This window comes from Cryptomeria japonica, chromosome 7, assembly GCF_030272615.1.
Source record: "Cryptomeria japonica chromosome 7, Sugi_1.0, whole genome shotgun sequence".
Classification (NCBI taxonomy): Eukaryota; Viridiplantae; Streptophyta; class Pinopsida; order Cupressales; family Cupressaceae; genus Cryptomeria; species Cryptomeria japonica.
In genome coordinates this window covers 748083936-748228114 of record NC_081411.1, presented here as the reverse complement: position 1 = coordinate 748228114, position 144179 = coordinate 748083936, and the positions used below count along the sequence as shown (strand labels likewise).

Genomic DNA, 144179 nt, shown 5'->3' with positions numbered 1-144179 from the left:
ACAGATGTTGATTCAATTTGAGAAATTAAACATACCTCTTCATTTTCTAGTCTTCCTCTTGTCATAACTCCTTGATACTTATTCCCAATTATCTAATTTTTAGAGTGATTCAATCTTACATACCTAGGTGTGTTCACTTGTTCTTTAGTCACCGTGGAATTCTCTGATGATGCCAATGTGACTGGATCTACATTCTGCGTCGGTGCACTCTGTATAGGTTCATTTATGATCATCTCAACTACCGGTTCAGAATCCATAGACCTTGAATTTCCTCTAAAGTGTTCATCTATCTTCACATTTGCATTCTCAATGATTTTCTACAATCTTTTATTAAAACATCTATATATTTTACTCTTAGATGAATAACCAAGAAATATACCTTCATCACTTCTAGGATCAAATTTACCTATATACTCATCTCTCCGAATGTAGCATTTGCTTCCAAATATTCTGAAGTACTTAAGAGTAGGAATATTACCAAACCATAATTCATAGGGTGTCTCACCTGTTTCACCTTTGATGTGAACTCTGTTGAAAGTGTAAACCGTTGTATTCACACTAATACATTTGGCCTAAAATTCTGACGGAGGTTTCCGACAGAGAAGGTATATTGTGATCAAATTTGATTTTTTTTTGAAAAAATGCCCGATTTCGTCAGAATTCTGACGATAATGCAGCATTTGGTTTCGACAGAGAAGGAATTGGCAATGACATTTTGGTTTTTTTTGAAAAAGTGCCCACGTTCGTCGAAATTCTGACAACCGCATGCATTACTTCAAAAAAAAAAGAAAAGACCAAGTCATTTCATAAATCCCGCGTCTTCGTCCTGTCAACCTCTGCTATTACTTCATCCCACCTCTTCCTCTCACCTCTACCATTACAAAATCCTGCCTCTGCAGGGAACCAGCTATGGAATGAAGTGGTGTTGTAGAAGCAGCTATACCAGGATACCAGGCAATGGGAAACTTTCCAGCTTCATGGTAGGAATTTTGTTATGTTTTTGTTTTTGTGTTTTGTTAGGAATTTTAAAGTTTGGGCATTATTTAATGTAATAAGGGCATGTTTTGGGCCCATTTGTAAGACGTTTGGCATTTTGTTAGGGGTGTATGGGTTTAGGATTTAAACCGATAACAAGGGAGAACAATCCAGTGGGGTAACGAAATAGAATTAAGTGGGGTTCCCTAAGAGCCTCCCTCCCTTCAACTAAACTGTCGAAAACCTAACTTCCTCAACCGGGGGTGAACTACCTCCATCCTTTGGACCGACTTCAATCCCTCTTCCTGGGGATGGATTCCCTAGGATGGAGTGTAACAACTATGGATCGATCCTCCGACCAGAAAAAAAATCAGATGGAATAGATTTTCTTCCACCATAGAATAGTAGGGGCATACAATAGTAGGGGCCCCGGCATAACCCCTCTCTCCATTTATCATTGTTCTCACAAACATGACTATAGAAGCGACCAACGTCCATTTAGCTAATAAACCATCGATCAATTGATCATTTTTCTCGCAGACATGATTGGTGAAGTGACCGAAATCAATGACCCTAACCTACACCGCACATTGAATGAAGGTTATCCCATAATCTAAAGTAGTGAAGGTGAGCCTCCATCTGGAATAGGGAACCCCTGCAAGGAGAGGTGTTAGTTGTTCCTCACTGCTTCCCTTCGTTCGGTAGAGGCAACAAAGAAAGCAGCCTCAATGATAGATCCATCTCGTGATCCTGTGGGAAACTACTACTATAGTTGTCCTTCACTGCTCTATGCTCTGATATCTGCTACTACTCAAATTGAGGTGAATATGTACAAATTAAGGTGATATCCCTGCTGCAGAACCATGAGTGTAGTGATGGGGTTGAGGTTAAGTCTTGGTTACTTAGCTTGGACTTATGCTTTGGGTTGCATCTATATGTGAGCAACTTAAAGGCATAATTTTCAATGCAATTTTTGAGAGGACTTGATTCCACCTTGTGGTACTAGGAGGATAAAATGCACCAACTCACATTGGAAACCCTCTCCAGATACCATTTTGGAGTTCTTCAAAGTGTCTTCTATTTCAAAATATTTTTGATAGAGATGCATAGATGAGTTTCACAATTTACATAATCAGGTTTCATAGTGGCTCAACATGAGGGTTAGTTTTTGGAGTTCTTGTAGTTTGTATATTACATTCAAGACAAGTTACTTGTCAATTATTTCATTAGGGGTGGAAAGCCCAAAGTTTTAGTTTTCCTACACATGGCCAATCCAAATGACTTTAGGGTTGCTATGGCAAATTCTCTTATGGAAAAGGAGGTACATGGGAGGACACAAGAGGCATGAGAGAAGTTTGTAACCAGCTATGGCAAAGTCTCTCATTTTAGGTATGAGAGACTATAGGGCTATCAAGCTAGGCCTTCTATGACTCAACAACCTTTTAGGGGAGAATCTAGTGTTTTTAGTAATTAGGATCTTCTAATTATGGTGGGGCCTAGCCAACATAGGGTTATGAGAGGCACATGTTATGTATATGTTAGTATCAGATAGAGAGTGCCCACAAGTTTTTAGAGTAGGTGGACACCATCCTAGGATGTCAAAGTTGATAGTTGATATGTGGGCCTTTACCCTCCCAAACACACAAAGGTCAAAGGAAGATTCACTGTTGCAACACTCACTTTTTGTGAGTCTCAAGCACTTAGGATAGTCACTCCTTTTGTGGCCATTCTCCTTCACACAACACTCTCTAATATTAATTATGATGATAGTGTACCTCCTTAAACCTTCCACCAACACCTAACTCAATACCAACTCTTTCCCAATCTCGCTAATGGACTAATTAACTCAACTCACTGTGAAATTGTGACGGTCAATGCAAGGTTTAGGACAGTAGTAATTAGGATCTTCTAATTATTGTGGGGCCTAGCTAATATAGGGTTATATGAGACAGGTGTAAGTACAATAGTGATTTCTCCTTCAATTCTTGATGAATGCTTCATTGCCTGTTTACTTGGAATTGAATTGATTTTATAATTAAGAAATGAACTGTTTGGTCAAATGCCTCAAAGAAATGTGGTCTAATGAAATTCTATGATTGCAGGATATGAACAAATAATGTTTGTTGAAATGGATTTACAAAATTCCAACGAAATCTGATCGGTGGGTATAAAGTCGGACCCTACAATGGCCAACAGCCTTTACCCTCTACAACCTTTGCCAGCATTCTTCCAGTCTGTGCGAAAATGAGAGCTTGACAACATTCTTTCACTTTTAGCTAGCTAAATTTTTCAAGAATTTTATCTCGAGATTTAATATTTCTTTTCTTGCATGAATCTATTAATTTTGAGATAACAGATCTTTCCTTCATGAATTGATCCTAGTTTATCCCTTTAACCCTGATTAATTTATTTAGAGTGTTTAGTTCCATTTTAATCCTTTCTTTTACAATTAAATATTATTAAAAATTTGTATTATTGTTCCAAATTTTGTGGATATTTAGGACTACAAAGTTTTTACTAGACCAAGCATCTTGGTACTTCTTACTTTTAGAAGCTCACTCCTCTAATTTTTGATAAGATAGATATGAATGATTGACCTTAAACTACATGTTTTTAAAGATGAAGGTGCATTCGGGGTTTAGATGATCTTCCATGACCAAGTCAAAGGAAAGTGATATAAACCTATTTTAAATATTATATTATCATTATACTCAAGCCATTTGGAAAATATAAAAAAATATATCCAATCTCTTAACTATTTTTCTCAAACCTAGCATTTTGTTTGCTCATGTGAGTCCTCCATTCCTAGAACTAATAAATAAAGAGTGTATTCATGTAGATAAATGAATTAAAATCAATTTGTGATAGTAAACATTCACATAGCATGTATAATTAATTTATTTATGACGGACTTTTAAATGTAATAAATTATCTCCTATAGCTATCTCCTAAAGGTGGGGCAATTAGGTCCATATATGATGAAAATCAAAATAAATAGTTTGAAGATAATATTAGTTACCTAAAGGATATTCCACTTGATTATTTGGTATATCATAACTATTTTGACAAATTTTTAAACCATTAGAGGTACCTTTTGCTTCTGTAGATGAGGCATTCATTCATGTTGAAGTTGTGATAGCTTATTTGCCTCTTTATAGACAACAAATTATCCATACGAATTATCATATATACTTGTAACCTCCATCCCAAACCACCTATTTCACTCTTCTTCCTTTGTGTACCTCTTTTATTCTTCCATTACCTTTTTGCTTACCTAAATTCAATCCAAAACATAGTGTATATAGCATCAAAAAAATTCCATATTTGATTAATATTATCCATAACATATCGAAAAGACAAATACCACACTTACTGTATCATCAACCAAAAATAATTTACTTACATAATCAAAGAGTTCAATAATGGAGAAACATCCATGCGGTTCTCTACACATGTCCTCGAAGGTTCAAGAAATACTTATCCTCTATTGGTCCAAACTTTAAATCACTTTCCATGCATGAAAATAATTGCAACCATACACAATTTCCCACCCAATAGATTCTCTCAAACTAGTTTACTATCTTAACATAGGGTCAAGGAAAAGTGGGCCAAAATAGAAATCCAAGTGTCTTAAAAGCCTTCAAGACCATAGAGGTGAGGATTGAATTTATTTCTTTAGTGGTATCTTTCTCTAGATTAATTAGTTGGGGATTCTATTAGGACCTTTTCCTAATTAAAAAATATATATAAAGATTACATCCCTAAATATTGCATTCATAATAGAATAAATTTCTGCAATATTGAGACTAAATTCATAGTAGATTTATAGTGATGAATAAAGAAATATTTAAGATTCTAAAAAATTTCATGTTTTCTTTCTCCCAACCGTCATTGGATATTGGGTGATCTTTGAGGCATTATGTCAAACAGTTCATGTGCCTTATCTAAGCTTACACATTTTGCATGCATGTGTACCTGGGCAGTTGCACTACAACATCTATACTCACTAATCACATTTGGTTGGAAGTTTCTAAATCCATTTCAAACACATTTTGTGCATATCCTACAATCATAGCATTCCATTAGATCGCATTTCTTTGATGCATCTCACCAAATAGTTCATGCCATTTGCTTTGTTCTATGTAGTCAAACGTAGGAACACTGTTTGAATTCAAATGCTAACGGTGATTGTATTTTTAATGAAAATGGATGAGAAGGGACATCAAGGGAAGGAATGGGCCCATAGCACACCTAAGCAGTCAAAGCTTAGTGTGTGTTGTTTAAGGCTTCCCCTTTAAGACATCATAATTGATTGGCTCTTCACTCCTAAGACCTTCAAAAGTCTTTAATGGCTTCATTGAGCCCTTTGGTCTTCCAAATGCACCTGCACCAACTTGAATTCTCCTTCAATGCTTGATTGCCTGTTCACTTGGAATTGAATTGATTTTATAATTAAGAGATCACTTGAATTGTAGGTAGACCCCTTCAAATGATAGGGTAGGCTTCCTTTTATACCTAATATATGTCTTGAAAGCATTTTATCCTGATGACTTTAAATTAAAGTACTTTCTCTTCTATCTGGTATTGGTGGAGCAGAGGTTGCATTGCATCATCCTAGGATACATATTTCCGTAGATACAACACAAGTTAAATGTATCCCAGGTCGATGCAAAGCAACCTCTACTCTAGAGATCACCAGAAAATAGAGAAAGAACTTTAATTTAATGCCATCAGGATAAAGGGCTTTCAAGACAGATAAAATTTGAGTTTGATTGTCATCATTTACTTTGCCAAATTCTTCACACGTAACTCCTGAATCAATTTCCTACTCACAAGAATTTTATTAAGTCTCAAATATAGGGAAACGGAAGGCTTCAAATAGAAAACTTGTACATGCAACTAAATCCATTGACTAGTCAGAAGAACAAAATTAAGAAATCGTTTGATCATCTGAGAGATGTTGTAGACTTGCAACTCACCAGCTAATTAGTTTTTGCGGGTAAGAATTTTTTTTGTTTTGGTTATGGTTGTGGTGTTTATAGGGAGACATTTACAAATTTATATCTATTTTCACTATTTAATGGTTTATGGGCTTGTAATGGTAATTTAATGTTCTTTCATATTTTTGTATATATTCTTTATAATAGCCTATTATATTGATTTGTTCTATTATGGATAATGGTGTGGGTCAAACGGCTTTGCCATCGGTGCATGAAAGCATTGAACAAGTTCTACTTTTAAAAATTACATGAAACATTTTTAATTTATTTGATTAAGTGGTATTTGCAAAAAATGATTATCAATGATGTTTCCTTTCTCCAAGAATTGTCTAGGATCTTTCCATCAGATAATATGTAACATCGAATGACTAAATATTTTCATTACAAATGCTTATTTTATTTAATTATTATATGAGCATGAATTAAAATTTATATCTGTACGGAAGCAGAACATACAAGCTGAAGAGTCATGTGTAAGCAAATTTCCTAAAAGAAAGCAAGGAGGCATTATCTTGAATGACATGGAACAAGCTCATCAGCTGCCTAGAAGAGAGCAATTGGAGAATGGCAAAGGAAAGTGTTTAAGGGTGTTAAATAGATAGAGAGTATGCAATACAAACAAACAATGTCTGGAGTGTGTGATGTGATGTCTCTAATTTATGTCCAGAGGGACTAACTAGTTTTGGAGTTCCTGTGAAACCTATTGGGCCACGCTTGGAGGAAATCAATGTGTTCATGCAAGGAGCACCTTTTTTCTATTATGAGAATGATGCTTTTGCACCGAGGGATATTTGGAAGTCAATATCCAAAAAATTCTATAGTGTGGAACCAGAGTTGGTGGACTCGAAGTAATTTTCAGCTTTCAGAAGACCAAGAGGTTATGTACACAATCTCCCAATAGAAGGGCGATTTCAAGCATTACCTCTCCCCCCCATGACTATTTAGGATGCACTTCCTGAGACAAAGGACTATTGGCCTCCATGGGATCAAATAAAAAAATTGAAGCATAGACTCTAGACGATGTGGTGGTGTCCTTCGTGAAGAACTTTGCACTATAATTAAAAATTCATGAGGGAAACTGCAAGATAGTGAAGAGAAATACAATCTTGAAAAGTGGGAAGAATGGATCTTGGTTTGGGTGGGGCCAAGTCAGGTGGCTCCTCTAGAGGTTGATGAGATAGAAATCATATTAGGATTTGAAAAAATCACACTCGTGGAACTTTGTGTGGGAGTGATCAATTGCGATGTTTGGGTAATGCATTCCAAATAGATATAGTTGCATTCCAAATGGGTAATGTCTTTATTACCCAAACACCACAATCGATCACTCACACACGAAGTTCCACGAGTGTGATCTTTTTCAAATCCTAATATGATTTCTATCTCATCAACCTCTAGAGGAGCCACTTGACTTGGCCCCACCCAAACCAAGATCCATTCTTCCCACTTTTCAATATTCTATTTCTCTTCACTATCTTGTAGTTTCCCTCGTGAATTTTCAATTATAGTGCAAAGTTCTTCATGAAGGACACCACCACATCGTCTAGAGTCTATGCTTCAATTTTTTTCTTTGATCCCATGGAGTCCAATAGTCCTTTGTTTGAAGAAGTGCTTCCTGAATAGTCATGGGGGGGAGAGGTAATGCTTGAAATTGCCCTTCTATTGGGAGATTGTGTACATAACCTCTTGGTCTTCTGAAAGCTGAAAATTACTTCGAGTTCACCAACTCTAGTTCCACACTATAAAAAATTTTGGATATTGACTTTCAAATATCCTTCGGTGCAAAAGCAGCATTCTCGTAATAGAAAAAAGGTGCTCCTTGCATGAACACATTGATTTCCTCCAAAGCATGGCCCAATAGGTTTCACAGGAACTCCAAAACCAGTTAGTCCCTCAAGACATAAATTAGAGACGTCACATCAAACACTCGAGACATTGTTTGTTTGTATTGCATACTCTCTATCTATTTATCACCCTTTAACACTTTCTTCTGCTTTTCTCCAATTGCTCTCTTCTAGGTAGCTGATGAGCTTATTTCCACATCATTCAAGATAAAGCCTGCTTGCCTTCTTTTAGGAAATTTTCTTGCACATGACTCTAAAGATTGTATGTTCTTCTTCCATACAGATATAAATTTTAATTCACACTGAGATAATAATTAAATAAAATAAGCATTTGTAAAGAAAAGATTTAGTCATTCGATGTTACATATTATCTGACAGAAAGATCCTAGACAATTCTTGGAGAAAGGAAACATCGTTGATAATCATTTTTTGCAAATAACACTGAATCAAATAAATAATAAATGTTTAATGCAATTTTAAAAAATAGAACTCGTTCAATGCTTTCATTCACCGACGGCAAAGCTGTTTGACCAACATCATCTCTCTTCGTCGGAATTTCAACAACAACTAATGAAAAATCCGACAAGGATGTTGTATATCCAATGTCACTTCCATGTCAGACGGCCGTCGAGGACCCATCATAACATCCATCGAAAATCCAACGGAAATCCGTTGATATTTGTGGTGAGGGGTGCAAATATAGCCATCGTTAGATGAGTTCATTACATTGTCGGACAGCCAATGCAAATGGCATCATCAAGAAGCCCGACGACGAGTTTTCAATAGTAAAGTTGATCGGAAGTCCGACATGTGGTTGTCGCAAATTTGATAATTAGCCGTCAGAAATTAGGCCCAAATGTACTAGTGTTGTCGCAAATCCGATGATTTTGCATTTACCATTCTTGAATTGTAGCTGAAATCCTTTTTCAACTAATTGACCAACACTCAAAAGATTATGCTTCAAACCTTCAACATAATAAAAATACTCAGTATTGTGCTTACCATCAAAAGATATAGTGCCTTTTCCTTTGACAAACAAGCTTTGGCATCTCCAAATCTTACTAGACCTCCATTGTATTCCTGAAAAGATAAGAATTTACTTTTATCACCAGTCATATGATGTGAACATCTGGAATCTATAATCCATTCATCCTTTTCTTCAATTTTAGCTGACAGTGCCTTCTCTACCAGTAGAATAGTAGGTGTCGGTTGATCTTCTGTTATTGCAACAAAAGCCCATCCATTGTCTATCAGTTCTTCATCAGAATCATCAATAACTCCTTCATCAACAAAATAACATGATTTGTCTCTATTCTTCTTAAATTTGTATCTCTGATATTCAGGGTTAGGCTTATATGTTCTTTTAGCTTCTTCTCTCAATCTTGCATGTCTGTCAAGACATCTAGATGCCATATGACCAACTTTATTGCAGTTAAAACATTTAAAGGGTGCTTTACCTTCATACCTACTTCCAATAGGACCTTTAGGCATTTTCCTTGCAAATAGTGCTTCAAGTTCTTTAAGTTCTTCATTTTCCCTCCTGATGTCTTCAAGTTCTCTTGCATAAAGTGTTTTCCAATCAGATTTATCAGATGATGACGAAGATTCTATAGATGATGATGCTTTGAATGCTAAATCTGTTTTAATTGTAGCAACAAGACCAAATTCCTCAAGCTCAAATGCTAAAAGTTTTCCAACCAAGGTATCTCTAGATACTGATGTATTAGGCATTGTTCTTAACTCATTAATAGTAGTTACTTTCATTTTGTATGTCAGTGGCAATTCTCTCAAAACTTTAGAAATAATTTCATCTTCACTTAAGGAACCTCCACAAAATTGTATTCCCAAAACAATTTCATTAACCCTTTCCATAAAAGCAAAAATTCTTTCAACTTCTTCCATTTTCAGATTTTCATACTTGACCTAGAAGCATTCCATTTTTGCAATTTTGACAGTGGTATCACCTTCATTCAATGTTTCCAATTCATCCCAAATAGCTTTAGCAGTGGATCAGTCTGATAATCCCATGATTTGCTGATCTGACAAGGCGCTCAAAAGTGCTTCTCTTGATTTGCAATCATTCTCTTGATCCTTACCCAATGTAGGTGGATTAGGTTGACTCTGTGTAGGACCAACATAGCCATTCTTTGTAACATCCCATATGTCTTTTCCAATGCAATTCAGATGTGTCTCCATTCTGATCTTCCATATACCATAGTTAGTTCCATCAAGTTTCAGACTGTCCTTCCTGAAAAAGTTTGTTGCCATAGAATCTCCTCAAGTAGTTAAACTTCTGCAAAAAGAGGACTTGGCTCTGATACAAATTTTTAGGACCCGGAGGCAACTGAGAGGGGGGGGGGGGGGAGGGGGGTGAATCAGTTGTCTATTTATTTCAGCCCAAATATAACTTAATCAAACTTGATACATAATACCGATAAATAAAACTTAATGTTGGTTAATAGATTAACAGTTAATATCAATACCAGTGAAACTTAATGCATGAAACAGAAGGAGAAAAAACATCCACAACACATAACATAGAGATTTGTATGTGGAAACCCTGTAAGGGGAAAAACCATGGTGGGAAACCTTACCCACAATCAGATGATACTACTGCAGATAGTATGTGTGTACAAATGGGGTCTGCACATGCAGAAAGGCCAGCTGCCTAGAGCTCAATGCTCAATCACAAGATGGGAGTCTCACTGACTACAATTGGATGATTAAATCCAATGATAATGTACTGCTCAAAGTAGCATCTCTAATGCTGGATTCAGTACCGGTTAAGCTCTGATAATCTCCTTCAAACCTTCCTTGAACCTTCTCTATGGTCTTCTCATATGATCTTCAATATTCGCACATACCATGTCGAAGGGCCCCCGCCCAATTTGGTTGGGGCATACATTAATGGCAGAGGTAGCTCGATTGTAGGGGGCACTCGATAGTTGCTAGAATCACCTCGGGCGGGGGCTATAATAAGGAATTCTAGTCGGTATATTCATCTCACAATTGAGATCTTACATATATACCAAAACCTAAGACCAAATGTGTAGGTCGGCTCACTAAGAATATTAAAATTAAATCAATTACAAATAAGTCAAGATGCGATGCATCATATTGGCTCAACAACAATACCAATTGATTAAACCATCTCCATAACATGTCATGTTGATCTGGAATAGATAATGCATGATGGTCCATAACCTAGACCAATTTGCCGGTAACAACAAATATGTCAACCTGATTAGACCAATAACCAAATCACTGAAACCAAGTGTCCAAACCATGTCTTCGACATAACCAAGTGATCTCCAGAAGATAACAAGTCATCCTAAGTGTTAGTGAACCAAATACCGGTGACTGTGCATAAGTCACTGAACTTGTCGGTGAACATAACCAAAGATCTCTAGAAGGATAAGTGTTGACATCAATGACAAAACCAATGCAACATATCCATGATACCAACAACATGGAGATTTGATCGAGTTATGAGATCTGGTATTGCAGTTGGTTTTTTAGTTGTTCGTGTTCATCAGTGTTCTAGATTTTGCTCTGCATTGAAATATCTTATTTTGGGGATTTGGTAAAATGTTTGGAACATTATGTTGTGTCCTCAATTTAGATGGTTCATGATTTGGAGGTCTGCAAATGAATCTTTCAGTTTGACAATTAGTTCAGTTAGTGTTCTTGATGTTCAATATAATGATGATAAAGATTCTAGTAAGTTGTGATGTTGCAGTTGTTGTTGTGGTAATTCATGATGCTTGTGGATGTTTCTAGATCATGTCCTATCCGTGTTGATGGTTCATATTGATCTTTGTGTGTGTTATTGATGTTTTTCTTTGATCTAGTGGTGTTCTTCATGTTCTTAGCCGACATGACTGTAGCGTGTTGTGGGTGTTAGTGGTGTGATTATTGAAGGTTTTACATGTTTGAGGCGATTGATTAGGTCCATGCTATGTCTTATCTAACATTATTTTAGTCTGCATGCTATGTTGTAGCGTGTATGATTATAGCTTTGTAATTTGTGATGAGTGTTGAGCCGACCTTGAAATATAGGTTGATGATATGTATAAATAAATATAATAATCATATGAGAGATGTATCTGCAAGTGTATCCGAATGTGTGTGATTAGATAAGTGTGCAAACAAATTTTTTGATCTTTTGCAAGTGTGAAGAAGTGTGGCAAAGCATATCAGATTGTGTACTTAACTAGAACTGTAACCAGGCATGAGGAGATGCTATTCTATCAGTTCATACTCTTGCATATGTAATCCGAATGTTTCTGCAATACACTGAATCTTCCTAAGGGTTGTAGACCTCCTTGTTATGTGTTTTGAGCAGTGAGCTCTAGGCAGTGTTCCTAAATGCATGTGCATTCCCCATTGTAATATTTCATATACTTCTAATAGGGTATCATCATATTGTGGGTAGGTTCTCACCATGGTTTCTCCCTTAACCGGGTTTTCCACATCAAAAATCTTGGTGTTATGTGTGTCATTGATGTGGTGTTGATTTATTATTTCATTGTTAATTATCAGATCTGAAATTGACTTTGAGTTTAAGTAAATTTTTTGAGAAAATTGATTCACCCCCCCTCTCAGTTTTCTACATTGTTGCCAAAAAACATATGCACTTACAATACTATGGGTACACAATTAACAACACATAGAAGGGAGTGAATGATATAGAATAAATATGCATTAATAATATAACTATAAACCCCATATGTGCATTTACAACAAACTGGCTAAAGACAAAACATCCTACAAAAGAACTAGCCGTATATAGTATATGGTAAACTAATGTAACACTTGAGAGAATATATAATTTGATTTTGTTAATCTTTAGTTATTGTTTCCTCTTCTTATGTTGTTGCCACCACTAAAATATAAAACATGAGATTAAAAAACAATGTAATACAAAATAAAATTGATGATGGATTCAAATTAGATAAATGAATGAATTCATAGAATATTATTCCTTTTTTCTAATTGGAATAGGAAAAGAATTACAAACTTACACAAGGTTGACTAAAAAATTAGCATTAGAAACAACTATTCAAATGCTTCTACAAAATACTATACAACTGAACCACAAATCAATAAAATAACCAATAGTTAATATGCAACTATTAAACCTAGACCACTAACAACAATAACAACAATATAGCTTATCATTAAACAAAAAAACACAACCAATTAGCAAATAAGCAACCTATATAATGTTCAATGGAAAAAGAAACATCTACAATATCATACACAACTTTAAGATGCAAATAGAATGTTGATCAACAACATAGGTCTCTGCTAAAGATGATCATCATCCAGGTATTCCATGCTTGAGGATTGCATATTGTCCTCCTCCTAGATTATATACTATAGCCAATGAGGAAATTGCACATCCTTCACACTATAGATCAACCAATACTTTATGCTTCTCAGAAGCCACAAGTTTGAGTCTAGGCTCATCCACTATGATCTAGACTAGAAACCAAAAATAGCTTTTATGTCTAATCATCACTATTGTTACTATGCGAGTTTTGTATTGTATATTTTACCTCAAAAGAATTGATTTGATCTTATGGGTCATTCAAGATCATTTTCAACTCTAGGGTGGCTTGATAAGATTAAAGGACAAGAATTTGGGGAGAGAAGTTTGCACAAAGAACCCGAAACTCAATGTATGGGGGGGTAGAAAGTGTGAGAGAATGCAGCCAAACATCTAAATCTCCATATGTGTTTGAGGATTATGTGTCTGAATGTTTGAGTTATAACATTGTGACAAGGAGAGAGTCCAATAATTTCTATTCTCCAAGACCAAGCCTAAGGGAAGAGCAAAAAACATAAAATTCCAAAGGTGTTGAACATGAGTGCACAACCAGAAAGCATGCTTAATGGTCTCTTTTTTAGCACAAAATGGGAAAGAAGGAGAGAGTGAAATGAAGGAAATTCGATCACCAATAAGAACCTTAACATGCAACACCTTCCAAGAAACCAGCTGAGCTTGTGCATCCGCCTTGGATTTCCAAATTAAAGATCTTAACTTGTTCCATCTTTATATATTGAAATTACAATGCCATTTTATGTTAAGCCAAGGAGCTAGGGCAATGGATGGGAGTAGTTTCTTATAAATAGTTCTGAGAGGGAACACTCTAAATTTTTTGTTGTTAGGCCATTTCTAGTCCTTCAGAAAGTTATCATGACAAGAAATAGATAGAAGAGAAGACAAATCAGGAGTAACCAATTGTTGGATTTCTAGGAGAGGTTTCTTATAAGCTGATGGGAGATAAAAATAGACCTTGAGTTGTTGCCATGTTTTCCACTCAAAATTTTTTGGGTCCTATAAATCTTGAAAAAATTGAATGCCTTTCTTAAAAAGTTGTTTGCCTTTAAGATTTTTGATATTGGCTAGAGGGCTATTATTGTGGTCAACAAGATGGTTCCACCAGATAGAAAATGGAGGAAAACTTAAACCATGACTTAGGCTATAATCACACCAAACCAAATATTTTGAGGTGATTTACCAAGCTCTCCAAATGGAATTAAGGAGAGCAGAACCATGGGTCTTAAAATAAGGGGCAAGGAGTAGCTTGTCCTTCCAATTGACCAAATTCCAGGAGCATCCAACAATAGTTGTCTAAAACCAGTAGCACACAAGATGTATACAAGGAGTGTCACCCTAAAAAGAGCTCATAATTGGCTTAGTTGTAAGGCAGATGCCTTGAGTGTAAGGATCTGAAATTCGCAAGCCTCCCTTATCTGTTGGTTGAATGCAATGAGTCCATGAAGTAACAAGATGATCTTTTTAATTCCCCACCTAGCCCAAAGAAAATTTCCAATTAATTGAGTGAGTTGGGTATAACATGACTTGGAAGGAAGCCAACATGAAGAGATGTAAACATGGCTAGCACGAAGGATTTTGTTGGCTACTTGAATTCTACTAGCCATAGATAAAATAAAATTGGTCCAATACAAGAGTTTGTTTTTAGTTTTAGGAAAAAACCAATTCCACATCTCTTTAAGCGAGACTCCAATGCCAAAGGGGATTCCAAGATATCTTGTGATACAACCATGTTTCACTTCATGCAATTCTCTAGGAATCCAAGGAGGGAAAGGATTGGGGTAGGTCATAACGAACTTAGTTTTATGCATCGATAGTTTTGAGCCTAAGATAGTACAAAAGAGTTTCAAAATGTCTAATATGTTAGTCATGCAATTCAAAAACCCATTCCTTCAGACTCGTAACATTCAAAACACAGAATACCCCTACAGGGACTCTTTGCTACAAATTCAATAGTCAAATTACAACAAAACAAACTTATATGCTCAAATTAGCAACCATGATTGTAACTATAGCTATCCTCTAGCCCTCTTGGGTCCTCACAACAAGTTTCAAGGTGTTCTGATAATCGAATCAAGGAGAAACTGTCAGATTTCTGTTAGAACCCTAGTTAACCTATCTATCCAGGCAACCTTGTGAAAAATCTACAAAGTCTTTACGATTCAGAATTTCAACCATTGGTAAATGGAGGATAACACACATATCTATACCCACATGTGATCACATAAATAGTTTTAATCCATACAAATACACGAAACAAAACAAATTCAAGAGATAGAGCGAATGACAGAAAATAGACTTCCAATTTGCTGCCAATGATTTCAAATTTGAAAAATAGTTACATAATTTACATTGTAGAATCCTCCCTATTCTCCCCTCTCTCTCTCATTCTCTACCCGTTGTTCATACAATTTATACCAAATTTGAACTTTCCTGTTGTGACCGTTGGACTGCATGACTGTTCAAATTCAAAAATAGATAAGTCATTATCGGACACAGGTATCAAAATAGCAATTCCAAGTTGATAAATAACTATCGAACACCGGTATCTGAATAGAAATTCTGAACATGTCTTCTTGATCACCCATCAGAATAACTCTTCAAGGTGGGGCAACAATTTCATGTAATTTTGATAGAACAAACTACCCCGATATCTCTCATTTCGGTGTAGCTTATGCCGAACAAGACATTTGAAGGTCTATTGGTATAACCCATTGAAGTCGGCTAAACAATATTTGGTAATCTCGATAGTGTAAACTATCTTGACGACAACCTTATCAAATTAACTATTCCGATGATAACTTTTTTCCGCCATGATGCTTTATCAGGTCAACTATCTCGATGCCAATATTGATACCTTATCAGAATAGACATTCAAAATCGGTCAAACAATTTTTTGCAAATCCAATAGTGTAACCTATCTTGATAACAAAAATGATACCTTATTCATTTAACCTATCTCGATGATAGTAATGACAACTTTTTACCCCAATGACATCTTATCGGTATAGCTTATCCCGATGACAAAAATGACAACATTTTGAACAACTTTACAAATTTGAAAATCATGACTCCAATTTTGACCAACAGACCCAAAAACATGAAATAACATTACAAATGGTCTCAATGGACCTTATTGAATCAAAATATACCTAACCCTAACTCTTAAGACTCAAAACCTAATTAACATATTCCAGGTGCTCTTGCACCAAACACCTAGGCTAGAAAATTTTCCAAGTCCCTTGGAAACCGGATTTCCCTTGTCCATCTTTGACCTTCTAAGGTGTCCTCCTTACTTGAGTACCTTGAACTAGTTTCTCTCTCATAGCTACCATATTTGTCCTTTGACCCTTGCCAAACACTCCCAGCTCCTTGTCCAATCACTTGTCCTTTATGCCTTAGGCTCTCTGTCACTAGAACCCCTTATCCACCATGTTTATCAGACCCAAAATGCTCTGTTATTGTAGAACATGACTGCTTATCAGCTTCTTTCTCCACTATAGGACAAATTAGAGTCCCAACTAGGATTGCTTTATCCTCCTTCCACCCACCTTGTGGATGCACATACACCTAATCCTTGGCATTTGTTTGGTCTATTTTAGGTATCAACACCTTACCTCTATCATACTTGACTTAAATAGTCTGCAAACCTTCTGATTTGGTATCTCCAAACATAGGAGTGACTGCAACTTTTCTTGACTCGTCTTCACTTACTTTCACCAACTCCTTCTTGCCAACCAAGTTGATTTTTGTTGCCTGCCTCTTGCTTCTTCAGTCTCCTACAATGGGGTTAATACAAAAAAATTTCCATCCTTCTCAATGGTGTAGGTATTCCTTCTACCATCATAAAGTGTTTTCCTATCAAATTGCCATGGCCTTCCAAGAGGTAGATGACAAAAATCCATGGGTAATATGTCACAAAGTACCCTATCTGTATATCCTCCAATCTGAAACTCAACATAGGCTTGTTAATTTACCAAAAAGTGATTAATTATCATTTACCCGAGATGCTATATATGGTTCTCCATGAGGAATTCTTTCTATTTTTAGTTTATCTACCATCTCTCTAGATACCATATTGCTAGTGGAACCCGAATCTATTACTACCTTGCACACTTTACCTTGACATTTGCATGTGGTCATGAACAAGATCTTTCTTTGAGTCATATCCTTCTCCTTAGATTCCTTCAAAAGTGTTCTTCTTAGCATCAATGCTTCACCTACTTCTGGAGCAACAACATAATTTAGAGAGTTGACACTTTCACTGTCATCTTCTTGCCCAATTTGGACTCTCTTTTCACCCCTTCTTTCACCACTTGATGTAGATCCTTGTCTCTCAAGACACTTGAATAATGGGTGTCCAAACTCTTGATGCTTATAGAACCTACCTAAAAATATATTGGAATTTCTACCTCCACCAAATCTGCCTCTAGTACCTCTACCTTTGAAATCTACACCTTGCTTTTGACTTTAGTATGCATTTTCTTGGCTTTCATTTGATTTTCCTGAAGTAGAAAATGTTCCTCTATCCCTAAAGGTGTTTCCTTTTCCCCTACTTGACTTATCTTGTATTCTCTTCAACTTTTCTTCCACTCTAATTTCCAGTTGAAAACACTCCTCTGTTGTCCTTGCATTTGCCACAACTAGTTCATCTTGAATGTTAAATCTAAGTCCACCAAGGTATCTAGCAACCATTTCAACTTCATCTTCCATCCTACCTGATCTTATGCTCAACTTTTAAAATTCATCAGTATAAGTTTTGACATCTAACTCTTTTTGTTTCAAACCTTGGAATTTCTTATACAATTGAACTTCATAGTCTTTAGGAAGAAACTTACCCTTAAGGTTAGCAACCATCATGTCCCAAGTTTTGCCTTACCTCTCTTCCTCCTTTCAGCTTATTCATAGTCCCATCATAATAATGCATGTCCTTTCAGCTTTATCTTTTCTATCTTCACCTACTACTCATCACGAACATCTTCACATTCAAAGTGATTGTCCATATCTACAATCCAATCTAGAAGCTCTTCTTCATCCAAATTACCTCCATACATAGGCAATTCAACTTTCACCTTATGTTTGTCACCTTAAACTACTTTTAGAAGTCTAACCGTCCTCTGTTCCTTAGGGTCCAATTTCTCTTCTCCTTCTTCTTCTTCTTCCTCTTCACTCGCATCTCCCAAATTAACTGAAGAGGGGAAAATAGATTTGAAAGGTAAACTGATCAAAACATAACGAAATAAACATGCAGAATGCTAAAATATCATTAAAAGACCATTTCACCTTGCTATTTTACCTTCTCCTTCGGATTGAGCTTGATGAAGTGAAGGCACCCCTTGATAATGCTCCACTTGATGTGCTCCTTTGATTGCTGGATGTAGATGGCTGTCCAATATTGTGCACAAATGATTAGGATGAATGATAAGGATGAGGTGATCAAGTTGCCAAGATGAATTCCTAGGCTCAAAAGGGCAGCATAAGCTTATTGGATTTCAAGATGTCTTGAATGAAGGGATGGAACCCTATTTTATAGGAAGAGGAGAGGAAAATGAATGGCTAGGATGAATTTGAGATGAAGGGCTATGATCTACTTGTGAGCTCACACAAGCTCCAAGAGCGGGTGTGGAGACCAAGAAATATGCCCTAAAGGCATTTCGTATCTCCACACTCTACAAGATGCATTGGAGGAATTAAAAATTCTCCAAAAATGAATATTATGGGGATTAGAAGAATAAAAAGGAATTAAAAATTCCTTGGGAGAGGGAAATGCCTAGAGGAATGTGAGATTTCGAAAATCTTATATTCATCTAGAAAAAGAGCATTTAAAGCTAGTGGCTGGATGAAAGGACAAAGAGTTGACTTTGTGGCTAATAATGATGATTAGCCATTAACGACTCATTAGGAGGGGGATTAGAGGAAATGTTAGGTGGGATTTATATTTGTAGGAGAATTTGACTAGGAGAGAGAATGAGTGGAGGGAATAAAAAATTAGAAGAATAATGTTAAGTGAGTTTAGGGAGTTTCTAGAAGAATTTATTAGGTTAATGATGAATTAAGAAGATGGTTTGTAGGAATCATGTAGGTTAACTAATTAATTGAAATTAATTAGCTAAGAGGAAGATTTGTGAGAATTTGATTTTTTAGAAGAATAAAGAAAGGGATTGATTTATTAAATAAATCATATGCTATAGTGACAATATTAATTATATTTAATTAATATTGAGAATAATTTTAATTAACATAATTAATTAATTAATTATGTGAGGAATTAAAAATAATTAAAATAATTATTTTTAAGTGTCTACATTTTGCCCCTCTTTGAAGCGAGGTGTGATGACACATTGATTCAAAGAATAATCTTGTTTTGATGCTGATATTGGTTTGATAGGATGCCCTAGCTCTTGATTTATAGATTACGGTATGGTGATGCCCCCTCGGGAGATCAATTGAGGTATTTGATCTTTGGAGTTTTGAAAAATTGATATCCCGATAGATTTGATTTGATTCGATTGATAAGATCTAGATTCAGTCTGGTTTCAAGAAGAATTCATCCTGTATAAGACAAAGATGATCAAAGTGTCTGGTTTCAGGAAGGATTCAACCTGTATAAGACATGATTGATTACAACGTCTGGTTTTAGGAAGGATTCATCCTGTATAAGACATGATAAGAGCGTCTGGTTTCAGGAAGGGTTCATCCTATATAAGACATGATTGATCACAACGTCTGGTTTCAGGAAGGATTCATCCTGTATAAGACATGATTGATCACAACGTCTGGTTTCAGGAAGGATTCATCACAACGTCTGGTTTCAGGAAGGATTCATCCTGTATAAGACATGATAAGAGTGTCTGGTTTCAGGAAGGATTCATCCTGTATAAGACATGATCAGATCACAACGTCTGGTTTCAAGAAGGATACATCCTGTATAAGACATGATCGATCACAACGTCTAGTTTCAGGAAGGATACATCCTGTATAAGACATGATCGATCACGACGTCTAGTTTTAGGAGGGTTACATCCTGTATAAGACACAAATCAGAATCAAAATTGATTATGTGAGGAAAAAAAAAGAAAAATAGAGGAAGAAAAATTAGGGTGGAAGGGATAAATGAGGAAGATATATGAAGTAGTCATGAGGTATTTGGAAAGAAGAATAAGAGATGCGAGACCGCGGAGGAAAATGGGGGTAATTGAGAACTCCATGGGATTATTGAGTTTAGGATTTGATGGAATGATGGTGAGATTTTGTGCACAACAAATGTGGAGAGCCAACCTAGTTTGATGTTGCCCTGAGTGACTTGCACCATTGCTTATAGAAATCAGGATGCCATGAGAAACCCAGGGCGTGGACTGACTCTATAGACGAACGGGAATTTCTTGCACACAACAATGCAAGTGTTAAGAAACACTAATACAAAGTTGTGGGTTCGTGCAAGGAAACCCTCAAACACACTGATACCTCTTGTACACGAGAAGGTAAGTGTTGATAAACACTAGTACCAAGTCGCTGGTTTATACAAGAAGGATCCAAAACATGCCATACTATGAAATATGCCCTAGTATGCACCTATCATAACATACCTGGATATGGAAGAACCTAGGCAGTCGTAAATAGTGGCAGTTGTAGGGCAAAAGATGCAAGCCTATATGAAAAGATCTAACAAAATCTAACAAGTCTCTTCCTTGTGACCAAATGATACCTCTTGCCAAGAGTAGAACTAGGATGGACTTGGGATTGTTTCTCAAGACTTCTTGAAGCTTATACAGAGGCATAAAAGCTTAGTTTCACTGGGACATTTCTTGTTCATGACTTAGGCGAAGACTCATCATCATACGCATGTTTTATTGGGAGGCGGAAAAGAAGGAATGTTGTGCATGGGTGGGTTGGATGGTAGATGATTTGTAGTATCGACATGATAGACAGTGGATCTGGTTATTTACCTTGGTGCCTACATAGAGGTTTTCACCAAGATACTTGCCCATAGCGCCACAAATTGTTTTTCTTTCTTTTTCTGATTTTTTTCTTTTTTTCTTTATTTTTTTGTATCATAAGGTGCCTGTTTGCCAGGTTTGCACCAAAGTGACATTTTCTTCAGGATCTTTTTTTTTTTCTCTTTTTTTTTTTTTTTGACAATTTAAGACTTTCTGAGGACTAAGCATAAAACCTTTTGAGGTGCATGATATTCATCGGATCATCCAAAGGATCGCCTTCAAGAGTAGCCAACTGATAAGCTCCTGATCCATATTTCGCTGTGATTACATATGGTCCAAGCCAATTAGGCTTGAACTTGCCTTCTCTTTCTTGTAGATTTTTCTGATTCTCCATGAGGACAAGATCACCAACTTGGAATTCTCAGGTTTTGACTTTTTTATGATAACTCATGCGCAAATGGTTTTGATATACCCAAAGGTGATTCAAGGCCTTGAGGTGCCTTTCATCTAACAATTCTAGCTCTTGTAAGCAGGCAATTTTGTATTCTTCCTCTGGTAGAATGTTTTGTAGCGATACCCTTAGAGAGGGGATCTCGATCTCAAGGGGAAGGATAGCTTCGGAACCAAATACTAGGGAATAAGAAGTGGCACCTGTGGGGGTGCAGATGGAGGTGCGGTAGGCCCACAATGCAGGATGGATTTGGAGGTGCCAATCATGACTCGCTTCATTGACTGTCTTTTTGAGGATTTTTATTAGGGCTTTATTAGAAGCCTCAGCTTGGCCATTGCCTTGGGGATAATATGGAGTGGAGAAGCGGTGTTGGATGTTGAATTTGTGGTAGAGTTCTTTGACATCCTGGTTTTTAAATTGTTTACCATTATCTGTGATGATAACTTTTGGGATGCCATATCAGCAGATTAGGTAGTTCAAGATGAATTTGGATATTTGCTTGTCGGTGGTGAAAGTAAGAGGGATAGCCTCTACCCACTTGGTGAAGTATTCGGTGGCAGTGATAATGAATTTATGTCCCTTGGAAGATGAAGGGTGGATTTTCCCAATGAGATCGAGCCCCCACTGTGAGAAGGGCCATGGTGTAATGAATGGCTGCAATTCTTGTGATGGTGCATGAATCTTGTCGCCATGCTGCTGGCAAGGGATGCATTTCTTCACATAGTTGTATGCATCTTCTTCCATTTTAGGCCAATAGTATCCTGTTCTCAAAAAAATTTTAGCCAATGTGAGTCCACTTGAGTGTGCCCCATAGATGTCCTCGTGTACTTCGCGTAATGCCCATTCTACTTCTTGTTTATCTAAACACCTTAGGAGAGAACCATCAAAATGCCTTCTGAACAAGGTGTCTGCAAGGATGGTGTAACGGGCACATCGGCGAATGAAGGTTTGTTGTTGGGTTTTGGTGAGGTGTGGGGGAATGGTGTTGTCTTTGAGGAAAGCGAAGGTTTCTTTGTACCAAGGGGACTCAGGACCAACGAGAACACACACCATTTCAGACTCTGGTAGGTCATATGCCGGTATAAACAATTGCTCAACCAAGAACTCGCACTTCTGACTGTGTGTTGGCATTTGAAGGAGGGAGCCAATGGTGGCCATTGCATCTGCAGCCCTGTTGTTTGTTTGTGGGATTTGATCAAACTTGATTGTCATGAAATGTTGCTTAAGATCTTCAACCATGGTACGGTAGGGAAGGAGTTTATCATCTTTTATCCGGTATTCATCATTGACTTGTTTTATGACGAGTTGGGAATCACCATAGACTTGTAATTCCTTAATTTTCCAGTGGATAGCCAAGTGTAAACTTGTGATGAGGGCCTCATATTCTGCTATGTTGTTGGTACATGCAAAGGCTATCTTGTATGATTTGGGGATGCCATCTCCTTGAGGTGTGACCAATAATATTCTTGCCCCTGATCCATTTTGAGTGTAGGAGCCATCAAAATACAATTTCCATGTGGAGGATGTGGCAATAGTCATAATGAACTCATCTGGTAATTCTGTGAGAAGAGGATGGTCGCCTGGAAGTGGAGCTTCAGCCAACTGATCTGCAATAACTTGTCCCTTGATTGCCTTTCTGTTCACATATTCGATGTCAAAATCACTTAGAAGCATGACCCATTTAGCCATTCTGCCAGTGAGAGTAGCTTTTGACAGGAGATATTTAAGTGGATCAATTTTAGCAATTAATTTTGTCTTATTGTTTAGCATATAGTGTCATAGTTTTTGTGTGTTGAATACTAATGTCAAACATGCTCCTTCAATGGGAGTGTAGTTGAGTTCATATCCTACCAACATCCGACTGATGTAGTAAATGGCGTATTCCTTCCCTTGATCATCTATTTGTGCCAGTAATGCCCCCAATGCCACTGTAGTAGCCCATATGTACAAAATGAGGGGTTTTCTAGGGGTAGGTGGCATCAAAACTAGAGGTGATGCTAGATATTCTTTTAATTTTTGAAAGGCCTTTTGACATAGGCAATCCCATTTGAATTTTGTGTCTTTACGTAACAAATGTGCAAATGGATGGCACTTGTCGGCTAGCTGTGAAATGAAATGCCTGACAGACTGGAGTTTTCCCTGGAGATTGCGTACTTGTCTGAGAGTTTTTGGTGGAGGCATTTCCATAATAGCTTTTACCTTTGCAGGATCAACCTCGATGCCTCTGCGGGAAACAATGAATCCTAATAGTTTTCCCGATGTGACTCCAAACACACACTTTTTTGGATTCAACCGTAGTTTGTATTTTTCCAATCTTTCGAAGATCTATTTTAGAATAGGGATGTGCTCTTGTCTTGTCTTGGATTTGCCTAGTAGATCATCCACGTAGTCCTCCATAATTTTGTGCAAGAGGTCATGAAAAATTGTTGTCATTGCTCGTTGATATGTAGCTCTAGCATTTTTAAGGCCAAAAGGCATGACCCGATAACAGAAAGTAACCCATGGTGTTGTGAATGCGGTTTTATGCTGATCCTCATCTGCTATCTTGATTTGGTTGTATCCAGAAAACCCATCCATTAGCGATAGCATTTCATGTCCTGCTGTAAGATCCACAATCATATCTATGTTTGGGAGCGGGAAATCATCTTTAGGAAGCTATATTTAGATCTCAGAAATCTGTGGAAATGCGGATGCCCCTAGCAGGTTTGCCGAAAGGTACAATGTTGGAGACACATTCAGCGTAGTCTATGGGTTTGATAAATTCTACATCTAACAACTTTTGAAGTTCTGCCTTGACCAAGAGAGCAATATGCTGGTGCATTTTGCGGAGTTTTTGTTTTACAGGTTTTGCATCTAGGCGGACGGCGAGATTGTGAACCACCAAGGTAGGATCCAACCCTGGCATATCGGAATAGGACCATGAAAAATTGATTTTAACCTTTGTAAGAAAGTTCATGAAGTCTTTTTTCTTGATTTCGGTGAGGGATTTGGCAATGAGCACATTTTTCGGAATGACTTCGGTGCCCATGTTGATGTTGTTTGTTTCTTCTATCAATAAATTTGATTTGTCCTGTGGAAGGTAACCAATGGTAGGGAGGTTAAATCCCTCATCATCAAGTGCCTTTTCCAGGTTTTCACTTTCAGATACGCCCTTTGTTTTTATTTCTTGTTCATCCAAAGGCGCCTTAGGGAGGTTTTCACCTAGGAAATCATATCTTTTTCTTTTATTATCTTTTTTGTGGATAAGGGCATTGACTTGACTACCAAAGTATCCCTTTTCGTGTAGTTGAATACCCTCAATTCTATTACAATCTTCCATATTTTGTGCTGTTAGGAGAGAAATGAGAGCATTATTGTCGGCGCAGATATCTAAAGTGGGTTTGTCTCGTTGGCCCCAGTCAATGAGTTCAGGATGGACAAGATGTAGCTCATGTGAAGTGGGAGGGGTTACGGGGGTGATGGTATTGATATAAGTGTCAAAGAAGGTATCTTTCTCGTATTCATAAGGCATTTTGTGGAATTCCTCTTCATCGGCGCTTTCGATATCCAAAGAAGGACTAGAAGGGGCACCGGCGATAATAATCTTAGGCACCGGGGTGTACCCCAAGCCTCTGTTGTATCTGTAGGAGATAGGATTTATGGGTTCTTTTCTTCCTTTCTCCTCTAGTCCTAGACCGTGTCCTTTGTAACCCATTTTTTCAAATATGGCAAATGCTTTTGGGTACATTTCTTTGGATATTCTTGTTGGATCATCATCCTCTTCCTAGTACATCCATGAAGAGATATCTGCTTCGAGGTTCTCATTATCAAGTGGGCCCCATTGCTGGAAGGTGGTGTTTTGGCATTGCATGACTGGTTTCGGGTCCTTTTTTAGCTCTTTTGGTTTGCCAAATGACTTAGGAGAGAGAGGGAGGTTGCCTATTAATAAGACATCCTCCAATTTGTATTCTCCATAGCCATTGTCCAAGATCTTGATTTGATTATTTGGTTGGGATGATGTGGAGGCAACATTTGATGTGTCAGATGGAGGCATTGGCGAAGTTCTATTTAGCGGGCAATGATACGGATGCTTCCCTTCTAATAGTTTGCAATATTGAAAAGGTTGGGGATCACCTTTGACAGTGATCACTTTTCCATTATAGGGGAATTTGATGCATTGGTTATAGGTGGAGGGTACGACCTGCAAGGAATGAATCCATGGCCTCTCGAGGAGAATGTTGTAGGGGAGATCAAGATCGAGTACTTGGCAAGGGGTTTCAATTGTAATTGGGCCCACTTGAAGAGGTAAGGTGATCACGCCCTTTGAAATTCTTTCTGCATCATCATATGCCTTTATTGTGATCCTTCCTGATGTGTCTATCAGATCCTCAAAAAGTCCCAATTATTTTATCAATTTGTATGTACATAGATTAAGCCCAGATCCACCATCTATTAGGATACGTTTGACCTTGTGCTTGTGGATGAGAGCTTCGATGTGCAAAGGTTTGTTATGGTCCTCATCTACGGGAGCATCTTGGGAGTTAAACACAATGTGTTGTTGGGCAGCAAGGTTTCCAATGAGGGTTTGAAATTGGGTTGCGTTGATGTTATCAAGAACGCGTGATTGGAGAAGGGCTTGTTCCAAAATTTCTTTATGGACCGGAGAAGTCTTGAGAAGTTCCAAAATGGAGATCTGCGCGGCTGTCTTCCCAAGTTGATCAAGGAGGTCATATTGGCGGGTGGAAGACATGGGTGGGGGGTTTCGTGGGGGAGGAACTCCTTGGATGGTGACTCTTCCTCGGCATGTAGTTGCATTACAGTCATTCTGGAAATGGGAGGTGGAAGGCGTGGCACCTTGAATGACTATTCTAGCCGGATTTGGTTTGCTTTGGGAAGAAGGAGGATTAACTCCTTGGATGGTTATGACATTGACATGATTGTCTACAAGTTCAATGCGACTTACTAAAAAATCAAAACTGGTTACTTGATTAGCATAGTCGTAATCCATTGCATTAGATGATGAGCCTTTTCCTTTATCATGCTTTGGGAAGGGTTCCTGGTACATTTTGAGTTTGTCATTGTTATTACCAGGTTTTGCATTTGCTACCTCAATCTCACCTCTATCAATGAGATCTTGTATGTAGATCTTTAGTTTCATGTATCATGTCCCTTGATACGATGGTATTCACAATACTCATTTTCATTATACCATCTTGGTTTAGGTTGATTGGGATCAAACGGACGAGTGATTGGAAAAACCACTATACCTGCTTGGATAAGTTTTTGAAACACCACTTCAATAGGCTCAACAAGAGGAGTGAAATCTCTTGGAGTCCTGTTATTCGATTGGGGTGGTCGTCCTTGGATTGAGACATTGTTGTGAGGTTTTTGAGATTGATTTGAATTGTTTTGATTGTTGAATTTATGAATATTGGTGGTGGATTTTGGGGGAGCGGCCATGGTTTGGACCCACTTTGCATTAGTTACACCATCATTGACCATGTTTTTATTTTTAGCCCAGAATTTTGGCTTGTCGTTATGATAAGAAGAAGAACTTTGTGATGACTTTTGGTAATGTTTCAAGGTTCCTTCCTCCAACAAGACACGTTTGAGGGCGAGGCCCTTATCGGTCAATTTTTGGAAGGATTTGATACATTGAGATATTAAAGGTCTTGAAAGTTCAGGCACCAAGTTCTTTTGAAATAGTTCAATTTGATGTTGTTCTGGCATGTCCCACTAGAATTTTTTGATAAGATGTTGCCATCTTTGTAGGAAATTGGTGAAGGTTTCTCCAGGCCTTTGTTTTGTATTACATAGGTCCATCATAGAAACATCATTACCCATGTTGTATGCATAGTGGGCCACAAATTTTTCTGCCAAGTTTGGAAAAGAGACAATAGAACCTCATGGTAAAGATGAAAACCATGCCAGGGCATCTCCCATGAGACTCTTGGGAAAGAGTCTGTGAATATAAAGGTCACTATAGGAGACTTCTTGGCATAAGATGTGGAATTCTCGGACATGGTCATGGGGGTCTCCTTTGCCTTCATACTTAGTGAATTTAGGGATCTCAAATCCTAGGGGATATGGTGCAACTGATATAGATGGGTCATAAGGACAAGGGCAAAACTCTTTGAATGAGTAAGTTTTCCTTTTATTAGTCTTTTCTTTCATGTTTTTGATGATATTCTTCATGTCTTTAATTTTCTTGATGAGGTCTTGTTGTGGACTTTGATATTGATGGATTGTATTTGCCCCAAGAATTGGATGAACTAAAGAAGGTGCACCACCACCAATATATTGATATGATGAGGAGGTGGGAACGTGGGATGTGATGACTGATGTTGTTGGGGTTCGTGTGATAGTTGGTTGTAGTCCGCCAATTGTTGTGATGGGATTGAATGCGGTCTGGATAAAATTTGCGACATTGTTGGGAGAAAGGGAAGTTTGTGGAATAGAAATATGTGGTTGAATAGAAGGAGGTGATATAAAAGTTTGTTGGAGAATGGATGAGATTGGATTTGATAGTGGTATGGATGGTAAGGAGGAAGAAGGCAGGATGGAGACCATGGTGGGAGGTGTCACGGGTGGCATTGATTGGGCTTAGATGATTGATGGGGCTGCAATTGATTGAGTTTGAATAGTAGGTGCAACACTTGGTGTGGGAGCGAGGTCTCCTTGTGGTTGTTGGACGAGAGCGGATCTATTAAATTCAAGTGGAAGTTGAGCTCCATGTTCAAGAAGAGTTTTCAGAAGTGCAGTAGGATTGTGTTTAATAAACTTTTCTATCATCTCTTGGTTATAAGAATCTGCTAAGAAAGTTTGCACTTCTGGACAAAGTTCATCTTGGTTAACCATGTCAAGATTTTGGCTTTGATCTTGATCGTTTGGTTGCCCACTTTGTGTATGATCTTGTGTGGAATATTCATATAGGACACCAATGTCTGGCATGCCATATTGTTGATCAACCATCTTTTTCTTTTGGGATCGAGTTGCGACCATTCACGATATTTGTGATGAAAAGACTTGGGAAAATTGTGATGAAAAAACTTAGAAAATTTGTGATGGAAGGATTTTAGAAATTTGTGATAAAAGGACTTAAGAAATTTGAGGATGAAAGGACTTAAGAAATTTGTGGATGAAAGGATTTAAGAAATTTGTGTGATGAAAGGATTTAAGAAATTTGAGGATGAAAGGACTTAAGAAATTTGTGATGAAAGGACTTAAAAAATTTGAGGATGAAAGGACTTAAGAAATTTGTGATGAAAGGACAGAAATTTGAGGATGGAAGGACTTAAGAAATTTGTGATGAAAGGACTTAAGAAATTTGATGATGAAAGGACTTAAAAAATTTGAGGATGAAAGGACTTAAGAAATTTGTGATGAAAGGACTTAAGAAATTTGAGGATGAAAGGACTTAAGAAATTTGTGATGAAAGGACTTAAGAAATTTGAGGATAATTGATGAAGGTATGGTAGTGATGATTTAGAAGAAAACTTGATGACTAGGTAGTCTTTGGCATGAACATGAAGGATCTATTTAAATGGCAAGTTGTATGAAGGGATATGACCACCCTGATTTGGACGATAGTAGGTGTTTCAAAGGACAAACTTGAATGTTGACGTAGAGGATAAACTCTTAGCTTCTCTCTTAGGCTTATGAAAAATGGGACGGACGGAGTTTTGATGCAATTTTGGACTTGGTGTGGGTAATGAATTGGACAATTTGTTTGTGTCTTGACAAATATTTTTGCAAAGTGTTTGGGGATAGTGATGTGTTTTTAGTCTACTCTTGGCAAGTATGTATCAAACAAAGCAAACATAATGATTAAATGCATATTATCTCAAAGATGTTCATGCTCATATACAACATTCTTAAGGCTGGCAAGGACAATAGTCATTGAATCCCAATTGGTTTCCCATCTACGCTTACCCAGAGCAGACACTTAGATGCTTGACCCCACTGGCTCCCCTCCATGGCACTCACTTCTCGGGGCAGCCAAGCATCAATTCCCATGAAAACTCCTCATGGCGAACTTTGTGTCTCTACTAAGGGCCATAAGAATATGGGCCACTTCAGAGGTCCGACCTCCTGCACCAATGACTAGAGGGTTTTTGGCCACTATGAACAAGGTGTTTAGTAAGTCTTCCCATTAGGAGCTACCCTTCGAAGTTGCGCAAGCGCAATTGAGGCCTATAGCCCAACGAAGCACCAAGAACTTAGTAGTCATGCAAGCATGATTGAGATCTCTAGGATCCTACTAAGCACCCAATGTGAGAGTGAACTCTCATATAGCCCCAACCATTAACCCTTTTGTAGTCAATGACCTATTTATTATAGTGAGTTGGGAACCCCAGGTCTGGGTGTACTCACTTGGGTCGTTCCACTCTTACCTTCTCAAAGAGCAAGTTGGGAGGGCAGGCCTGCTAGAGGTAAACACACAATCAAACAAGAAAAGGTTGGAGGGTTTGGATTTCTGATCATCTAGTAAGACGAGAGCATACTTTCCTACCTTTACGCTTTTCTTAAAGACACATAAGACAATGGTTCATTCCATTTTAATTAATATCTAGGTGCCTAATTTAAATAAATGCACAATATTTGGTTGAATCAGCTAGGCAACCTGCAAAACCACTTGATTAGTAGTTTGAAAAATGGAGTCTTCAAAAAGCGTCTTGCAAAACAACTTGATTAGTAGTTTGGAAAAAATAGTCTTCAACAAGCATCCTGCAAAAATCAACAAAATGACAAAAATATTTATTTTATTTTATTTTTTGGGAATAAATAGAAAAACATGAATAAAAACTTTTTTACTAATGACAAATGTGGATTTGAAGAAAGCTTTGATGGGTAAATGGGGTTTGACTAGGTTTTTACCACTTCCCAAGGGATAGGCAAGTGAAAAATGGGGATTTTGGAGGAGAGATGAAGGAATGGGAAAATTTGTCCAAGAGGGACAAAGAAGCAAAAGTTGAAGATGGATAATATGGGAAAAATTTGGAGGTGATTGGATGAAAAGGGAAGAAGTTATGGCAAACCCTAAAAATAGAGAAATATGGGATTTTGGGCTTCAAAAAGTGGATTTTTGAGATAAGGCCTCCAAGGAAGAAAATGTGGAAAATGGCAATGTGGAGAATCTGATGAAGTTTGAAGGGAAATGGAGTCAAGATAAAGAAGATATGGCGAAAAAACAGAAAATTTTTTACAGAACCCTAGATTTAATGGAACAGAAACCCTAAATTTAACATAACAGAAACCCTAAATTTAACAGAACAGAAACCCAAAATTTAACAAAATAGAAACCCTAGATTTAACAGAGTAGACAGAAACTCTAGATTTAACAGAGCAAATTATCGCACTAAACAGAATAAAATAAAAATGTCAAAGGTCCAGATTTCTGATTGTCTAGATACACAAGAGCATACTCTCCTACTTTCACACTTTCCTGTGGGTGGATAGATTATATTTAAACAGAGCAGATAATAGGAAATAAATAAATTAAATGCAAACTACAGTTAGCTTCTAAAATTTTCAGACAGATTAACAGAGCAGACAGTAGCACTACGCAGATAAAAAAGTGTCAAAGGTCTGGATTTCTGATTGTCTAGATAGACAAGAGCATACTCTCCTATTTTCACACTTTCCTATGGTCAGAGCATACAATCGTACTAAACAGAATAGAAAAGTAAAAGGTCTGGATTTCTGATTGTCTATATAGACAAGAGCATACTCTCCTACTTTCACACAGATTATACTAAAACAGAACAGACAACAAATCAAATAACAAATCAAATAACAGAGTTGTCATGCTGCAATAGAAATAGAAACATAAAAAAAAAGAAACAGAACAGAATAAGGAGGAGCTGTCGCGTAGAAATGCAAAGCCACGATTCTGGCACCTGTGAAAAATATATATATATATATATATATATATATTTCTGCAATCGCGCTATTCTGCAACCTGCGTCTCACAACTCACAAAAACCTAAAAAAAAATAACAACATTAGTTCTCAGGGACGTGAGTCCCACTGGGCGTGCCAAAATGAAGAGGGGAAAAAAGATTTGAAAGGTAAACTGATCAAAACATAACGAAATAAACATGCAGAATGCTAAAATATCATTAAAAGACCATTTCACCTTGCTATTTTACCTTCTCCTTCGGATTGAGCTTGATGAAGTGAAGGCGCCCCTTGATAATGCTCCACTTGATGTGCTCCTTTGATTGTTGGATGTGGATGGCTCTCCAATATTGTGCACAAATGATTAGGATGAATGATAAGGATGAGGTGATCAAGTTGCCAAGATGATTTCCTGGGCTCAAAAGGGCAACATAAGCTTACTGGATTTCAAGATGTCTTGAATGAAGGGATGGAACCTATTTTATAGGAAGAGGAGAGGAAAATGAATGGCTAGGATGAATTCGAGATGAAGGGATACGATTTACTTGTGAGCTCACACAAGCTCCAAGAGCAAGTGTGGGGACCAAGAAATATGCCCTAAAGGCATTTCGTATCTCCACACTCTACAAGATGCATTGGAGGAATTAAAAATTCTCCAAAAATGAATATTATGGGGATTAGAAGAATTAAAAATTCCTTGGGAGAGGGAAATGCCTAGAGGAATGTGAAATTTCAAAAATCTTATATTCATCTAGAAAAAGAGCATTTAAAGCTAGTGGCTGGATGAAAGGACAAAGAGTTGACTTTGTGGCTAATCATGATGATTAGCCATTAATGACTCATTATGAGGGGGATTAGAGGAAATGTTAGGTGGGATTTATATTTGTAGGAGAATTTGACTAGGAGAGAGAATGAGTGGAGGGAATAAAAAATTAGAAGAATAATGTTAAGTGAGTTTAGGGAGTTTCTAGAAGAATTTATTAGGTTAATGATGAATTAAGAAGATGATTTGTAGGAATCATGTAGGTTAACTAATTAATTGAAATTAATTAGCTAAGAGGAAGATTTGTGAGAATTTTATTTTTTAGAAGAATAAAGAAAGGGATTGATTTATTAAATAAATCATATGCTATAGTGACAATATTAATTATATTTAATTAATATTGAGAATAATTTTAATTAACATAATTAATTAATTAATTATGTGAGGAATTAAAAATAATTAAAATAATTATTTTTAAGTGTCTACATCAACATTCCTTCTCTGATTAAACTCTAAGGCTTAAAGCCTTGCCAACACAACATTGTAGGACTCTTGCAACCTTGTATTCTTCTCTCTCAACACCTGCAACTCTCTAGCAATACCAACGTTCTTAGGAGGAATCTTGTCTGATACCACTTAATCACTATTCTCTCAAAATTTAAGTATCTCCTTCAAGGAATCTACTTCCTTTCTCTGATACCACTTTATGCAATACAAAAACCCCTTCCTTCAGACTCACAATGTTCAAAACACAGAATACCCCTACAGAGACTCTCTGCTACAAATTCAATGGTTTGATTACAACAAAACAAACTTATATGCTCAAATTGTATGCTCAAATTAGCAACCATAATTGTAACTATATCTATCCTCTAGCCCTCTTGGGTACTCACACCAAGTTTCAGGGTGTTCTGACAATTGAATCAAGGAGAAACTATCAAATTTCTGTTAGAACCCTAGTTAACCTAACTAGCCAGGCAACCTCGTGAAAAATATACAAAGTCTTTATGATTAAGAATTTCAACCATCAACAAATGGAAGATAGCACACAACTATATACCCACATGTGGTCACATAAATAGTTTGAATCCATACAAATACAAGAAACAAAACAAATTTTAGAGACAGAGAGAATGACAGAAAATAGACTTCCAATTTGGTGCCAATGATTTCAAATTTGAAAAAAAGTTACATAATTTGCATTGTAGAATCTTCCCCATTTTCCCCTCTCTCTCTCACATTCTCTACCCATTTCTCATATAATCTATGCTAAATTTGAAATTTCCCGCCATGACCATTGGACTGCATGACTGTTCAAATTCAAAAACTGATGTCATTGTCGGACACAGGTATCAGAATAGCAATTCTGAGCTGATAAATCATTGTCAGACACTAGTATCGGAATAGAAATTCCGAACATGTCTTCTCGATCACCCATCAGAATAACTCTTCAAGGTGGAGAAACAATTTCATGTAATTTTGATCATAGAACAAACTACCCCAATGTCGCTCATTTCGATATAGCTTATGCTGAACAAGACATTTAAAGGTCTATCAATATAACCCATCGAAGTCGACTGAACAATATTTTGTAATCCCAATAGTATAAATTATCCTAACGACAACCTTATTGGATTAACTATTCTGATGATAAATTTTTTCCACCATGATGCTTTATTGGGTCAACTATCCTGATGCCAATATTGATACCTTATCGGAATAGCCATTCAAAATCGGTCGAACAAAATATTGCAAATCTGATAGTGTAGCCTATCTTGATTACAAGAATGATACCTTATCAGTTTAATCTATCCTGATAATAGTAATGACAACATTTTACCCCAATGACATCTTATCGGTATAGCTTATCCTGATGACAAAAGTGACAATATTTTGAACAACTTTACAAATTTGATAATCATGACTCCAATTTTGACCAACAAACCCCAAAACATGAAATAACATTACAAATGGTCTCAACAAACCTTATTAAATCAAAATAGACCTAACCCTAACTCCTAAGACTCAAAACCTAATTAACATATTGAAGAGGGAAAAATAGATTTGAAAGGTAAACTGATCAAAACATAACGAAATAAACATGCAGAATGCTAAAATATCATAAAAAAATCATTTCACCTTGCTATTTTACCTTCTCCTTCGGATTGAGCTTGATGAAGTGAAGGCGCCCCTTGACAATGCTCCACTTGATGTGCTCCTTTGATTCCTAGATGTGGATGGCTCTCCAATATTGTGCACAAATGATAAGGATGAATGATAAGGATGAAATGATCAAGTTGCCAAGATGATTTCCTGGGCTCAAAAGGGCACCATAAGCTTACTGAATTTCAAGATGTTTTGAATGAAGGGATGGAACCCTATTTTATAGGAAGAGGAGAGGAAAACAGATGGCTAGGATGAATTCGAGATGAAGGGCTAAGATTTATTTGTGAGGTCACACAAGGTCCAAGAGAGGGTGTGGAGACCAAGAAATATGCCTTAAAGGCATTTCGTATCTCCACACTCTACAAGATGCATTGGAGGAATTAAAAATTCTCCAAAAATGGATATTATGGGGATTAGAAGAATAAAAAGGAATTAAAAATTCCTTGGGAGAGGGAAATGCCTAGAGGAATGTGAGATTTCGAAAATCTTACATTCATCTTGAAAAAGAGCATTTAAAGCTAGTGGTTGGATGAAAGGACAAAGAGTTGACTTTGTGGCTAATCATGATGATTAGCCATTTGTAAAGTGGAAAAATTGAACCCTAGTTGTTCTCCCCTCCCCAACTCCAAGGAGAGAGAAGGGAGGTCACTAGGGTTGATGGTTTTCACTTAGGAGAGACTTTACATTCAAAAGAGGGGTTGAAACCCACAAGATCCAATCCCACACAATGCAAGATTGGATTCTAAATGAGTTTCAAGGGTTAAGACATCAAGGATACCCTCTTTTGTAAAGAATATAGATAGAATGATTGAACTAGGAATGCATGTAAAGTAAGAAAGATTTGCTTATAAACAGAGATAGGGATACGGGATGAAGCTGCAGACTTGGAATTAGCAGTAAAATGTCGAGATGATGTTGTTCTGCAAATTTGAGCGAAAGTTGATGGGACGATGGCGCCCGGCATGCACACGGTCCTCCAAAAAATCCGTGAAACGAAGGGGGACCTGTTCGTCTCTACACAAGGATTCTAGATCTTCAATTACAGCCGTGTACCTGCAACCTACACACAGAAAAGAGAGGACGATTGGGGGGTTAGGGATTAGGGGTTTGCCTTTAGGTCAAACCCCAATTTTGGAATTAACCAAGAAATGAGAATGTTGTAAATGTAAATGTTTGTAATGTAAACAAGTACTGATACCTTGTTGTAAGAATGTTTGTATTCTTACATGCGAAGGTGTAATGTATGTTATGTGTTATGTGTTGTAAGTGATCTCCTCTTCAATGGTTGAATCCTTGTCTTGAATGCAACACCCAGCCTTGAATGGAAACTTAGAATGCTCAATTGCTTGAAGGAATACTTGAATGCTTGAATGTTTGAATGTTTGAATGTTTGAATATCGCTTTTGCCTCTTGCTCTTGCTTATTTCCTTCCTCCCTTTCTAGGAGAGGAAAAGTAGTTTATATACTTGTCAATTAGGGTTGAGAGACTGATTTTCCCAACCTTAGGCCGACCTAGAAACAATATTTTCCAATTTGCAAACTTCAAGACCCGATGCCCAAAAGGAGACCGGGCCCAAAATAGGGCCAGGGACCAGGGCGTTGGGCGCCATGGTCCCACCTCCCGGGACAACAGGGTGCAAGGAGGGATCATGCCAAGGTGCACAAAAATGCAGTTTTTGGTGTTGTAAACAGGTTTCGGGGTCTCCATTCAGGTTCAACGTTGCACCGCCATCATGAAGACCCAAATGCAGTCGAAATTGCAAGTGTCGCAATTTTAGGACGCTACACCATTAACGACTCATTAGGAGGGGAATTAGAGGAAATGTTAGGTGGGATTTATATTTGTAGGAGAATTTGACTAAAAGAATAATGTTAAGTGAGTTTAGGGAGTTTCTAGAAAAATTTGTTAGGTTAATGATGAATTAAGAAGATGATTTGTAGGAATCATGTAGGTTAACTAATTAATTGAAATTAATTAGCTAAGAGGAAGATTTGTGAGGATTTGATTTTTTAGAAGAATAAAGAAAGGGATTGATTTATTAAATAAATCAATCATATGCTATAGTGACAATATTAATTATATTTAATTAATATTGAGAAGAATTTTAATTAACATAATTAATTAATTAATTAATTAATTATGTGAGGAATTAAAAAATAATTAAAATAATTATTTTTAGGTGTCTACACATATTCCAGGTGCTCCTGCACCAGTTAGTTACTTCATCCACTAATTTTTTTACTAAAAAGCATGTTGTCATCAGCAAAGTGATACTTAAGTGTTGTTGCATTTCCTAGAAGAGAGATACCTTGAATAAGTCTATTTGAGCGAGCATGCTGAAAGAGATACCCAAGAGAATCAACAATAAGGACATAAAGGAAGGGGGCAGCCTTGTCAAATGGGATTTTGAAGAGGGAATGGAGGAGATTATTGGCAACAACAATGAAGGAAAACTAAGAGGGGGGTGAACCAATTTTCACTAAATTAAACAATTTAAGCACAATCTCATATTTGATCAATTGCAGCAAAAATAAAGATGAACACAATAAAAGCAACACACATAACACCAATATTTTGACATGGAAAACCTGGTTAAGGGAAACACCACGATGGGAAACTACCCACATTAAGATGATACTCTACAGTAGTATGTGTAAATATTACAATGGGGAACGCACATGCATTCGGGCACACTGCCTAGAGCTGACTGCTCAAAATATGATGACCCATAAGGCTCCAACCCTTAGGGAAGGCTCACTACATTAAAATAATATTTGGACTACAATCCGGTTAAGATGAACTAAATGAATAACATCTCCTAATGTTTGATGGCAATTCCGGTTAAGCAGATTTGTCGACCCTGCTTCAATCTCAACTCAATACACCATACCGAAGGATAAATTCTCTTATGTGCACATACACCACTCCGATAATGCAGACACAACCACCATACCTGAATTACATGAATATGATACCTATTTATATAATTCATCAACCTTGACTACAAGGTCAGCCAAACCCTCAATACCTAATTACAAAATTACATTACATGATACATAAATAAACCACCAGACCAATACAATACCATAGACGACATAGCATGGACCTAAATCAATTCTCAAACACATAATACACCAAAAATATTGCCAAGATCAACCGCAACATGCTACACCATCGAAAAATACTGCATAACACTAAGAGTATCACCGGACCCATAAGATCTTGAATAACATGCACAATGATCAGTGTGGACCACCAAAAAAAATAGGACATGACTAGGAAACACCAAGAAGCACGTTAGAACCATCTACAATAGTTGCAACAACACCACTTATTCAAATCTTCATTGATCAACATGCTAACTCTCAAGAACACTTAACAACAACAATTCAGACTAGAAAGATAACTTGCGGAGCACTAAATCATGAACCATCTTAAATGAAGATACACATGAACATCCAAAATGATCTCCCAAATTTGTAAGTTAAGATATGATCATACCAGAGCACAATAGATCAAATACCAGACTCTGCCAACCACTGAATAGAAAAAAAGGGCCAAACCTCAAACCGGATCAAATGATATGATCAGGTAAAATTTTGGATCACTGAAACCAATAAAGAATGAAGTATCTCTAGTTGATTCAGCATCCCAAATAGATAAACCAACCTGATCAACTCTTTGTAATCACCGGATCACCAAACAACTCTCTGCAACACCAAAACATAGGACTGTATTGACATCGATGACAACAACATATCCTAGCAGCAACAATATCCAACAATCTCCCCCTTTGGTATTGATGGCAACATATGAATGTGAAAAACAATCAATGCAAAGGAATAGATCCACATCAACAATCACCTGTAAACTCCCCCTAAGATCATGCACACAAAGGCTCAAAGATAAGGTAGTTTTTCACATGCTTCACTCCCCCTTTGATAGCAATGCCAAAGACAAAATACAAATCAAGCTTTTTTCCCCCACACAGGATAAGTTCACAAGTTTGAACATCTACAACACCCATTGACTACTCTGGCTGAGTAGCAGCACCCACTCATCAATCTGAATAAGAAGATAAGACTCTGAAGTCCATTGTATTGATGCAACTCAATGCATCTAGCTCTCAGCAAGAGGGGCAAAGACCCCTAATTTTTCCTTCAAATAGACAATTGTATTTGTAGGAAAAGGATTAGTAAAAATATCTGCAATTTGATCCTTTGTAGATACATATTCCAGTCCGACTTCTTCATCATTGACTTTCTGCCTCAAGAAATGATACTTAATTGATATATGCTTTGTTTTAGAATGCAATACCAGATTCTTGAAAATATTAATAGCACTTGAATTATCACAGTATATAATAGTAGGATTATCATACACAACTCTAATATCCTTCAACATTTGCTTCATCCATACTACCGGAGTATAGTTGCTAGCAACAACAATCTATTCAGCTTCAGCAATAGATAGAGATATAGCATCTTGTTTCTTACTGGACCATGAAACCAACTTCTTTCCTAGAAAGAAAGCTCCACCGGTAGTGCTCTTTCGGTCATCAACATCACCTGCCCAATTGGCATTAGTATAGGCACATAACATGAAATCATCATTCTTCAGATACCATAGACCATAGTCAACTGTCCCCTTCAAATATCTGAAAATCCTCTTCATAGCTGAAACATGAGTCTCTTTAGGATCAACTTTAAATCTAGCACAAAGACAAACAACATGCATAATATCTAGCCTAGTCTGAGTCAAGTATAACAATATACCAACCATAGATCTATACATGGTCTGATTAACTTTCTACGATTCATCATGCTTAGACAACTTACATCCAGTCACCATAGGAGTTCCAACAGGTTTAGAATTAGCTAACCCAAACTTTTTCAACAATTCCTTCACATACTGAGATTGAGAAATGAAAATGCCTTTGTCAATTTGTGTAATTTGAAATGCTAAAAAGAATTTCATTTCACCTATCATAGACATTTCAAATTCCTTTTTCATATCATCAGCAAACTTCATACTCAAGTCATCATCTCCTCCAAAAATAATGTCATCAACAAAGACTTTAACAATCAAAATGTTATCATTATCAACCTTGAAGTATAAATTACTATCAGCGGTACCTTTATAGAATCCCAATTTCATCAAATACCTATCTAATCTAGCATACTAGGCTCTAGGGGCTTGCTTAAGTCCATAGAGTGCTTTCTTCATTTTACATACCATTTCTCCATCATTTGATAATGAAAATCCATCTGGTTTCTCAATGTAGACTTCTTCCAAGTCATCATTCAAAAAGGTTGACTTAATATCCATCTGATATACCTTAAAATTCTTGTGAGTAGGATATGCAAGCAATAATCTAACAACTTCATTTCAGGCTACCAGAGAAAAAGTCTCCTCATAATCAATTCCTTTCATCTGAGAACATTTCTTACATACCAATATTTCTTTCTTTCTTACCATTTCACCAAATTCATTTAGTTTATTCTGGAACACCCATTTAGTGCCAATCACATTCTTGTCTTTAGGTCTTAGAACTAGCTCCCATGTGTTATTCTTTTCAATCTGATTCAACTCTTCTTCCATATATTTTATCCAATTCTTATCTTTACATGCATTTGCAACATATTTAGGTTCAATGTTGGAAATCAAACATATCTCTTCAGCAACAATCCTTCTCCTAGTCATCACACCTTTACTTGTATCACCAATAATTTGATTTTCTAAATGATTCAATCTTACATACCTTAGAGTCTTCTGATTGTTCTGATTCTCAGGCTCTTGAACTTCTTCATCGACAACAATAATATCCGGATTAAATGTCTCTACTAGAGCATTCTTCTTTAAGATCTCAGTCTGCACAGGATTTGAAATAATATCTTGATCATCAAATTCATATCCTCATGCTCTAATCTCCTTTCCATGATATTGACTATCTTCTTTAGTCTCTTATTGTAACATCGGTAGGCCTTGCTCTTAGTAGAATAACCCAAGAAGATTCCTTCATCACATCTTGCATCAAACTTCCATATATCCTCATCTCTCTTGATATAGTATTTGCTTCCAAAAATTCTAAAATATCTAACTATAGGAACATGAGCAAACTATAACTCATAAGGAGTCTTACCGGAATCACCTTTTATATCCACATGGTTGAATATGTAAACAACATTGCTAACAAGTTGTCTCCAAAAGCTATGTGCAACATTTCCTTTAATCAACATAGTCCTTGCAGCATCCAAAATGGTTATGTTATTCCTTTCAACAACTCCTTTCTACTGAGGGGTTCTAGGAGCAAATAACTATCTTCTAATTCTATTCCTCTCATAGAATGAATCAAACTCACCAAATTTAAACTCTCCTCCTTTGTCAGATCTGAGGCACTTCGGCTTCAACCCTATCTTGCTCTCTACCTTAGCTTTGAATATCTTAAAGTTCTCCAACGCTTTTGATTTCTCCCTTAGAAAGGTAACCCACATCATCCTATAACAATCATCAATTAGTAACATAAAATATTTTCACCCTACACACTTCCTACTCTTGTAGGACCACACAAATCAGTATGCACAAGATCTAACAATCCATTAGATGAATACAACTTAATCTTGAATGTAGTTCTTGTTAGCTTTCCCAACTAACATTCTTTACATACCAGATTAGATGTCTTTGCAATTTTAGGCCAATCTCTAACAACTTGAGTAGAGCTTATCCTTATCATGCAGTCAAAATTAACATGACACATCCTTCTATGCCACAACCAACTCTCATCAATCTGAGCAATCAAACAACTTTTCTCATCATCATTCAAGTGAAAGATATTACCTTTAGTCTTAGTCCTTGATGCAATCTATATACCAGAGGCATTTAGGATCTTGCATTTACCATTCTTGAATTGCAAATCATATCCCTTGTCAACCATCTGTCCAACACTCAAAAGATTATGCATCAAACATTCAACATACAAGACATCATCAGTATTATGCTTACCATCAAAAGAAATTGAGCCTCTACCACGAATCACACAAGATTTATCATCTCCAAACCTTACTATACCACCATCATACTTCTCCATATTCACAAATTTTCTTTTATCACCTGTCAAATGATTGGAACAGCGATTATCAATTACCCATTCATCTTTCTCTTCAATCTTAGCAACCAAAGATTTATCCTCAACAATGCATCTTGTAGAATTCACTGGTACCGAATCATTTCCCTTAATAGAAATAAATACAAACTCATCTTCTGAATTCCCATTCTTAGACTCTTCATCTATCACACCTTCATCAACAACATAATAACATCTCTTCTGATGTCTGAACTTTCGGTTAGGTTTATAGGGCTTATCATTCTTATCATATTTCTCATATCTGTCATTCTTATCAAATGTATGATGCCTTTAAAAATTTTCCTGCTTATGATACCTAGACATTCTCTTAGGACACCTAGAAGCAAAATGTCTTATCTTATTACAAGAGAAACATTTTAAAGATAACTTTCCATCATACTTACCAGCTCCCTTTGGAAATCTTCTAGCAATAAGGGCTTCAAGATCATCCAACTCTCTTTCTTGCTCTTCCATATCTCTCTTTTCTCTTTCATATCTGGATACCCAACATGAACTTTCTCCCGGATCATACTTCTGCTTCCCAAATACAAAGGCTCTAAATGCAGTCTCATATTTTCCATGTGATTCTCCAAACTTGCTCAATACAAAAGAAGCAAGCTTACCAACCAACATGTCCCTAGTCATAGTAGTTACACTTCGAATCTCATCAATAGTAGCTACTTTAGGCTTGTAAGCAAGAGGCAAAGATCTCAATACTTTAGCAACAATCTCATCTTCTTCAAGAGTTCCACCAGCACGTCTGATGCCTAGGACAAGTTCATTCACCTTAGCCATAAAGGTAGATATGTTTTCATCTTCTCCCATCTTTAGCATCTCATACTTTCCTTTCAATCTTTGCAACTTAGAAACTAAATAACATGTTTATCTCCTTCATACAAGGTCTCTAACATCTCCCAGATCTCATGTGCAGTCTGCAAACCCATCATATTAGTCATCTCTAAATCAATCAGGGAACTAAACAATGCTTCCTTAGAACTTATGTTATGTTTAGCATCCTTGATTTCAATAGAAGTAACTAGTCCATTCTGAGGAACATTATAGGTATTCTTTATAATCTTCCAATACTCTTATCCAAGACATTTCAAATGAACTTCCATCTGGTCCTTCCATATAGTGTAGTTATTTCTATCAAATCTCGGACTCTCTTTCTTGAACACATAAGTTTCCATCCTACATCTCTTCAAGCAGTCAAGCTTCTCCCAAAGGATCTAGCTCTAATACCAATTGTTCGCAACAACAATGAAGGAAAAATGAGAAGGGGGGTGAATCAGTTTTTACTGCATTAAATAATTTAAGCACTATCTCATATTTGATCAACTATAGGAAAAATAAAGATGAACGCAATAACAACAACACATAACACCAATATTTTGATGTGGAAAAATCAGTTAAGGTAAAAGCCACGGTGGGAACCTACCCATAATAAGATGATACTCTACCGTAGTATGTGTAAATATTACAATGGGGAATGCTCATGCATTCAGGTACACTACCCAGAGATCACTGCTCAAAATATGATGACCCAGAAGGCTCACTACCTTACAATAATATTCAGACTACAATTTGGTTAAGATGAACTGAAGGAATAACATCTCCTAATGCCTGATGATAGTTTCGGTTAAGCACATTTGTCTACCCTACTTCAATCTCAGCTCAATACACCATACCGAAGGATAAATTTGCTTATGCACACATACACCACTCTTTGATAATGCAAACACAACTACTATTAGGATTAATGACAGTCCCAAAAATACTAAGAGGGGGGGTGAACCAGTGTCTAACTGGTTAGAAGAATATTTAAACTTATTAAGAACTTTGCATCCAAATACAGTGTACCGGTAAATAAGAATAACAGAGACAACATAGAGAGCACACCATAACACAAGATAGTTAACGAGGAAACCCGGTGTGGGAAAAACCTCTGTGGGATTTGTCACATACAATATTCACTCACTGGCCAATGAATAAATATTACTTACAATGAGGGGCCTGCACATGCAGGAAGGCCAACTACCTAGAGCTCACTGCTCGATAAGAATCACACTAACTACAAAAATGGATTATGAAATCCAATACAATGTACTGCTTTAAATCAACATCAACTATGCCAGGTTCAGTACCGGTTTAAGCTGAGTCTATAACCAAAACCTTATACAAAATTTGCCTTATGCATTCGCATATAACATCCTTCCTTTTTCTTATTTTCTACATTCTCTCATACCATACATACTCAAAATGACCTATAAGATCTCATACATATATATGAGTCTTTTACAATGTATCATGTCGGCTTTACAAAAGATATTTACATTAAAATACAATAAACAAAAGTTTATTCCTTGTCGGCTGGGGTGTCGATATGCATTGTTGTCGTTGTCAGTGAAGTGTCTGTCGGTGTATGTAGAAGTCTATTGTTGGTGCCAATAAATGTCGGTGGCTTACCAAATGAATGCCAGTTGGTTGCCAGATGATTGTCATCAATGACAACATCAACTATTCTCATAAGAGTGTAGAATGCCAACAACTACCATACTAGAATTACATGAATATGACACCTATTTATACAATTCATCAACCTTGACTACAAGGTCGGCCATACCCTCAACACCTAATTACAAAATTACATCACACGATACAAAAATAAACCATCAGACCAATAAAATGCCATATACGACATAGCATGGACCTAAATCAAATCCTCGAGCACGCAATACCACCGAAAATCTCACCAAGATCAACCACAACACACTACACCACCGAAAATATCGCATAACACGAAGAATATCACCGGACCCATAAGATCTTCAAGAACACGCACAATGATCAATGTGGACCACCAAAACAAATAGGACACAATCAAGAAACACCAACAAGAACGTTAGAACCATCCTCAATAATTGCACCAACACCACTTATTCAAATCTTCATCGATTAATACGCTAACTGTCAAGAACACTTAACAACAACAATTCGGACTAGAAAGATAACTTGCGGAGCACCAAATCATGAACCATCTGAAATGAAGATACACATGAACATCCAAAACACACTCCCAAATCTGAACTTAAGATATGATCATACCGAAGAACACCGGATCAAACACCAGACTCTGCTAACTACTGAACAAAAAAAAGGGCCAAACCTCAAACCGGATCAAATGATATGATCAAGTAAACTTTCAGATCACTAAAACCAATAAAGAGTGAAGTATCTCTAGTTGATTTAGCATTCCAAATAGATAAACCAACCATATCACCAAACAACGCTCTACAACACCAAAACATAAGACTGGGTTGATATCAATGACAACAACATATCCTAGTAGTAGCAATATCCAACAGAGATAGCATTCCATTAACAACCACTCTAGCATTTGAATCAACAAATAACATGTTGATTTGCTCACATAATTTGGGGCCAAAACCAAGTCATTTAAGCATATTACTAATAAAAAGCTAGCAAATACGATCATAAGATTTATCAAATTCCAACTTTATAATAAGAGTATCTTGGGGAGTTTGTTGGGCCCATTCAACTGTTTCCCAAGCTAATACTAACTTGTCTAAGATAAATCTTCCTCCCAGGAAGCCAGTTTGTTCTGAACGAATAATCATTTGAGTGATGTGTTTGATTCTTCTTGCCAAAGCTTTAGCTATAATTTTGTATGATGTGTTGAGAAGGGTAATCGGTGTCCACTCATTAATCGTGTCTTCTTATTTGCCTTTGGGGATACACTTAATCAACCCTTGATTAATAAACTTTCCCAAGGATCCATTTTTTATATCCTCAAGATAAACATTGTAGAAATAATCTTGTATATGAGGCAAAAGAATTCTATTAAAGTCAACTGGCAACCCATCCATTCTCGGGATTTTTTCGGAGGCCATACATTGAAGGTTTGCATCAATTTCTTCTATTGAAAGGACATGGTCAAGAAACTTGGTATACTTGGGATATATGTTTTCTTAGGAATACATCCAGCAACACTTTCCTCCATAATTGAAAGAAGGATGTCATTAGTTGAATCATCAGTGAAGATATTTTTGAAGTGCTCATAGAAGGTATTCATAATGTCAGCTTGGTTGTTTTTCAAGGATCCTCAACAGATTTAATCATAGTGATGTGTTCCATTTTATGTTTGTGTTGAAGATATTGGAATAACAATTTAGATCCATGATCTTCATCCTTAATACATTGCAAGCGGGCATGGAATTGAGCACATTTTCCTTTATACACAGCCATTTTCTTGAGAATATTTTCAACAGTGGCCATAATATTTTGAATGGTGATGCTACATGGGTTAGAGGCAAGAAGCAAGTATCCATGTTCAAGCTGACCTTTAAGATATTTCTCTAATATTTTACGTTTAGTAGAAAAATTTCACCCATACTCATGAAGGAAGGTCGTGCATCTATCAATGGTTCTCACCCACCAACTAATCCAGTTGTCCTATTGTGGCTTTAGTTCCATATTCCAAATAGCCAAGAGACCATCAATACGATCTTGGTTTTGAGAAGGCTCACATTCAACTTGTAGGGAAGGTCATTAGAGAGGGGCACGAAGGTCGAGAGAGAAAGGGTAGTGAAGATGGGGAGGTGATTAGATAGTGTGGTTGAAAGATCTATGGACACAAGGTGGCCATTAGGCTAAGGGATAATGGAGCAGATAGGAGAAACATAAAACTGATCTATGCAGCTCAATTTTCATAGGGACCCTTCCCTACAATTATTCGATGTAAACCAATGAGATGGTTGGAGGTTGAATTTACCCATGAGGGGCTCATGTACTCCAAGGGAGTTTCACTTCAATTTTCAATCTTCAAATCTAGATTTGGATAGGCGAGAGTTACCATCCCAACTATGATTAGAAGGATTCTCCACCATGTTAAAATTTCCTCCCAATGCTCACTCAGCATTAGGGAGATTAGTGTGAAGTCATCCCCAAAGACAAGATCTTTCAATATGAGAATTAGGAGCATAAATAGAACAAAATCCCATCAATGAGTCATTAATTAGAATAGTTGCCCAGACACAATGATTTTTAGGATTAGATCCAAACATCATAATATCTTTAGCTAACCACGAACAAAATTCCAAAACAACACCGCCCCCACCATCAACATGGTTGGTAGGAAAGAATTTAGCATCAAGACAAATAGACTCAAGGATAGCATCCAAATGAGTTTAACCAACTTTCACTTCTTAAAGCATGAGAACATTAGTTTGATTGTTCTAGATAGAATGATTGACATGATATTTACGTGCAGGGATAGTCAATCCCCGCACATTCCATGATTGAATTTTGCCCTTCATTGTGCGGAGTCTGGGAGGTTTTCCTCAACAGACAAAAGCACATTAGGATGATTCAACGACATACAATATCGGGAGTCCATAATGATATCATGCTCAAGGAGGTCCATATGAGAATCTTCACCAAGAGGCTCTTGTGAAGGAGGTTGGGAAGTTACCTTATTAGGCTAATAGGTGGATAAGACAAGGTTGAAACATAAGGCAATTGTCTTCTAAGTTGATGGGACTCTTTCATCTTTTCTGAGGCACTATATTGAGTAATAGACACAACATATTTATAAGGTTTTATTTCATTAGAGTGGGGTGGATGTTGGGAAGGGAGAAGCTTAAAGATTAGGGGCAGGTGGATTTTGCTAAAGAATAGGAGAAGAGGACGGAGGGAGACCAATATGGTCATGGATCTTACCATTTGGCATTAGAGCAGCAACACGAAGGTTGTTTGAGCTTGACTAAGTGGGTTTTGGTTTATGAAAAGGGCAATCTCAAATGAGGGCCTTCCCTTCTATAGTAGAAACATGCATTAGGCTTCTTATGGTCGTTAATGAGCCTGTCAAACTCAAATGCAGGGCCTACTAGTTTGATAGAGCTGGGAAAAGTGTAAGTTAGATCTATTTCAATACAAGCCCTGGGTGGGAGCATAGGCTAGACCATTTATTAGTGTGTTGTTTGCACCATAAAACCTTTCCAAGTTCAACAAAGATATCTTTCAGGAAGGAACAAAAAGCCAGGTTGAGGAAATGAAATTTGACCCGCATGGGATATATAGATTTAGAAATGCCTTCTAGGTGGAAGTCTAAGTCCTAGGCTTGTACATAGCATGCTTGACCGTAGATACTCCAAGATCCATATTGAAGCACTACCCAAGCATGTCAGGGTCAGAAAAGGTGCATGCCACACATCCTCTACCCAGACCCCTAATCAATTACTCATCCCTTCAATTCCCAGTTATTGTGAGCTCACTTAAAAATTCTTGTTCTAAAGGTATGCCTCTAAGAAAGAATAAAATAATGGTTTTTTCTTTGCATTATGAGATTATGTCAATGATATCATCAGGAAATTCAAAGGAAATAGTTTTACCTTGGTTATACTACGACACAGAGGTTATTGGTTGTTGCATTGGCAAGGATGAAGTGGAGGCATCAATGACATAGGGTTTATTCTACCCAAAAAAAGCACCAACGTGTTTGGCATCAGACTTAGCTCTAGCAGACACAACTCACATGTGGACTCCTAGGAAGCCACTCATTTGGCTTTATCTAGTTCAACATTTACAGGCTCCCTCACTTTCTTCTTCATCCTTTTTAGTCCGATTTTAAGTGCAGAGTGGGTTCCAATTGTAGCTGATTAAGACAAGCAAGATCCTCTTGGTTCTTCCAACACAAAATCCTTGTCTAGCTCGTAATCCGACAACAACAAAGGGGTAGGGTTTCATTGCAAACTTTTTTCCAACGTGTACCATTGTCAAAATGCTTTTTCCTATTTGAATTGGTAATATTAATGAAGTGTTAAATTTTTGTCCTCTTATCTTAATTCATGAGCCTTCCACCATTGATTGTGTTTCTTGCGGGTTTTGGAGAATCTTTGTTTGGCCATTAATTTGAGAGTTGATTGATTTGATTGAATGCTTGTATTGTTTGAATTGCTTATTTTTTGCCCTCTTGTTTTGACAACTTCATTGGTGATCCTTACACCCATTGGAATCCAGGAAACACTAAGAGGGGGGGGTGAATTAGTGTTCAACAAATAGAATTTTAATAGCTTGATCAAACAACCACTTTATGCAAATGAAGTAAAGTAAATGCAGAAACATAAAGTCAAGATCAACAACACTATAACACCAAGATTTTTACATGGAAACCTGGTTAAGGGAAAAACCACAGTGGGATTGAGACCCACAATATTATAATATTGTGATCAAGAGTATAATAATATTACAAAGGGGAATGCACATGCATTCAGGCACACTGCTTAGAGCTCGCTGCTCAATTACAAAGAAAGAGATACAACCCTGAAGGACTCACTGTCCTACAAAAGATTACAAATGATAACTGATTGAATGAACTGATGGATAGCATCTATAAATGCCAAAATGATGTTCTGGTTAAGCACAAATAGTCTTTTGCCACTTTTCTAACACTGCTCTGTTCTGGTCTGGTCTGCTCTATCACACACCAAAGCACAAATCTCTCAACTGCACAAGTGAAACTACGCACAATCGCTCATACATGCTTCCTCCATCATCACCCACTTTTAAAATGATCATATCAATCGGACTAATGTATCTGTGTCATTAAATTAGATCAATTCCATTCCAGCCTAAAAATTGCTTAACACACAACATGAAACGTTTTACCCAAGCCAGTTCAATCCGATCCAAAAATAACTAAGCGGACCAAAACAAGATGTCCACGCACTTCCCATATGTCGGCTCATCGACCTCAAACACACAAACAACCATCAAAATTACTCTGCACGATCCGCACAACTGCACCTAAACACTGTTATACCAGAAAAACCATCTACCTACCAACACCAAACTAAACACCAGAGGCCACACACTTGGAATAAGGTGAATTGCATATCCACAATACATTTCACAGATCTGCAAGGCAAAGTACTCAACCAAAATAATGTACTGACCAGAAAACTGTACACTCTGTCGGATACACTATTCTTCTTACCGGACCTCACTGAACCTCAATCAATCTTTCAGAATGAAGTAATCATGAGTTGCGGTTGGATATTTGACTCAAGTTGCCAATTGCCATCAATGACAACATCTGATCATCAGTGCAATGTCTCATGCCAACAACACCTTTGAGTGTGTTGCATGTCGGTATTAAAGGAGGAAGTGGCTTGTAGTTGGGCATTTGAGTTTGATCGATGGGACACATGGCCATTCTTTTTTTTGAAAGAGGAATTTATATTTGAAAATTTGGGATATATTATGGGTTGTGTTTGATTATATGATGGAACAAATGGGCTTGTTTTATGTTGACAAAGCAGTAATAATTGTTGAACTTTATAATGGGTATATAGTAGCATATTTATGTGAGAGTATTAAAGTGTATCGCTAAAATATATGTACAAAAACTTATATGGAATGTTGCATATCTCAGCAACATGAAATGTGTATAAGATGTGTCAAAAGCAAAATCTAATATTCTCTAACATTTAAGACTTCTATACACACCACCTTTTTAGGACAAACAAAAATGAATTATAAAATAAATGTATTCTAAAAATTATTTGGTTTAAATTTAATTACTTTTGGAATATAAGTTGAATATGTAATGGTTAATTAAGTGCTCCACTAGGAGTCAATTTCAGTCAACTCCTATACCCACTTTAAGACCCTGTTCCAGTATGGGGCCCTCTCCTCTATGCTAAACTTTTTCATTATGGAAAAATTTGCTTTTCACTAATAGATAACCAAATTTTTGCTTCCACAATGTTCGACACAAAAAAGATTGCGTCTTGTATTCACCTTGTTTCCTTTTAAGACTGAATAGGATGTGATATCATGATATCTCTGCAAAATATGACATGACATTAAAAAATATAATTTATTTTCATATACTCTCTTTTATACACAACATTTACCTTTATTCTCTTTAAACTTTCCGAATTAATTAACCTTTTCATTCTTTATTTTACACTGTACTTCTATAATCTCATAGGCTGGACGTTGATTCCATTCTTATCTTAAATTAAAGTAGAAAAAGTAATTTATCATAGACTGACTTTATGTGTCCTTGAGATGTGCTGTTTTTCACTCTGAAGAATTTCATATGGCATTCAGGAGGAGATCTCCAAATAACTTTAACTGCAAATTTTAGTATTACGTAAGAATGTACTTGAATTCTTTGGAAAATTATATGGTAGCCTGGTATTAGAGCTTTTTCTATTTACTCCTATGTACATAAAAAACTTTCTTAGTGCATCCTAGATTCGCTTCCCTTCAAATCTTTGATCTTGAAAAACCAGATCAAAATTCAAAGCAGTGTTAAGAAACAGCCACACCCAGATCACAAAGGAATTTGTAATTCTAGTGGCCGACAAGTGAAAAGTTCTTGACGTGCTGCCATGGAATTTTGCTACAGTATACTTTTTAATCAATTTATTTGTTATGGAAAATTGGCTAGAAAATTGGAAATTGTACTCCTCGGGAATCTGTTTTAAAATATGCAGACAAAAGAGGACTGGAATTTATAAATAACTGTGCTCATGAGAATCACTCGGGCTAATTGCTATGTGAGTTGTGGCATTGCCTTGAGAAGCCACAATGTTTGTTGTCAACTGTGCACAATGTAATCGAGATGCCCATCTCTCTCTTTTATCTTTTCCAACAAGAATTCCACCTGATATGAAAACATGATGTACAGATATCTGCTCCTACTTTGATATTTATTGAATTTTGTATCTGATGATTCATCGTGTCTTAGTTCTGCAAGTGTCGCCCCTTATTTTCACTGCCAAACACTTGTAAGTTCCACCTCAGGTAAGTAAGTTTCTTCACAATTCAATCTATTAGTAGACTAAATTTGCTTATTGTTATTATGTCTTATATGGCTTTTGTGTCTTACCAAGATTTGTGTTTCCACTGTAAATTTTGTTTTACTGATAACAAATCTTGAGGGAATGATCATGTCAAGACAAATATCTGTGACCATTGTTACATGGGTATTTTGTAGTTTCATTGATTTATCTCTAAAGGTTTTGAATGACAGGAATATGTGACACCCCCTGCATTTGTATCTGCCATGGAGAATGAAGAAACAGGGGACCTTTTGCTACCTTGCACATTCTGCACCAAGAATTGCTTTGCAATTCATGGCAAACGCAAAGAAAGGCTTGATGGGGTTTCCTATTTCTTCAAAGTCATGCTCGGAGATTTTGCACAAAAACTGGTAATACTAATGCTCATGCACCCATCTTTGTCCTTTGTATATATAGACATAAAATAAGAAATTCATTTGTTATTTTCATTACTTTACTGCAGCGCATTCCTCCTGCAATTTACCCAGAATTCAGAAATGAGATTGGTATTGGCACAAATGTGGTGCTGCAAGGTCCAAGCAGCCAGAGGTGGGATGTAAAACTCTGTGGTACAGATACTCAAATGGAATTTGCACAAGGTTGGGAGAAATTTGTGCATCATCACAGAATAGAGTTTGGAGATTTTCTGGTGTTTAAATATATCTACAAGTCATGTTTCAAAGTGAGGATTTTTGGGAGGAGTGGGTGTGAGAAAAAGACTACTTTTTTAAATCCTCAGAACACCTGCCATCATTGTGAATGTCCTACTACTACTAATGCTAGTTCTGCTGTTGAGATTTCTGATCAACCCATGAACAATCAGATGTCGATTGTTATGGTTTCTGACAAAGAAAGGAATAATCGAGCACAAGCAATCTCTGAAATGGAAGGGAAAAAACGTCGAGGTAAGTAAAAGCTTAGTGTAAGCACTTGAATAGAATGTTTGAGTCCCCAAAATTTTAGTGAGTTTTGATAGCAGATATTTCCTTAAAAATTTTACTAAAACTGTCCTACAAATTTTAATTTGAAACCTGAATGCAGGCCGTCCTCCCAAGAGACAGCAGATATTGACTGAGAAAAGAAATTATCGAAAACCTTGTTATATTTCTTGCAGGCGTCCTGTTACTGAAGCAGAAAGGAAGCAGGTCCTTGAAGCTGCCGTTTCTTTCACATCAATAAGACCCTTTTATTTAGTAATTATGACGCAGTCTTATGTCTACAGCGGATTTTGGCTTGTAAGTTCTCCCATTCTCTGTCTCCAAGTCTATCTTTCATCTCTTGCAATATTGGCACATTGATTTTTCCAGTGCATCTCTCTTTTTTGGTTATTAGATGGGTTTACAGGGGGTTTAATGGGGTAACATACTTTAGCTTCTACTTTGCTCTAACTAGCAGGGTTTAAGTGGAATTTAATGGTTTAATGTGATTCAGTTTATGAGATGGTTTGGATGTGCAGAGAGTTTCAAAATCATGTGCTGATAGTCTACAATTACCACAAGAGAGAACCCAACTGACTCTTGTGGATCCTAACAGTAAGGAATGGCATGTGCAATACCTGGGACATCTGGAGAGAGCTGCCCTGAGTGGGGGTTGGGGACATTTTTCACGTGGGAATAATCTGGAGGAAGGAGATGCCTGCATCTTTGAGCGGATAGACAATAACAAAAAGAAAGTTAAGCTCAAAGTCCATATTTTTAGGGTTGTCAAAGAGTGTACTCCTTACAAGAGAGTGAATGGAAGACAACTGAATGATAAGCTTGGCTCTTATAAGAATATGGAAGTCTCAAGGGAAGATCTTGCCAGCAATTTTTCAGTAGAAAACTTGGGGCATGAACAAGAAGATCTTGGACAACAAAGAATAAAACAAATGCAATTGAAGAAAGACAGGGCTGCTACTAAAAGCAACAAGCATAAACTGACTAAATCAAATTGGACACCTTCCACTTCAGATGGGGAAATAGTTTGCAGGCGTAGCAGAAGATTTGCAGAAACATGTAATTTAGTTCAGCGTCCAAAGAAAGACCTGCTATGCTTAGTATCCTCCATAGATGGGCAACAATCAATTCTCAGGGATGCGATGATGCTATCGAAAAAGACTATTTCTCTAGATGATGTCAATGACAGTTGCAACGAAGAAGACTTGATGATTATTTGGGACAGTCGTGATGCAAGTCATACGATACCTTCCAGCAGTGAAGCTTTAATTCCATGTGGAGAGTCCAGTCATAAAGGAGTTTTGATGACAAAGTCCATACTTCCAATTTTGGATACCAAATCTGAGGCGTTAGATTTGGTGGTGGCATTGTCACCAGGGGAAGCTGGTTCACCAGTTGATAAGAAGGGTGAAGCAAATTGGTTAACTGGTTCAGGAATGAGTGATAAGACTGGGCCCTTATAGAATCCGGTCATAGAAGCCTGTTGATGATTTTTTGACCGTGATTCGATAGTACAGGAAGTAAATCAAAAATCCCAAACGGTAGTTTTGATGGCATTGTTACTAGAAGCAGCCACTCATTGATACCAGTGCAGAACCAAACATGCTAATCATGTTCAAAAGGGAATGGTGACACCAGGTGATCTGAGCTTACATTAAGGAAGGAAAAATTATATGCAGTAGTGCAGATTGCAGTTATATTACTTATAGGACAGTATTAAATGTAAATCTGAATTCATCAAACATATTTATGTAGAGCGTAGGACAATAAGTTCCATATAGTTTAGGAAGCAAATGAAGAAAGGTAGACATTGAACTTTTTGGAAGTGTGACTCGAATCAAGTGTTTCTATGGGTGACAGAAGTTGAGAAGCAGAGTGAGTGGTTGGCTCAGCTGAATAAAAAACTGAAAAAAATGCCCCTTGTGAGACTTACTTGAAACAACTTCTTCACTAGTTATATCTCATAAGCTTGCTTAGCATTTTCAAAATTCCAGTAAAGCAGAATTTATTTCTGCAGTATTCTGACAAATTTTGCCCTCAATGATAAGATATTTTACTTATAAGACGTATCACATGAACTAGCTTGTTAAGGGCAATTTTGTCATCTTTCACAAAGGTGTGAGTACTTACACTTTTGAATAAGAAAAGTAGGTGGTTGCAAAAATAGTTTTTGAGGATGGACATTTTGGCTTCGAGCTGTACAGTAGACCTTAGAAGGAGAGACATCCTGTCATGATTTGGGCTTGATGGGATGGGGGTACCATATTGTGAATCATTTTTTCTGAATACTGTCTGTTACCTCTCTTGTGTATGCTATCCAGTAAATGAAGCAACGAGTATGCCAAGTTCTTTTTATGATGCAAGTATGGAGTAAGGAGATAGATGATGTTAAGATGTTAACAGACTATTAATCCTTGCAGAATCAGATTGTCTCATACGTTAGCAAGTTAGTTACTTCATCTACAGTAAGACTCGCTCCTAAGCACTGTTACATTTTTTTTACTAGTTAGAGATGGTGAGGATTTTTAGTCCTAGAATCAATTCGAAGAGGTACATTTTTTAGGTGCATCCAACATAAAATGAAAGGCATTATTTAAGATGATAACAGATCAGTTAGTGGCCTTTGTATCCTATATAATCAGTTGCACACTGTTGCATGCCTATGAAACCAACTTGATCCAAGGATGTACAGAATTATGAACTAAATATATATTTACTGTACATTAATGTTTCCTAGCCTTATGTGTAAGCTGGATTCTTAATGGGAAAATGCACACCATCAAGCAACCTATATATAACTTTTTGAAACTAGGATGTAGAGGTCTATATATAACTTTTTGAAACTAGAATGTAGAGGTCTTCATGTTTCATGACTAATTTATCATAGCAACTGGTTACCATCCTCTTCACCCTCTTCACCCTATCACCTTGTTTTCCGGTCCACCCCCTACTTGCTCCTCCTTTTAAGTCTAAGTTTGCAATCCACCTCTTTACTTTTCCTCTTCCTTCGAGTGCAATCCAAAACATCGATACAAAAAACATACACAGTTTCTTCCAGAAGCATTCTTACAAAGAAAATTAATCTTACTTGAAACCCTCCACACACATGCATCTGTGCATTCACCTTAAAATATAAATATACATGTACAGTTGTTTATTTATTCCTTCAATTTATCTGAGTTGTCAGTTTTCTTATAAATACAACTCTATAGAATCTTTTATGAATAGACTGACACTTAAAGTCATAAGAAGATAACTGATATTCATTTTATTGATAGAACAAACCACTGCTTCTGACCTTTGGATAGCAAAAAGATATTAACAAGATTGTGTCGCATCCTCTATTTGCCCCTCTGATCACCATTCCACAATTTCCTCAATGTCTTTCTATGATTTATTCTCATATTGTTTAGCACTCAAACCCAACTATTAGCCCAGTCAGAATATCAATCATTTAAAATAAGATGCCATTTCCATGCATATTCTGCGCCACCTAGTGCCATTGTTCTTCTATATCATCAATCCTTTTATTCTAGTTGTCTTGCAAATCTTACTAGAGTGATGATGGAATATTGAGATCTAACACAGGGCTGACTGTATGCTCGATAGCATCCAATAACGTTAGATTATACAAATAAGTCCATATGGAACAAAAAAATATGAACTCTGCAAACAAAGGGAAGGAATTGAAGTCACGTAATTTCCACACTTCATAATGTTAATATGTTAATATTTTCTTTATTTTGATGAATAGATATTTTCATTAAAATATATATAAAAGAGTACACTATTCATAAAAAAAAAAGGTTGGGAGGAAAAACTCACTCTTTGATAGTCACTCCGGCATAGCCCAGAAACAGCCAAAAAAAGCTACTCAAAACACGGGCATAGCCCAAAAATCCAGAAACAACATAAAAAGCCTAAGCAACTAGAGCAGTAGCAATAGAAGGAGGAGGTGTATCCATGTCATCCTTTTTATCCCATACATTAGCGGGGTCAAGGGGGGTCTGAAAGAGACCACCCATCCTCAACAACGTTTCTTTCATTTTGATGATATTTTTCATCATCAACATTTCTTTCATTTTGATGATGGATCATGTAATATGATCTAAAATGTTGATGATGAAAAATATCACATAGTGCAAATCAGCAATAGAAAAGAGAAAGGATGCTAACTATGGGACAATTATATATTCCTAAAAATATTGCCTAATGATAATGGGTTTTTCTAGGGTTTAGGTCTAGGCTTTGCTTATGCCAACTTTTGTCATTCCTTATACCAACGGCTTCTTTGGGCATAATTCTTCTTTAGTTTTATATTTTGCCACTATTATGGGGTCTTTAAATTTGTCACACTTTTGCAGTTGTTTTTTTTTTCCCTTAAATGGCCTCATACTTCATCAATTCAATAGTTATTGTTGGTGTTGATGGTTTCATGGTGCATGAGGATGGCTCCATTGCAAAAGAGACCTAGTAAATTTACTCCTAAGGTTTTTCATGTATGCCTTTTGAAACACATCCAAATTTAGTCCTTCCCATCATGTAATTTGAGAGTGTTTACAGAAGCTTGAAATTTTTACTATAACAGGTTATTTTGTTAGGTGAACAAATCTTGGGCTCCACATGAGGTCCACCATGATGCTATCCAAAACCTTGTGAAAGAATTCTTTCATTTTCATTTTGTTGAAGCCACCATTTAGAAGCCATTCTCAAAGATGACCCTTGACCTTTGTCCATACATGTCTCTTCTTGTTTTGACACCTTGAACCCAATACTTGTAGTTTCTAAGGGAATAACTCTCCATGTCCAATCCAAGTGGAATTTCTCGGGTTATCTTTGCCATGCTAGAACTTTTTGCCTAAAACAATGGCTTTTCTATGAAATGTTGTTTGTTTTGAGCTTTATCTTTCTAGATAACTGAAGGAGTTTATTGTTATCGAAATTGGCTAGATAAGACACACATAACATGTCATCTATCTTAACCTACCCAACACTTATTATAGGTTTCATTCCTTTAACCATATAACAACATATTATTCTCTAGCTTCTCACAGTAATCCCACCCTACCTTGCAAATGAATCTTTGCTTCAAACAAAAGAGGAAGGATGGTTTAGAATTAGTAGCCATAAGATAATTAGAATGTTAGTAATAGTGGTTTGTCACCTAAAATCACTACTACTAATAGTGGTCCACCACCTAAAATTTAAGGTTGTGTAGTGTCATCCTTAGGAAAAGGGGAAATATATTGTTTCTTCCAATGGAGAATCATCCAATAAGTCAAATAAAAAGTTTACTAGAACTCCACTTCTAGCCTCTAATTTATTTACTAAACTAGAAGTTATTCACTTTCACTCTTCTCTTATCCTCTAGTAGTTCAATGGAAGTCTCACAATTTGACTAGGCTTTTGGAAAAAGACAAGTATGTTATAATAAAAAGAAGTCATAATCAAATATTAATTCAATTGAATAGTTTCAACACCCTTCCAAGAGATATTTTTGTAGAAGGGTAAGTACAAGAAGTTGTGTCCACTTTTTGGTCAAAAAGTGGAAGTTTTTTCCTTTTTTTTTTCGATTTCGTCCCGTTTGACCTAAATATTTGAGGCACTTAAAGAATGAATCTTGTAAAAAATCAGTAATAAAAAATGTAGTGCTCGAAGTCTACTTTCCAAATATGTAATTTATTTTAATACCCAGATCTGAAAAATGAAGTTTGAATAGGCATTACTAAAACCTATAGCTTAAAAGTCACTTTTCAGGACCATACCATGCTCGTGTATGGCAAACATAATTTGACCTAAATGAAATTATTTTTATAAATCCTTTTGGGAAAAGATCTATAACTCACTCACCTTTGATGAGAATATTTTTTTGTAATTTTTTTCTGCATTTTTTTTTTTTGTTAATTTTTTATTGGGCATAATCATTGTTTTGAAAAATTCTTGTGTACGGCAAGCATAATTTGACCTAAACTTAACATTTCTTGGTTTTAAAAAAAAAAAACTGTATAAAATTGTCTCTAGTTTGATGCCATATAACTTTTTTTTTAAACAAATTAGAGACAAAAAAGTTATTAAAAAACTAAAAAAACCATGTTATTTCGAGTTTATAGACCCCTTTCATTAATAATTATTTTAAAAATTAAAATATTAATCAATTTTTTTTAAAAATTACATATTTCGAAGCTAGACAGTCTCTACCATAATGGGTTTTCATTGTTTGAAAAAAATCTGAAGAATGGGTGTTCAGATATATTTTTGAAGTCATTATTTTATATGAAGATTGATTTGGCCTTCAAGTTGGAGGTCAAACCAGGTCCAAGCCAAAAGGTTGGCTCTCCAAGCCAAAACCGAAGCTACAACCGAACCAAAGTTTGAAATTTTTATAAACAGGATCCCGTTTCGTTTTTTAAAATAATTTAAAAAACATTTAGCAAACGGGATCCCGTTTAGTTTTAAACGGGATTCCGTTTCCCCTTTTTTTTTAATTTAATTTATTTATTTTTTAAATAAACTATATATACATTTTTTTTAAAAAAATTAAAAAAAAAAAAAACTATATATACATGAATTATAACATTTAAGTTTAAGTCACATTTCCCTTTGTCTTTTTCCTTTCTTATACTTAAGTTATATTTCATGTATATATTGGCAAGATGTTTGAGAATGGTTTCAGATCTCTAGGAGTTATAATACAGATTTTAGATTTTAGAAGATCTTATAAATTGTGACGTAATAGGACTTATAATGTAATAATACAACCTATTATGTCATAATAAGTCTCATTGTGACATAATAGGTCCTATTATGTCATAAGACCCCTCAAAAGGACCTATTATGACATTATACCTCTTAATAGGAACTATTATGACTTAAGACCCCTCAAAAGGACCTATTATGACATTATACCTCTTAATAGGAACTATTATGACTTAAGACCCCTTAGTAGGACCTATTATGTCATAATAGGTCCTATAATGTCACAAGACCCCTTAAGAGGACATGTCATGTCATAATAGGTCCTATTATGTCATAAGACCCCTTAAGAGGACGTATTATGACATTATACCCCTTAGTAGGACCTATTGAAGGGTTTTATGTCATAATATGACTGATTATGACATAATAGGACCTATGATGACATAATAGGTCATATTATGTCATCATAGGTCCTATTATGACATCATAGGTCATATTATGTCATAAAATCCCTTAAGAGGACCTATTATGACTTTATACCCCTTAGTAGGACTTGTTCAGGGGTATTATATCATAACAAGACCTATTGTGACATAATAGGACCTATAATGTCATAATAGGTCTCATTGTGACATAATAGGTCATTTTGTGTCATAATAGGTCCTTTTGTGTCATAATACCCCTTAAGAGGACCTATTATGACATTATACCTCTTACTAGGACCTATTATGACATAAGACCCCTTAGTATGACCTATTATGAGATAATAGGATCGATTATCATATAATAGGACATATTATGTCATATAGGTCCTATAATGACATAAGACCCCTTAAGATAACTTGTCATGTCATAATTGATCCTATTATGTTATAAGACCCCTTAAGAGGACCTATTATAACATTATGCCCCTTAGTAGGACCTGTTAAAGGGTATTATGTCATAAAAGGACCAATTATGACATAATAGGATCTATGATGATGTAATAGGTCCTATTATGTCATCGTAGGTCCTATTATGACATCATAGGTCATATTATGTCATAAAACCCCTTAAGAGGACCTATTAGGACTTTATACCCCTTATTAGGACATGTTAAGGGGTATTATGTCATAATAGGACCTATTGCGACATAATAAGACCTATAATGTCATAATATGACCTGTTATGTCATAATAGGTCCCATCGTGACATAATAGGTCCTATTATGACATAGTATGACTTATTATGTCATAATACGACCTATTATGTCACAATGGGACCTATTATGTCACAAAACCCCTTAACAGGACTTATTATGACATAAGACCCCTTAGTAGGACCTATTATGACATATGTAGAGAAAGATAAGTTGTTTGGAAGAGAGAGATGGTATGTTTAGAGAGAGTTAAGGGGTATTATGTCATAACAAGACCTATTGTGACATAATAGGACCTATAATGTCATAATATGACCTATTACATTTAATAGGTCATGTTATGTCACAATAGGTCTTATTGTGACATAATACGACCTCTTATGTCATAATAGGTCCTATTGTGACATAATACGACCTATTATGTCATAATAGGTCCTATTATGTCATAAGACCCCTTAAGAGGACCTATTATGGCATTATACCTCTTACTAGGACCTATTATGACATAAGACCCCTTAGTAGGACCTATTATGACATAATATGATTGATTATCACATAATAGGACCTATTATGTTATAAGACCCCTTAAAAGGACCTGTTATGACATTATACCTCTTACTAGGACCTATTATGAAATAAGACAAACTTTAGTAGGACTATTATGTCATAATAGGTACTATAATGTCATAAGACCCCTCAAGAGGACCTGTCATGTCATAATAGGTCATATTATGTCATAAGACCCTTTAAGAGGACCTATTATGACATTATACCCCTTACTAGGACCTGTTAAAAGATATTATGTCATAATAGGACTAATAATGACATAATAGGATCTATGATGATGTAATAGGTCCTATTATGTCATCATAGGTCATATTATGTCATAAAACCCCTTAAGAGGACCTATTATGACTTTATACCCCTTACTAGGACTTGTTAAGGGTATTATGTCATAATGGGACCTATTGTGACATAATAGGACCTATAATGTCACAATGTCTCAACCAACTTATCTTTCTCTACATATGTCATAATAGGTCCTACTAAGGGGTCTTATGTCATAATAGGTCCTAGTAAGAGGTATAATGTCATAATAGGTCCTCTTAAGGGGTCTTATGATATAATAGGTCGTATTATGTCATAATAGGACCTATTATGTCACAATGAGACCTATTATGACATAAGACCTCTTAAGAGGACCTATTATGACATTATACCTCTTATTAGGGCCTATTATGACATAAAACCCCTTAGTAGGACCTATTATGACATATGTAGAGAAAGATAAGTTGGTTGAGAGAGAGATGGTACTTTTAGAGAGAGTTAAGGGGTATTATGTCATAACATGACCTATTGTGACATAATAGAACATATAATGTCATAGTACGACCTATTATGTCATAATAGGTCACATTGTGACATAATAGGACCTATAATGTCATAATACGACCTATTATGTCTTAATAGATCACATTGTGACATAATAGGTCCTATTATGTCATAATAGGTCCTATTGTGACATAATACGACCTATTGTGTCATAATAGTGTCCTATTATGTCATAAGACCCCTTAAGAGTACCTATTATGACATAAGACACCTTAGTAGGATCTATTATGACATAATAAGATCGATTATCACATAATAGGACCTATAATGACATAATAGGACATATTATGACATAATAGGTCCTATAATGTCATAAGACCCCTTAAGAGGACCTATTATGTCATTGTACCCCTTACTAGGGCTTATTAAAGGGTATTATGTCATAATAGGACTAATAATGACATAATAAGATCTATGATGGTGTAATAGGTCCTATTATGTCATCATAGGTCCTATTATGACATCATAGGTCATATTATGTCATAAAACCCCTTAAGAAGAACTATTATGACTTTATACCCCTTACTAGGACTTGTTAAGGGGTATTATGTCATAATCGGACCTATTGTGACATAATAGGACCTATAATGTCATAATGTGACCTATTATGTCATAATAGGTCTCATTGTGACATAATACGACCTATTATGATATAATAGGACCTATTATGACATAATAGGTCCTATTATGACATAATAGGTCCTATTATGACATAATAGGTCCTATTATGACATAATACGACCTATTATGACATAATAGGTCCTATTATGTCATAAGACCCCTTAAGAAGATCTATTAAGACATTATACCTCTTACTAGGACCGATTATGACATAAGACCCCTTAGTAGGACCTATTATGACATATGTAGAAAAATATAAGTTGGTTGGGAGAGAGAGATGGTACATTAAGAGAGAGGTAGAGATGTATATTTAGAGAAATATAGGTAGGTAGGGGGTAAGGGGAGGTGTATAGATATAGCGAAGATAAGGAGTAAAGAGTTAAGGACGTGAGAGAGAGGTAGAGACATAGTTTTAGATTTTGGTAGAGAGGGGACAAAGTGAAATAGAAAGGGAAAAAAAGACAAAGAGAAATGTGACATATATAAATTTTATATTTCATGTATATATAGCTTGCATTTTTTATAAATTTTTTTTTTTTTTAAAATTAAAAAAAAGGAAACGAGATCCCGTTTCTTAGATCTAGGCTTAGAATCCCAAAGCTAAACAAGATCTTGTTTTACATTTTGGCTCGGGATCCCGACGTGAAACGGGATCCCGTTTTGTTTCTCATGCGCTCCGTGAGATTTGCATTTTTTTCTAAGTGTAACACTTACACACTAAGTGGACACAAATTTGTGCACTTACCTAGAATAGATATGTAACTCTTGATGAGCCAAATAATGAAGATATGAATATTGACTATAGTCAATTAACTTTATCTCATGAAATACTCAAGGTCTTATATGTCCCTCAATAAATATTTACAAAGTTGGACATTGTTTGTTTGTGATGCAAGCGCATCCACGTGGAGGTGGAGAACTTAAATTTTGAAATTTCCAATTTTGCTTCTTGTAGGCATTAAATTGTAGGGGTGATGTCTTATGATTGGCTCATTAAAGACAACCAAAATGGCTTGAAGGTGAAAACTTTCATTGGTTTTTCAATTAATTTTTTTGGTGCATGCCTCTTTTAGATTGGGTGTAGCTTTGGTAGAGGGAGAAGAGGTGGAGCTGCAACACAAGGAAAAGAGGACATCGTGGCTGTGTGGAGGACTGCTACCAGCCAATCAGGATTTTGCATTGGCCAAGAGAGGTCAAACATACAAATAGACCTAGGAACCAATGCAAATAAAATACAGAGGATACAATTAAGGAGGGGGGTTGCATAACTTGAGGAAAGTGTAATGCACAATAGGGCACAATAGTGTGGGTATGCGTGATGGAGAGGCATCAATCAATGTGGTGAAAGAAGTGAATTGATAGAGGAAGTTGTGATGACTAAAAAGTGGTAGTGTTGCATGTAAAAGGCCAAGGGGAGAAGTTGCATGGAAATGTGAAGAGGTTGTGTGAGAAAGAAAGGAGTAGCTTAGGAAGAGTGTGTGGTTAATAGAAGAAAGGTGACTTTGTTTTCATTTAGTAGAAAGGAATAAAGGAATACGAGACTGCAACAATAAAATAATAGTTAAAGCAAAGAATATGGGAGATAGTGCATGAATTAAAAAAAAAGATTGTTGAAGTAAAATGAGGAGAGTTGTATTATTGAAATCAGAGGAGTGTATATGTTGGATAGTGTGGGTAGAGGCCAATAGGAGGCCATTTTTGTAATGTATTCATACAATTGTTTTATTTAATAAATCTTGAGTGAATTCCATTTGTGTTACAAATTTGTTCTATGATTGTGAATTTACGTTGTGAGAAAAGAGAATCTACCCCTATGGTTTTTTTGTTGAGTTTGTGAAATTGAAGCAAGGAGGGAGTTTGTATTGCATTAGTGGTATCAGAGCCAAAAGATTTGAGTGTGCAGGTATATTTGTCAAAAGGAGGAAGTTTGCACTAGGATTGAGCTTGTGGGTGTTGTGAAAAATGTATGCAAGAGGAGCCCCATGTGGTTGGGGTAGAGATGGAGTTAGAAGTAGAGGAAGAAATACTCCAAATTTTGTTCCATGGTGAAGTTCTCAGAGCCTTGAGAAAGAAAGTTGAAGCATTATAAGAAGAAATTGGAAAAGGTTTTACTCAAAGGAGAGAACCTGGAAGTGAAGAGGATGAAGCTACAAAAAATGACAATGAGACAAGTGGTGGAGAAGATGAAGAAACAACAATCATAGTTGTGAATTATATTTTGGTGAGGGTATTGTTAAGAATAGGAAAGGGACCAAAAATTGACGTTCCTACATTCAACGAGAATTTGAATCCTAAAGAATTAATTGAATGGATAAATGACATGGAGGAGTATTTTGAATTTGAAGAAGTTGAATACCCTAACAGAGTGAGATTTGCAAAGACAAGGTTAAAGGGACATGCCTCTATTTGGCAGAAAGAGGTGCATCTAGAAAGTGGAAGAAGAGGTAAAAACAAAATTACAAAATGGGGTCAGATGATTGAGAAAATGAAAAGGCAATTTTTTCTAGTAGAATATTAATTAGACTTGTTAAAGTAGATCTAAAGCCTTTGACAAGGAGGATGAATGGTAAAAGAATACATAGAAGAGTTTCTAGGATTTTGATCTAGACTGGTCATTGAGAGGCCAACAAAGAGAAGGTAGCCTATTACGTTAATGGATTAAAACCAAGTATATAAAAAGAGATGACTTTGGGGATTATTTACACTATGGAAGACATGTACCAGTTTGCCTTGAAGATTGAAGAAAGATTGAGCAAGGGATTTGAGAACAAGTAAAGAGGAAGAGGCCAAGATGAAAAGAAAGAGGGAAGATCCTATTGATATTGGGATGAGGATTCAAATCTGAAAAATTAAAGAAATTAAGACCAAGGCAGCAGAAAAAATTAGAGATAGGATGATTTATGTGGTCCCAACAATCAAAATTCAAGAGGTAGAGGAAGATTAGGTAGAGGTTTTGGAAGAGGAAACTACAAGATAACTTGTTTTGAATGTGGAGAAGAAGGATACAAAGCATATGAATGTCTAGAAGATGGAAACATAAAAAGAAGAAATGAAGCTAGAGCAAGAGTTACAAATGTTAATGAGGAAGTTGAATCTTCACAGTCAGAGGATGTCAAAAATGGAGAAGTGTTAGTCACTAGGAGAAATTTGTTGAATGAACCAATTCAAAAAAAGAACATGTTTGGAACAATATGTAAGTGTCAATGAAAGTATGTAATGTTATCATAGATGGTGGAAGCACAAAAAATCTTGTTTCCGAAAAAATGGTGAGTAAATTGCAACTAGAGAGGAGTAAGCACCTACATCCATATAGGATAGCTTGGTTACAATATGACAAGAAAATTTTGGTCAATGAATAAATCTTGGTATAATTTAATATTGGAAAGTATTATGATGAAATAATGTGTGTTAGTATGCCTATGAAAGTTTTCCATGTTTTGTTAGGGAGGCCTTGGCCATTTTACATGAGAGAAATGCACAATGAGTATGATAATACATACTCATTGATGGAGGATGTAGTGAAACATAGGTTGAAGCCATTGTAAGGAGTGATGGAGAAGGTATGAAACAATGTAAGGGTTTTTTAAGTAGATGGCATAGATGGAATGAAGCAAGAACATGATTGTTTTGCTAAAACTAACCAAGAAGAAATGGAGAAAAGATGATTTGTAAATTCAGATTGAAGTAGTGGAAAGAGAATGAGAAGCATTGATTTCAAGTAGAACAAAGGTTGCAATAGAAGGTGAGGTAAAGTCAGATTTAACTATTTTCTTTGATGTGAATGAGAGTGAATAAATAGAGGAAATTATTGCAGCAATAGGTAACTTTGATAAAGTTGAATTTGAAGGACATGGTATGGAAACAAATGAAGGGTTTTTTGATGAATCTTTGTTTGAAAATAATAAAGGTGAAGATACCTTGATTCCTTATTAATAAATATGGAAATTGAATCTCTTGATTATTATACTAACATTGTTTTGAGTGAAGGAAACCAGGTTGCAGTAGTAGTATGTCTTATAGAAGGCATTGAAACAATGAAAACTCATAAAGGAGATAAGATGGAAGGATAAGGAAAAGGTAGAACAACAAAAGATGCAAAGGAATATATTTTTTTTGTTGAAGGAGAAGGTAACTTTCATAAAACTGAATTTTAAGGACATGGTATGGAAATAAAAGAAGGGTTCCTTGATGAATCTTTGTTTGAGAATAATAAAGGTGAAGACGCCTTGATTAGAGATCTTGATTCCTTATTAATAAATATGGAAATTGAGTCTCTTGATTATTATACTAACATTGTTTTGAGTGAAGGAAACCAAGTTGCAGAAGTAGTATGTCTTCTAGAAGGCATTGAAACAATGAAAATTCATAAAGGAGACAAGGTGGAAGAAGAAGGAAAAGGTAGAAAAACAAAAGATGTAAAGGATTATATTTGTTTTGTTGAAGGAGAAGGGATGAACTCAATTGTTTATTCTGATTTTGATAGATTATGTTTGTGGGAAGTCAAGTTTGATACTTTGAATGTTGTGAAGGGTAGAAGTGAAAGAATGATGAAAGAAAATAATATTGTGAAATTGTAGAAAGTACTGAACATAAGAATTTTGGTGGACAAAGAAGAGATATGATCTAAGATAAGCATAGGGTCTACAAATTTTTTGAGTTTGACCCATGAAGCATTTTCTTCTGTTGAAAACATCATAGGGGTGTGGGGCGAATCAATTCAAACCTTAAAACAACTTATTTATAATCCTTTAAACTCCAAATCATAATTAACTTATCTCTAAATTTATGAATCATGAAACCATAAAGCACAATACACACAAGAACATCGGATATACATGGAAAACCCAAGAAGGGAAAAACCACAATAAGAATCACACTCTCAATATGAATAATTGATTACAATGTTTTAGGCCCAAGGCCAAGGTAGCTCATTGCACCTAATTGGAATTACATGACTAAGGTGCACAACCTTAGGGAAAGATACAAGGGACTTGCATTACTGAGACATACAATCTCAAGGAAAGATATAAAATACTTGCATTATTAAAGTGGACTTCTCTAGTGCAAGATATAGAGATTGCACAAGCTGCCAAAGGACTCATTGTCTTCCAGTAGGGATAGGGAAATGATGAATTGAAATGAACAATATCTCTTGTCACAAAATCAACCTTGAACCATGGTGTCAAGCAAACAACATCATCACAAACATATTTGTAATTCTCAAAAAGTACACACTTAATGGACATTACACAACCTAATTATACCACTCCAATAATCATCCTCATATTTGTCATAATGTCAAATAATTAATAATACAACTAACCTCCACCACAACTTCATCAAATTACATTCATTTATAATATATTTCTACCTGTCACAACTAAGTAATTTACCCATTACTATACCCATTCATATCATGAAAATATGAATCTTTTCTTACAAGATCCTTTATCGCCATGTTGATAAGATCACCATACTTTATCTATATAAAATATTTGTTCACTCTAAGGTATTATTTACATATTGGAAATAAGATATATTGAAATTTCAATCTAAACCTAAACCATATAAGGCTATAGGACCATAATTAAACTAGTATACACATAAAATGTAACCTTAATCAAGATCAAATCATAAACTAAATGGCCTTATTGCCAGAATCTAGTAAAGTTTCTCAAGGTAGTATCAAAATATGTAGTGTAATTGTCCAACTATAGGTGAGGCGTGATATCCTCCCCCCCTAACACTAAAATTCCTTTTGGAAGTTAGTAAAGAGGTAAAACACCCAAACCATGAGCAAATATACAAGGTAACAAGGTCAAACTTATCCCTTAGTATGTGGTATGTGAATCCCAACATTCCCAACTAGCATGGCACAACCATATAAGTATCCACCAAGAGAATTTTCCTATAATAGGAATAACACCACATTTCTCTTATTTTAATATACAAAACACATCTATTATAAAGTCATAAAGATCTTACAAATACTTGCAACATAAAGAATGAATATGCCACATCCAAGATGAGCTTAACTACATAGTCATATTAGGATTTCATTGATAGACCCACTAATTAATCAAACATTGTTGGTTGTAAAAAGTGCCTCAAATAAACTTTATCCTTAACAATAATCGATACATATCATCATGCCATCAATACATACTACCCATCATAAGTAAGAAATCATTTAAATTTCTCTTCAAATATCATTCCCTAGCACTTAGTTTCTCATTTATATAACCAAATTGGTATAACTTTCACACAAATGAACACAAAAGAACTCTCTTAAATTCACATCACAAGAATCACTCAAAGGGATGAGGATGACTAGTGCCCAATATTCTCCTTTGAGAATCCATAACACAAAAATAATAAACCTATGCATAGATATATCACATAGATCTAGGGGAAATGGTCTCTAACCATCCCATACCAATCACATTCACCCCTACATAATAATTCCCTAGGCCATCTACTACCCCCATACAGCCTATTAGGGACCCCTCATTAGTATGGAAATTTACATATTCCACATCACTATACACATGCCAGCAACACCAAACATTTGACAAAGCCTCAAAATAACAAATTTTTAAACTTAAATAACATCAATTAATGAAAATACACAAATGAAGATGAAATTTTAATGATGGCCACCAAACAATAATTCAAAAATTTGAAATGAAAGGTCACAAAAACTAGTCCTCGAGGCAAAAAAAGATAATTTCAAAATGCATTTAGTTGATAACTTAAATAATTTCAATTATGTTGGCTACATCAATCAATTAGAAATTACATAAATAATAGAATTTGAGTTCAAAATAACTTGAATTGTGTGTGTCATCAAACAAGTAAATACAAAACACATTGGTATGAACATGATTTTATGAAAGAAAACCTTGTTGAGCTACAAAGTATGTTTATATGTGTGTCTTACTTTGTTGTAGTTTACTTCATCAAGTTATGAGTAGTGCCATGTGAAAAGACCAATAAATGTGTTGTGACACAAGTGGGTGATATTGTTTGTCCAACTTGGGTAAGGGCGAGGTAGACGCCATGGACTATCCACCTAAGTGTGTCCTTTGTGAAAATTATATGTGTGGGAACAAAAGATGTTTAAATGAATCATGATGTGATTGTGAAGTACTTGTGTTTAGAAATATATACTAATAGCCATGTCGTGTTTAATTCTATGTTGGTAGTAGCTCCTCAATAGAGTTTTGTTGTATGATATACACACCATGTATTTAGGGGTTGAGTGATAGAGGACCTCTATTGGGGCCTTACAATCAAATTCCATTTTGGTAGTAGCTCCATAGCGAGTTTAAAGTTTCTATATGAGATGCACACCATGCTGAGAGATAGAGGATTGTCATTGAGTGTAATCCTCTTAAGGATGTTAGTCCCTATAGACTCACCCACATTTAGAGCCATGCTTGTTGGTTCATAGTGTAAACCTATCCATTGATGTGTATACCTCATGATGGGTTGATGATGGACATAAGTGCACTTGCATTTTAGGGCAGAAATATTATTGATAGTTTGGCTATTACATGATTGTCCCGAATTGTGTGGGACATTCTTATCATGGTATTATGATTTATTCATGAGTTCTATGTTGCTTGAGACCACCATTTCCCCTCCCCCCCCTAAGAAAGAGAATTCATGGGTGCATCAAGTCCTCCTGCCACAATTGAGCCCTAGTTTTATGCACTATTTATTTGTTGATATGTGCTTCTATCATTTGAAACTATGCAGATATTAAAATGGATATTGGTCGACTCAATCATCCCTCTAGCCTTAGGCTCCATGGACCCCAAGATATAGTTTTTTAAGGCCCTACTATTTTAAGGGGCCTGTTATAGCCCCCACCCACCCGAATCAATCTTTTGTGGTTTGAGTCATTCTTCATCTCTCTCATGATTTGAGTGATTGTAAGGTGACTTGATTAAAGTCATGGAGTGATTTTTACCTAATGTAATTACCAAAAAGTAAATCCTTGATGGACATTACATAGCCTAATTATACTACTCCAATAATCATCCTCATATTTGTCATAATGTCAAATAATTAATAATACAACTAACCTCCACCACAAATTCATCAAATTTCATTCATTTATAATATCTTTCTACCACTTTACTTTGTCACAACTAAGAAGTAATTTACCCATTACTATACGCATTCATATCATGAAAATATGAATCTTTTCCTACAAGGTCCTTTTATCGCCATGTTGATAAGATCACCATACTTCATCTATTTAAAATATTTGTTTACTCTATGGTATTATTTACATATTGAAAATAAGATATATTGAAATTTAAATCTAAACCTAAACCATATAAGGCTCTAAGACAATAATTAAACTAGTCTAGACATGCAATGTAACCTTAATCAATATCAAATCATAAAATAAATGGCCTTATTGTCAAAATATAGTAAAGTGTCTCAAGGTAGCATTAAAATACATAATATAATTGTCCAACTATAGGTGGGGCCTCACAATATCTCACTTCTTTCACTATCTTAGAACGATGTCACAATGAAGATATGATCGTCTAAGCTCATCACAAACTGAAATTCACATTTTTTCTTCTTCACACTATTGGCATATGTGCAGAATATGATGGCATGACAGTTTTGTATGTTGTCATTGACGTCAATATGCTGAAGTATGAACCGGTATATTGAAGTAAGTGATCTGGCAAGTGAACAGGTATGATGGTACAAGTGCAGTGGTATGATGAAGTATGAACCAGTATATTGAAGAAAGCAATTGGCAAGAGAACTGGTATGATGATGTGAACCGATATATGCGAAATGGTGAACCAGTATGTTGGAATGTGAACCGGTATCAGGGTTTCATTTGATATGACTACCAATTGGTAGTCTCAGCTTCAGGGTTTCCGATTGATGCATTTCAAGTCTGTGTGATTCGACCGACGACATCCTGTGATGGGTTAGTATTGAAATGAAGATCAGATCATGTTGCCACGTCAGACTTGTGCGCATGAAGGATTTCCTTGAGGATCTTGCATGAAGAAGATTGATCCTATCTACCTCGGGAGTGTGCAAAGTCTCAGTAAATGATGGAGAGCACGTGATGGGTTATCAGCTTCCAGAAGCAACAAAGAACGAATGATGGAGAACATCTTGAGATTTGTTCAAGATTGTTTTACTCTATGCAATGTGATTAAACGATCAAGATTGGACCAACTGTATTGATAACCTAGATGCTTAAGGTTTAGGGTTTATGCTACCAACCTAATTGTTGTCTATAAGGTCGATGATGATTTGCATTGTGAATTTGTTGGCAAATGGTTGTGTGTGTATCCAAGTGAAGAGATACTTGATTCTTGCTGGACATGTATCGTGAGTTAAGATCTACAGAGTGTGATTGTAGATGTGAAGGAACTAAAGTGGATCTACCCTGGCATGTAATGTTGTTATTAGATCAGTGTTTTACTTGTTGATTTCCAATCATTTCAGCAGTTGGAAAATCCCTTAACCGGGTAGCTTTAACAGGCTTTATGTAAATCCTTTAACAGGGTGACTCAAAATCATTGAGTTCTTCAAATCCTCTTGCAAGGTAACCTTTAACTGTTGGTATTTTGGTATGGTTTTGTCATTGATGTCAACACCTACTAAAACACTAGCACTTTGGAGATCCAACAACATTCACCGGCAAGCAAGTAACTATTGCATAGTTACTGGTATATGGCACACCGACAAGATATAATGATCACCAACATGGAAAACACATGGTTATGTCAAAGTTATCGTTTGGACATCTTGTCCTAGAGTTTTGTTCATTGGTATATTCATAGTTGCATATTTATTGTTATAGACAAATAGGTCCAGGGTTACACCGACAGGTTTATCTTTTCCAAATCAACATGACACGCTATGGAGATGATTAATTATTGTTGTAAATGCATTAAGCCGACATGTTCAATCGATTATTGCATTGGATATTATATTGTTTGTAAAATGTTTTTATTGTAATATCTTGTAGAGCCGACCTACTAAAATTGGTCTTAGGTTATGGTATAAATGTAAGATCTTATTTGTAAGATCAAATGTGGAATGCGAAAAAGGATTGCGTGAAGGTATATCCGAGATTAAGCAGAGCTATACACATAGACATCATTTGAAGGTGAAGCTAGGTTTTTGTGAAAGCATATCAGCATTACACTGGTACTGAATCCAACATATGAAGATGTTATTTTGTGCAGTACATTCTTATTGGATTTAACCATCCAATTGTAGTCAGTGTGACTCCCCTTTTGTGATTGAGCAGTGAGCTCTAGGTTGTTGGCCTTTTTGCATGTGCAGACCCCATTTATGTACACTTACTATCTGCAGTAATATCATCTGATTGTGGGTAAGGTTTCCCACCATGGTTTTTCCCCTTACAGGGTTTCCACGTACAAATATTGGTGTTATGTGTTGTGGATGACTTTGTGTTTATGTTTCATGCACTAATCCTTACTGGTATAGCAATTAACTGTTAAAACTGTCTACCGGCATATTGAACTGGTTTACCGGTATTAAGCATTAAGTTGGTTAAATTATTTTTGGTTTAAATTTATTTGACAACTGATTCACCCCCCCCCCCTCTCAGTTGTCTCTGGGAGCTAACAATTGGTATCAGAGCTTAGTCCTCTTTTGCAGAAGTTTAACAGCTTGAGGAGATCCAATGTCTACTAATTATTTCAGGAAGGATAGTCCTAAACTTGATGGAACTAACTATGGCATATGGAAGATCATAATGGAGACACATCTGAATTGCATTGGAAAAGACATCTGGGAAGTTACAAAGAATGGTTATATTGTTGTTGTACAAGGTCAGCCCAGTCTAGCTAACTTGACTAAAGATGAGGAAAATGATTGCAAAGCAAGAGAAGCACTTTTGAGTGCATTATCAGATAAACAAATCATGAGACTATCAGATAGGTCTAATGCTAAAGCTATTTGGGATCATTTGGAAACACTGAATGAAGGAGATTCCACAGTCAAAATTGCAAAACTTGAAAGCTTCCGAGTCAGGTATGAACATCTGAAAATGGAAGAAGATGAAAGGATTTCTGTTTTATGGAAAGAGTAAATGAAATTGTTCTGGGTATTAAATGTTGTGGAGGAACCTTAAGTGAGGATGAAATTATTTCAAAAGTTTTAAGAGGATTGCCACTGGCATATAAAATGAAAGTCACTGCTATAAATGAGTTAAGAACAATGCCTAATACATCAGTTACTAGGGATACAATGATTGGGAAACTTTCAGCTTTTGAAATTGAAGAATTTGGTCATGTTGCTACTATAAAGACACATTTGGCCTTTAAAGCATCAACATCATCTGCTCCATCATTTGACAAATCTGATTGGAAAGCCTTTTATGCAAGAGAACTTGAAGAAAGTAGGAAAGAAAATGAAGAACTCGAAGCACTATTTGCAAGGAAAATGCCTAAAGGTCCTGTTGGAAGTAAGTATGAAGGTAAAGCACCCTTTAAATGTTTTAACTACAATAAGATTGGTCATATGGCTTCAAGATACTCTGATAGACATGCTAGACTACGAGAAGAAGCTAGAAGAGCATACAAACCTAACCCTGAATATCAGAGATACAAATTTAAGAAGAATAAAGACAAATCTTGTTACATTGTTGATGAAGGTGTGACTGATGATTCTAATGAGGATTTGACAGACAATGGATGGGTTTTTATTGCTATAACAGAAGATCAACCAACATCTACTTCTCAATCGGTAGTATAGGCTCTGGCAGCTAAAGTTGAAGTAAAGGATGAATGGATCATTGATTCAGGATGCTCACATCATATGACAGGAGACAAAGGTGAATTCTTGAACTTTCAAGAATACAATGGAGGCTTAATAAGATTTGGAGATGACAAAGCTTGTTCAATCAAAAGTAAGGGTACAATATCTCTTGATGGAAAGCATAACACTAACAATGTTTACTATGTTGAAGGATTAAAGCATAATCTTTTGAGTGTTGGTCAATTAGTTGAGAAAGGATTTCAGTTACAATTCAAAAATGGAAAATGTAAAATCATGAATAGAACTGGTTTGGAAATTGCAACCGATAATCAAACTAGAGATAATATCTTTCATTTGAATAACAATGAAAAGACATGCTTGATTGCACATATAGATGAAAGTTGGTTATGGCATAAGAGACTCTGTCATGTAAACTTTGATTGCATGGTAAAGATCAATACTACTAAGGCGGTTAGAGATTTACCTAAAATTGTCAAACCTCAAAATACAGTATGTAAGGAATGTCAATTTGGAAAACAAGTTAGAGCTAGTTTCAAAAGTATTCCAGAAAAATCAAATAATTCTCTTGATTTGATTCACACTGATTTATGTGGTCCAAATAGAACTAAAAGCTTACAAGGTGATAGATATTTCATGCTAATTATTGATGACTATTCTAGAATGTGTTGGGTTACTTTTCTCAGAGAAAAATCAGAAGCACTTGGAAAGTTCAAACTATTCAAAGCAATGGTAGAAAATGAAATTGGTAAGAAAATCAAATATTTAAGATCAGATCAAGGAGGTGAATTTACATCTAAGGAATTTAATACATTATGTGAAGTGAATGGAATCAGAAGACAGCTACTACCACCTCGGACACCACAACAAAATGGAGTTGTTGAAAGGAAAAACATAACTATCTTGGATGCAGCAAGAAGTATGTTATCAAAATCAAACCTACCACATGTATATTGGAGAGAAGCAGTCAGCACAACGGTCTATACATTTAACAAAGTTCACATCAAAGGTGAAACCGGTAAGACCCCTCATGAACTATGGTTTGGTAATACTCCTACTCTTAAGTATTTCAGAATTTTTGGAAGTAAATGTTATATCAGAAGAGATGAGTATATTGGAAAATTTGATCCTAGAAGTGATGAAGAAATATTTCTTGGTTATTCATATAAGAGCAAAGCATATAGATGTTTTAACAAGAGATTGCAGAAAATTGTTGAGAGTACAAATGTAAAGATTGATGAACAATTCAGAGGAACTTCAAGGTATATAGACTCTGAACCGGCAACAGAAATTTTGAAAAATGAACCTACTCTAAATCCACTGATACAAAATGAAGATCCAGTTACCCCGGTATCATCTAAGGATTCCACAGTAATTGAGGAACAATAGGAAACAAAGACACCCCAGTATGAAAGACTGAATCATTCTAAAGATTAGATAATTGGAAACAAGTTTAAAGGAGTTATGACAAGAGGAAGATTGGAAAATAAAGAGGTATGTCTTATTTCTCAAATTGAACCATCATCTGTTAATGAGACATGTGAAGATAAATTTTGGATTAAAGCTATTGAAGAAGAATTAGAACAAATTGAGAAAAATAACACTTGGACATTAGTTCCCCGACCTAAAGATAAAAATGTAATTGGAACCAAATGGGTATTTAGAAACAAACTTAATGAAGATGGTAAGGTTGTCAGAAATAAAGCAAGACTAGTGTGTAAGGGATATTCTCAGAAGGAAGGAGTTGATTACAATGAAACCTTTGCACCGGTAGCTAGAATTGAGGTAGTCAGACTATTTTTGGCTTTTGCAGCACATAAGAACTACAAAGTTTATCAAATGGATATTAAATGTGCATTTTTTAATGGAGATCTTGAAGAGGAAGTATACATTGAACAACCTAATGGATTTTCTTTGATAGATGACAATGATATGGTTTGCAGGTTAAGAAAAGCTCTGTATGGACTAAAACAAGCTCCAACAGCTTGGTATGCAAGATTGGATAAGTATCTTTTAAAGATTGGTTTTACTAAAGGAAATGCAAAGAACAATTTATATTATAAAGTAACTAGTAATGACATCTTGATTATAGAACTATTTGTTGATGATATAATCTTTGGAGGAGAAGATGGATTATGTAAGGAATTTTCTATTAAAATGCAGCAAGAATTTGAAATGTTTATGATTGGAGAAATAAAATTCTTTTTAGGATTGCAGATTTCACAGACTGATAAAGGTATATTCTTGAGTCAATCCAAATATTTAAAAGAGTTGCTAAAGAAATTTGGGATGGAGAACTCTAAACCGGTAAGCACACCTATTACAACAAATGACAAATTATCACAAAGGGATGAATCTACACCTATTAATCCAACTAGATACAAATCTATGATAGGAGGTTTACTGTATTTGACACAAACCAAACCTGATATTATTAATGCAGTATGTATTATTTCAAGATTTCAAAGTAATCCTAGAGAAAATCATGAATCAACAGTAAAAAGGATTTTCCGGTACTTACAAGGCACTATAAATCTTGGATTATGGTATCCTAGAGATGAAAACTTTGAATTATGTGCATACACAGATGCAAATTGGGCAGGAGATGTGGATGATAGAAAAAGCACCACCGGCGGAGCATTCTTTCTTAGAAACAGATTAGTTTCTTGGTTGAGTAAGAAACAAAGTTGTACATCTTTACAACAGCGGAATCAGAATATGTTACAGCAACAACTAACTATACACAGGTACTATGGCTTAAGCAAATGTTAAAAGACATAAAGGTAAAATGCAAGGAACCTATTACTATCTATTGTGATAACACTGCAGCAATTGATATATCTAAGAATTCCATATTACATTCTAAAACCAAACATGTTTCTATCAAACTAAATTTTCTAAGGGAAAATGTTGAAGCAAAGGAGATAAAACTGGTTTATGTGAATACTAAAGAGCAGATTGCAGATATTTTCACTAAACCTTTGCCTAAGGAAACTTCTGAATATCTCAAAGATCAGCTTGGAGTCATACCACAACTGGTAGAGACTTAGACAATTGATGATTGACATCAACCGATATAATTAACAAAGAAATATTTTATTCCAGTCTTTGATGAGGAAGCCACTTCTCAAGGGGAGTAGTTGGTATATTGAATTGATTGGTATTTTGTATATGAACTTGGTTTTATTGTAACTTTGGCATTTGATGTCAAATGGGGAGAGATATCTATGGAAAAACACATTATCTTTTGGGGAGAGATTGGTATGAATAACTTTGGAAAACACATGTTGCTCCCAAGGGGAGAGATTGTCGTTTAGGAGAGATTATTACTCTCTGATTTCTGGTTATGATCTTTTTGGAGATTGTTGGTTTTTGGTACTTGGCATTTCTGTTTTGGCACTTTGATGGTTTTTCCATATTGTGTTGCCATCAATTCCAAAGGGGGAGATTGTTGGTATTTTGGTATGGTTTTGTCATTGATGTCAACACCTACTAAAACACTAGCACTTTGGAGATCCAACAACATTCACCGGCAAGCAAGTAATTATTGCACAGTTACCGGTATATGGCACACCAACAAGATATAATGATCACCGGCATGGAAAAAACATGGTTATGTCAAAGACATCATTTGGACATCTTGTCTTGGAGTTTTGTTCATTGGTATATTCATAGTTGCATATTTGTTGTTACCGGCAAATAGGTCTAGGGTTACACCGACAGGTTTATCTTTTCCAGATCAGCATGGCACGCTATGGAGATGATTAATTATTGTTGTAAATGCATTAAGCCAACATATTCAATTGATTATTACATCAGATATTATATTGTTTTGATTAAGTAAAAGTAGGTATTTGAAAGGTACCCAAACCTCTTACAAGCCAGGAAAATAGAACTGCTAAAAAAGTGTCTGATCACTTCAAAAAGACAAAATGAACCCACCAAAAGGGATCAACTTAACACAACATTACATAAAAAACTCATAACAAACAACAAAAGGAAAGCACAAAGACAACAAAGAGATAGAACCAAGGACAACAACTGAAACTAAATACTATTCATAATTTCCTCAGTGTGAACAACCATTTGTTTCATGTTGTTCGCTGAGGTCTTCAAATCCTCCACCTCACGACCTTTGATGTCGCCCTTATTCTTTGTGTTAGCTCTGGTCCTCCTTTCATGACCCTTCTTGTTCAACTACTCTTTATCACCATCCTTCTATGCATTATTCATGAACCTGTTGATAAGGATGTTCATGTTGTCCACCGAAGATTTGAGGATTTGGAAATTTTGATCAGCAATATTCTTGACATTGAGCTCCAGCCTGTCAATTCTGCTACAAAAATATTTCATTTTGTTTTCCATTTCCTTTCTATCTCCCATCTCATTGACCTTTTTTTCCGTTGCTATGATTTTTCCAACCATACATTCAATAGCTTCCGCATTATGTAGAACGACCACTAACTCTTTAACATAATCCGCCAAGGGCTTGTCACCAACTGTAATTCTTGCAATGACCTGTGTATCAGTTCTCAGACTGTTAATATCCTTCACCATAGTAGCGATGGTCTCATAGAAGGCCTTCCAGTATCTTTGTCACCACTGTCACTTTTATCCCCTTTTTCCTCCTTATGCAAACTTGTGGTATTCACGGCCTCCAAATTGTCCTTAACCAGATTACCCTCCCCTTCTTTGTCCTGACTATCAACCCTCTTGTTTTCTTCAGCCTCCTCCTCAGATTCAACTAGAACATAATTGAAATTAGAATTGCTGCCCTTTTTAGTATTCTTTTTCGAAGCCTTCTTTCCAGTGGCTTTCCCTTTCCTCTTTTTAACATATTTTTCTTCAAGGGTTTCAGTTTCAGAATCTGACATTTCAGTTTCCACAATAATCCTCCTCTTCTTGGCCCTATTCCTCCCCTTTTTTCTAGTTTCTTCTGACTCTCCCTCGATCTCCAAATCAAAGTTAAAACCACTATCCTTTCTTTCTATAGTCTCATCTCTTGCATTTTTGCCTTTAATAGGCTTTTCAATACACTTCCCCTTTAGCATTTTATAAACCAGGACCATAAGCCCCTGGTGGAGGGCATGATCACCTTTAGGATCCTTCTAGATCTCCTTTATAGTATGATCCATAGAACAGGCAAGGTAATAGGGAAGCCTAACCCTTTCTCCATGACAGAAATGGTTGAGTAGGACGAAGTGATGCTCGTAGGCCCTGGTAAACCTACCATCTAAGGTAATGTATTCAATAGAAGTGAATAAAACAAACCTCCATGGCCTGCATATTCTCTTTGGGGAGTGGTAGGAGTTGTCAATTTTGATCATCTTTCTCCTCTCTCCATCCGTAATAGGAAACTTGTCTGCTTCTTTATCTGATATTCCTCTGTTCCTATAAAATTTCATACCCTTGATAGTCATCCCCGTGGCCTCAGCGATAACCTCTTTGTCGACATTCATCATTTGTGATCCAATCAGAATTTTTCCATTTTTCCAGTTCTTGATGAAATAGCTAGTGATTGTGGGGTCTTTCCCACTTAGTCATTCCATGAAAACATTCAGACCCCCCTGCTGAAGGATATCCTAGACTTCTTCGTTCTTTCTCCAATCAGAGCAAGAAGCAGGTTCAAATATTTTCTTGTTACCTCTCATTTTACCAGCACCTTCCTTGCAATGCCTTCTCTCGTTTTGATAACTTCTCCTCTGGTTTCTGTGGTTATTCTGTAAGAGCACCCAAAATCCGTGCCAAATAATAATGATAAGACACCTATTTAAAAGCTCATTTTCTTCAAGCAAGCCCTGCGTCAAAAAAGGCAGAAAGGTCATTAGAAATAATGATTAAAAGTACCACGTTGCCTTGTATAGCTTCGGTCTTGATTGAGAAAGGATTTCATTTCACTTGCAATCTCCATTCCACCATAACTAGTAATGATGTCTCCCGATTGGCAAGCCAGGTTGGCTGCCCAATCAACGTAAGGGTTAGCCTCCCTATAAACATGTGTAAAAACACACATATCAAACTCTTCGTTGATTTTCCTAGTATCTTTAATAACATTACTAATTGACCAAGACGGCGTGAATTTCATATTTAAACAATTGATAATGTTTAAGGAGTCTCCTTCACACCAAACTTTAGTGCAATTGGCTTCCTTGGCAAGGATCATCCCATGGTAAGCCGCCATGGCTTTGGCAACATGATTGGTCTGATTTCCTATGGGAATACATTTTATGATTTTACATATTCCCCATTCATCCCTTAGGACCACTCCACATCCTGCAACCCTCGGGTTTCCCTTAGAGGCCCCGTCAAAATTAATTTTCATCCATCCCCTAGGCGGGCTGATCCATATCACTCCCTCTCTAGGATTGCTCTAGATGCCCTCTTGAGCCTTTAATCTCCACTTTTTATAGATAAATTGATCCTCCTTAGTGTTAGAGTTATCAATACCACCTATAATATTCATATTTTCCACTATACTTCTTCTTATTTTTTCAAACACAATTTTAGCCTTAGTAGTCTTTTCTTTGAAAACTCTATCATTTCTCTCTTTCCATAAACCCCAACACATGTGAGGTAAAGCAATTTTCCATAATAAGGTTGTGGTTTTGTTTTTTGAAGGATGATGCCATGACTTGAAAATCTCCTGAATCGAGTTGGGGAAGCTCCAACTGATATTGAATTGATCCAGACAACTTCCCCAAACATCAGCAGAGAAGGGGCAATGAAAGAGCATATGATTTATAGTCTCCTCATTCTGCTTACAAAGAATATAGAAACTAGGCATGTTGATACCTCTTTTTCTAATATTCTCAGTAGTAAGAATTTTGTCTTGAAGGGCTATCCAAAAGAAAATGTTGATCTTGGGGATGAGGCCTTTCACCCAAGCTTTAGCCCAACAAGGACTTTCCATGTTGTTGAACTGTTGATGATATAGAGAGGCCACGGTAAAAGTACCACTAGCTATGAGTTTCCAAATTAAATGGTCTTCTTCTTCAATCCTCACCATAGAGTTCATGACTTTATTCAAACTACCCAAAGACTAATCCACTTGAGATAAGTCTTTCCACTGTCCATCTTTCCAGTAATCCTCCACCTTGGTTCCAAATCTTTCCTTGCATTGGTTCTGATATCTGTTCCACTCAGGGTTTTCATTCAAAGGGTATTCCAGAAGCCAAGGGTCCTCCCAGAACTGAATAAGATTCCCTTTCCCTAGCTTCCATTTTGTACCTTTGATAATTAAGTCTCTAGTCCTAGAGACATTTTTCCAAATATTGGATCCAACTGGGATAATCTCCGCTTTGAGGAAACTTTGAAGATTCAGACATTGGCTTTTATATTTGTTGTCCCATATTTTTTTCCACTCTCCTTGATTTCTATATCCTCTCCAAATCTGCTTGGCCATGAGGTAATCATTTATATCTCTTATTCTTCTAAGGCCCAGACCTCCTTTATTCATAGGCTTACAGACCTTCTCCCAAGAAATTAAGTTCATTCTCTTCTACTCCTCAACCCCTGTCCATAAAAATATCTCTAAATTTTTTCAATGGCCTCAGCATACTTAGTAGGAATCCTAAACAAACTGATGGCATAGAGAGGGATACTTTGAAGAGTGGTTTTTAGCAATTGAACCTTACTTGCTTGACTAAGAAGAGCTCCCTTCCATCCAGACAGCTTTTTGTGGAATTTATCCACCAAGGCTCCCAAAAAGGTATCTGGAGGATCTTGGCCTAAGGGGAGCCCCAAATAAGAAGCAGGCAGACTACCAATTTGGTCGCCCAGAATGTTACTAATTTTAATCCTCCTTCTCTCTGGGGTATTGATAAAATAAACAAAGCTTTTAGACTAGTTTATAAGTGACCAGTAGCCTCTCCATAGTTATCCAAAGCCTTTTTTAGTCCTCTAGAATCCTTCACAGTGGCTTTTCCCATTATTATAAAACCATCAACAAACTGCTGATGAGAACATATTTGATCTGCCGAAGAAGGATTCAAACCACAAAACTCCCTTTTCTCAACCAGCTTTCCAATACATCTCCCCAAACATTCTGCCATGATGATAAAGATCATTGGAGATAGAGGGTCCCCTTGCCTGAGACCTCTTGAGGCTTTAAAGAAAGGAGAGGGAGAACCATTCATTAAAACAGAGAAAGAAGCTGAAGAGACAAGTTGCCTAATAAGGCTAACACTTCTAGGACTAAAACCAAAAGCAAAGAGAACATCCATCATAAAATCCCAATCCACTCTATCGTAGGCTTTAGAGAGATCAAGCTTCAAAAAAAAAAACCTTCTTTTTTAGAAAAAGCCAGAGAGTGGATATTTTCATGAACAGAGATGATAGAATCCAAAATTTGCCTTCCTGAGACAAAACCACTTTGCTGAGGTGAGATGATGGAGGGAAGCAACTTTAGAATTCTAGAGGTAAGGACCTTAGAGATTATCTTATAGAGAGAGTTGCATAAACTTATAGGTCTGAAAAGATCCATTGAATCTGCCCCCATCTTTTTGGGTATAAGAGAAATAAAAGTACCATTAACTTCTTTCAAAAGTTTTCTAGCACCAAAAAACTCTTTCACAGCTTTGGTAACATCATCTCCAATAATATACCAGTACATTTGGAAGAAGAACATGGGAAAGCCGTCCAGACCTGGGGCCTTATTGCCCTCAAAGGAATTAACAGCTATTAGAATTTCATCATGGGAAGGGATGGCTGTCAAATGATCATTCTGATCATCCCCCAAAATGGTAGGTATAATGTCCAGTAGTTCCCTTTAGGCCTGTATATTCAAATTCTGATCCTTAGCAAATAAATTAGAGAAAAAATCCATAGCAACCTTGCTCATGGAATCATCATCTACAACACATCTGCCATTCACTTTAATCTGAACAATTCTATTTATGGTCTTATGTCTTAAGGTGGACATATGGAAGTATTTAGTGTTCCTATCCCCCTCCTTTAACCAGACATTTATCGATCTTTGTTTCCAGTAGGTTTCCTCTTTAGCTATTATATCATGATATCTCATAAGAATAGCATCTTCAGTATCTCTAGACATATTAGTGTAACCATTGTTTTGTATCTCATCTTGGATTTCCTTGAGCTCTAAGAGGGTTGTAGCTTTTGAGGTAAAGATGTTCCCAAAGAAATCCTTATTCCACTTCTTAACATTATCTTTAACATTCTTTAGCTTTTTGACCACTTTATACATGGCCTTACCTTTAATACTGACCTGCCACTAGTCCTTAATCTTACTTTCCAGATCTGGGTGTCTAGTCCACATTTTTTCAAATCTATAAGGGAAATGTCTCCTTCTATTCTTTACTTCAACCGTGAAGGTTATAGGGTAATGATTTGATCCTGCTCTTATGTGAGAAGATAAAGAACATTCATGAAGATTAAACCAATCTAAGGAAAGAAGAGCTCTATCAAGTCTAACCTGAATCAAATTCTCACCACTTCTTCTATTAGTCCAAGTGTATTTGACTCCTTGTAGCTCCAGATCATGAATGGCATTATTGTTTATGAAGTCCATTAGGTCTAGTCTGCTATCCAGATTAGCTTGACTCCCTCCCTTTTTCTCATTTTCCTTCAAGGGAGTGTTGAAATCTCCCATAATTATCCAGCTGTCCTTAGCAAACCTACTTCTCAACCCAGTAAGATATTTCCACATCTCACTTCTACCAGTCTTAGTGTTGGGAGCATAAACATTAGTTAGGACCCAAGTAGTGCAATTCTTAATGTGCTTAAATCTTATACAAGCTAGATTGTTGTCCTGAATCAACACCTCTCCTTCTACATTGTTTTTGTTCCAGAAGGTAACAATTCCTCCCGATGCACCTTCTGAACTACCTCCGCTAACTCCTCCGTTTTTTAACACATTCAAACTTTCAACTTTATCTTTTTCCATCTTAGTTTCTTGAATCAAAAAAATATTAGGGTTTTTATCTCTAATCATATTTTTAACTAAATTATGCTTGTGAGGACTATTAAGTCCCCTAATATTCGAGGAGATGATTTTCATGGATTTTTAGAAATACCTGCCTCAAAGATGGTTCTTTGGGTACCATCTGCTAAATTCCTACTTGTTTCCAATGATCTTTTTTTGGCATTTGAATGTCTTCCTGGAGAAGTGTGTTGTGCTCCCACATCACCAAGCCTGCTTCTGGTGTTTCTAGTCAGCATACTATTGACTAGGTTATTGTTATTCTTTTTTTTTTGCTTGTTCCTTCTTTTATCCTCTACTACTTCTTCATCCTCCTGCTTTGTTTCATTCTTCCCCAGTGCATTTTTTATGTCCTCTTCATCTCCCCATTTTGGATCTTGTTCCTTCGAAAAGGCCAACTTTCCCTTTGTTGGGGTGGTTAGTGAAATTTTTGATAGCCCTTGGCCTAGAATGGTATCAGGTTGGGCCTCCTGGAACCAGTCTATTTCTTTATCTTGATCTTAAGATTTTGAAACAAGGTTAAATTTATCTCCTTCCTCTTTGTTATCTGTGGGCTTTTTATCTACTTTCTCTAACTTTGTCTTGTCCTCTTTTTGATCCTCTTGCTAAGTGTTGTCTTTTTCTTTGTGATCTGAGTCCTTAACACTCTGCTCCAACATCTGAATCTTTAGTTCATTACCCACTTCACTGGTGATTTCTTCCTCCACCCGTCCTATCTGAGACTACTTCTCCTGATTAGGATCATTGGATTCCAGGGCTTTTAGTGGCTTGTCCACTTTTTTCCAAACCTTAGTTTGGAGATGGGGTTTATCCTCTATAGTTGGACATTTTTTAGCCTAGTGTTCAACTTTTTTACAATGAAAACAGGCGAAGGGGATTGTTTCATAAACAATATTATGCTTCCACTTCCCCAGTTTTGATTCTATCTCTATTTCCTTTGGCATGTTCGTATCAAGTCCAACTCCAACACAGATCCTAGCATAGATCAGCCTTCTTCTGGATGCCGTGACCTGGTCAATAGCGATAAACTCCCCAAAGGTATTGGCAATTCCTACAAAAACATCTTCCTCCCAGAATTCCATTGGGAGCCCAGGGAGCTTGACCCACACCGGGACTTGGACCAAAAAAAAATTTCCTTTTGCTACATTAGGGTACCACTTCTGGATGTACATGATGTATTTGCCTATTGCCCAAGACCCACTAGATAGAATGTTTCTTCTATCCTCATCACAAGAAAAAGAGAAGGATAGACAACCTTTGTTCATTGCTACCACATCAACCCGACCTTTCAGGTTCCACTTTCTTTTGACAAATCCATGAACTATTTCTATGTTAGGTCTAGACCCAAAAAAATTACCAATCAAAGTATTTTCCATTCTAGCAATGTTTTGATCAATGATTTGGTCTGGAACAACGATAGCAAACTTGCCCTGAGACACATTCAAGGAGTTTTTAATAGGAGGTGATGAGGACTTACCTTTAGGCTTAACCCCAAACAATGAGGACCACTTACGTGTCTGTCCATTGGGTCCCCCCTTAGGGCCCATTGATGAAAGAACCTTTTCCGGGTGATCTTTACCTTCCACTGTGTTCTCTGAGACACAAGTCGCTTGTTGTCCTTGGGCTCCTTCCAATTTGCCATCTTCTATTTTTGAAGTTTGAACCTGCCCTTTCCCACTCTCATCTGCTAACCGCTCTTCACGTGGTGTTGGTCCTCCCCCTGGGTCCCCCAAATTCACGAGATCATCGAGGTCCTTACCATCTGAACCCCCTCCATCTGCAGGAATCTCTGAATCATCTGCCGCATGTTGTCTCGAAGCCGATCCAGAACTCCCGCTCAAATTTGAATTTCAGATATTATATTATTTGTAAAATGTTTTTATTGTAATATCTTGTAGAGCCAACCTACTAAAATTGGTCTTAGGTTATGGTATAAATATAAGATCTTATTTGTAAGATCAAATGTGGAATGCGAAAAAGGATTGTGTGAAGGTATATGTGAGATTAAGCAGAGCTATACACGTAGACATCATTTGAAGGTAAAGCTAGGTTTTTGTTAAAGCATATCAGCATTACACCGGTACTGAATCCAGCATATGAAGATGCTATTTTGTGCAGTACATTCTTATTGGATTTAACCATCCAACTATAGTCAGTGTGACTCCCATTTTTTGATTGAGCAATGAGATCTAGGTTGTTGGCCTTTCTACATGTGCAGACCCCATTTATGTACACTTACTATCTGCAGTAGTATCATCTGATTGTGGGTAAGGTTTCCCACCATGGTTTTTCCCCTTACAGGGTTTCCACATACAAATATTGGTGTTATGTGTTGTGGATGACTTTGTGTTTATGTTTCATGCACTAATCCTTACCGGTATAACAATTAACTGTTAAAACTGTCTACCGGCATATTGAACTGGTTTACCGATATTAAGCATTAAGTTGGTTAAATTGTTTTTGGTTTAAATTTATTTGACTACTGATTCACCCCCCCCCCTCTCAGTTGTCTCTAGGACCTAACATTAATAGGGTTCTAACCTTTAACTGGGTATTTAGCCATCCCTTAACCAGGTGATCCCTAGCAGGATCGGCTCCTAGCAGAACCTATTGTAAAGTCCTTAACTGAACTAGGCTCCTAACAGAGTGGACTTCAGAAGAGTTCAAAGAACAACTTGTGGGTATTCATCCCCACCTTGGTTTTCCTAGTTGGTTTTCCACATGAAAAATCAGTGTGTTATGTGTCATGCTTTTTCATGTGATGTCTTAGTGTTTTGTGTTAAGTGGTAAAAGCATGTTGATCCAGTGGTCATTATATTTCTGATGATGTATTACTTGTCTATGCATATGGGTGAAGTGGAAATGAGTTATTAGGTTTTATGAAGATCTAAGTGTCACCGATTTATGTGTTTCACAGTCTCACTATGTTTTACCAGTAGTGCCCTAATTTAGATCGGTGATCCTGTTTACCAATTAGTGCAGTCTTTGCAGTCAAAGTGATTTAAGGAAGTTTTTGTCTATACTGATTCACCCCCCCCCCCCCCCCTCTCATTATCTATTGAGTAGTTATTGTTCATCATTATTCATCAATTGGTATCAAAGCATCCTCCAGGTCCTCTGTATTAAAAGCTTAACTGCTTGAGGAAAATATCCTATTCTAATGATGAAGAGGGAAGGTCCTAAGTTCAACAGAGATAATTTTAAGAAATGGAAGGACAAAATGAAGATATACATTAAAAGCATGGGTGCTCAACACTAGAGCTATGTTGAGAATACTTATGTTGTCCCTACTGGTACTCTCACCGATGATCAAAGAAGATAAATTCAGGAGAATGGGCAAGTCATGGAAGCTCTTATCAGCAGTCTATCTGATGTTGAGTTTTTAGATGTTTAGGAAAAAGACAATCCCAAAGATGTATGGGATACTCTGGAGTCTATCTATGGCAGTGATGAGCATGTGAAGCAAGCTAAGGAAGAAAGCCTTAGAGGAAAGTTTGAAGACATGCATATGGTTGAAGGAGAGACCATTCAACAATATGGGATAAGGATTAAAACTATTGTTGGAGACATCAAGAGTGCAGGAGGTACAATGGATGATTCCACAATTGTTAGCAGAGTTTTGAGAACCTTATTACTGGTCTATGCAATAAGGGTTGCCACTATTCAGGAGTTGAGATCTATTGACAAGACAAAGGTGTCCCTTGATTCTATCATTGCTAAGTTGACTGCATATGAGCTAAATAGTTATGATGACAGTGTTTAGAAGACTGATTCAACCTTTAAAGCATCTGCTACACTATCTAGAAAGGGTAAAGAAGCCAGTACCAGTTATGAACCAAGACAAAGCAAAGATATGGATGATGAGGAGATCCTGATGGAATTTGAAGCTCTTCTTGCCAAGAGACTTCCTAAGGGAACTGGAAAATACAAAGGTAAGCTCCCTTTGAAATGCTTTTCTTGCAATAGGATAGGACACGTTGCTGTCAACTGTCCTAATAGTGATAATAAGGACAAACCGGAGAGGTTCAAAAAGTTCAAAGGAGGAAATAGGAGAAACTGTCTTGTTGCAGTTGATGAAGGTGTCACTAATGATGAATCAGAAGATGAAGAAAGCGAAGACATACTATTTGTAGTTGTTAAGGAAGATGTGTCAGACAAGAAGGCTCTTGTCTCCCGCTTTGATAATTCCAATGAGTGGATTATTGATAGTGGTTGTTCTCACCACATGACTGGTGACTGGAGAAAGTTTTTGTCTCTAGAAGAGTATGATGGAGGTGTAGTCTGATTTGGTAATGATGCACCTTGTATGGTAAAAGGCAAAGGGTCCATTTCTCTAAATGGGAAAAGCAGTGCTGATAATGTGTATTGGGTAGAAGGTCTCAGGCATAACCTTTTGAGTGTTGCTCAACTGAATGATAAAGAGATCACTCTGGAATTCAAAGATGGAGTATGCAAAATAAAAGGAAAGAGTGGTGAACCGATGGCCACGGGTATGCAAACCAAAGGTAACCTATTTCAGTTAAATACAAATATCAATCAATGTCTAATGGTTAAGTTTGATGATAGTTGGATATGGCATAGGAGACTCTACCATGTTAATTTTGATAACATTGTGAAGGCCAGTAAGATCCAAGCAGTTAGAGGATTGCTTGTGATGAACAAACCAAAGAATACTTTGTGCAGAGAATTTCAACTGGGGAAAATGTCTTCCTCAACCTTCAAAAGTAAATCTTTCACAGTAGATAATTTACTTGATCTTGTGCATACTGATTTGTGTGGTCCTATGAAAACTAGGAGTGCTCAGGGAGATAGGTACTTTATGACTACTACTGATGATTGCTCAAGAATGATGTGGGTCACATCTTGAAAGACAAGTCTGAAGCTTTTGGAAAGTTCAAAGCCTTCAGAGCACTAGTTGAAAAGGAAAGTGGTAAAAGGATCAAATGCCTTAGAACTGATCAAGGAGGTGAGTTCACCTCTGGAGAATTCAATAAGTACTGTGAAGAGAATGCCATCAAGAGACAACTGTCTGCCCCCTGGACTCCACAACAGAATGGCCTAGCAGAAAGGAACAACTGGACTGTAGTTGAAGCAGCCAGAACAATGCAGATTCAAGGAAAGGTTGCTCACACTTTTTAGAGAGAAGCGGTGAGCACTACAGTCTACACTATGAACCGGGTACTCATCAAGAAAGGTAAGGATAAAACTCCCTATGAGTATTGGACTGGTAAAACTCCAGTAGTAAGCTACTTTAGAGTGTTTGGTAGAAAGTGTTATATCAAGAGAACTGAATACCATAGCAAGTTTGATGCAAAATGTGATGAGGGAATATTCCTAGGGTATTCCACCAAGAGCAAAGCTCTTAAGTTTTTTAACAATAGGACTCAGAGAATTATTGAAAGTATCAATGTAAGAGTTGATGAAACCTCTGAGAAACCTGAGGAAACTGGCAGTGAGCAAGTGATAGATGAACCAGTTGTAACCTCCTTGGAACCGGTTGCAAAACAACCAAGTACAAGCAACAGTACTCCTACACCGGTAGCTGCTAATATAGATGAAGATGAAGATGAGGATGAAGAGGAAAAGCAAGAGGAATCTGTTAAGATCATTCCTAGGTATGTAAAGCTACATCATGATCCAAAGAAGATCATAGGAGATGAGGATGCAGGAATTCATACAAGAAGAAAGGTCAGAGAAATTTCTTGCATGATTTCTGAATTTGAGCCTAAAACATTTAAAGAGGCACACAAAGATGAAGACTGGACTAAGGCTATGGAAGAGGAACTTGGCTAGATTGAAAAGAATGGTACATGGTCTTTGGTACCCAGACTGGAGCATAAAAATGTTATTGGCACCAAATGGGTCTTTAGAAAAAAGTTGAATGAACATGGCACGGTGGTAAGAAATAAAACCAGATTGGTATGTAAGGGATATACTCAAGAAGAAGGAGAAGACTATGGAGAAACTTTTGCTCCAGTAGCTATATTGGAAGGAGTTCGAATGCTTCTTGCATATGCAGCCTTCAAAGGATTCAAAGTGTATCAGATGGATGTGAAATTTGCATTCCTGAATGGAATACTTGAAGAGGAAGTGTATATAGAGCAACCAGATGGGTTTGCCCTATCAAAAGATAGTGATAAGGTATGTAGGCTACATAAAGTCTTGTATGGACTGAAGCAAGCACCTAGAGCATGGTATGAATGTTTACACTCCCATCTTGTGAACATTGGTTTTGAAAGAACAAGTGAAGATAGCAATATCTATCTAAAGTCAGAAGGAGATCAAATTCTAATCTGTGAAGTATTTGTTGATGACATAATTTTTGGTGGAGATGACAAGATGAGTCATGCATTTACAGATGAAATGAAGAAGGAATTTGAGATGTCACTGATTGGAGAGATTAAGTTCTTCATTGGACTACATATTCAACAAATGAAAGATGGTATCTTTATCACTCAGTCCAAGTATGTCAAAGAGGTGTTGAAGACCTTTGGCATGGGAGACGACAAACCGGTTGGTACACCAATGATGACTAGTTGTAAATTGTCAAAAGAAGATGACTCAACGTTGGTAAATGAGAAAGATTACCGGTCAATGATTGGTAAGTTGCACTATGTAGTACACAGTAGACCGGACATAGCACATGCAGTGGGCATTGCTGCTCATTTTCAGAAAAGTCCAAGAGAATCCCACTTGGTAGCAGTCAAGCGGATTCTAAGATATCTGAAGGGAACTATAGATTATGGATTGTGGTATCCATCTAGTAATGATTTCAACCTCAAAGTGTTTACAGATGTCGAATGGGATGGTAATGTGGACGACTGGAAGAGCACAACCGGTGGTGCATTCTTTCTTGGTGGTAGACTAGTCTCATGGATGAGTAAGAAGCAAAGTTGTATCTCTCAGTCTACAATAGAAGTAGAATATGTAGCAACATTTATGAACTGCACTCACACAATTTGGATGAAGCATGTACTAAGTGGTTTCAAAGTCCTTGTATCTGAATCGGTGAGTATATTTTGTGACAACACAAGTGCAATTAATATTTCCAAAAATCTAGTATTGCATGATAGAACCAAGCACTTTGAGATCAAGTATCATTTCTTGAGGGAGAAGGTTCAGAACAAAGAGGTTGTATTGGAACATGTTTCCAGTAAGGAGCAATTAGCAGATATATTCACCAAGCCTCTATCGAAGGCTACATTTACCTATTTAAGAGGTGAATTAGGGGTGCTACCCCTTCAAGAGGTGAACTAAAGGTATGTGCTCCACATCAGTTAGGTATTGCATTGTCAAATCTTCTCAGGATTGATGTGTTGAAGGATGCTACTCCTCAGGGGGGGAAGCATAGTGGAACATGGATGTCTGTGCCTCCACTTTGGCATTATTGTCAAAGGGGGAGAAGATGTGAAGCAAAAAAGATATCTGTAGTTTGAAGACATAATATGGAAGAGATTGGGGAGAAGATGTGAAGCGGAGAGATATCTTTGTATATTACCATCAATGCCAAAGGGGGAGATTGTTGGCATATGTGCAGAATATGATGACATGACAGTTTTGTATGTTGTCATTGATGTCAATATGCTGAAGTATGAACCGGTATATTGAAGTAAGTGATATGGCAAGTGACCCGGTATGATGGTACAAGTGAAGCGGTATGATGAAGTATGAACCGGTATATTGAAGAAAGCAAACTGGCAAGAGAATCGATATGATGATGTGAACCGGTATATGCGAAATGGTGAACCGGTATGTTGGAATATGAACCGGTATCAGGGTTTTATTTGATATGACTACCGGTTGGTAGTCTCAGCTTTAGGGTTTCTGGTTGATGCATTTCAAGTTTGTGTGATTCGACCAACAACATCCTGTGATGGGTTAGCATTGAAATGAAGATTAGATCATGTTGCCACGTCAGCCTTGTGCGCGTGAAGAATTTCCTTGCGGATCTTGCATGAAGAAGATTGATCCTATCTACCTCGAGAATGTGCAAAGTCTTAGTAAACGGCGGATAGTGCATGATGGGTTATCAGCTTCCAAAAGCGACAAAGAACGGATGATGGAGAACGTCTTGAGATTTGTTCAAGATTGTTTTACTCTATGCAATGTGATTAAACAGTCAGGATTGGACCGATGGTATTGATAACCTAGATGCTTAAGGTTTAGGGTTTATGCTACCAACCTAATTGTTGTCTATAAGGTCGATGATGATTTGCATTGTGAAGTCGTTGGCAAATGGTTGTGTGTGTATCCAAGTGAAGAGATACTTGATTCTTGCCAGACTGGTGCAGTGAGTTAAGATCTGCAGAGTGTGATTGTAGATGTGAAGGAACTAAAGTGGATCTGCCCTGGCATGTAGTGTTGTTATCAGATTAGTGTTTTACCTATTGATTTCTAATCATTTCAGTAGTTGGAAAATCCCTTAACCGGGTAGCTTTAACAGGCTTTCTGTAAATCCTTTAACAGGCTAACTCAAAATCATTGAGTTCTTCAAATCCTCTTGCGAGGTAACCTTTAATAGGGTTCTAACCTTTAACCGGGTATTTAGCCATCCCTCAACCGGGTGGTCCCTAGCAGGATTGGTTCCTAGCAGAACATATTGTAAAGTCCTTAACCAGACTAGGCTCCTAACAGAGCAGACTTCAGAAGAGTTTAAAGAAAAACTTGTGGGTATTCATCCCCACTGTGGTTTTCCCAGTTGGTTTTCCACGTGAAAAAGCAGTGTGTTATGTGTGATGCTTTTTCATGTGATGTCTTAGTGTTTTGTGTTAAGTGGTAAAAGCATGTTGATCCAGTGGTCATTATATTTCTGATGATCTATTACTTGTCTATGCATATGGGTGAAGTGGAAATGAGTTATTAGGTTTCGTGAATATCTAAGTGTTACCGGTTTATGTGTTTCACAGTCTCACTATGTTTTACTGGTAGTGCCTTGATTTAGATCGTTGATCATGTCTACTAGTTAGTGCAGTCTTTGCATTCAAAGTGATTTAAGGAATTTTTTGTCTATACTGATTCACCCTCCCCTCTCAATATCTGTTGAGTAGTTACTGTTCATCATTATTCATCACATATATGCTTTCATATCGTTCATAGCCATTCACAACAATCAACACACAAATTCACACATTCACACTTCCATTTATACTAGGTTATTCATTGAAACCCTTAACTAGGTTGGCCACAGACAAAATATGCATGCATTACATAAAGTCAGCTATCACAAGAAACTATACACAATGCAGTCCACTCTAAGAGATAAAAGGGACCTAAATACATCACAACACATCTTTCAAAGTCAAATTCATTTGAATTCCAATGGATGGATCCACTACTTGAACAAAGACTTGGTGAATTCAAAAATACCTGATGACATTATGATTGACAATCTTTGGAAGAAAAAAAATGTAACATTAGATACCTCATTAGGCCTTATGCTCCTCTATCTTTATACACTCACTGAATGTACAAAATGACCCACCAACCATCACAGGTCGCAATGCACTTTCTTCTCCTTGATACACAATATGCATGTGCCTTAGTAGAAATAACTTCATTCAATGGAAACCTTTTGGAACTTAGAGAATTATTTATATCACATAATTGCTATAGGTACATTCTCAAATATCCATTTCCTTATGCAGTAAATAAAAAAATCTCACCTTATGCCCTTTGTGTCCAATAAAAAATTAGAGAGACTTCTACAACTTACAATAAAATTATATCCAATTTTATGCAATTAGATCTCAAAATGTTGCACTGTCTCACATAGGCATCCTAAATATATGTAGCATCAATACCTCCACATAGCCATCTTTAATTCTCTTCATAGACACATAAAGAACCATTTTGATACCAATGTAGAGTAATATTGAGAATTTAAATTGAAAATAACAACAAAAATAAAAGGAATTTTATTATAGTCATTCTTCTCGTCTATTTCATGTAATGTATTGATTTTATAAAGCCATTAATTTCTCGGTTACAGGAATAATTTCCTACCCACCCAACTAACTAATTAATCAGATTATTAAATGTAAACCTTATTTCCTAACACCTTATATCCTCTATAGCATTGTAAATTGCATCCCTATGCAATTTCTTGCTTAATTAGGCCTTACTTTAGTATGTATGGTCTCCCGCATCTGGTTTCACTCATCACAACCCAATTTAGCATATCATTCTAGCATCCCCCTCTCATTTAAGACCTCAAGTACTAATTTGAGCCTACTTTGGAGGGATCATGGAGCCTAGGGAACCTTTCTCCCCTTAGTTTGGCCCCACATTGAAATTACATAACTGTCAGATGGGAAATATTCTCCCGTGTTGAGCTGCTCCATGTTTTGCATCCTGAAATGCTTCAGAGAGGTATATAAGCATGGAATCCTTCTCATTTTGGGTAATTTCACATCAACCATAAGGCAAAATTGAGATCAAGAGCATTCAAGGTATTTTATCCCACCATATTCGTCATTGTGGCAACCTTCAATGACCTTCATGCAAGCCTATCTTTTCTGAAGTCCTTTTAGGTCTTTTGTGTGGAGTTGTGTTATTGCATCAGTATTCATGATCATCTTCAAAGAAGTATTTGCATCATCAAGGTATAAGACACTTCCATTTTCAGATCTAGCCTTTCCTACCTAACGACACACTTTTCTTTTAATTTAAATTTCAATTATATTTCAAGGTTAATTCCAAAATCAGGGTTTGACTTAGGAAAATCCCTTTCTCCTTAATAATTTCCTCTATTTTCTATGTGTAGGAATAGGTGATGAAGCTACAAGAAGAGGTGCAAAATCATTAGACAAAAATCTATAGTTTACAATTCGTTGAAGCCGAAATTCATGAAAGCGGGGCACCCTGGGCAATTGAGTCCTAGGTTTAGGGTGAATGAGTCCCTACACTTTTACCTTAAATTTGGACTACAAGTTAGTCTCCATCTATATTACTGCATACTTTTCCAAAATCGAGTTATCAATCCATTACACATAGAAAAAGGGTCAATTCCTCATCCCAACTTACATTTCTTCATCCTAATTTGCATAGTCACTTTCAATTTACAATGAAGGACCATTGCATCCACTTTGTTCTTGAATCATCTTGAGCCTAGTGGATCATCTTCCTTCCAATGTAATTTTGGTGAACTTGATGTTTCTTACATTTTGCATACTTCTGATTTGGTGTTTTTGGACCTATTTTTTCTTAATTTTATTACATACATTGTGTGAACATTGCTTTGGTTATTGCATTTGATAAATGGAATTCTTATCTTGCTTTGATAATTCAATTTCAAATTTATTTCAATATCTACATAATGTTCCTTTTTGTGCACACATGATGATAGTTCATGTTTTTCTTTCATCCATAGTTATGATTTGTCTTCTTCTAAAGATTCTCTTGCCCATGAGGACACTTTAGTGAAAGAAGAGGTTATTAACACTTATTTTAAAACTCTCTCCTAACGATGAAGTTTCAAGGAATGATGTTGATATTTCTCCTTAAAAGTGCCTCTCTCATAGGGATATCCTACAGGAAGAGGATGATATCATAAACACCTTTCTTAATGTCACCTTAACTTCCATAAATGGTATTTCTCCTAGAGATGACATCAAAAAGGTTAACACTTGTATCTCTCTTAGGGTATCTTTTGTTAATGAAGAAAGAGTCTATACTCATATTAATGATCTCTCTAATAGAGATGAAGTATTGAAGAGAAACATGATGCAATCCTCTTCTCATAAAGATACTTTAGTGCAAGGTAAACATGTTGATGTATCAATCTCTCTAGATCATCCTTATTCTCCTAGATTTTATTTCGGTCATCAACATATTTTTAGGAAATATGATGCTATGCACTTTATTCATGATATATATCTTAACATAACATGGATCAAACATGAAGCCTTAGATGGTAAGTTCCCAACCTACCAAAGAGGATATGAATAATGATGATAGAAAGAAGAATATTCCTACAAAGGATATCTCTTCCTCATGTATTCAAGCCTTTGGCCCTTAAACATGTTCTTATGTAATACATTACAAAGACCCTCCTCCATTGTCTAATGCTTTCATTCTTGACTTTTTATCACAACAAGAGAGTATTTTGTATGAGCTTCTTAAAGCCAATTTAATTACTTTACCTTTAAAAAATCGAAGAAAGAATTGTAAGAAACATCAAGACAATCCTTAATTTTTCAAGTATCATCAAATCCATGGTCATTCTACCAATGAATGTCATAAAATTAAACAACTTATTGCAATTGGTATCATTCACATACTTGATGACAATAATTTGGAGTCCCATCTTATTCATTCTACATAACATTTGAGTGTTTATTATGTTGCTCCTCACCTTATGACATTGATAGCTTACATTTATTGGTGGCTCTTTTTCATTTGTGGTGATACAGTTCAATCCTAATCATATTTGGACAAGAACATATAATCTTCCTTCCTTTCCATTCTCTCTCTTTTTCCAAGATTTCCTCTTCCTTTGAGTGTTATTTTTCATAACTTGATATCCTTTATTACATTAAGTGGTCCTCCATGTGAGTACATATATGCCTCTTGGTTGGAATTGTTATTTGTTTGCATTGGTACCTCTTCTTATGAATGATATACCCTTAGTTAATGTGGGCAATCTCCTTTTCCTTGTCCTTTATGCTTGGGGGGTAGGGATTCTATTGCTTCCTTATTTCTATGGATTTACCTTTTTCTTTGTTGAGTGGCATTTTTCATAACTTGATGTCCTTTCTCATATTGAGTTATCCTTCATGCGAGTACATGCGTGTTCCTTTGTTACAACTTATTCTTTTCTTTAATGGCACATCTTTTATGCATAATCTCTCCTTAGAAGGTGTGTAATCCTTCTCTTTGTCCTTCTATCTTCTATCTCTTATCCTTTCTAAGGATCCACTTTTACTTGGTTGAGTAGTATTTTCTTATGATACGATGTCATTTACTGTGTGGAATTTTTTGTTTGCTCAAGATTCTCTCTTATGCGTGTGTATCCTTGGATACAACCTCTTCCTCACTTGACAATGCATGTCTGTTATAAACAAATCCCTCACTTTGGGGCTAAAATGTGTGTTATTCTTCATCAAGAATCCTTTTTCCTAAAAATAGGAGGAAGGTGTGAATTCTTATTTTCCTTCCTTTATTTTAGTCAATGATGCTATTTTGGTTCAAGATATCCTCTTAGAGGTAGATGCATTTGATCAAAGATCTCTTCCTCCTCCTTCTCCAGAGGATCTCCTTTACATTTGTTGCAAGATATCTCAAAATTATCCCTTCCTTGGCTCATAAGAGTTATGCCTCTTTGGCTAGGGTTTCTTGTACATTATTGTTTAAGGATATCTCCTTGGTGATTAAAGGTGTGTATCCTTCTTCTTTATCTTAAGATGTCACCATAGCTCTATGTTGTCATCTTAATGAGGGGGACTTATATGCAGCATCCTTATGTATTATATTGTGGATTTCCTTGGTTATCCTTTTGCACCATTTATTGTGGATTTCCTTGCTTAATTATCTTTATTGCATGCCCTAGATTGGGTTTACATGCTCAAAACTAGACTCAAAGTCTTTTGTACTCTCAAAACCAAACACATTTTTCAAATTGCATGTCTTATATAGGTTGTTGCATGCTTGAAGCTAGACCAAAATTCTTATATGAGATGCTTAAGTGCCAAAAATAAATGACATTTTTAGAATAGGTTGACTAGAATAATGCAACTTTCTAGACTATTTTACCTTTCCTTTGCATTGATACATTTTTTATATGAGTTGACTAGCATAACACAACTTGCTAGACTATTTGACCTTTCCTTTGTACCAATGCATTTTCAAGATGAGTTGACTAGCATAACACAACTTGGTAGACTATTTCTTATTCTTACTCCTCTTTCATGGATCACCTAGAATAATGTAGCTTGGTATCCTATCCAATCCATGCTCTCTTTCACTTTCTCCTCTATAATCCCATAGCATACCTTTGCTATTTGATTAGACCATACATTTTTGTCTTGTCTTTGATGTGTCCTCTTTCTCTTCCAAGATGATCATTTGTACTCTTGCAGTAGAACTTTGAGGGTGATATTAGTGACTGTGACATTTTGATTATAGAGGTCTCTTCAACTTGTTGTATTGGATCCTTTATTTTTAGCACTAACCTCTTTTGTGTGTCTTTTGTGTTTGACTTTTGTTTTTGTTTGTGTGTCGTTGCACATGGTTGTACATGTTGAGATCCTTGGTTTGGGGGATTGTTCCCTTGAACTTAGTGATGGCTTATCTCTTTGTAGGCTTACCCAATGCCTCTTCTTTATCTCTTTCATCTAGTTTATTGTGAGTACGTGTGAAGGCCTCATACTCCTGCTAAAGTGGGAGCTAAATGTAGCATCATAAATTGCATCTTTAGATGCAATTTCTTGCTCAATTAGACCTTATTTTATCATATATGGCATCCTGCATCTGATTCTGCTCATGAAAACCCAATTTAGCATATCATTGCAACATCCCATCCTCATTTAAGAAATCAGGTCCCAATTTGATTCTTCTTTAGAGGGAGCATGGCACCTAGGGTGTCCTGCTCCCCTTAGTTTGACCCAAAATTGAAATCACATAATGGTTAGGTGGATTGGGTAGGAAATTTTTTCCCATGTTGGTCCGCTCTGTGTTTTACATCCCAAAATGCTTGAGAGAGGTATATAAGCAAGGTATCCTCCTCATTTTGGGTAAGTCCACATCAATTAATAAGGAAAATTTAAGGTCAAGCATTCAAGTAGTCAACATTTAAGGCTTTTCATCCTACCATATTATTCATCGTGGCAACCTTCAAGAACCTTCATGCACGCATGTCTATTGTGAAGTCATTTTAGTTATTTTATGTGGAGTCATGGTATTGCATCAACATTCATGATCACCTTCAAATAAGCATTTTCATCATTAAGGTATAAGACACTTCGATTTTCAGATCTAGCATCTGCTACCTAACGACATGCTTTTCTTTCAAGTTTATTTCAATTCTATTTCAAGTTTAATTCCAAAACCAAGGTTTGAATTAGGCAAACCCCTTTCTCCCCAACAAATTCCTCTCTTTTTTGTGTGTAGGAACATGTGGCAAATCTATGGGAAAAGGTGTAGAATCATTAGATAGAGATCTACAGTCTGCAATTTGTTGGAGCCAAAATTGATGGGAGTGGTGCACCCTAGGAGATTGAGTCTCGAGAGTAAAGCAAGCTAGGTGACTAAGTCCCTGCATTTTTGCCTAAAATTTAACTAAAGATTAGTTTGGTCTATATTATTTCATACTTTTTTTAAATCAGGTTATCAGTCCGTTACAGTTTGTTACACACAAAAAAGGGTCAATTCTTCATCTTAAATTTCATAGTCACTTTCAACTCACAACGAAGGACCATTGCATCCACTTTGTGCTTGAATAATCTTGATCCTAGTGAATCATCTTCCTTCCAATGTAAGAGTGGAATAGGCCTAATATTCTTAGTTTGCATGTAAAAACTAGTGAACCCTATTTCACCACCTTACACCCTCAACTCTAAATTGTATACCCTATACCCTAAATCATAAACCCTATATTCTTGATTGTATACCAATACCCTCAACCCTCTATGATATAAACTCAACCATAAACATGATCCCCTCAACCCTATGACCTAAATCCTATATGCTAAACCTTTAACTCAAAACTTTATACCCTCAACTCTAAACCCTAAATCATATACCTTGAACCTTAAAACTTGAATAATTTAGAACTAGAGAGGGGGGCGAGAGAGACAAGTGACCTAGAGGGGAGAGAGAGAGAGAGAGGTGGGATAGATAGAGGAGAGAGAGAGAGGGGTAATGAGAGATGGTGGGAGAGAAAGGTAACAACCTAGAGAGGGGAGAGAGAGAAGAGATGGGTAGAGAAGAATATAGATATGGTGTAAGGAGGGAGAGAGAGACCTAGAGACGGGAGAGAGAGGAGAGAGAAAGATAAAAGGGATGGAGAGAGGAGGATAGATAAAAGTAAAACCTCAACCATTCATTATCAATCATAAAACCTAAACCCTGAACCATGAATAATTTAGAGAGAGATAAAGAGAGGGAGGGGGAGGGGGAGATGGAGAGAGATGGGGTAAGGAGGGAGGGAGGGAGAGGTAGATAGGGAAAGAGGGAGGGAGGTATGAAGAGACCTAGAGAAGAGATAGGGATAAGGAGGGAGGGAGAGAATAACAAAGGGGAGAGATAAAGAGGTGAGAGAGAGGGATTGATAGAGAGGGAATGAGGGAGGGAGAGGTAGACAACCAACCCCCTATGAGAAATTGGAAACCATAAACTCTAGGCACTAAACACTAAACACTAGTCCCTAAATGCTAAATGTTAAACCATAAATGCTAGGTGTAGTCACATAAATATGTCCATTTTAATTAAATGAATATTTGCTATTTATTTGATTAAAAACCCACTAGCCAACAGTTAATTAAATTAATATTTAATTAATTCATCTTCAAACATTCTCCTATTAATTAAATAAATTATTCAATTTATTTTAATTAATTCATTAAACCAAATTCACAATCAATTAAATGAATAAATCATATTTATTCAATTTCATCCCCTTTCCTCTTTTAAATAAATTAAAGAAAACATTTATTTAAATCATTAAAATCCACCCCACTTGCATTCTCCTAACAATGCAACTTGCATCTATTTGTTGAAATAAATGAATTTTATTTTAATAAAAATCCTATTTTCCCTCACCCACCAAACCCACATGCAATCCTAATCCCCTTCTAGATTCTTCTAACCCCTTCCTAATTAGCCTAATCCATCCCTTAATTATTCTCACATTCCTAAGCAACTTTGAGTCACTTCTCAAAGACTCCAAAGTCTTTGAAAAGCATTAAATGCTTTATGTGTCCAACAAGCTAACCTCTAAAGTCTTCCAAACTACTAATGGCTCTTACATGACCATTTATGGTTAAATCCACTTGCACCCATGGTTAGGGACTTTGACCCCTAACTCAACCCTCATGTAACCCATGTGTCTCCTCAAGCATTTATTGCTTTGACCATGGTTATCCTCACTAATACTTGCACAAGAGTTTATCCATTGGATAAAAGCATTATTCCTTGAATAATGAATTTATCCATTCAACTCAACCTTAACCTTACCTCCCAAGTTAACTCTCAGGTCACGTCACACATTTAATGCTTCTTCCCTCTCCTATCAACCCATCTCATGTTGACAAGTGTCAACATGGGATTGGGTTGAAAGCCCTCTCATGGATTGAATATCATTCAATCCTGACCCTTGTTGAGATTACTCAATCTCAACCATCCATTGCTCTATTTTTCCTATAAATAGAGCCCATTGCTTCATAATCCAGATCCTGAAAAACTTGTATGCATTTACATTATAGTGAATTTTAGAGAAGAGCATTTAGCATAAAATCATAAATACATTGTTATTTTGGTCTAAAATAAAGCATTCCCATTTCATAGAATCTAAATATTAGTTTGTTCACACTTGCATAGCATTTAGAATAATCATTTGTCAATCTTGAACCTCCATAAGGCATCCATAGTGCAAAAATTTGTTGAGAGCTACACTAATTTGGAACTTGGAGAGGAGAGGAACAAGGAAGGAGAAGCTACCAGCATGGTAGAGAGCATATGGAAATGTTTAGTTACTTTTTGTAGATTCCTTAAGCTTTCTATTTGTTTAGTAGTATCTTTCTTGATATGCTTGCTTAGGATAGTATTAAATCTTTGATTTGCTAACACTAATGACTAATTCTTGTCTCTTGTGTTTCCTTGTGTGTGTTTAGCTATCAAAATAGGCTTTTACTAATCCTTCCATTTTGCAGAGCATCACTAGGCACTAAATCGCAAAACCTAAACCATGAATAAATTAGTCTTAGAGAGGGAAGAGATAGGTGAGAGACTAGGAGGGGGAGAAGGAGAGGTTAGAGACATAGAGAGTGGTAGAGATGTGGGTAATGAGAGAGGGATAGAGAGGTAAAGAGGGAGGGAGGGGGAGACATATAAAGGAGAGAGATAGAGGGTGGCACAGAGAGTTAATGACATAGAAAAGGGAGAAATACAAGAGAGAGAATAAGAGATTAAGAGAGAGAAGAAGAGAGAGATGGAGGAAATGAGAGAGGGAGAGAAAAATATGTAGATAAGGAGGGAATGAGAGAGAGAGAGAGAGAGAGAGGTAGACCCTCAACTTTCTATCAATAATAATTAAACCTAAAACCTATACCCTAAACCTTAAACCATGAATAATTTAGAGAGAGGAAGAGAATGAGATGGAAGGAGGGAAGGAGAGACCTAGAGAGAGTGTGGGTGGAAAGGTAACAACCTTGAGAGGGGAGTGAGTGAAGAAAGAAGAGAGGGAGGGAGAGATAGGGAAGGATCTATAAAGAGGTAAGGAGGGAGGGAAAAGTATACCCTCAACCCTCCATAATAAATTGTAAACCATAAACCCTAAGCCTTAAACTGTAAACACTAAACCCTGAACCATGAATAATCTATAGATAGAGAGAGGGAGAGAGGGAGAGAGATGGAGGGATGGAGAGAGGGGCAAGGAGGGGGAAGGTAGAGAGAGAGAGAGAGAGAGAGAGAGAGAGAGAGAGAGAGAGAGAGAGAGAGAGAGAGAGAGAGAGAGAGAGAGAGAGAGAAGAGACAAAGAAATACACAAGTAGCTAGAGATAGAAATAGAGGTAGGGTCAAAGGGATAGAAAGAGAGGTAGGGTAAGAGGGTTAAAGGGAAAGGTAGGTAAAGAGAGGGAGAGGTGATACATATAGAAGTATAGAGGGAATGAGGAGAGAGGAAGAGTTAGAGAGAGAGAGATATGACAATCTAAAGAGGGACAAAGGGAAAGGGAGATAGATAGGGACTGGGGGAGGAAGAGAGTAGAGATTGGGAGAGGGAGAGGGAGAGAGAGAGAGAGAGAGAGAGAGAGAGAGAGAGAGAGAGAGAGAGACAGAGAGAGAGAGAGAGAGAGAGAGAGAGAGAGAGAGAGAGAGAGATTTTCCTTCACAAAAAATGCAAGCATGCCATTTTTTGTCATGGGAATTTCCAACCCATTTGGTTGGACTTGCATTGGTAAAAAAATTGACATAATTTAAAGCATTTTGACCATTAGGTTTGCATGTATTTCAATGCAAAATTTAAAAAATACCATGAAACATTAATCTCTCTCTTAGCTTTTTAACCATGTAATTTTTTCACATTCTGAGTATGTTAAGTTCTTCATCTTCATTTTATTTTGTTAGCATACATCCATTTTTTTGTCAAAAACCAATGGGTGGTATTTTTTACTTTATTTTTTCATCGTTCATCAAAATTTAAAATAAATCTACATGTATTTAAAAATAATTTTTGATTATTTTTAAAAAAATTATGGAGATCATGCTCAATTTTCTATTTTTCAAGATGTGTCCACTTTAAAAATTAGTAAAAAATCATACATTTGTTAAAAATTAGCAAAAAAATCAGGCATAAACTACATGGTGTTAGCTATTTTTTCACCAAAGTGATTTTTGAAATACTAAAAGAAAAGTTAACATTTTAGGGGGTCACACTAGATGCAATGTTATGTGTTTAATGAAAAAACAAGACCACTTTTTGTTGCCTCCCTTTTTGAACCCCTTAATCTCTACCATTTTCAAAAGAAAAAATAGTACTTTAGAAATTAGATTCAAAACATTGTGTCTCTTATTTTTCTCGCATCTTCAAATTTTGAGTGTAACCATCTTCAATTTATCATCTAAGATCAATCTTTCCCGATTTTTTTTAAAAAAAGTGGCTACTTAGACCCCTTTATGGTCTCCCATATTTATCCACTTACCCCTTGTAAGTATTGTTATCTATGTCTTTTTGCGGACTTGACCTTTCTTTGTCATGTTGAAATGTGTTTTTCCTAGTCTTCTTTTGGTCCCCTAGTTTTCTCTTCTCTTACAAATTTAGATTCTCACTATTCCAACAAGTGGCATACATCCCTAAATAAAGCCAATTTTTGGTGCTCAATTTGACTAAATCAAATTATGTATGAGTTCTAGCCCCTTGTGCATTTTGGCCACAATTATCCTAGTATCAATAACTAATATGAGGCATCTTTTTTTGGGTCTCCCTTAGTCAAGTATGCATAAGTATTCTCCCTCTCCATCCACCACTTTCTTGTAATTTGTTGGAAGCTACCAAATTTTCAAAAATTTCTATTTGAAGGTTTTATCCTAAAAATTTCTAAGTGTAAGTTGTTAAAATTTTAAAGTTTCTCATCCTATTATACCTTTCCTCCCAAACCTACATTGTTCCTTTGTCCATACCAAGATATTAATATATTCCATCCTATCATACATTTCATCTCTTCCTCACCTTCATCCCTTTTCCTTTTCGAGATTCTTGAGTTATCCTTTCTAACATCCCTTTTTCTCAACCTATAATTGATTTAAACTTCTTTTACTTTCATGCTTTCATTTTGATCCCTAACTCCCTAGTTCCCTTTGGTACTAGGGATTTGACCATACATTTACTCAAGTGTACATTTTTCCTTGTGTCTCTAATCTTTGACTTTTGATATTTTCCTATGTAAAGGATGAGGGAATGCTTCTAATATGGTGCATGAACTATAACATACACCTAATCCACAATCCATGATACTAGTAAGAGTCATGAGGTATCCCTAACCTGAGTGGCCCTTTAAACTCTAAAACTTTTATTTTTTGTACTATTAGTCCCCACCTACCTCCTTACATGACTTTGGTCATCATTAATGACCTAATAAGGCCCTACAACTAGCCGGCCAAGTTTTTCTTGCCTAGAAAAAAATATTCATGGGTACAAATTTACATGTACTTCTAGTGATGGAGAAAAGGAAGGTGATCCATATATCCATTAGTGTGGTGGTTCAGCTTTTTTTGCCCAATGATTCTCAAACACACTAATGATCACCAATCATATTGATTTACATAAATATAGTAGCTTGATTTAAATCCTTTGATTTGATTTATATTTTCACTTGGATTTAGAACACGAAATACAAAATGTTGTAAATATGATGTTTGTGTATCATTCAAACATTTTGGCACTAATTCAATTTTTTGGTCTAAGAATACTTGGAGATGATTCTAGGGCATCAAATCTACTAGTATAAGTTGTAAACACTAAATAGGTTCTACTATATGTTGAAAGGCTTTGTAAATCATATTTGTATGCAATGGTAGGTGTACACAACAACTTATAATGATTCAAAGATATGTATAATCACAACTATGTATTTTATCTCATCATATTTGTTAGTGTGATTGTAATATATGTTAAATGGAGAGTGATAAACTCTAATATATTGTAATAGTATTTTAATGGCATTTCCCATACTTTATATGGGTTATTATTGTTCAAAGATAGATTATTAAGTACACATATTCTATAGGATATAATATTTGATTTGTATATAAATGCATATTTGGTTCAATTGATGTTATCATGTATCTCCTCTCTCTTTATTGTTGATGGTCCTCTATTTTCCTAATAGAGTAGGAACTGATCCATATTGGTCAAGGACCAATATTTCCATCATTTAAACACCATCCATCCTTATTAACAATTGAAGTCAATTGGCTTTAGTTCAAGATATGCATGTTCATAATTTATTGTTACAAAATAGGGAATAATCTCAAGTAAACCTAAAATCTTTTTTTTTTTTAGAGAATTATGACACATGTGATTTCACCTTTCCAATATTTATGTTATGTAAAATGAATTCATTCGTTAGGATTAAAATATTGTTGTAATATTTAGGTGCATTTGGAAGGCATTATCATTTGTATAATGGGTTTTATGAAGCTAGTTTATTTTGACCTAGTGAGAAATAATAAGGGCCAAGTATATCTTGGATATAGCTATTGATTATTATAGTCATGTTAAATTTCATTTGATGTAAAAACCTATTTAAGAAACCTCTAGGGATACCTCTCATGTTTAGATGATCCCAATGGGCAAGAGATATTACCCAATCTCAGCAGTTGGCCTTAAACCCTCTATAATTTATTAGTGAAGCTCATATTTAACTTCTTGATGTCAAATGGTCTTAAAGGTGGGAAGATTTATAAGATTGTGGACTTGGGATTTTTGGAATCAGCATTCATTAGCATCCATTATATATAATCCACAAATCCTCTCTCACTTTAGAGAATTAAAGGAGTAGTCAAAAGTGAAACTTTTTAGATTGCATATATTAAATGAGTAATAAATCTACATGCATTATCCTTGGGTTCTTACCTCTAGTCTATTTAAACCTTCCACACATATTTTTGAGGTTTAAACCAAGAGAACATGTCTCCTAGTGACATAATGATATCTCCTTCTAGCTATTGTTTAACATAGCAAACCTTCAATAGTAGAAAATAGCAAACAAATGAAGATCAATCAAGTGAACAATATAGTAAAGATGCCCATTGCATAGGGTTAGATTCAAAGATAGAGAATGAATTGATGGTTACAAAATTGACCCAAAACCATAACTTGGTCCCCATTAAAGCACAAATTTAGCATAAGTTTTGAGACATTTAAGTAATAGAGAGATCACATTTCATGGATAGAACAAGTTTTGATAAAGAATAGTATGCATTTGATTAATTAGTATAGATGTCCTTTAAAAGTAGTTTGTTTTCCTTCACAACTAAACATAAGGGTATAAATTAAAAATAAAAATAAAAAAAATTTAAATATAAAATATAAAATAAATGTTTTATATCATCACATTCACTTTGTAAATTTTGATAACATCATTTTTTAAATATATGAGGTCATGCCCATCTAATAATTCAGATATAGACAAAGACTTAGAATTGAATAATAATTCATCCTTGTTAGAATTTCATGGTAGTTTGGTTATTTAAATTTATTTGAATTGTTGTTTTAACAAAAATATTAATTATCAAAAGATATTTTATTTATCAAAATAATTAAAAGTGAATAATTTTAAAAGAAATATTTTGATTAAAAATTATAAATCATACAAAAATGAATGTATCTCTTTATTAAAATATTGCAACATTTATTTATTGTTTAAAAATATTTATCTATAATTTAAATTAATATAAATAGTTATTTATAAAGATGACTATGAATAATTAATAATTAAAAAAAATGTTTTAATACAAACCTTGAAGATATAAATTATTTATATTAATCTCAAAGTTAACATAATAGACCTATTTTTTCTTATTATTTTTTAATTAAAATACGTAAAACAATAATTTCTTAAACACAAAATAAATAAACTTTAACAAAATTGAAGAACTCTTCATGAATTTGTATCTTTGGTCTACTTTATTTCAATTTACATCATTTTCTTCAATAACATAGATGCATTTAATTATTCAAACTAACTTTAATGTATTACCTTTTTTTTAATACCTAACTTTAATGTATTACCTTTTTAGTACTTGTTGTAGTAGGCATTCACTTAAGTCTAATTAATCAAATTTTTGCACCAATTAAAAATTATTATTATTTCGTTTTTAAAATAAAATTGATTTTTATAAAGTTGAGATTTATATTTTTAAATTAGAAATTATGTATCTACAATATGATTGGATGAAAAATATTAGGGTTATAGGAACAAATTTATAAGAATGTTAGATTTATAGGTTTTTTTAGATTTCTTTGTATTTAAAAAATAAATGTCAAATTTAAAAAAACAAATTAGTTTTTATTTGATAATCTTGTAAATAAAGTGATTTACATTATATAAATTTTAATATATTTTTTTTAAGTTTTGAAAATATAGGTAATAAAATCAAGTAATTTATTGTATAGGGTACCATTTAAAATGAATAAAATAAAAATTTAAATAAATACTTAAACTACTTTGTTTTGGATTAAAGAAAACAAAAATAGGTTTTGAAGGGGCCCTGAAACCCTTTACAAAAAGATTCTAAGAGAGACAGAATCAAAGTTTAACATATATCCACAACAAAACATGCTGCAAGAGAAAGACATTATGAACGATAGTCGTAGAGACAACAAAAGCCTAGATGGGCAACAAAAATCAGCAAAGAAAACGAAAAACGGAACCAACAAAACAGAGATAGCAACGACAACCGACAACAGAAACACAGACCCGATTACATGAGGCTCTTGAGGGTCTCTGATCTGATTAGGATGTATGACAATTACAGACAAATGCTTAACAATGTTACACAAGCTAATTCAAAGCTTTAATATGAGTGAATTAACATAATAATGCTTAAATGAACAAAGCATAAGAAAGGTAATGAACTGAAAGAAAGAGAGTAGAAAGATAGAAGACAAAACACAATTGATAACGGAGTTCGTCCGCGGGTCGGACTACGTCTCCGGGTCCTGCTCCAATAGGGGGACCGATCCGATTAGCTCCAAAATCAATTACAAGTGTTACAAGATATTCCCTTCAAGCACAAAGGCAACATTATTCTCCAATGTGCAGGAATAATCAACAAGCCTTCAAGTTCATAATCTCCTTCTCATCACCTGGATGATTTTCAAAGGCCTAATACCCCCTTTTATACATAAAATTAGCCATAATTAGACTAAAACCACCAAAACCAAAAAATAATCCCCCTTGGGAAAATAATCCCGTAGATATCCTCTTTCCATTTTATGGTTTGGATTTTACTCCATTATTAGGAGTTTGTTTTTAACAAATAACCTTATTTAAATAAGGTTAGCGGTTTAAAGTAATGTTAAATATAAAACATGCCAATACGTTATCAAAAGCTATACATAGTACAATGGCCGCCCGAAATCTTAGGAGGCCGGTGGTCAAGGGTTCAAACCCCACTGTCTTCTTTTTTTAAGTAAATGGCGATTCGGATAAAGATTAAAACAAAACTGCCGCTTATAATTAACATGTGTAAGTTGAGGTTTAGCGGTGAAGATGGAGAATTAGTTTCAAGTTGTTATGGGTTTGAATCTCTCCACCCATTATCCAATTTTTTTAATAAAATAACATGCAAACTGCCACGTTAGCATGATGACGTCATGCTGACATCATCAAAAGCACGCTCTTCCCTTCAACCTTCGAACTGCCATAACTTTCTCATACGGACTCCGTTTTTGACGAAATGAATGGCGTTGGAAAGCTTTCGACGAGCTCTTTAATTTGAAACCCATTGTTGATCACTTTTGGGATGATTATTTTTTACCTTTTGACCGCCTCCATACTTGGTTTGACCAAACTTTGACCGGCCATAACTCAGACGTATGGACTCCTTTTTTGCCTGTTCAAGTTGCATTGGATTCAGGATCTCAAGAACTTTACCATGATGCTGATTTTTGGAGCTTTGGAGATACTTCAATTTTTTGGTGAAAATATCCCCCGGATCAGTCTCAACCACCTCAGCCTCAAGGACACTCATTTTTGCAGCAGTAGTTTTAATTTCTTTGTAGTCCACATTTTGAATGGTTGTCTTGTTCTTCATGTTGCCACGGGTTCTTTTGTTGGGTCCTTCTTCAACCTGAGTCACATCAGTGTCATCTCCAATGGTGACAATAGTCATTTCCTGCTGCTCCAAACTATAGACCATAGTAGCCATAACTTCAGTAGTATGCTTCACAATCTTGTGGTTGTTCAACATGATAGTCTTAAGCGTAGTTTGGATCTTATTGTATCCATATTCAATATTGGAGATGCAGTCTTCAAACCCTTTCTTTATCTAATCAATCCCTTCATGCACCCTTTTAATGCATTCTAGCATCGACTCCTCCTCCGTCGTCCACTGCCCCACATCCTTCTGATTGTTTTGATCATTCCCAACAGGGATGGCCTCCATTTTACTACACAGGGCTCTCTCATTGAGTCTAACCTCCTTTAATTCATGAAACAACCATTTAAACATGCAGAACGTGTCAATTGCATGTTCTCGAGCCATACCCAACACATTCTCATCATCTTCATTTTTATCACCAAGCTCTGCACATTTTGGGTGAAGGTCCTCATGAACCGCTGCACTCACATTACTAGTCTCATGGGGTGGGGAAGGAGGGGTTTGAAGATTATGGTTTTCTGGTTCCTTGCTATCTTCTTTCTCACTCATAGAATCCTCAGGACTAGCTTTGTTGCCACTGGAAGCAGGGGAGTCATTTCCAGCTGAAGTAGAAGAGGAAGAAACCACAATTTTCTTTTGCCCTTTTTTACCCTTGCCCCCTGGGGGATTGGTATTCATAGGTTTCTCAAGTTTAACTTTTTTCAGAGGGGGAGGGGACCGACCTTCAGAATCAGACCCAAACTCATCATCACCTGACTCACCCGCACTAGTTTCCTCTTCAGAGGAAGTATGAATATAGTCATAAGGGGCAGGAATGGTGCAAGAGCACTTCCTGTGACATGGAGGCACGTGAAGCTGTTTTGGTATAGAACATGGATTCAAGGGTCTAAAGGACCTAAAAATGATGTAATAAATCCTATTAAGGCATTTGAATGTTATAGGAAGAATGAAATGAGTTATGAGTGCAAATGGACTTAACAAGGGTCATTAAGTCTAAATATGTAAAAATGGCACAAAGGATGCCTAATGAGTTCAGTAAGGTTATGTTGAGTAATTTTGATGTAATAAGGCTCAAATAAAGCCTTTGGTGTTGATAAATTGGGTTTAAGAGTATTATGTCTAGTATTGCCAAATTCAAATTTGAAACCCAACGGTTAGTTAGCCAAACAAGAGGTTTAGGTGTTTGTTAAGGAGAAAGGTAGTTATGGTAAGTTTGGGAAGGTTTTTATTGATTTATACCTCATGTTACATGACCTGGAGAGGCAAGGTTGAAGTTTGGAAAGGAAACACAATTGCATTGTACGGACTGCTCTTTTTTAATACAAAATTTGGAAACTACTTGCTAGTTTTGGTTTGTTTTTCTTTCATTTTTGGATTGGAAATGGATTTCAAGTGACTCCTTTGAGTTTTATTGAGTATTTGAATCCATCTTGAAGGTTTAATATCTATTCTTGAATCATTTATTTTGACTGTTCCAATGAACCCTGTTTTAGGTGCACACTTTGTGTTAGTTTGGAGTCAAAATGAGAAGTTAGGGCTCATTCCTCTTTATGTATTTATTGTTCCTTGAGGAATGAGACCCTATCAATGTATTTTTAACTAACCCTTTGACAAGAATTCAGGGAAAAGAGATTGAGTAGGTGATCACCAAGGAAAGTGACTGTTAGTGTGGGGAAAAGCATGAAAATGGAGGCATGAGTATAGCAATAGAAGAAGTAGCTTAACAAGGTGGTATTTTTATGTTGGAAGATGTTTTTGGAGGTTGAATAAAAGGTGAAATGACCCTTGGTTGAGTCTGGAAGTGAATGGAGGAGTGGTTTTGAGAAAGCCCTAGGTTAGGAGGCCTAAAAGGGAGGGTTTGATATCTAACCTGTCAAATGAGTGTGTCTTGCCTTGAAAGTTAGAAGATCTATTGTTTTGGAAAAATTTTCAAGAATTTTTTTTGGTTTGGTGTTGTGGTCGTACCATTTGTTGGTACTTTCTTTGGAAAAGAGGGCTAATTGGACCTAACATATGTTCGGTGTGTAGCAAGGTACTGGTTAGGGTATTTCGTCCAAAGGAACCATAGCTGAGTTTTACATATGTTATGAAAATTCCAAAGGGGTATCTATAAGTCCAATTTATTTTCAAGTGTTTTGGGGAAAAGTTGAACTAAGTGGAAAAAACTGGTCTGGTGGGGCTACTAGGATATGGCCTAGATTGCACCCGGGTAAGAGGGTTTTTGTGTAAACCGAGCAAATAGGGATGTGTTGATTGTTGAGGAAATTTGGTTGGGGCATGTGAAGACCCTAGGTGATTTTATTTTAATTGATTGAGTCAACAATCCAAATTTGAGTTCTTTGGTGAAGGAGAAGACTAGAAAACCTTGAGGGATTCTAAGGACAGTTTGACAAAACAACAAGTATAGCGTATTGGGGTGTTTGTAGATCAGTATCCTCTACATCAAGGAAGGGCATGGAAATGAGAATGAATAAGGACTAATAGACCTTCATGCAATATGGGGAACTTAGTGGAGTTCTTCTCGTGGTCATTAAAATTGGCTCTCAGGGAAGACATAAGATAAAACGGGAATGACACTTTCACTCCATGATGAAAGTGATTCATGATCACAAAATGATGCCCTTACACTCTAGTATAATGACCATCTAAAGTAAGGTATTTCATAATTACCTTTAAAATCTTTTGCCAAAAGGACTTGAACACTAAAATGGAATAAGAACTGGCAGTCTTTTTAACAATTTTAGCTCTCGTTGCTTCCTTCTTGGGAAAATCCTTCACAGCCTGCTTCATATACTCTCTATCCTTGTAATATTTCATGCCATCCATGGAAAGCCCAATAAATTGGGCAATGAGGCTTTCATCCACCAAAAAAAATTTCCCATGGAGAATAATGGTCCCGTCCTTCCAATGCTTGGCAAAGTAATTCGTAACATCCTGTTACAACCTTGCAACCAATCAATATAAGGGGTAAAACCCTCTTTCTCCAAAATCCTCTACAGCTTACGTTCCTTCTTCAGCTTCACGTAGCTAGGAGGTTCAATCATTTTTCTGGTGCCTCCCATCCTCAATTTCTCTCTGTCGCTCTCACAACACTCGACTTACAGAACAAGAAATAGAGACCAAAGAATGCCAATAATCACCCACAAAACGTGCAAAATGAATTCACACTTAAAATTATGTACTCTCAGGTCACTTGCCTTAATCGAAAAAGTTTTGATCTTTGTAGATTCACTCTAAGTCATTATAGATCGAGTCATCGTTAATATTACTTCCTTGATTCTGATCATGAAGCAAATGCATCACAAGATCCGAGTCCAGCCTATCACCATTGGTCCAACTCAGCTAACTCTTACTCGTGACCCCTTTATTAGCAAGATAGTTAGTTGCATATTAGCTTGTCTATACACATGGGATATAATGCATTCATCAAAAGTTTTAATTATATCCCTAATTTTTTTAATACACATTTCAACATTCCAAGATGGTTTAGAGGTACCCCATAGGTAGTTAATAATATTTTTTGAATCCCCTTCCACCCAAACACAACTAAAGTTGTGATTTTTAGCAAGAATTAAGCTTTGATAAGCCCCTATGGCTTCAGCAAGATGGTTGGTCTGAATACCCAAGGGGAGTAACATTGCTGAAAGAAAATTACCATTGTGATCTCGCAACACTCCCCCGCATCCTGTCAATCCAGGGTTCCCTTTGGCAGCCCCATCAAAGTTGATTTTGGCCCACCCTTGGGGAGGTTATCTCCATCTAATGTTGGTTCATTTGTTTAACGTAGGCCTGGCTAACTGAAAGAGATGATTTAATTCCCAAGCATTGGCAACTCTAACCTCATAATCATTAACATTTCCATTTTGATTTTGACTCTTGGTGTTCACTATAGAAAGATTTTCATTAATGGCCCTAGTAATTTTCTTGAAGATGATTTTTGGTTGAAGATAAATCTCCCTAAAAAATTTGTTATTGTGCTCTTTCCATAAACCCCACACCACATGAGGAAACACAAAGGACCATAAAGTCTTTAGAAGATGATTTCTACTGGGCGGTCTCCATTGATAAATAATTTTCTTAACAGACCCAAGGAAGATCCAGCAAAGTTCCCATTTCTAAAGCACTTGGTACCATATTTCAGTAGCATAAGAGTAGTGTAGAAAGAGATGATCAACCAATTCCACATCCTTCAAACATAAGTAACATCTATTGGGTATGGAGAAGCCTCTCATAGAAAGATTATCCCTAGTCAGGATTTTGTTTAGGAAAAGAAGCCAAAAAAATATGTTAACCTTAGGAGTAAGACATTTAATTCACACCTTAGACCACCAAGAAACAGGAGGATCAACATAGCAATCCAAAGAGGCAACCGAAAACTTACCATTAGATGAAAATTTCCATATTAGCTCATCTTCAGATCTGTTTTCTAACCCGAATGAGTTTAAGGACAACTAAAACTGAGTAAGAGACAGGTTAACATCAGAGAGGTTCACCCATTTACCTTCCAATAGTCAGCAACCATCAGTCCAAAAGAAGCAACACAAATATCTCTAAAAGCCCCCAACAAAGGATCAGAAGCCAACGGACATTAATACTCAAACTACTTTGTTACAAGTGCTACACAACAAATATTTCTATTAAAAAAATAAATCAAGTATGTATTTTCACTTTATTATTTATATTATATAATTTTATAATTATTAATAATTATTTTATTAAGAATATTTGTAATTATTATTTTATTATTTATTTTTTTGATAGGTAATAGGTCGTAGCCGCAATATTTTGAATTATTATTATTATTATTATGTTTGATTAGATTTGACCTAAGACCTTCCCCATTCTATGGAAGGCCAAGAGTCACAGCTTAGAATTCCACTTTAGATGTCCCTATTGGGAATTGAACTTGGATCTCCACAGTGAGAACCCAGTGTTTTAACCAGTTAAGCTCAATCCCTTGGACAAGAATATTTGTAATTATTATTACATAAATAAAATTAAAATACTATACAATCTTAAAATAATAATTAATAATTAAGCTTAAGATTAATTTTATTATTATAGTTATAATTATATAGATTTTATAATTAAATTAGGATTATATTTTTAAAAATATATTTTTTCAATATAATGTTTATTTATATTATATAATAATTATCAATATTATTTTAATGGAGTGAAAGTTATAATTAATTTTACAAAAATATAATTAAAATAATATTAATTCAAAATTATAATAATTAAGAATTACAACAAGTGCCATGTAGTGGTGAGTACTTGTCATTTTAATATTGTAACATAAGTAATAAATGTAATAATATAAGTATTTAAGATTTAAATTTTATGTAATTATATTTGGTTGTTTGAATTAATCGATTTAGTTTATATAATCTAGAAATAGAAATAGTCAATGTCATTTGAATTGTAATTGAAACTTAGAAATATATGCATTGTATGTTAAAATTACATGTATTGTAATTTGATTTAAATTTTGATTTTGAGAAATGAGATTGCATTAGAAATAGTAAGATATATTATAATATTATGTAATTCTATTCCACTTATAAGTGTTGTAATATTAAATTACATGAGGATAACCATAACCTAACTACAAAAATACTTTTGATATTATAATAAATTAAATATCGGTATTCTAGATATCATATTATTTTTTTATTTTTTATTTTTTTGATCGATAAGAGGCCAAGGCCAAGAATTTTATTAATAATTTTTAAAAGTTTACATTACTCCACTCGTGCGAGTGCCGGTAGGAAAGAGTGGAGGCGAGAAAACCTCCGACCTTGCCCGTGATAGTTCTGATACTTAATGTAAGTACAGATCCAATAGCCAACAAGATGAGAGGGGGGGGGGGTGAATCATACAAACTTAATCTTCCATAAAAACATCAAATTCAACCTCGGTAACATATACTTCAGTAATATAACCAAAACTGCTAAACATGCAAACTCAAAAGCATATAAACATCATATCACTCATAACACCAGATTTAACGTGGAAACCCAAATAGGGAAAAACCACTGTGGGATTTTAGACCCACTAAGAAATATACTCTTCTAGAGTATGCTTGGTTAAAAGCAAATCCTGTTAAATATTACAAACACATTGCTAGATGTGACCCGGTTAAGGGATTTCCCTCAGATTTGTTAGGATCTTCACCTTGTTAGAAGTGACCTTGTTAAAGGATTTCAAACACTCAATCAGAATGTCACCTTGCTAGAGAGTTTTACAAATAAGACTGTTAAGTCCACTCGGTTAAGAGATTTTATGTCACTTTCACAAAATAACAGTAATAAAAATCTATCTACAACTTCACATCTAAAATGCTAAAGCAGATTCATATTTTCTCAATACAATCTAGACATAGAACTAATCTTGTCCATCTGCTGGGCTTCTATACTCTGTTATTCAAATAGGTCTTGAAGCTTCTGTGCTCGGTAATCACTATGTAGCATCCTTGTGCATACATTTGCCCGCATGCATTGTTTATCAACAGTTCCCTATTTATAAACAATTCGCCAACCACTTAATCTCCTTGATCACACTTCCCATGATCAATCATAGCCATCAGATCTTCAAACTTGTCCAGGTTCAATGTATCCTTCGATCTGAAAAACGTTTTACCCTGCCTTGGAACTTGCATACATTTCTTGGAACTTGTGCTAGGGTAATGCGGTTCAATATGCGTTGTAGATCTTCATGCCGATTTTCCTTTGCCATAGATTCATTAACAAACTTCATGCACGGCATACCAATCATTTAATCAGTTCCAGCTCATCAGCTTCCTTCATTAAATAACGCATGTAACCATTTAATGTATTCTGTTACAGCTCAGTTACAACTCGGTAACAACTCGGTGAATACTAAACTTTACTCGGTAGACATTCCGCCTTCATTAACCGATAGTGATAACCTTAGGGTTTACCGACTAGGTTCCTTAGGGTTTACCGACTAGGTTCTTTGCTCGGTAACATAGTATAGTATTAACCTTACAATTTACAACACATGTATGATGTTAAAACAATCTAAACATCATGATCTCATCATTGTCTGACTCGGTAATAGTTGCCCATTGAATACCTTATTCATCCCCTTATTCATCATATTCTTTCTGTGTCTTTTACCGACATCTTTATACTCATCAAATCATACTTCTCAAGATATGGCAACATCATACTGAATTAGAAATCAATTTCTTGACATCAATGACAAAATAATAATATTAAGACAGTAAACATCCTTAATCAGTTATATCCATAATCATCAACAACCTTCTCAATATCCTTATTGAAATGCCAACAATCTCCCATTGTCTGTTATAATGCCAAATGCCAACAATCTCTCATTGTCTGTTATAATGCCAAATGCCAACAGCTCGGGACCATAGTCCAGATAATCTCTACATCTATATACAAATAGTCACAGATTATAATCATACATCAGCACCCCGAGCTAGGGTGAGCAGGTGGGAGGATGTTTCTCTCCCTTACAAGCCCTTGATTACAATTTTCATTTATCATCGAAATCCTTAAACCATGGCTTTGGGTTTGAGCTGTGATTGCTTATAGGTCTTGATATTTTTTTAGAGATGGCTTTGCTCCTTCTGCATGGTTAGTATTCAATAACTTGCCCAGATTATTAGTAACATTTGATATAAGAGAATTATATCTATCAAGTTAGGGAGCTCCCTCAGCCAATTATCTTGTAAGACCTATCATTACAAAACATATACCATGAAATGTAGATAGAACATTATAAACAGCGTGGTTAGAGATCCCTCCAAGTTGTTTCTAAGTGCTTGACCTCATTTTTCTAAGTTATAAGTCGAAATATCATTCAAAAGCCAAGATTGTAGATAAAGCCCCCCTATTTGAAGTTCGGCCACCCAAAGTTATGAATCATATGTCTACCACCTCTTGTTTATGTACCCGGCGGATGCTATCCCTATTGATGGATGATTTCCAGGATACAATAATAATACCTGCCTGAGATCACCCTGTTAAGATATAGAAACTCAAGGAGTTACTCTCAAAAAAACTTAGAAGCATAGTACAAATTCGATGATTAATACCCTTTGGAGATGGAGATAGATTAGTGTGAATAGGTGAGGTAGGTTACTTAATATTTCTGCAAAGAGAACGCGGGGAGCTGCAATTCTTCAAAGATTTTAGAACAAGAACTAAAGTGAGATAGTATAGGATCAGCCCCCTTCCTATTGAGATTAAGCTGGAGAATGCTAGAGAAAGAGTTAAATATGAGAGTAAATAATGAAATAAACATCTGAGACTTTTAGCTTAAAAGGTTGAGAAAGAGGCCAATAAATACAAATGGGACTCTACATGGATGCAAGTTAGAAAATATTTCTGAAAAAATAAAAGTTGAAGAGGAATATATATATATATATATATATACATATATATATATATATATATATACATATATACATATATGTATATATGTATATATATACATATATGTATATATGTATATATATACATATATGTATATATGTATATATATACATATATGTATATATATACATATATACATATATGTATATATATACATATATACATATATGTATATATGTATATATATATATATGTGTGTGTGTGTGTGTGTGTGTGTGTGTGTGTGTGTATGTATGTATGTATGTATGTATGTATGTATGCACAAATATATATATATGTATATATATATGTATATATATCTATATATATGTATGTATGTATATATATGTGTCTATATGTATATATATGTATATATATATGTATATGTATGTATATATATATATGTATATGTATGTATATATATATATGTATATATATGTATATATATGTATATATACATATATATATGTATATATACATATATATACATATATATATACATAAATATACATATATAAGAAAAAAAAAAATATAAATTTATATATATATATATATATACATATATATATTTACTTATATATATCTATATAAGTGGATATGAATATGTTATATATTTATATAAATATATATAAGTATAAATGTAAATATAGATATTATGAATAGCCCAAAATGCGGCCATCAAAGATCTTGAGAGCCTAAGACCGTACAGACAACAGGAAAGGAAAGAAGCTGAGCAAAGACCCTATTAAACAAAGCCTCGGGGGTAAGTTAAAGTGACCCGACATCATTATACTTTGTTATTACTGAAGATCAGAAAATAAAATTGAGAGGGGGATGAGGATTGAAATACACATCTGAGACTGTATATTTCAGATACTAAGAGAGAGGTAGGAACAAGGAGAATATAAATGAACATATATTTACCTAACTTCATGTGAATATAGTTATATAAATGTATGTCTATAAATAATCCTGAAAGATAAAAGAGAATAGATATATGTGTGTGTGTGTGTGTGTGTGTGTATAGAACAAAAATACACTCATGAAGGGCCTGGGTAGCCTGACGATGACTGAGACTGTTCATACATAGAGGGAAATGTAGCAGAGCATAAACGCTTTTAACGAAATCTTAAAGCTAAGTTGAAACTTCCCAAAGTAATTAAACATGAGATGTTTCAAAAAGATCACAACTATAGGAAAATGTCCTTAAATGCATGTGCCTAGTTATTTACTTTTCATAGGTAGCTTAAGCCCCTCAAGCAAAGCTAGCGCTAATATTCATAATAGGTAATGGACAACAAAAAGAGAAATGAAAGACCTAAGTAAGCAAGCCCCGTCTGAGAGTGCTGGAAAAAACTCAGAAGAAACAGGGATTGAAAGATCCACATTTTACATTTATATAATCATATATACAAATATCTATATATTAATTATGGATATATGGTTGCATGTCTACATAAGTTCAAAAATATATGAATCCCATAAACAGCAAAGAGGCACTACCACCTCAAGTCCATCGAAAAGTTTTGATAAAACATTTATGAGGCATTCCTATCCGAGAGAATAATAAGCTAGTAAATATATCACATAAAAGTATTCTGTTACTGCTGAAAACAAAAAAAGGTTTTCTTCTGATAACATAACAGAAACCTCGAAGCTTGCCACCCTGAAGGGACTTCAACCTTTCTTGCTTGGCCTGTGGGGGGGCATGGAACTGGTGCTCACTGGTGAAGCTGCTGAAGGGACATCAGGGGAATGAGGGAGAGGCACATGATCAGGGATAACTATAATATTCTCCGCCTCCAAATAGTTCAGCAGCCATTTCTCACATGGGGGTTTCTTAACTTGGAGAAACCAAGAGAGAAATAGGATATTTCTGCTTCTAATAGGATGGAGAACTTCGAAGGCCACAGGGTCATCAATTACCAGAATGGGGTAGCGAGGAACTAGGTTATTCTTCCTGATAAGGATGTCATAATCCTGGGGTTTGGGAGCTGTGAGTTCCTCATCTATATTGACCATCACCCGATCTAATTCACCGAGGATGTCTTTAATGAAGACCTTCTTGCATAATTTCACCACAATGTCCCTATCCTTCTCAAAATGCATTGCAATGGCTAAAAACATTGCTTCTATGTCCGTATTTGCTCTAGTTCGGTCCTCATTCTTAATGAATTCCTTCCCTAGAAATTTCATTATCGGTCCAAAGATCAAAGGGTTATGTTGGGCAAGAATACCTCTCAGCCTCTCATCCTTGATCTCGCCAACGAAGGCCATCTGGTGTTTCAACCCCAAAAGCCTGAGAGTAGTATCCATTGTAGCTTAACAGATAAATGACAGAGAAGACCAGCTTAGTATTCTAAAAAAGGACTCACACTCTTAAAGCTACATAATGAGCAACTACTTAATAAGTTGATGAAATGTGTTGAGTGCAATCTTCAAGGATCAAGATCATTATTACCATCGCCTTAAGCCATCAGGCAAAGGGTACCTCAACTGTCACTTCACTGAGGGAACATCAACTTGACTATGCAAAGAGCTATCAAGAGGATTTGATAGAGAAAGGGAGCTGACGTGTGATGTCCGACAATTATATCTCATACGTCAGTTGTAGCTCACCAAATATAGGGGGTCGAAAGATGAAAAATAGAGAAGCAGATAGCTAGGTAAGCTTTAGTCCTAGAGGAAGGTCGTATCTATGTTAATAATATTAGCTATATATCCATGATGCATATATTTAGATGCTAGATATGACAACATGTATATATACCTAGGCTTATTAATGTATGGTTTTGCCTCCTTCTAGTCCTAAAGCTTATCCAGACAGAGAAATGAGACTACATAAAGCTAAATTTAGGTGTAACCAAGCTGATAGGAGAGAATGAGGCCTGATAAAATACCCATATAAATGCTTAAACATCTCTATCTAAGCGGGATAAAACAAAAAAAGGGATTAGAATATATCTATATATATTTATATATAAATATATATAAAAGTGTATATATGAGTGAATTTATATATATATATATATATATATATATATATATATATATATAATAAGTGAGAGAAAATAAATAAATAAATAACTGAATATATATAAGTGAGAATGAGTAGGTATATATGTATAAAAGTGAAGTATCTACAAGAATATCTAAAACCTATTTGGAAGAGGATGAAAGGTGAGAGGAGGTATACCTCAAAAAAAAAATATAAATGATTGTATATTAAAAAATGACTCTAAGTATATATCAATATAAATAGAACAAATAAATAAGGATTTAAGCAAATAATTGCTCCTGAAAGGGAATAAATTTAAATAAAAAAATGACTGTCAAAACCTGAAAGTGAGGATACAAGGTTCTAAACCTACCGAGATATATATGAATATATATATATCTATATTTATATAAATATATATAAGAGAGTATGTAAAAATAAAATTGAGTAAATATCTATATGTGAAAGGGAGATCAAGTCTGATATAGATATTTATATTAGAGAAAGTTTGAGACCGAAAAATATATCCTTATAGATATATATATGGATATATATATATCTAGATATGTTTATAAATGTATATATAAGATTAATAATTATCTGACAAGAGAATAATAATATGAGCATCGGGGATGGGAGAGCTACTCTGTCCCAGATAGTTCTAAAAAGGGTTCTGGATTGTGGGAGTGAGAGATTTTGTTTGAATATATAGATATACATATAAATGTATATATATCTGCCAATAGTGTGGTTGAATAAGAGGATGGATGGCTGACTCAAGGTGGCTGACTCCGTGATCTCGAGGGTGGGAGGACTAAATGGGTGAAAAGGAGAGATGAGTGTAATTAAGATGAATAAATGATAATACAAATCAAGGGATTAAGCCTAGCTCCCTGAGTTAAAGTATGGGAGAACAAGAGTATGGGAATACTTTAAATGCATATATGTCTGAATGTCAATGCAACATTGCAGGGTTCAAGGAAAGGTTTGAATATGGGGGCTAATACAAGGTAGCTAGGGTCTAGGCAAGAGACACATAAGGGGAGGAAGACCAGAAGACGAACATTGGGACAAGAAAAAAGGAGGGGCTAGCCTTAGGTTGGCATAGAAAGGAGCTTAATGCCATCAGCTCCCATGTTGGCTAGCTCATCCACTCTTTTATTGCCTTCCCTATAAATATGATTGACTGTATATCTATCAAAACCTTTGCATAAGTCCAGAGCTTTTGACAACAAGGTATTAAGTTTCCAGTTAGGCATGCTCCCTTTCCTTAGGGCATTGACAATTATAGCCGAGTCTCCTTCAATATCTAAGAATTTAACTTCAAGTTTCCTACACAAGAGAAGACCTTCCACCAAGGCCATTAGTTCCACCCAATTGTTGGTGTTGATGCCGACCGGAGAAGCCAAGGTTTTTATTTCTTTGCCTTCCCAGTTATGAATAGCGCATCCTATCCCAGCTTGCCCTGGATTGACCCGAGATGCCCCATCAAAGTTTAGATTCACCCACCCTTCACCTGGGGGCTGCCATCTGCATGTCGTCCTTGATAGAAGGCTAGCAATAGGGCCAACTCCTACAAAGGGAGGGAAGGATAAGCCCTCCCAATGTTTTTTCATCTTTTCATCCCAATAAGATATAGAGGCATTTTTTAATGAGCCTGAGGAAAGTTTGTTGTTCATGAGCTCAGTGATAGTTGACTCTATCTTATTAATGATTCTGAGGACCCCTAGCTTTTCATTCTTAAAGAGACGTCTATTTCTCTCCTTCCATAGTTCCCACATTATGGATGATGAGAGAGCTATCCATAAACCTTCAAAAAGACAACCCCACCTGAGGAGAGGCCAGGTCTTGAGCAATCCTAAGATGGTGTGGGGGAAGGCTCCAGACCATTCAAGTTTATTGGTGAACCATATCCAGTATTGGTGAGCAAAGGGGCAGTTAAGAAGGATATGATTTCTATCCTCCTCCTTTGCCTCGTAAAGAGGACATCTGCTAGGGCCCTCATATCCCATTTGCCTAAATTTGTCCGCAGTTAGGAGCTTGTTTTGAATCGCAAGCCAGGAGAAGATGCCTACGTTAGGCAGATAGTTTCTATCCCAGCAGAGATTCAGGGGGAGCTCTGTCTTAGGTCTTAAAAATGCTTTGGAGATGTGAGAATACCCATCCCTGGAGTTGTATTCCCCTCTTAAGGAGCCCTCCCATACAAGCTTATCCTCATTATGACTTAAGACAATGTTCCTAGATTTGAGAATTGACATAAGTTTATGCTTGTCCCTGTCCGAGATAGCTTCATCTTCCCTTTCAATCCACTGCCAACCAGCCCCTTCCTTTGAAGGGGAGAGATAATTGTTTAACAAGGGTCCTCTATGTGATTCAAGAAGGACTCACGTGGCACCAAAGCCATGGAGGTTTTCAATGGCCTTATATCCGCCCCAGAAATCAGACCAGAAAAGGGCTTTATTCCCGGATCCCAGATTCCTGGTTAGCCTGTCAGAGATAATCTTCCTCCAGTCTAGCATAAAATTTCATAGGCACGATCCTTTGGGCAGATTGGTCTCTCTGAAGATTTGGATAGGATCTTCTCCATTGAGGTACTTGTGGTTCAGTAATCTTGCCCATTTAAGGTGAGGAGTTCTGAACAATCTCCAAACCAGCTTGGCACCCAAGGCTCTACCTTGATCCCGAAGGTTTTTGATGCAAACACCACCATCTTCTTTAGATGTGCATATCTTGTCCCAAGAAATAAGTGAAATCTTGGGGCTGCCATTAGCACCTTACCAAAAAAAGGTCCTAAGATGCTTGTTGAGCTCAACAAGTTTGGAAGAAGACAAATGTTGGCAGGAGAGCTGGTAAATGGGCATAGCTAATAATATTGATCTAACCAAAGTTGCCCTACTAGCCGATGAAAGCCATTTCCCCTTCCAAGAGCTAATCCTAGACTTGATTTTGTCCACCAAGTTGTCCCATAAATTTGAGGATCTCCTGCCCCTGTCAAGGGGAATGCCTAGATATTTGCAAGGAAGGGTTTCTTGACTAATTTCCAGGGCATTGTAGATCTCTTTTCCTAAATAGGGGTCTATGTTGAACAAAAAAACTATAGATTTAGCTAGATTCACCTCTTGACCAGAGGCTAACATGTAGGAATTGAGGATGCCTTTGAAGGCACGAGCTTCCTTCGCACAACCTTGCCCAAAAAGCATTGTGTCATCAACAAATTGTTGGTGGGTGAATGAAGGGAGGCCATTGGTGATGGGGATTCCTTGGATCCTCCCCTCCTCTTTGGCCATGGAGATGGATCTGCCTAGGGCTTCAGCCATGATGATGAAGAGGAAGGGGGACATAGGATCTCCTTGCCTGAGCCCTCTTGAGCTACTAAAGAAACCTTTCAGAGAACCATTAACCAGAACCGAGAATTTAGGGGTGGATATGCATTCAAAGATAAGGTTGATCCAGGTTTTGGAAAAGCCAAAGGCCTCCATGCATTTGCATAGGAAGTGCCAATCAACTTTGTCATATGCTTTACTGATGTCCAATTTGATTAGCATGCTTGGGGCCCTATTGAGCTGGACCGAATGAATGGCCTCTTGGCCAATAATAACCCCATTATAGATTGATCTATCCGCTACGAAGCCAGTTTGTTCTTCGCTAATAATAAAGGGAAGGAGATTCTAGAGTCTGGCTGCTAAGGTTTTAGTTAAGAGTTTATATAGAGTGTTGTAGAGAGCAATTGGTCTAAAGTCATTAAAGCTATCAGGATCCTCTTTTTTGGGGATGAGGGTGAGGAAGGTATTGTTGATCTCTTTGAGAATCTTACCAGAATTCCTCACACCTTCTAAGGCATCCATAATTTTTGTCCCCATAAAACCCCAACATTTTTGGAAAAAGCTGGTGGGGAAGCCATCCGGGCCCGGAGCCTTATCCGGATTCATCTTGAAGAGGGTAGATTTGACCTCCTCCTCAGAGAATTTCTTTAACAGGACTTTGTTGTGGTCATTGGTAATGAGTTTTGGGAGATTCTTAATAATATTGAGTTGGCCCCTAAGGTTGGGGCCTTCAAAATTGTTTAAGGTTTTATCAAAGAACCCGACTGCCTTAGAGACAACCTCATCTGGTTTAGATAGGATGGAAGCCTGGCAAATCTTGATTTTAGAAATTTCATTGACTCCTCTCCTCTACTTGGTACTATTGTGGAAGAACTTGGTATTCCGGTCCCCATCACTCAACCAAGCCTCCCTAGATTTTTATTTCCAGAAGATCTCTTCATAAGACAGTATCTTCTCATACTTAGAGAGTAGGTCCTTTTCCTTAAGGAAGAGATGTTCATCTATCCCCTTCTCAAGAACCTCAATGTTAACATTATTGAGATCATTCTCTATTACGATTTTTTTTATCAAAGATGTTACCAAAATTGATCCTATTCCACTCTAAGAGCTTCCTTTTAATAAGCTTTAACTTACTAGCAACAATAAACATCTTCGAACCTGAGAAAACAGAGCTGCTCCACCAATTCTCAATTAAGTTTAGAAAGTTATCATCTCTAAACCACATGCCCTCAAATTTGAAGGGGCACTTTTTAGGGGCATGGTCAGATAATAAGTTTAATTGGAGTGGGAAATGGTCAGATCCTAATAAAGGAAGAGGCTCTGCCTGTAGGGAGTAATTAAGCTCTGAGAGCCCCCCATGGATAAAGAACCTATCGAGTTTCTCAGCAATGTTACAGAAACCAAATCCTCTATTATTCCAGGTGAAGGCATTCTTTGCCGTCTGGATTTACAACAAGGAATTCTTGTTGATCCAAAGATTGAAATCTATAGTTGATGGAGGGAGTTTGCTGCTACCTCCTCTTTTGTCTGTTACCTTGGTGATGGCATTGAAATCTCCGCCAATGATGCTAACCTCATTCAGGAAACTTCTAAGGAAAGACTCAAGTTCCAACCATACCTTAACCTTATCCCTATTCTGGATAGGGCCATAAACGTTAATCAATTTGAATCTAAGGTTATTTTTATAGCTTACTACTTCTCCTCCTATCCAATTTTGCTTAATCTCTAAAGGTGTAAATGAGAGGGATCTAGAATCCCAAATGATAGCTAAGCCCCTTGAGGCGCCTGTGGCAGGGGAGTGTTTTAGTTGTCTAGCACCTAGTTTTTGCTCAAAGAGGGAAATCTCAGAGGAGTTCATTTTTGTTTCTTGGATTAACATTAAGTCTGGTTTAGAATCAGAGATGCAACGCTTTAAGATGCATTGTTTGTTAGGGGCATTCAAACCCCTAACATTCCATGTTATGATTTTCATGGCTCTGTGGGGAGGAACTTCCCCTCCCCTGCATTAAAAAGAGTAGATATTTTAGACTGACCTCTTGCTTCTACATCCTTTAATCTTAGTTCAGCGAGGGATCTCCTGCCTCTTCTCTTACTAATTCTAGCACAATTAGGAGAGTCTTTTCTTTTATCGGAGCATAGAATGCCTAGGGTGTTAGGATTATGATTTTCTAAGTTATCTAATTCTAAAAAGAGTTCATCTGTTTCTAAGTCGACTCTAGTGATATCTACTAGATTTTTGACAAGGAGATCCCTTTGTCTTTCCAATTCCTCGTCATCATAGATTTCATCAACCAGTTGATCCATAAGGTCATTTACTACTTCTTCCCCTACAAAATTGGCAATGGTGTTAACTTCCCTAGCCACGCGATCACTCTCAAATTCTACAATTGTATCAGGAACATCCATCAAAGATGGAGGGCAGACTCCTGCCTCCATAGGGGCCTTCATTCGTGAGACTTGAGAGATTGGTTGATCATGCTAAGAAGCCATTTCTGGATCCTGGAGAGGATTATCTGTCTCCTTTGATTGCACTAATGAGGTTAGATCCAAAAAGGCTCGAGGGACTCCCTTTCTCTGGTGGGATGAGAGAGCAAGATGGTGGCACATTTGTCACACCGGGCTGCTCTTTCCGAGGGAGCCACTCACTGATTTCTCCCTCTTCCAAGTCTCAATCCGTAAGAAAAGAGTCAACTATAGGAGGGTTAATAGAAGGTAGTGGTAGGAGAGGAGAGCGAAAGGTCTTAACGGGGGATCTCTGAGGACACAGGTCTGTGGTAGAATGATTAGTGCTAATATTATTAAAGCCCTCAAAGGTGAAACCCCCTCCTTCCACAAATCTGATTGGAGCAACTCTAGACTTGGGAAATGATTCAGGGAAAGAATTTTTAAGGGAGATCTTCCTTGGCATATTAACTTTGAAAGGACCATTATAGAAGGGTAATTCAAGGGTTAAACATAGATTATCACATTTTAGTGTTATGGGCTCTAAAGATTTAATGTTAATATTCATGTTAACAATCAGAAGTTGGTTAAAGAAGCTTAGGGCTTATTTTTTTACTTCGACAAATTTACCTATTTTGTTTCCTATAATTCTTAAAAAATCATTGTTTCGTAATTCTACAAGAAATTTTTCGAGTGAAATAGCTCTATTAACCATGTAGGAATTTAATTGAGATGGATGAAAGAGGGGTTGCCATCCTCGGCAATCAAACCGTATGCCCTTGAACATTGATAGGCCCCCGTTTAGCAAAGAATTTCTCAAATTTTGATTACCGCATTCAATAGCTAAGAAATTATCAAGAAGGATGTCAATTTTTACCTGGTTTTTGAAAGAAGACATCACCCAGTTAGCAATTTGTTCAGACGGGATCCCCCAGCATTTCCACCGAGCAAAGATCATTCTATTGTTGCAATGCATTTGATACCTAGCCTGAGTTTGGGTATCTATTTCAATGACCAACCCATTGGGAGTAGCTGGAGGATTTGAAGGTAAATCCGAAACTGGTTGCTTAACTTCCTCCAAATTATGAAGATTCCTGAAAGAGTGATGGCCAGGGGGTTCCATACCCTTAGATGATTTACCCAAGGATTTTCGAGGAAAGAAAAGGGTAGCAGAGGGATTGTTTGACTAATTAGCTTTTACAGAACCCTCCTTCTGACCAAGGTTGGGATTTCGCTTGAGACAATTTGATTGCCCTATTGCCTTTTTATTTCTGTGACTCACCACATGCCAGTCTCGATCCCAACCTTTGAACAGAGGAGGGGGATCCCTAACCGTATCAACTAGAGAGTATTTTGTTTTTGCAAAGAAGGCTTCTTGTTTGAGGGTTCGTGATATTACCCTGCTAGGTTCCCCTGACCCAGTGTGATTATCCAGAATAGCAAACCGATTTACATAACCTCTGTGAATACCTCGCATTGGATAAGAGTGCTCACAAAAAAATGGCAATGCATTGCATTGGTTTTTCGCACGCAGAGCCATTTTTTAATCCAGATATCATATTATTTTTATTATTCTAAAAATAATCTTATTTGGTTACAAAAAACTTATTTTGTTAAATTTATTTTATCTAACTAGATATATTTAATAATTTTGAAAAATTAATTAAATTAAATTTTTAAATTTATTTAATATATATGAATGAATAAATGGCAAAGAAGTTGCAGAGCGTTGGAGGGAGTCAAGGGGTTTCAACAAAGAAAGCAGATGAAGGTTCGGAGGAAGACAATGAGAAGATTATTAGCAAGAGAAGAACTAGGGTAGCCATCAAATCGTGGATTGAGGGTATATGGAAAATGGATTGTACTGTCAAATTTCTACCCAAGAACTTCTTCACGGTGGTATTCACATTAGAAGAAGATAGAAAAAAAGTGCTTCAAGGAGGTGTGTGGATGATGGAAGATTTCCCTTTGTATATTCAACCTTGGTCTTCGAATTTTAACCCTTTGAAATGCTCTCCATATGATTCACCGATATGGGTTAGACTGTACAACCTGCTGATCAAGTATTGGAATGAAGAATGTTTAGACAAGATAGGGAGGTCTCTTGGCACATTGATGGAAGTAGACGAAGACATATCAGATGGAGACCAATATGTATATGCGAGAATGAAGATAGTGAATGTTATGGAAGTCCTGAGAAGGATAGGATTGGTTGTCAATGGCTGACATTGGGCTCAAGAGTTGGAGGTTGAGAGGATCAATCTCTTAAGATTCAGAAGTAGGAGGAGGGATCCTAGGTAGAATGTTTTTAGGCCTCTGAACCAGATCAACACAAGATGGACACCAAAAAAGGATGTAGGGAAGGATAAGCCTGTGTTGGGTCAAATAGTTACCCCAATGGAGGTAGTTAATATGGACAATGGGAGGGATAATCATATACCTCCCATGAGAAAATCCCCTAAAAATGACTTAGGTGGAGGGATAACAGATTCCTCTGGATTGAATGCAAAAGGTAGTAGGAGGACTAGCAATGACCAAGTGGATATGGGAAGGTTGAAAAAGAAGGAGTCATGGGTCCTTCCATCAAGTTCGAAGGAAGGGGCACTCAAAGTTATCCAAGAGGTAGGGGATAAACATGTTGACGTATCGGTTGAATTGGAGGATTCTAAGACGAAATAAATTTTGTTATCAGAGGAAAATGGGTCAGGGGAGGATTTACTAGATATTATTGATAGAAGGTGTCTTAGTCAATCGGCGGTTGTTCAGATTGGTATTTCTAAGAAGAGAAGGGGTAGGAAGACCATCAAGCAAAAGAGAGAGGATGAGGTTGTGCAGAAGGGTTTGTTAAGTATTTTTTATTTTCTTAAGGCATCCCAGGAAGGCAAAAACACTCTTGGAGGAAGATGAGGATCTTGTCATGGAATGTCAAGGGTCTCTTGGCCCTTAGCAAGAGAAGGTTGGTTAAACGGTGCTTGAGCAAGGAGTTTCCGGAGATTATTTTGTTGCAAGAAACAAAGTTTAGCCAAGAGAGTGGGTTAGGATTTTTAAAATATTATAGAGAGTGGGATGGAGTCTTCCAAGAGGCGTGTGGTCTGTCAAGAGGGATTAGGGTCCTATGGAATCCAAAATCAATCCAGTTCAGGTTCATAGAGCAGGGTGATCATTGGATTGCAGGAGTTGGAAGACATATTCCTTCTAACATATCATTCCTCTAGATCAATGTGTATGGGCCCTCTAATACACAGAAAAAGGTAGTATTTTGGGAGTCTTTGTTGAATGTTTTGAGTGAGGCCAACTACAAGGAAATCATTGTCAGAGGGGACTTCAACGCAATTCTTAATTTAAATGAGAAGGATGGTGGGTTGATGAGAAGTAGGAAGGCAATGAATGGGTTTGGACAGTTTGTTCAAGCCTCTCAATTGTGTGATATAGAGCCGAAATATGAAAAATTTACATGGACGAACAAAAGGATTGGTTTCACTAGCATTTCTGAAAGGTTGGATTGCTTCCTTATTTTCAAAGAGTGGATGGAAAGGGAGGCATCATTCTTCTCCTCATTTTACCATACTCGACCTCAAATCACTTTCCTATTCTTCTTAAAGTGGAGCTTAATGATAGGAGAACAAAAGGATATTTTAAATTTTAGAATATCTGGTGGCGGGATGATACTCGTACGCCCAAATTGGAGAGATGGTGGAAAGAGAGCAATAGATTCAATGGTACTCAGTTTTCTTTTTCTATGCAGACTGATTTTTATGAAGTCAAAATTGAAAGAGTGGAATGCATCCAATTTCAAAAACATATTCGTGGAAAAGAGTCATGTTGAGGGATAACTGGAAAGACTTAATGAAAGAATTATAGCATTTGGTATGGGGGATCAGGAATTCAACGCTGAAAAATACCTTAAGTCTAAACTATCAAAATTGCTTGCGAGAGAAGAAATTTATTGGAAGGATAAATCTTGAGAGTCATGTCTTAGGGAAGGTGACTTGAACATAGGTTATTTTCATGCCTCAGTTAAAGACTGCAGGAACATGAACAAAATTGATAGGATTAGAAACAACAGGGTGGAGTGGTGCACAGGGGAAGACGAAATTGGAGCAGAGGCGGTCAGGTTCTTTGAATCGGTCTTGTGCAATGCTATTTCAAAGGATAATCTGGAGCAAAGCAGAGTGCTTGAAGAAATCCCAGAGTTAGTCTCGAATTTGGACAATGAGATGTTGAATGCAAAGTTCTCTCAGGAAGAGATTAAGGAGGCAGTTTTCCAGCTTCATCCTAATAAAGCTTCGGGTCCTAATGGATTCTTGGCTGGCTTTTATCAAAGATGTTGGGATTTCATGGGAGAAGATATTTTTAAATTGGTGGAAGACATTCGGTCTCACAAAAAATGTGTTAGGAACATGAATAATATAGTTGTTGTGTTGATCCCCAAGAAGGGTGATTGTGAATTTATGTCTGATTATCGACCTATTGCCTTATGTAACACTATATATAAGGTTTTGTCAAAAGCATTGGCCAATAGGCTTAAGAACATTCTTCCATCTATTGTGCTTGAAGAACAAAATGGTTTTACTCTAGGAAGAGACATTGTCGATAGCATTATATTGGCATCGGAGGTCTGTCACTCTGCTAAGGCTAACAAATATAGAGGTATGGTGATCAAATTGGATGTTAGTAAGGCATAGATTTTACAATACCGGTTCCCACTTTTTGACCAACTTTGACACTTACACAAGCATTTTGAGAAAAAACTTCACTTTCGAACACCTATACCTTTTAAACCGTTAAGAATTTGAAGATGATGTAAACTAGTGATTAGTAACATCTTGTTTGTATATTCTAAATATATTTTTTTCAATTTTTTTTGAATATTTTTTTTGATTTTTCCATATCCCTCGAAAAGTAGTTTTTTACAGCAAACAACATTTTTTAAGAGTGACATGCATCCTAAAACGCATAACTTTTTTTTCTATAAATGATAAAAACTTAATTATTTTGAATTTTGGTTTGTAACATCAATACATAGGGCATGAAGTTGGTTTGATAGTGATATGTTGAACATTTTTTATTTTATTTAGTTTTGAAGTCCAACTAATTATAATTTAGATATAGGTGTACGTTTGAACACATAACTTGTTCTATATATATCAAAATTCAATTTTAATTTTTTTGTTAGAAAGAAGACATCAATACCTAGGGCATGGATATTTTTCAATTTTTTTTTGAGTTAGTTTACTATTTTTCCCAATGCATTGAACAAAGAAGTTCATGTTCTGTGAAAAACTTACATTCATAAGAAATAAAATAAAAATATATTAATGAAATTAAATATATGAAAAATTATACTATTTGGAAAGCTTATAATAAGGACTAAATACTAAAAAAAAAAACTTCTAAATGAATTCATTTGAACCCCCAAAAGCTAATGTAAAATTGGTTTTTTATCAACATTTGATAGATACAAAGGAGACTCCATTGCAAGTATGATTTAGAAGTAGAGAGGTTCAATCCAAGAAATTTTGATTTAAGAACCTTTGATCTACCTCTCTTCAAATAATTACTTCAAATGGGACTTCTTAAAGCTTAAATCATTATATTTTCTAAAAAATGTATGATTTCAGCAAAAATCATGATCTACCAAAAAGTGGAAACCAATATTGTGAGTTTCTCGGGACCTTGGTTTTTTTGTTGAATGGATCAGTATTATATTCGCACTTGTATTGTGGGTCCTAGATTTTCTATTTTGGTTGATTGATCCTTATATGGTTGATTTGAATCTCATAACGGTCTTTGATAAGGAGACCCCATTTCCCCGTTTTTATTTGTGTTTATGGCAGAGGCTCTTAGTTGGTTGATCAAAGCTAATAGGAGGAGGCATATATGGAGAGGGGTGGTCATTCATGAAGGGTTGGAACTGGTCATCCACTCACAATTTGTAGATGACACTATGTTGTTTGGAGAGGCCACAGTGCAGGAAGCTCGGACAATTAAAGATGCCTTGGATTTGTATTCAGCAGCCTCAAGTCAGTATATGAATAAAGATAAATCGAAGATATTTTTCTTTAAATCCAGCAAAGGGATTCAAAGGAAAATAATGGATATATTGGGTTTCAAAGTTGGGGCTTTCCCCGTGAAATACTTGGGGATTCCTCTCTTTGATGGGAGCAGCAGAAATAAATACTGGACGGATTTGGTAGAGAAATGTAGGGATAAGGCAACCAATTGGAAAAATAGTTTGTTATCACAGGCAGGTCAGATTGTGATGCTCAAAACAACGCTATCAGCTATTCTGATATACTCAATGACATGTTTCAGCACCAACAAGGAATCAATGTGTAAAATAGAAAGTATTTTCAGAAGATTTATATGGGCAAGATACAAGGAAGTGAAATGGATCCCATTGATCAATTGGGATACTGTATGTTTGGATAAATGTGAGGGAGGAGAAGGGGTGTGCAACATGTTCTATCATAATTTGGCGTTAGGAGCCAAGATAACTTGGAAGATGTTTAAACAACCAGAGAAGTTATGGTGCAGACTCATGAGACATAAATATTTGGATGTGGATGATCTGAAAAGAATCTTAATGATTGCTAACTCTACTAAAGGGTCTTCTATTTGGAAGTTTTTGTGGGAAAGCATAGGAATTATAACCGATCATCTTACATGGAAAGTTGGTAATGGCAGGAGAGCTAGATTTTGGAGGGATTCGTAGAATGGGGGGTGGCGTTGGAAAACTTGTTAGCTGATAAGGAGAAGGTCATGGCTCTAGAAGATAATGCTGGCAGAGTAGTGGCAGACTACTCCCAAAATAATTCTCAGACAAGAGATTTGGTGGTTTGGAGGCTTGAAGATGGGGACATCTTGAGAGAAGATGAATGAGAGAGGATTATCTCAGAACTAAGGGGGAGAAAGGTTGTAGTGGGAGCCATAGAGGATGAGATTATTTGGTGTGTTGCATCTTCAGAAAAGTATAGTGTCAAACTTGGATGTGAAATGTTGAAAAAAAGATCTGAGGGAGTTTGGCCTGCTAGATTGTATTGGAGCAATAAAGTAGCACCTAGAGCGAGTGCATTTTTGGTGGATTTCTCTACATGATAGGATCCTTTCAAGCGATAGACTTAGAAAGATTGGGATTGCTAGACCTAGTATTTATCTGTTATGTGCTAAGGAAGAAGAGAGTACCAATTATCTCTTATTCGAATGTGAGTTTGCAGGTAAATGTTGGGATTGGTTCCTTGAATCGGTGGGATCGCAAACTGTCAAGCCTAGATCGATGTTTGAATTTTTGAGTGAATGGCCTATTTGAGGGAAACATTCGCTTTGGGGAGACATTTGGAGTGTGGGCCCCTCAATGATTGCATGGAATATTTGGAAGGAAAGGAGTTTCTGAGTATTTAGGGATCTAGCAAGGGTGATTCAAAGTGTTATATAGGATGTGAACAGGAGTGTCTATGAAGTGGTGGTGAGTAAAGTGAAGAGAAAGAAGGTTCAATATATTTCTAGATGGGATGATCAGATTCAGAAAAATTGGGATTTATTGAAAGTTTTGATCGGGTTTACCCTGGGGGGAAAGAGAGATAGGAGGATGGTGAGATGGAAGACACCAAAGGAAGACTGGGTGAAACTCAATTTTGATGGGGGTTGCGAGAGGAAACCCGAGAGAATTTGGATATGAAGTTTTGATCATAGATGACAGGAGCCATTGTTTATGGGTTGTGTATGGTTACATGGGTTCTTCAACCAACAATAATGAAGAAATGGAGGCGATGAGGAGAGGTGTGCATCTCTATGTGTCGAAGGGTCTATGTAGGGTGGAAATGGAAGGTGACTTGTTGATTTGCATCAATGTTATTAATCAAAGAATAGTGTGTAACTGGAAATTGGATCAATGGATTCAAACAATCAGAGGATGGTTGGATAGACTATCAAATTATACATTGGCATATACATATAGGGAAGGGAATAAAGTTGCTGACATGCTAACAAATCGAGGTGTTGATAGCAAATCAAAGGTTGTCCTCGTTAGAGGTGATAGTTCATAAGATCTCACCCATGAGATAGATGTCCTGGAGGGTGGATATATTTCTCCACTTCCAAGGCAGGGGATTGGATAATATCCTCCATTCCTAGATTTATTCCCCGGAGGATATGCTCAGGCTTCAAATTTGTGATATCTTGGGGAAGAGGAAGGATCTTTTGATAAATAGGAGATGTAGGTGTTTGGACAAAGATGATTGTGCATGCGTAGGAGATGGACAATAGATTGTGTCGGATAGGAATAAGAGTACCACTGTGACATTTGGTGGCTTCAACAGATGTAAGTGGTGATGGATTAAGGATTACAAAGTTGATTAGGGGAAATTTTGAAGACACGACTCCAATGTCTAGATCAGAGGTAAAGTGTACTACTTCTTTGACCACGAGCCATCTATGGAAGAACCCAGAAGGAGTTAGACCATAAATGAAAGAGTGGATGGACTTAGAGGCAATCTAGTTGGAGTCAGATTGGGGAAGACAATTTTGGAGGCAGTAATCTGGGAGTTCATAGCAGAGGAAGGCGCTCTTACAAGGGGTAGAATGGTTCACCATTTCAGGGTTAGCTATATGTGCAGAGATGAAACTCTGCGAACGTAGTGCAAATGAATTTTCCATATAGATGAAAGAGTGTTTGTCATAGTGAAGAACCTAGTTGAAGGTATCCTTGGTGTAGGAAGGCACTGGTGTAATGGATTTGTATATGAGGTCATAATTAGTCCTCTGGTGGATATTCAGGATTCCAGGGAGGTGTGCATCCAGAGGATAGATGGGTCCATTCAGGCAGTCGATGGGCAGGTAGTAGCCAATGCCATATTGGAGCAGGAGGTAGATATGGGGGCTAGCATTTTTTGTACTTATTTCAATCCCAACAACTATGTATCGTCGGACTCAAAGGATGAATTAAATGATGGTGGATATTTTGGGTCTGAGGAGGAGGACAAAGAGGTAGATAAGAGCAAGTCAGAGAAGCAAAGGAAAAGATCATTCATTGAGGAGGACTGGAAGGTCTATCGGGTAGGAGTGTTAAACAATAACTTGGCTCCATTCCAAAGGATGCTCAGTAGGGGGGATAACTAGCTCTCGGAGGCCTCCACTGGGGCTATGGTGGAAATTGGAGAGCAGTTGGCCATCATCCTACAATATATCTAAGGGGGTTGAGGAAAGGTTCTATCTTATGTTTCTAGAGGGGTGTGGTCTTTAGCATAGGGTGGTCTATTAATAACAGAGGTATGATGTAATGAGTAGTGAGATATGTTATTTAGAGGATCTGGTTAATACCAGGAGGGGGGGGATCAATCAGTATTAACAACAAACTGAAATCTTAAACCAAACTGATAAATACTTCACCAAAACAGATCATAACCAGTACCGGTAGCCACTGAAATCAATCTACTAATCAGATTTACCAAACTGCTCATTTAAGTGTTCCATATCATGCATGAAATAGAAATATATCAACTTAACACAAACACAAATCAATCACCATATGAACACCAGGATTTTCATGTGGAAACCCAAATGGGAAAAACCACAGTGAGAATTGGTACCCAAAAGATAATGCACTCTTTCGGAATGCGGCCTATTAGGAGCCTAGCCTTCTTAGGAGCTTACAGTGATGCCCGATTAGGAGCATACCCTATTAGGAGTCACCCGATCACGGAATTTACAATATGAGCTCTGTTAGGAGCTTTGCCCTATTAGAAGTAACCTCGCAAGAGGATTTAAACTCAAGTTGTTGAGCTACCCAGTTAAGGGATTTACATGAACAAGGCTTGTTAGGACCTACTTGGTTAAGGGATTTTGAACCTACTACAACTATTAGGGAACAACAGATGAACACTCTAGAAATAACACTTCCTGCTTTCTTGTTCAGATCCACTTCAGCTCCAATCTGCTTCACTCTTGCAGACACACACCTCTAGTTCGGCTACACACTATTTTCTTAGATGGTCGACACAATAAACTTCATCAAAACTGACCTAAATACACTTTACATCTTTGTCAGTTACAAAACCGTAGATACACTTTATATCTTTGTCGGTTACAAAACCCTAGATACATCAAGATTCAAATGAATTTACATCATAGATCATCACAGATCATTACAAATCATCATATAGATTATTAGAACAAATATCAAGGCAATTTCAACCTTTGAATAATCCTAACACGACATCACACATCGATCTGATAAGCAGTCAAACCCTTAAAACATTCTTCTATGCTCTTTGATGTTTCCTAAGAAATTCCATCCTTAATCACACCAAAACAGTATTCTAATTTCTCACATGGGTTGTGACACGTCACCATCAAGTTATGAACATAATGAAATTCATCGCCAAACCATAAAGCATCACCGGCTAAGAGATCTTGTCACCGGTTCTAGAACATTGCTAAAACCCTACTGAAAATACAACAATAAATCACAAACATGACTTCCAGTTATCAAAACATGATGTGGTTCTAGTCATAGACTCATTATAATGATATAAACACATGTTTCATGTTTACCGGTTAAAGTCTTATTTGCCAGGTTTTCTGTCAGCTGCACAATTCATCTCACCAACTTAATCCATTACTGGTTAGGTTACACCAGTAAACCTAGATGACAAAGTAATCAAGAATAAACAATTGCCATAGTTGCCATCAATGACAACACAAATAACTGATCACCAAGTCACCAACCAATATCTCAATCTATACCAGTCATACATCACCATGCCATCATTCTCCTTATCATATCAACTATATCATCACCAACAGTCCTTCAACCAATATGTCAACATCATCATTAGTTATGCCAATCATGCCAAGAAGATAGATAAATATGGATGTAGAACACTATGTAATTTGGTTTGATATTAATATTGGGAGCTATCCCTATAAAGATGGCACTTACCTATATATATAATAAAATTTACTAGTCATTTAGAGATTGGTGTTGGGTAAGGCTTACATTAAATGTTTAATTAATTGTATTGTATTATTTAAATATTACTTTAATGGACAATTACAAGACAAAAATAAAAGGTAATTTAGTAAAAAATAAAATCATATTAATTTAAATCTAAATCTTTGTTTTAATTTTAAAATAAAAGATTAATTATCATTAAGGCCTTGACATTATTCATTTATGTTATTTCAATTAAATATTTGAAGTCATAATTTCTAATTCATTCAACAAATGAACAACATTGTCAAGAGTATGTACGTAGAGGAGAAAAAAAAGATAAGATGAGTCTGTATGTAGAGGAAAAAAGAGATAAGATCCATAATGATGAAGCTAAGATTTGCTTTAGGATAAGAAAAACTACAAAAAGCATAATATCCATGATGGTAGATGAACAGATATAAATAAAAAATATATGTAAACATCATGCATATGCATACAATACTAATGAAGGATCTATGTGCAATTAATATATATAGGTTTTAAAAGATTTAGATATACTTGATAAATTTTTAAAAGATCACAAGAAATCAGAAATAATAGTAATGAAATCTTAAAAAATCATTTCATAAATAAATAAAATAGTTTTTAATATAATTTTATCTAGAAAATTAAAATATTAATTACGATTTTTTCTTTTCATGTGATAGGTAATTAAGTGTTCAATTTCAATTTTTACTTTTATTAAACACATTGTGAATAATTCAAATTTTATGATTGTTTAATAATTTTAAATATTTTAGTAATAATCTATTATCCATACTAATAAAATGTATGATATATTAAATACACTCCAAAAATTAAATTTGGATTATGGTTAAGTTAGAGTTATATTTAAAGTTGGTGTTAGGTTAGATTTATGCTAAATATGTTAACGAACTTTAATTAGAGATATGATTAGATTTAATTTAAGGTTAGAGTCATATGGATAAACATTAGAATTCTTATATTTTTATATTTTAATTATTTTATTATTAATATATTATAATTATACTATAATATTATTATATAAATTTTTATATATTTATTATTATGTTGTTTTTTATTTATTAATTTATTATTATTATAAATATTACTACTTTATTATTAATAATATTATTTTATTATCAAATTTTATACTATTAAATTGTATGAAGATAACTAAAATATTATTATTAATTTATAGTTTTTATATTATATATATGTTTATTTATTTATATTAAATTTAAAATATTTAAAAATCGATTCTAAAAACTAATTTGTGAAATATTTGTTTTTTGGATGTGTAAAATAAATTTGAAAAGAAAATATAATATACCTAAAAATTTCATAGCTTCATCAGTTTCAAATGTTCTCTATCAAATGAAACAATTCAACAAAAAAACATTTTACTCATTTTTCAACTACTATTTTTTCCTATTTACTCTTTTGCAATTCTTAATTGTTTTTTCTTAAAAAAACAAAAAGCAAAATAAAGGAAAAAGTAGAATGGTTTATCTTTAAAATTTATAATAAGGAAAATGTTCTAAATTTACTATTACAATTAAAGGCAAGTTTCTAAATTGATATATTTAAGCTAATTTAATATTTTAAAAATCTAAACACACAAATCATTTATGTTTTATCTTTTAAAATATTTTAAAATAATATGTATTTTTCTAATAAATTATATAATTTAAGTTTTCTTTAAATTTTCTCCTCTATAAAATGATATATTATAAATTAGAGTAAAATTTTATATTTCTTTATAATAATCTTTAAAACTATATAAGATTATATAAAAAATATAATAAAAAATCAAATTAATACAATTTAATAAATTTTAAATTTGTAAAATATAATTTAAAATTGAACAATCTATACACAAATTATCAAATTCTACATCTATATTATACAATAATTATCTCTAGAAATAACATGTTATAAGTTATTACTTATCAAAAAAAATAATCAAAAATTATTAATTATTTCTATCTAATATATCAGAATACGTTGAAAATTTATAATTTCTCGAAAAATAATAATATATTTTAATCAAATACATATGCATATACATATACGAATACATTTATTACGCATACATATACAACCATTCCCTTTAATGATACTTAATAAACACTAATTAACCAGTCCCATAACTAATAATTATTTTAACGCTTCCATTCACAATACTTAATAATAATAAACAAATCTCTCACCAACATTTATGATAGTTTGTAGACTGTCTGAATACATTCATCAATTATTTAGTTAAATTTATATACAGAAATACCTGAATTAGTCGTATTTTACAAGAAAATACAGACCGTTATCATGTTGAGAATTATAATTAGAAAGCAGCACTGCCAACACTGCAACAAGATTTCTCTCTTTATTTATATCTACCGTTTCCCACCATAATTAGATGTATTCTTATTTTTAGTGATTTTCTTCTCCATTCTCACAGTGAATGCGTTTTACAGTATACAAGACTGTTGTTGAATTGACCATGACAAAAGTAAATCAAGACTGCAAGGAATGTTTCACAGCCGGTACAAATAATGCCAAGCACAAATTCATTGAGGAAAAAAACTCTAATGGGTGTTCATATTTCTTCAAAGTTTTGCTGGGAGATTTTTCTCAAAGACTGGTAAGAGTAATATACAATGCATGCAACTTCCATTGTTTTGTTTCGCATGATCTTGAAAGTTTAATTGTTATTATCATGGTTTCCTTTGCTGCAGCGTATTCCTCCTGCATTTGTTCCAAATATCATACATGAGGCTGATGCCAATACGGTTTTGCATGATCCGAGTGGACATCAGTGGATTGTAAAACTATGTGGGACAAGTACAGGAATGGAATTTGGACAGGGCTGGGGGAATTTTGTGCATAATCAGAGACTAGAGACGGGAGATTTTTTGGTGTTTAAGTATGTCTGTAGGTCCAATTTTAAGGTCTGGATATTTGGAAGAAGTGGGTGTGAGAAAAACATTATTTCTTGTGAATCTGCGGAGACCCATTACAATTTGCAGAAGAGACGCCCTGTTAATCCTGCGATGGGAAGTTTCCATCAACTAATGAACAGCCATTTGCAGATTGGTTTGGTTTCTGATAAGGAAGAACAAAATAGAATGGTTGGAAATCAAGGGAAAAGACCCAAATCCTCTTCTTCGTCTCATGGTAAGTATTTTACTTTCTCAATCATAGAAATCTGTGACTCATTTTTATTGCAAGCACTAGAACAAATTTCTTTTTAAAAATTAGTTACATTGTGAATCTTACTATTTTTAGTTTCATCTAGGTCGCTCTTCTGGGCATTGCCAGCAATCCCTTACTGGAAAGAAGCGCAAGTTAGAGGAATCTTCTGCAGAGAGAGGTTATAAAAAAAATTATTATATTTCTTCCAGACGTCCTGTTACTGAAACAGAGAGGAATAAGGCCCTCAAGGCTGCTAATTCTTTCACATCGGATAAACCCTTTTGTTTAATACTTTTAAAGCCATCTCATGTATACCGAGATTACTGGCTGGTAAGATATTTCTCCCCTTGCTTGTGTACTGATGACATTTATATCATCTGTGGTGGGTGATATTCAGTAACTTTTCTTGTATTGCATCCTTTAGTTTCTTCTGCATTGGGAGGGTTTAAGGGAGGTTTAACGATAGGGTTTAACAGGTCACTGTAATATGGTTTGTGGGATGGCTTGAGTTTTACAATAGGGTTTAACAATGGGAGTGTAATTTGATTGGATCAATTTTCCACAGTCAATGAATTAGATAGCAAATTCTTTTAGGTTAATACTCTGTGTTTATTCGATTGATGTTTCAAATCATACATAGTGATTCATCATCAGAATTGAGGAATAATGATGATGAATCAATGGATGTGATTCAAAACGTCAATCAAATAAATACACACAGTTTTAACCCAAAAGAATTTACTATCCGACTGTAATTTGGTTTAACAATAGGGTTTAACTATGGGACTGTAATATGGTTTGTTGGATGGCTTGAGTTTCTGTATTTTTTAACAATAGAGTTTAACAGGTCACTGTGATGTGGTTTGTGATGGTTTGCGTTTGCAGGGTATGCCCAAAACATGTATTGATCATCTCCAATTACCGAAAGAGAAAACAGAGGTGACTCTTGTGGATGATAAGAATAAGGAATGGCCTGTGCGGTTCATATGGAATGATTATAAGAATGGCCTGAGTAAAGGGTGGAGACATTTTTCACTAGCTAATAATCTGGAGGAAGGAGATGTTTGCATCTTTGAATGTGTAGACAATATTATGGAGAAAATTAAGCTTAAAGTGCATATTTTTAGGGTTATCAAGAAGAGAACTCCTTACAAGAGGATGGAAGGTAAAAAATTGAGTGATAGCATTGCATTGCCTACAAATCAATCTAAGAAAATGAGAGTATCTAGGGACTGTCTTCTTGTCAATTTGCCAGCAAAAGCATTGACACTCAATGGAAAAGATGCAAAACGGGAAATCAAGCAAGTGAAGAAAATGAATAATAGCATTTCATTTCCTAGAAATCACTCTAAGAAAAGGAAATTATCAGAAGAAGATCTTGTGACCAATTTGTCAGCAAAAGCATCTGGACCTGAACAGGGGAAAAATTCAAATCAAGGAATTAAAGAAGTGAAGGAGGAGGAGGAGGAGGAGAATACTAGCAATTTAGACTATTGTTCTAAACTAGCCAATTCAAAATGTACACAAGCCATTTCAGAGAGGAAAATGGGCTATAGGCGTAGCCCAAGATTTGCCCAAACAAGTGATATCGTAATGAAAACCTGTTAATGTATAATATATCTCCTCATGAGTTGAGATTCTCTTACGATCTGGGTTATAAGATCAGGGCATTTGACGATGTATCTATTCAAATGAAAAGATAGTCTTTATCAATCTCTTAATTTGCCTTGCTGTCTATATAACGAATGATGGCTCCATTTCATATTCATATTTTTGATAAGGACTCCTGAGTTCTTAACATTGCTTAGTGATTCAGTCATGGGACAATTTTCAAGTAAGAGTGGTATGATAGTTGCTGGATTATACTATTTTTTTCTGCCTCTACAGCCTTTGTTTGTCTTTAAAAAAATTTAATAGTTTGGGAGACATCTTGTAGCAATGTCTATCAAATGAGCTATAACATTTTGATTGGTTTTGGAGGCAAGTTTAGGTAACATCAGTCAAATGGGCCATGCCATTAGTTGGATATCCACTGTAGAACTAGTTTTATCAGCTTAACATGTGGGTATTGCCCATTAGTTGTTTTAGCCTTGTATATAAGCTAGATATTTATTTATTTTCAATATAAAAAATCACTGAATTTCACTTCTCATGAATGATGACTGTTGTTAAAGAAATTCATGAATGATGACTGTTATTAAATTCATTTGAAGTGATATACAATGAACAGACCATAAACGACCCTCATCAATAAAAAGTCAAAAACTTCAGTTATTACACCAATATCATCTTGCACATTTCGTTTACTGTTTCTGTCCCAATACAACAGCCATAGTAGTGGCCGAAGTAAATGGAACATCCTCGGAACTCTTAAGGCTTCGAACGGTGCTGGTTATAGGCGATCTTTTGACTGAAGGGGGTCATATTGATTCTCCTCTGTTGTGGGAAGGGCGAAAAGATTGTATGCAGTTCACAGGACCGTATATCTTCTTCCATGTTATTCTGCAGCAGGAGCACGAGATCTGTCTACTATCAGAGTCCCGCGGCATATTCTCAAATTCAGCCTCCATCGTTTGCAGAGAAGCTTCTACCTTTTCCTTAAACTCTATTTTTTAAGGAAGAGGTGGTTCCATAAAGAAATTATTTTTCTGTTACCAGTCTTACCTCTTAGGTAGGTGAAAATGGGATGGAGCTAGAAATTGCCTCACCAGCTTTAGAATATTTTATGCCACATGTCAATCATATGAATTTTACAAAGAAAACTAAATTTATTTACAACCAGCTTGCCTAAAATGTGTTAAACTTACAAGTCAACATCCTTAAATTTAGGAGCTTAAATTTTTAAGTTGAGGTGCAATACAAAATTCATGAAAACACCAACATTAAAATATTCCTAAAATATCTTAACTACTCCAGCTCTATTTTTTGAATTGTGAGATGGATTAGAAAGATACCATGCATGTGTATGACCCACAAAAATGGTTGTTTCAGGATCATACCATGCATGTGTACGACCCACAAAAATGGTCCACATAATTTGACGTAAATTTAACATTTTTTTAATTTATTTTATTTAAATAGAAAAGAATTTTGTGTAGATTGATGACATATAGTTTTTTTTTCAAAATTCATTAAAATAAAAAAATTATTAAATTAACAAAATTAATTAATATTTGAAGTTTATGACCCGATTTAGTATAAATTAGTATAAATTAAATAAAAAATAGTTAAAATAATCAAAATTTAAAAAAAAAACTACATATGTAGAATCTAGACAGTATAATCTGAAATGGGTTTTAATTTCGTATAAAAATTCTCTAATTAGAGGCATGCAAACTATTTTAGAAGTTCATATTTGTGTTTTCACTCATGGAGATTTGAATTTGCAGGTCCATGTTTCAGGTGTGGCCTAATCCCAGGCCTATCCTAGACCTAATCCCGAGGCAA

The 144179-nt window shown here is 35.9% G+C and overlaps 1 protein-coding gene across 1 annotated transcript; it reads left to right on the top strand.

Annotated features, from left to right (window-relative positions):
• The first annotated feature begins 50579 nt into the window (after positions 1-50579).
• On the top strand, positions 50580-142443 carry LOC131039792 (uncharacterized). Its single transcript, XM_059208957.1, has 11 exons — positions 50580-51317; positions 51547-51726; positions 51819-52260; positions 52397-52590; positions 52812-53751; positions 130601-131199; positions 135359-135628; positions 140002-140181; positions 140276-140714; positions 140836-141062; positions 141618-142443. Exons 2-11 carry the CDS (start codon positions 51580-51582, stop codon positions 142338-142340), a joined length of 4161 nt encoding a protein of 1386 aa, XP_059064940.1. The 5' UTR covers positions 50580-51317; positions 51547-51579; the 3' UTR covers positions 142341-142443.
• The last annotated feature ends 1736 nt before the right edge of the window (positions 142444-144179 follow it).

What these genes read in the sequence shown, in the direction of transcription:
- LOC131039792 (XM_059208957.1), top strand. Translation starts at nt 51,580, where the DNA reads ATGGAGAATGAAGAAACAGGGGACCTTTTGCTACCTTGCACATTCTGC. An exon ending in GAGATTTTGCACAAAAACTG is followed by an intron (nt 51,727 to 51,818) that starts GTAATACTAATG and finishes ACTTTACTGCAG; the next exon opens with CGCATTCCTCCTGCAATTTA. An exon ending in ATCCTCTTCTTCGTCTCATG is followed by an intron (nt 140,715 to 140,835) that starts GTAAGTATTTTA and finishes AGTTTCATCTAG; the next exon opens with GTCGCTCTTCTGGGCATTGC.